The sequence below is a fragment of the Nycticebus coucang genome, chromosome 10 (genome assembly GCF_027406575.1).
Source record: "Nycticebus coucang isolate mNycCou1 chromosome 10, mNycCou1.pri, whole genome shotgun sequence".
In the NCBI taxonomy this organism is placed as follows: Eukaryota; Metazoa; Chordata; class Mammalia; order Primates; family Lorisidae; genus Nycticebus; species Nycticebus coucang.
In genome coordinates, this window is record NC_069789.1 from 115742252 (window position 1) to 115867808 (window position 125557).

Below are 125557 nucleotides of genomic sequence, written 5' to 3' on the forward strand. Positions count from 1 at the left end.
TCATCAATGGCAGGGACTTGTGTGAAGGTAAAATGATCAAGGTGTCTAAAGACTAGACTGTGTCAGAAAACTGGAGAATTGACTTGGTCCTGAGGCAAAACAGTGACAGTGCACTGTTGGCCCTTTTAGATAAAAAATAACTGCTTCTAGGGATCCTTACAAATTGGTATAGAGGGAAGGGAAAGAATGTACCAGATCTGTAGCTGACCACCAAGGGCCAGGGACTACATTAACTTGTTCTGGTAAAGGTTCCGCCTCTGGAAAAGCAACTAAAATCAGAGTCACCACCTGATTTAGTCTCTGGCCTTCTACAGTCATGCCCCAAGATCCGCATGCTTGCTGCTCAGGCCACAAAGGTGGCTGAATTAAAATGTGACAACTATCATCACTCCTGCATCTTCCCAGTGCATTTGTTGCTTGTACAGAGGGAAGCTTTTGGGGGCATTCTCTGGGTCTTTACTATCATAATAACCCTCACTCCACCAGCAGAGAGCGACACTGGGATTTTTCCAGTTGTCAAGTACACATCATACAACTAAAACGTCAGGAAATAAACTTCAGGGTTTGGGATCCACTAAACTTACAGTGAGAATGTAGTACTCAGGTCAAAACTTCACTTACCTATCACTTCACCACTGTAAGATCTCACTTCAGAAAGTCACAGTGGTATTTGGGTCCAAGCAAAATTCAAGGCCAATGTCCCTGAAGTTCCCCAGTATATTATAAATTAGCTATGTAAGTCCCATTTGAAGGAAAGCTATAAAATATAAACTTGAAGCTGTATTTTAGGGTAAATCCCCAAGAGTGTCGACCTCCTCTTCAATGAAGGGAATTTTGGTCTCTAAATCTGTTCATGTGTGGAATTTGTGTTAGAGGTTGTAATTCTCCATGCTGATGGCTCATGTCAGATTTATAACCCCGCAGACTGGCGTTTTCCTGTTGTATAGATATTTTGACAGAGATAAAACAGGGATGTCAGATAAGTCAAACAGGTCTCAGAAAACTGTGGAAAAAAGTGAAAGAAAACAAAACAAACAAACAAAAAAAACTACACAGAGCTAGCATAGAAGTAGTAACTGCGGGATACAGCCATCACTCCAGGACTGAGAATCAAGTTGTCAGAATCTTGAGAGCTGAAAACCAGAGTACAAAGAGGGGCTACCTGGATGGTGCTGGTATGACCAAAGGCAGGTGATGAAACCGGTTCTGGAAATGAAAGGCAAAAACTGAAAGTTGAAACCTGGAAGCAACTGCTGCCATCAGATGAAACTATACTCCGAAGCCTGAAGCAAATAAGAAGGAGAAAATCCCTTCATCAGCCTCCAAATTGCGAGGCCCCTTTTGGCACCCTATTTAGGCAGGGCCTAGTAGGAACCCAGCAGAGAAAACAGATCGTGGTTTGCAGAGTCTCAACCCCAGCATCACACAGCAGAGCAGAGGGCTGGAGAAGAAGCTGAAGAGACAATAGCTTCAATCTCCAGAGTTCCTATGGCTGCACAGCATTTGACATTTCCAAATACAAATTAATTTGTTAGAAAGACCCTGGATCCCTGTAGTCCCAGCTGCTCGGGAGGCTTAGGCAAGAGAATCGCTTAAGCCCAAGAGTTAGAGGTTGCTGTGAGCCGTGTGACGCCACAGCACCTACCCGAGGGCGGTACAGTGAGACTCTGTCTCTACAAAAAAAAAAAAAAAGAAAGACCCTGGATCCAAATCGCCCAAATTTCTCTTTTACCTCAGTCACTTTCTGTATGTGTGCCTTTCATAAGTCACTTATCTGTGCCTCAGTTTTCTCATCTGAAAAATGGAGACAATAGTTCCTACCTTCTGTGTTTATTGTGAAGACTCACAATATTTACTTCATGTGAAGCATTTAGCCCAAGCTGGGCATGCAGAGAGCTGTGTCAGCTATTGTTGCTGTCGCTGTTACCACTATTCTTGTTACCATGATTATTACTACTTGGGTTAGTGAGAACTAATTCAGCATCATCTGGAGGAATCTTATTGCCATACAACACTTGGCAATGTTTCAAAGCTACTCGGCACCCAAAGTGGCAGATAGTTGGATTTCCTCCAATTTGGAGAAGGGATGTTTTGGTTTTAATTTGTGGATGTGTTGGTTCTTGGTGACTATCTAGCTATTTAACTAATAATTGCTGTCAGTGCCGCCTTGTCATTACCAGTTTAGTTTGTTGTGGGTTATTTAGTTTAACTGCATGTATAATCATGCACATTTGCCTCAACTCTGTGTGTGCCTGGCCTGCAATTTTCCACTAATTAGACTTTTTAAAGACACATATGCATTTATCTGCTCAAATTTGCATTATCCATTTTCCCCGTTGCCAAAGCAGATGTACACAGCACCCACCAGCCCACCCCAACTCCAGGAAATAATCTGGGTTTTTTTATCGCTGAGTTATTTCTCCAGTAGTAAGTAGAAACTAGTGGGAGCATGCATAGGTTCTTGTCCCACCAAAGTGAAGGCCATCAAGATAGGTGTGGTGGCTCATGCCCGTAATCCTAGCACTCTGGGAGGCCAAGGTGGGTGGATTGCCTGAGCTCACCAGTTTGAGACCAGCTGGAGCAAGAGCAAGACCTCATCTCTAAAAATAGCCAGGTGGCTCAGCGCCTGTGGCTCAAGTGGCTAAGGTGCCAGCCACATACACCTGAGCTGGCGGGTTCGAATACAGCCCAGGCCTGCCAAAAAACAATGATGGTTGCAACCAAAAATTAGCCGGGTGTTGTGGCAGGCGCCTGTAACCCAGCTACTTGGGAGGCACAGGCAGGAGAATCACTTAAGCCCAGGAGTTGGAGGTTGTTGTGAGCTGTGATGCCATGGCACTCTACCCAGGGCGATAGCTTAAGGCTCAGTCTCAAAAAATAATAATAAAAATAAAATAATAAAATAAAATAAAAATAGCCGGGTGTTGTGGCAGGCACCTGTAGTCCCAGCTACTCCGGAGGCTGAGGCAAGAGAATCACTTAATCACTTGAGCCTAAGAGTTTGAGGTTGCTATGAGCTATGAAGTCATTGCACTCTACTGAGGGCAACAAAGTGACACTCTGTCTCAAAAAAAAAAAAAAGCAGATAATTGGTGCTAAGTCTGAGTCAGGCAGGAACAGCAGGCTTAAGAGAAAGGATCAGACCTAAGATTTGAAATACAGCAATAAATCCACCAAGGACTCCAAACCCACCACCCCAACTCCAGTCCCCATCCCAAAAGAATCCAGATAACAATTTCCCACAAATCAAGCATGCAGACACTATTCATTACAAATGACTTTATTTCCCCCAGTGTGGGGAAGTTGTGAATGGGATTTGTGGTCCCTGCAACCCCAAGGGCCCTCCAGACTCCTCCTGCTGTGGCAGGGCCCTCAGAGAAGCAATATCCAGGCTCCAGAACAGGACCTTCCCGGAGAGGATGTGGTTCTGGGAGGAGCTGAGCATGCTGTGGTTCATATGGATGATACCCCCAAGGTAGCCCTGATTTGGCCCAGGTGCTAATCTGTAGGTATGAGGCCCAATCCAAAGACAAGGCTGCCAGGTGCAGGGTCAAGGACCAATTGGGCCTTACTCTACTCTTACTTACAGCTTCTTTCTAGGAGAAAAAAAAAAAACCTGTAGGCTCCTTGAAGTCTACCACAGGGCTCAGTCTGCAGGAAAGAGAGAAGGGAGAGCAGGTAATTGGGGGAAACCGGGAGAAAGAAAAAACACACACACACACACAAAACGGGTGACTGGAAAAAAGAAAAAACTTGAGAAGAAAAGTATGAAAAGCCCAAAGAAGACCTAGAGAGTGACCCAGGGACAACAGAAGGGCAGCAAGAGAGAAAAACAAAAACACACGACCAGATTGGAGATACACAGGTAGACCCTACAAACCGACCTTTGGGCCCAGGCGGGGATGGGGGTGGCAGCCCACCAGGGGGAAGCAACGCAGAGCGACTCAGGGCCTCGGCCACCCAGTCCAGGACACGGCTACAGTGTCGGACCTGGGGGATGAGGGGATATCAGAGTATAAGATAGGAACCCTATTGTCCCCAGTTCTGCCACAGTACCTCAGCCAAGCCGCGAGTCCTCACCTCCCGCTCCAGCCTTTTCAGACGCTGTTCGTACTCGCGGATGTGACCCAGCTGCTTCAATGCGGTGTCCACCCTGGAAAGTAAAAGCTTAAGACACAGGGCCACCGCCCGCCCCGCCCCTCGGATGCTCCGCCCCCTCCGTACGTCCCAGGATCCCCCCTCCCCTCCCCTCCTTTCAGCGGGCACAGGACCCCGCCCCTGCCCAAGTCCCTCCCTCACTTCTGAGACGTGCGCTTCAGACGCTCGGAGTCGCTCTCACGCTTGTCCCGAGCGCGCACCAGGAGGAAATTCTCCTTCTGCACTGACTCCCACGTCAACAGCTCCCGCTCCTCTTGCTTTGAGAGGTGGACCCCTGGAAGGCGGAGTCCAGATGGAGTGAAAGGGCCCGCCCAGCCCCCCGCACGCCTCTCCCAGGCCCAGCCCTTCCACCTCAAACCCTCAGAGCTGCTCTCCCGCCCTGCCTCGGCGTCCCTATAGCGCCTTCTGCCCACACCGCCCAAGCCCCACCCATCCGTCATTTAGACTTTGGGGGCATTTCCCCTCCTTTCCTTCTGCCCCCTTTCCACGTTCATCTTTCTCTCCAAGTCCTGCCCCCTGTATTTATGCCTTTTAAACCAAGCTTTGTTCTCACGAAAATGATGCCGGGAGAATGACAAATTGGTCTGGGAGGTCCTGCTTCTCCATCTACGGAGGAGGAGTCGCACGTGGGAGATGATGATAAGGGGCGGGGCCAGTGCTGGCCTAGAGTGGAATTCCCGGATGAGGCTGTAGCGCTGAGCCTTCCAGTAGAGGTCGCTGTTGCCCTGTACTTTGCCGAACGTGTGGCTGTGGAAGCCAGAGGTGAAAGTCACCAGAAGTCACGGCCCGATCAGGAGCAGGGGATCAAGGTTAGAAGTCAGGCAATATCTGTTCGAAGTCCCAGGCAGCAGGCAGATGTCAAGATTAATAAAGTCAAGGTTATTACAGGATAAGATTATAAGTGAAGGGGGCGGCAGCTTAGTGGGTAGGGTGCCAGCCCCAAATACCAAGGGTGGTGGGTTCGAACCCGCCCCGGCCAAACTGCAACAACAACAAAAAACAAAATAGCCGGGTGTTGTGGCGGGTGCCTGTAGTCCCAGCTCCTCGGGAGGCTAAGGCAAGAGAATCGCCTAAGCCCAAGATTTGGAGGTTGCTGTGAGCTGTAACGCTACAGCAACTCTACGGAGGGTGACACGGTGAGACTTTGTCTCAAAAAAAAAAAAAAAAAAATTATAAGTCAAGTTAGAAGGTCCAAAAATCAGATGTTAGAGGTCAATTTGAGGATGGTATCATGTATTAAGGCAGATCTTGGAGTCAGAATTAAAGTTGGGCTCAAAAGTCAGCATGGACGCAAATAATTAAAATCAGAAATGAAGTTGGAGACATTACTACTTAACAGAAATAAAAAGGATTATAAAAGAATATTATCAACAGTTGTATTTCAGTTAGATAACTTAGTTGAAATGGACAAATTACTAGACACACACAAATTGCCTAAACTGACTAGAGAAGAAATAGAAAATCTCAATAGACTTATGATAAGAGTTTGAATCCTTAATAATAATAATCATTAATAATAATAACTCTGACCAGCCTGAGCTAGAGCGAGACCTCAACTATTTAGCTGAGTGTTGTAGCAGGCGCCTGTAGTCCCAGCTACTTGAGAGGCGGAGGCAAGAGAATTACTTGAGCCCAGGAGTTTAAGGTTGCTGTGGGCTATGATGTCACAGCACTCTACCAAGGGTGACAAAGTGAGACTCTGTCTCCAAAAAAAAAAAAAATTCTTCCAATAAGGAAAAGCATCAGTGTAGCCTGATGAATTCTACCAAATATTTAAGAAGAATTAACACCAATGCTTCTCAAATTCTTCCAAAAATTGAAAGGAGAGAATGCTTCCTGATTCTATGAGCCATCATTACATATCAATAGCAGATAAAGATACCATAAGAAAATTACAAACCAATATCTCTTCTGAATATACATGTAACCCCCCCAAATACTAACAAACCTAATTCCACAGCATATTAAAAAAATTATACACCACGACCAAGTAGGATTTAGTTCATATAAAAATCAATGTAATATATTACATTAGTAGAACAAACCACGGGGGAAGAAACTACATGATCATCTCAAATGACACAGAAAATCATTTCATGATTAAAATAAACAAGCAAACAAACTTGGGCCTGACATAGTGGCAAACTTTATATATATATATATATATATATATATCAAAATATTTATCTTGCCACAATAAAAAAAGTTCAGCCTGGGCTCAGGGAGAGGATCAGAGTCCAAAGTCCAGGTTTAGCCAGCATTAGATTTAAGTCAGAGTTTAGGAACTAAGACAAAATTGATTAGACTGAGTTCAAGAGTCATGATGGGGTCAAGGGTCATGATGGGTGAGTCTGGATGGGAAAACAGCAGGCCTCACCTGAACATGGCGATGAGCAAATTGACCAGCACGATGTTGGCCACAAGCAGGAAGATGACAAGGAGCAGCACCACCAGCCAGTTGGCATAAAGGGAAACACAGGAGCCTGCCTTGGGCCCTGGCGGGTGCCCCCAGAGGCCCTGCTCCGACGAGCAATTGGTATGCTCCATGAGGGCCACTGTGAAGGGAGACACGCAGAGATAGGGCAGGATTGACAGAGACCTAAGGAAGTCAGAGAAGGTGGGGTGGGCAGAGACCCTGGCGAGGGTGGGGGGCACAGAGACCCCGGGGAGGAGGGACAGAAATACAGGAGAGGAGCACAGGGTCGCACTGAGATGATGGGGGAGGCTAGGGAGTCTCTCAGAGACCCATAGAAAAAGGGAGACAGAGACTCAGAGAGAGACATTTTCCTAACGGCATACACAGACCCTGGGAGAGAGGACAGAGGCTCAGAGGGAGGGTGTCTGGCCCTGTTATCCCTCCCTACCGTCCATGTCCTCTTGAGGGATCTGCCCGAATATCTGCAGGTAAGGCCGGTAGAAGACGCGGCGCAGGATACTTGGGAGATCATGGTCCTTGGGCCTTAGGAGCCCCTCAGTGGCCACCCCATAGGCAACCAGCCACACGCCGAGGAAGAACAGGAAAAAGAACACATCCTTCATCTGTCGGAAGAAGAAGGTGTGGCGGAGTCTGTCCCCGCCCTTCCCTACCTTGGCCCCGCCCCATCTCCCAAGACCACGCCCCCAGGCCAAGCCCTTCTCCCCAGCCGTCTCCCTCCCCGCCCCCCACCTTCTCTAGCCCAGTCCAGCATGGCCCAGTCTCTCCCTAGGCCGCTCCTCTCACCATCTTGTTCACGATGACAATCTTGGGCCCCAGCTGCTTGTTGACTGTGAAGATGTGCAGCAACCGCAGCGTGAAAATCATGAAGTCAAGGCAGAGGACAGTGCGGCCCAGGTCATACAGGCCGGGAGTCAGCCTGGGGTGTGGGGAGATGTGGCAGGGGTCACACGAGGGCCACAGGGTGCCAAGGAAAACGGTAGTTTCCCCAAACCATGCTTCAGATGAAGCAGTGGCTTTCAAAGGGCAGGATCAGACCCTCTGATTCACCTAGGGTTTGCTCAGGTTTAATCAGCTGGTCCCCGCTGGGGACTGGTACCCATTAAAAAATGGATGCATACACTCTTTAAAGAATGACTGAATGAACAATTGCTTTAGCAAGAAGCAGGTCCCTGTAAGAATCAGGTTGGAAAAACTGCAGGAGTTGGACTGCTGGTCCAACCCATAAAAGTAGAAAGGTTTTTTAAATACTTTTTTTGTAAAAGTAGCCTAACAGGAAACCAGATAAACACCGTATAATCCATAGTAGTTCAAATGGACAATAAACATCAACAATTCATAAAGAAAATAAAAATTACATCCCTATTTTGCATCATCATGTACTTAAAAATTAGATGGATTAAAAACCTAGTGTAAAAGGCAAAGCATTAAAAAGCTAGGAGAAAACATAGACAAACTTCTTCATGAGCTTAGGATAGGACAGGATGTCATATAAAATTACAAGACATTCCAGCCAGAGCCAGAGCAAAATCCCATCTCTAAAAATAGCCAGGCGCTGGCTCAGTGCCTATAGCTCAAGTGGTTAAGGTGCCAGCCACATACACCAGAGCTGGTGGGTTCAAATCCAGCCCAGGTCTGCCAAACAACAATGACAACTGCAACCAAAAAATAGCCAGGCATTGTGGCGGGAGCCTGTAGTCCCAGCTACTTGGGAGGCTGAGACAAGAGAATTGCTTAAGCCCAGGAGTTGGAGGTTGCTGTGAGCTGTGACGCCACAGCACTCTACCCAGGGTGACAGCTTGAGGCTCTGTCTCAAAAAAAAAATAGCCGGGCGTTGTGGCAGGTTTCTGTAGTCCCTGCTACTTGGGAGGCTGGGGCAAGAGAATTGCTTGAGCCCAAGAGTTTGAGGTTGCTGTGAGCTGTGACACCATGGCACGAGGGTGGCAGAGTGAGACTCTGTGTCAGGGAAAAAAAAAAAGCCCAAGACATAAAACCATAATAAGGAAAGCATTGATGAATTTAACTACTTTGAAATATAAAATTTCTGTGCCTCAAAAGACAACACACAGAGGGTGCCAAAACTGTAAGGGTACTCATTTTAAGAAAGGAAAAAACTCTATTAAATAAATTGTAATACTCAATATACACCATAACAAAAGATGAATACAAGTCATGTTGAACACCTCTTGTAACTGCACAAGTCAAACGTGATTTGAAGATTACAAATTTATATGGATGGACTGAGAAAAGCAAAATATTTCTTCAATATCCCTGCCCAAAATGCATAGTCTAGATTTGATTGTGAGGGAACATCGGACAAACCCTAATACAGAGGCATTCTGCAAACTAACTGGCCTGGTCTGTTAAAACATCATAAAAACAAAGACTGAGGTCCCAGTGTAGAGGAGATCAAGAGACATGGCAACTAAAGGCAAAATGGGATCCTCAGCTGGATCCTGGACCAGAAAGGGGGCATCAGTGAGACAAGTGGTGAGATGGGAATAAGATTTCCTGGTTTTGATCATGTGAGATGTTAACATCTGTACGATCTGGGTGAAAGCTAAATTCTTTGTCCTGTTTTGCAACTTTTTTTTTTTTTTTTTAGACAGTCTCAAGCTGTTGCCATGGGCAGAGTGCCATGGTGTCATAGCTCACAGCAACCTCCAACTCTTGGGCTCAAGCGATCCTCTTTCCTCAGTTTTTCTATTTTTAGTAGAGACAAGGTCTCGCTCTTGCTCAGGCTGGTCTCAAACCCGTTAGCTCAAGCAATCCACCTGCCTCGACCTCCCAGAGTGCTGGGATTACAGGTGTGAGTCACCGTGCCCGGCCCTGCAACTTTTTTTATGAATCTCAGATTATTTCAGAAAGAAGAATTAACGTGTAAGAAAGTTTAAGATAACATACAAAGTGAAAAGACAAGCTATAAAATACAAGAAGATATTTAGAATAACAACAATGCCAAAAATTAGAATCCCAGATACAAGGAGAGGAGAGTGCCTACCTATGTGCATGTACATATGTATAAAGAGCTCGATGAACCTCAATAAAAAAACAGGGGGCAAAAATATGAAGACCATTGACAACACATAAGTGCCCATTAAACTTACAAAAAGATTCATGAAGAAGAAACTACAAATGATCCTCAAATCTATTATTTTAAAATATGTTTGGTCATTTTTATGTACCTCTGGGTTCAGGCATTATTGGGGGAGGGATGTTTCCAAAGTAATTAAAGTCACGTTGCTTTAAAAAAAAAAACTTACAAAAAGATGCCCAACCTACTTTGTAGTCATATGCATAAATTAAAACAAAGAACAAGAAGAAGTCGTGTTTACCCATCAGATGGGCAAAAAAAAATTTTTTTTTTTTTTTTTTAGAGACAGAGTCTCACTTTACCACCCTTGGTAGAGTGCTGTGGCATCACAGCTCACAGTAACCTCCAACTCCTGGGTTTAGGCGATTCTCTTGCCTTATCCTCCCTAGTAGCTGGGACCACAGGTGCCCACCACAATGCCCGACTATTTTTTGTTGCAGTTTGGCCAGGGCCAGGTTTGAACCCACCACCCTCGGTATATGGGGCCAGCGCCCTACCCACTGAGCCACAGGCACCGCCCATTTATTTTTATTTTTTTATTTTTAGAGACAGAGTCTCACTTTGTCACCCTTGGTAGAATGCTGTGGTGTCACAGCTCACAGCAACCTCCAGCTCTTGGGTTTAGGCGATTCTCTTGCCTCAGCCTCCCAAGTTCCTGGGACCACGGGCGCCCACCACAATGCCCGGCTATTTTTTTGTTGCAGTTTGGCTGGGGCTGGATTCAAACCCTCCACCCTCGGTATATGGGGCTGGTGCCCTACTCACTAAGTCACAGGCACTGCCGGAAAATGGGTGAAATTATTTATAAGGAAATCTTTGTCAAGCATATGTGTACCTTTTGACCCACAAACTTTATACTTGAGATGTAAACCTTTATTATTTGGGGATAATAACCCCCAGAAATAACCTGAACGTTCGTCTATAAGGGAATTGGCAAAGTAAATATCATTCGTCATTCAATTCTGGAGATGACTGAACATTTCTCCCTTGTCAGCTAAGATCTTTCCATTTTTCCCATGCAAAAATCCATCCTTCACCTGGAAATTACTGGGTTTGATAAAGTGTCTAAAATATTGCTGGCATTTCTAGAGCATGGCAGCATAGGTCCTTAGCCCTTTCATCTAAAAAGACACTTTAGATGTTAGCAAAGACTAATGCTTCAGTTTATCCCAATATAAGGGATAATCTGAAGCATTAGTATTTGGCAAAACTCTCTCATCTTGCTCTCTGTTTGAGTAAATTATGCATGTCTAATACTTTGTAGCATTTCTAACACAGCATAGAAGAAGCCAGCCTCTCAGTATGTCTATGAGAAAAACTTGAATGGGGACCATCAGGATCAACCATCCAGGATGTGTAAGATCCCTTGTAAAGAGTCCCTAAGTTGTGTCCACAGTGCTTTTTGTCTGTTCTCCTCAAAAGAGGGGGTGTCCTAACAGCTTGCATGTGAAAGAAGAGAGAGAAAAAGAAAGAGAAAAAAAGAAAGAAAGAAAAGGAAGGAAAGGAGAAATAAGGGAAGAAAGAAAGAAACAGAAACCTCAGCAGCTAAGGATTAAAACCAGAGAGGCAAATATATGATATAACCTCATATTTGTTATCTTGAGTTGGAAATGAAAGAGATTGTTGAGAAATTCTTAGGCTGATTTCTATCTCTGGAAGGTTTGTCTTACTGCCTTACAAAAATAGCACATTCCTTAAATTCTGGCAAGAACTCTCTTTCATCTGATCTTTACCCAACGATGGCTAAAAGCCCTTCTTTGGAACTCGAAGTGGCATTTTTAAAGAATAATGTGTATTGGGCTGGGCTCAGAGGCTCATGCCTGTAATCCCAGCACTCTGGGGAGGCCAAGGAAGGTGGACTGCCTGAGCTCACAGGTTCCAGACCAGCCAGAGCAAGAGTGAGACCTCGCCTATAAAAATAACCGGGTGTTGTGGCAGGCGCCTGTAATCCCAGCTACTCGGGAGGCTAAGGCAAGAGGATTGCTTAGGCCATTGGTTCTCAATCTTCCTAATGCCATAGTGTATTTTCCTTATTAAAAAGGGGTCACGACCCACAGGTTGAGAACCGCTGGATTACACCCAAGAGTTTGAGGTTTCTGTGAGTTGTGATGCCACTGTACTCTACTGAGGGTGACAAAGTGAGACCCTGTCTCAGAAAAGAAAACAAAAAAAAGAATAAGGTGTATTTACAAATCGTGTACTGACATAGAAACCATGTCAGGACATATTGTAGAGAAAAAGTTGCCATAAAAATGCATAAAATATCATGTTTTTGTTCTAAAAGAATTATGTGCATCTGTGTCTATAAATGAATAGAAAAAGAACAGACACGGCTGTGTCTGTAGCTCAGTGGGTAGGGCGCCAGCCACATACACCCAATGTGGCGGGTTCAAACCCAGCCCAGGTCAGCTAAAAAACAACAATAGCAACTGCAACAAAAAAATAGCTGGGGCTCAGCACCTGTGGCTCAAGCAGCTAAGGCACTAGCCACATACACCTGAGGTGGCGGGTTCGAATCCAGCCTGGGCCTGCAACCAAAAAAATAGCCAGGCATTGTAGTGGGCATCTGTGGTCCCAGCTACTTGGGAGGAAGAGGCAGGAGACTCACTTGAGCCCAGGAGTTGGAGGTTGCTGTGAGCTGTGATGCCATGGCACTCTACCCAGGGCAATAGCTTGAGGCTCTGTCTCAAAAAAAAAAAAAAATAGCCAGGAGTTGTGGTGGACACCTGTAGTCCCAGCTACTTGGGAGGCTGAAGCAAGAGAATCACTTAAGTCCAAGAGTTGGAGGTTGCTGTGAGCTGTGACAGCACAGTACTCTACCGAGGGTGACATAATGTAACTCTGTCTCAAAAAAAAAGAAAAGAAAAAGAACAGACAGGATGTGCACCAAACTACTGATGGAGGTAACCACAGAGAAAGGCAGGTCGCTTGTCATAATGGAGGAAAATCTTTGGTTCCTGTTCTACATCCCTCATTTGTTAAATTTGTTCAGTAAAACATATTTCTGCATTTCTTTGGTAATAGTTCATATATTTAAAAGATGTTTGAAATTGCTGGAAGATGAGACAGATGTGGCCTGAGGAGTTTATAATCTTGTGTGAGGTGAGAGACAGCACAAGTCATAATCAGAGCACCACTTACGGGCATTTACGGGGAATACAAAGGAGGGACCCAGAGTCTGGGAAGGATAAGAAAGCCTTCCATGGCTAGGCGCCTGTAGCTCAGTGGTTAGGGTGCTGGCTACATACACGGGGAGGGGCGGGGGTGGCGGGGAGCTGGAAGGCTCGATCCTGGCCTGGGCCTGCTAAACAACAATGACAACAATAACAAAAAAATAGCCAGGTGCTGTGGCAGGCACTGTAGTCCCAGCTACTGGGGAGGGTAAGGCAAGAGAATCCCTTAAGCCCAAGAATTTGAGGTTATATATATTCTCATATTCTACATGTGAGCTGTGATGCCACAGCACTCTACCAATGATGACATAGTGAGATTCTGTCTTTTAAAAAAAAAAAAAAGGCTTGGTGCCTGTGGCTCAAGTGGCTAAGGCACCAGCCACATACACCTGAGCTGGCGGATTCAAATCCAGCCAGTCCTGCCCGCCAAACAACAATGATGGCTGCAACCAAAAATTAGCCAGGCACTGTAGCGGGCGCCTGTGGTCCCAGCTACTTGGGAGGAAGAGGCAGGAGACTCGCTTCAGCCCAGGAGTTGGAGGTTGCTGTGAGCTGTGATGCCACAGCACTCTACCCAGCTTGAGGCTCTGTCTCAAAAAAAAAAAAAAAGGCTTCCAGAGGCAGGGATAGCAAAGCTAAAGTCTAAAGGGAGTGTCAGAGTTGACTTAGCAAGGGAGACGAGGGAAAGGTGTTTCAGAAAGGGGGAACAACACTAACCAAGACCCCAAGACAAGATGATTTGTTCCCAAGGACTTTTTTTTTGTTTTTAGTTTTGTTTTTTCTTTGCTTTTTTTTTTTTAATTAAATCATAGCTGTGTACATTAATGCAATCATGGGGTACCATGCGCTGGTTTTAAATACAATTTGAAATATTTTCATCACCCTGGTTAACATAGCCTTTCTGGCTTTTTCTTAGTTATTGTGTTAAAACATTTATAGTCTACATTTAGTAAGTTTCACATTTACCCTTGTAAGATGCACCGTAGGTGTGGTCCCTCCCAAGGACATTTTGACCTACCCTGTGCCTTCCCTTTGGGCACCACACAGTATGATCTGGAAATTATGGTGGAAATGAAGTCACTATATAGCCCACTTCTACCAACAGAAAACAGTTGAGGGAATGCTCACTATTTGGTTTTTATGAGTTAGCTATGAAATAAACAGAAGTTTTCATGGACTAAATAGTTGGCAAAACATGTGAGCCTCCTCAGTGAAATTTGAATCTATGAAAATAGATCCAGAAAAACTGGACATGCAAGAAGTAACAACCACAAAGGAAAAATCACAAACAGAGACCCTAGATCTGGGCAAATTCAAATTTCAATATGGACAAAAACATAAGTGATGAACCATACATTCATTGTAAAACTTAAACTCGAATAACAACCAAGTTGAAATCATTTCAGAAACTGAAAATGAAAAAAATTGAAATGGGCTTAACTGTCCTGCACATAAAATTGACGAGGGAATTTTAAGTAACTGGAAAATACTTCTTTGATAGGAATCTGTCAGTACTGGTAAATTCTGATTAAAATTTTATAATTACAGTATGCAGATTCCAAATATCTGGGTCCAAACGTCAAGATCAAATTGTCCTATGATGAAGGAATTTCAAGTAGCTTTTAAAGAGGGTGGAGCGCAGCTGGAGAAAAGAGAAAGAAATTGGTGGGACAGCCAGCAGAGGCAGGCCAGGCCCTGTCCAGGGGTGCTGGAAGCCATGGAAAGCAGAGAGGGACGGGCAGCTCTCAGAGGTAGAAAGACCCTTCTGGAGCCCTGGAAGGAAAAGATCAGAATCCAGGAGGCTGGGTGAGGGTCCAGCTAGGAAGGACAGGCGGCCAAGCCAGTGGCATGGAGGCACTTAGGGGACGAGGCAGAGAGAGTTGGGGGTCAGGAGGGCTGGACCTGGTACAGGGCTGTGGAGGAAGGAGGAGGAGGAGGTGAAGATGGCGCCAGGTTATGGGTGCTCTGAGAAACTTCTGGTAACCTCCAGACCTAGCAATAAATGGCAGCAGAGGCTGTGTGGCTGACTTGGGATTCTCTTTTAATCCTGTGGCCCCTAAAGCCCTACATCCTTCTGCAAACCAGTTACTTTGAGGCGAGTATCAGGTGCACACACTCGTAAGAGGGGTTTCAGTTTTTCCACAGTGAAGAAGTGGTCTTGAACTGAGGTCCTTCCACTCCCAATCAGGAAGGGGCCATGGTTCAAAGGCCCCCGGGGCACTCACCGGCAGCTTACACCAAAGAGGAAGCAGGTGAGGGCCAGCAGGTCGCACTGGTTCCAGGTGTCAGCGAGGTAGAGGCGCAGGCGGTGGTGCAGGGAGGCCTGACCTGGTCCCGGGCCCCCGCTGGCCAGGCTGCCCCAGCCGCCACCCAGGCCCTGGCGCAGCTCCTCACAGAGCAGGGTGAAGGCCCAGAAGTAGAGCAGCAGCTCAGCGGGGCCGGGCATGGGCTGGAAGTCCACGAGCAGCACGTGGGCGAAGAGCAGCAGAAACAGCAGGTAGCTGACCACGTTGCCCATGAAGGCCGTGACCGGCGCGCCCCAGAAGTGGGACCACCTGCGCAGGCACCCGCAGCCCACGCGGCTGTCCCTGCCGCTGGACTGCTGCAGGGTCCCCAGCGGCGTCTTCTCAGCAAGGTCCTCCACCACCCTACATGGAGAGGAGAGGAGGCCTCACTCTCACCCCTGAGCCCTGACCTACGGCCACCCAGACCTCTGGCCCAGCACGTCCCACTAGTCCCTGGCGTCACCTGGACCTGATGTGAAACTAAGTCTGGTTAGAGCCACCTTCTTGCCTTTTGACCCTTGTAGCTAACCTCTGACCTCTGGGATCTCCTACTATCAAGACTCTGACCTTCTACTTCTGAATTCCTCTACCCTTGGACCTCTGATCCCAGAGCTAACCTCTGACTCCCACCTGGCTTTTGATTCCAAGTCCCTCTTCTTCACATTCCAAACCTCTCTCTATGTCTGATGTGGAAACATCTATCTGACTTCTGACCCTCCAACTAGCCTCTGATCCCCATGATTCAGATCCCCAAATTTGACAATTCATGTCCCTGAATAGTAAGAACTCCCACCCACAAATTCCCATGTGAAATTATCCAGCCCAAGATGCTCAGGTAACTTATTCTTCCCCATATCCGATCATGAGCCACACACACCTCTAAATTCTAGCCCTTAGCAGTCTGCCAGAATCTCTGGCCTTTCCCACAGGCATTCTGATCCTCTGTCCCAATTTCATCCTGACTCTTAATCCTGACCCTGAATCAAAAACGCCAAAATGAATAATACTAATAAATTCAAAAAGTTAACTAGAAAAAAAAAACTGAGTGGGAGACATGGCATCTCTTTAAAAATGAAGCAGAGGATGGGCGGCACCTGTGGCTCAAAGGGGTAGGGCGCTGGTCCCATATGCCGGAGGTGGCGGGTTCAAACCCAGCCCCGGCCAAAAAAAAAAAAAATGAAGCAGAGGGCAGCGCCTGTTGCTCAAAGGAGTAGGGCGCTGGTCCCATATGCCGGAGGTGGTGGGTTCAAACCCAGCCCCGGCCAAAAAAAAAAGAAGCAGCAGCAGAAAGGTAACAGTTCCAAAGTGGAAACAACTCAAATGTCTATCAGCTGCTGAATGGATAAATAAAATTGGGCCTATCCATACAAGGGAATATTATTCAGCAATAAAAAGGAATAAAGTACTGAGACAGTACTTGAAACAGAAACTTTCAGAAACAACATCTCTGAAATCTCTGAATCTTGAGAAAATTAGTCTAAGTGAACAAAGCCATTCATAAAAGACCATAGAGCATATTATTCCACTTATGCAAAGTATGCAGAATAGACAAATCCAGAGACAGAAATTGCCTAGGGCAGAGGGAAATGAAAAGTGATGCTAATGGGTACAGAGTTTCTTGCTGAAGGGATAAAATGTTTTAAAATTAATTGCAGTAATTATTTCTCAACTCCGTGAGTATACTACAAACCACTGGATTATACACCGAATGTGGGGGAACCACATGGTATGTGGATCACATATCAAGAAAGCTGTTGTAAAGAAAATAAGCAGAGACCAGGTGTAGTAGTTCTCTCCTGTATTTCTAGTGCTCCGGGAGGCTGAGCAGGGAGAGGATCCCTTGAGCTCAGAAGTTCAAGACCAGCCTGAGCAAGAGCAAGACCCTATCTCTACTAAAAACAGAAAAATTAGCTGGGCCTGCTGGCAGGCACCTGTAGTCCCAGCTACTCAGGAGGAGGAGGCAGGAGAATCACTTGAGCCTGGGAATCTGAGGTAGCTGTGAGCTGTGATGACGCAATGGCACTCTACTCAGGGTGATAGAATGAGACTCTGCCTCAAAAAAAATAAGACCAGCTTGAGCAAGAGCAAGACCCTGTCTCTACTAAAAATAGAAAAATTAGCCAGTGTCATGGTAGCACTTGTAGTCCCAGCTACTCCAGAGGCTGAGGCAGGAGGATTGCTTGAGCCTGGGAGTTGGAGGCTGTAGTGAGCTATATTGATGCCACTGCACTCTAGCCTGGGTGACAAGAGAGAGACACTATCCCAACAAAAAAGAAAAGAAAGGAAACAGAAAGAACCACTGGGGAAAGGGGATGAGAATGAAAGAGAACAACCCCCTAGTGACAAGGGAAAACTGTCCTGGGATCTTGTATTTCATCTCTGTTCATCCTAGTAACAAGGGCATGTGATAGGTATGGAGCATTCCCCAATGGCTGCTACCTTGAATCACTCACAGCCCAGCCACACACAGACTCCTGGGCCTAACCCCAAACCTCTGAGGGAGGAGCAGGGATCTGTCCAAGCTCTCCATGGAGATGACTCTCTACCATGGCTGAGAGCACAGACTCAGGAACAAGAGGAGCTGGGTTCAAATCCCAACTCTACCATTTACCAACCATGTGATCTGAGGCAAGTGGCTTAATGTCTCAGTTATTTCATCTACAAAACGAGAGCAATAATAGGTTGTATTGTACAGGGCTAATTGAGAGAATTTAGTACAAGGGCTGCCCATCATAAATGTTCAATAACATTCGCTATTATCAACATTATCATCATCATCATCCTCTAGTACAAAAGATGGGAAATCACAAGGCAAATACGCCATTACTGATCCTGACCTCAGACACTGGGGCTTTCTAACAACCTTTTTTTTTTTTTTGAGACAGAGTCTCACTATGTCGCCCTAGTAGAGTGCCGCGGCATCACAGCTCACAGCACCCTCCAACTCTTGGGCTTCAGCAATTCTCTTGCCTCAGCCTCCCAAGTAGCTGGGACTACAGGCATCTGCCACAACGCCCAGCTGTTTTTTGGCTGCAGTTGTCATTGTTGTTTAGCAGGCCCGGGCTGGCTTCAAACCCGCCAGCCTGGTGCATGTGGCCTGCACTGTAACCACTGTTTTATGGGTGCCGAGCCTATCCAACCTTTTTCAATGGTCTAAATACTTTTCTTAGTTTTTCCCCTTCTATCTTGATAAATATTTTGTATTCTTTGTACATTATCTTAAAAAGCCCCACACACACATGTGTGTGCATATATGTACATATATATTTAAATTTGACCGTTTAATGAGCTATGCAGTGGGTTTGATAGACTTCTGGCAGACTGATCATGTTACTAACAGTTAACAGAACATGTTTTCCTCTTTTCTCTTTCCTCAGTTATGTGGCTAACATGGAGATGGAGGATGCAAAGATGGATATAAATGTGGGCCTCTTCCTCTGTTTCTCTATTACTGTGGATCCAGACTCTTATACAGACACGCACACACACACCATTATTCCACAAAATAAATAAGAATTGTAGTAACAATAACAGCAGTAATAATAATCACCATTAGTTGGCCACTTCTTATCTGCTGGACTCTAGGATATGCCTTTTCTGTCTTTTATGTACATTATTTCAATGCATCCTCCCAGCGGCCCAATCAGGCATTGAGGTAGACTGTACCCAATATTCTGGCTCTCTCTCAGTGTACCCTTCCTATGGAGAATTAACTATGAAATCTTGTTTTGGGCACTTCTTTTTTTTTTCAGCTTGCTTGTTCATCATTCTTCTTCGTTTGAAGTACTCTTTTTTGTTGTTGTTGTTGTTGTTGATTTTCTTTCTTCTTTTTTCTTTTTTTTGTAGAGACAGAGTCTCACTTTATGGCCCTCGGTAGAGTGCCGTGGCCTCACACAGCTCACAGCAACCTCCAACTCCTGGGCTTAAGCGATTCTCTTGCCTCAGCCTCCCGAGTAGCTAGGACTACAGGCGCCCGCCACAACGCCCGGCTATTTTTTGGTTGCCGTTTGGCTGGGGCCAGGTTTGAACCCACCACCCTCGGTATATGGGGCTGGCGCCCTACCAACCGAGCCACAGGCGCCACCCCTTTCTTCTTTTTTTCAATGCTTCCTCTGACGATGCTCTGTCCCGTTGCCTCCCCAGTACCTGGGATTACAGACGCCCACCACAATGTCTGGCTGTTTTGATGTTAGTAGAGACGGGGTCTTGCTGTGGTTCACTGCTGCTCATACTGTTCTCGAACCTCTAAGCTCAGGCAATCCACCCGCCTCGGCCTCCCACAGCGCTGGGACTACAGGTGTGAGCCACCACGCCCAGCCTTGGGCACGTCTTTTTTTTGAGACAGAGTCTCACCCTGTCACCCTTAGTAGAGTGTTGTGGTGTCATAGCTCACAGCAACTTCATACTCTTGGGCTCAAGCGATCCTCTTGCCTCAGCCTCCTGACTCGCTGGGACTACAGGCAGCCACCACAATATTCAGCTAGATTTTCTATTTTTAGAAGAGACGGTGTCACGTGTCACGGGTGGCGCCTGTGACTCAGCGAGTAGGGCGTGGGCCCCATATACCGAGGGTGGCGGGTTCAAACCCAGCCCCGGCCAAACTGCAACAACAACAACAACAAAAAAATAGCCAGGTGTTGTGGCGGGCACCTATAATCCCAGCTGCTCGGGAGGCTGAGGCAAGAGAATCACGTAAGCCCAAGAGCTGGAGGTTGCTGTGAGCCGTGTGACGCCACGGCACTCTATCGAGGGCAGTAAAGTGAGACTCTGCCTCTTAAAAAAAAAAAAAGAAGAGACGGTGTCTCGCTCTTGGTCAGGCTGGTCTCAAACTCTGGAGCTCAAGCTATTCACCCGCCTCAGCCTCCCGGAGTGTTGGGGTTACAGGCCTCAGCCACTGCACTGGGTGGGTTTTGCACTTTCATGTGGAGGCTTTAAGAGCACAGCCTGGTTTGCCAGGTCTCTTTTCCCTCTGCTCTGAGGCCAGCAAAGCCTGAGCTCAGGGCTGGCACTCAACCTGAAGTAAGAGTACATGGAGCAGATCCACAGCCAACCCACAAACAAACCTTTGTTGTTTTGAGTCACTGAGATTTTTTGTTTGTTTTGTTGTTGTTTTTAAAGACAAGATCTACCTTATTAGCCAGGGTACAGTGCAGTGGCATCATCATAGCTCACTACCGCCTCATACTCCTGGGCTCAAATGATCCTACTGCCTCGACTTCTTGAGTAGCTGGAACTTCAGGCACCTGCCACCATGCCTGGCTGATTTTTTTATTTTTTGTAGAGAAGGGATCTCTCAGGCTGGTCTTGAACTCTTGGCCTCAACTGATCTCCCATCTCAGCCTCCCAGAGTGCTGGATTTTAGGCATCAGCCACTGCAGCTGGCCCTGATTTTTGTTTTTGCAGCATTACCTGACCTCAGCTGACTAACAAATAGGTGTCCTATTTGCCTTCATTTTACAGAAAAGGAAACTGAGGCTCAGGGTGAAGTCACTTTGAAGGTCATGATCAGGATTGAAGCCAAGTCTGCATAACTCAGAACCAAGTTCCTCAGCACCTCTGCTATGTGGCATTATCAGAAGTTTGATAAAAATTCTATTTCAATAGCTTAAGCTTGATTTTTAAATCACCTTTCTGGGACCATAGCATAGTGATTAAGACCAAAGGCCCTGGGATCAAGCAAAATGTAGGTGAAAAATCTTAAATGAACCAAATCCACCTGATTCTACTTGCTATAGAAGGATGGGAGCATATGCAGTATGGTCTCCTTAGTGACAGAACCAAAACTTGAGCCACGCCTGAGCTTGGCATTTTTGGAAATTTCCTCACTATTGTCAATGGTTTTGAAGTCACAATCTCCTCTCTAGCTTTGAGGAGTCCCAGTTCTCACCTCTTGCTCCCAGCCCCTGATGGGATATGGAAGTGACTGGTGTCCTGAAGCTGCCCAGGGTACCCCATCTCACATAATGCTGGGGGCTTCACTTACCTGCCGGGCCCTTCCCCATTAATGTCCCTATTCACATCAGACTCTAGGTCCTTCTGCACGGACTTTTCTTCTGATTTCCTGGCATGGAGGGAAGAACAGAATGAGAAGTGGGGAGGAGAGAGAAGAGGAGTTCTCCAGAAAAACTCAAACTTCTTCACCCACAGACATGGGGTGGGTGAGAGACAGAGAGATCGCTCCCTAAAGTCATCCCAAAGGGATCTTCCCCAACAGCCATGGCCAGAAAGGCAGAGGAATTTCCCCTAGGAACACCCCAGAGAGCAGCCCCAAAAGCTCACCTCCCAGAATACTCCTTGGCAGAGGAAAAGAGCAGACCAATTAGGAAAGGTGGGCAGAAATGAGCAAGGAGGAGGAACTGAACACCCCCCATCCTTATTCTAACCCCAGGGGACTGACCTGAAGGTGATGAGGTCGGTGTAGATGAGTGGAGGACAAAAGAAGGCGAGAACTAGAGCCCAGATGGGTGTGCTGCTGTCCATCTGTCCCCACCACTTCTGTGTCAGCAGAGACTGTGAGGTATGGGGAGGTGTCAAATCACTCCACAGCTCCCTCCCTAAGATCCATATCTGTGCCCAACATGGAGGCCATATTTGTTGGGGGTGGCAGCAGTCAAAAGCAAAGACATCTTGTCCTAGGTTTTGGCTAGTAGAGTTAAACAGCCTACATTTATTGATACCATATGCCAGATACTGGGCTGAGCACTTTACATAAATTCATTTAACCCTTGCCACACCCACAAGAGGTTCGTTAGTATCTTCTTCCTGTCACATACAATGCACAGAGAAGTTAAGGAAATGGCCCAATTAGTAAGTGATAGAGCTGTAATCCGTGAGTTTAACCACTATACAAAGCAAAGGACCCTGGACCACTATTTGAAATGCCAGGCAAATCATTCCAGTAGATGAGGATGGGACATGGGACTTCCTATTGAGGGGACAGAACTTCCCATATTGAGGGTGGAACTCAATGAGCTCCTGTCAGATTTAAATTGATGATACTGAGAAAGTTTTCAAAGTGTCAGATGGTCAGGTTCAGAGAGACTGTGGGGGCAAGCAGGGCTTCCCAGGGTAGAGGATTTCCCACAGGAAGGGTGTGATTTCCTAGGCCAAAGTTTGTCTATGTCCAAAACACTAAGTAATTATCCAATGAGGTCATTCTCATTGTTAAGAACCAGAACTAAGGACCTCTTAAATAAAAGTGGGAAAGACTTTCTGTATAGGAGGCAGGACTTCCTTTGGGAGAAAATAGACTTTCCTATGGGAGTAGGAGGGACTTCCAATAGATGAGGCAGGACTTCCTTTGGAAGAAATGGGCTTTCCTATAAGAGTAGGAAGGACTTCCTATTAAGGTCAACAGGAATTCCTGTACCTGGAGGGGAACTTTTTGGGAGGATAGGCTTTACTTTGGGAAGGTTGGCTTTCTGTGGCTGGAGTGGGGCACAAGGAAAGAGCAGCCTTTTTTTTTTAGAGACAGAGTCTGAGTATGTCGCTCTCGGTAGAGTGCTGCGGTTTTACAGCTCACAGCAAACTCAAACTCTTGGGCTTAAGTGATTCCCTTGCCTCAGTCTCCCAAGCAGTGGACACTACAGGCACCTGCCACAAAGCCTGGCTATTTTTTGTTGCAGTTGTCATTGTTGTTTAGCTGGTCCGGGCCAGGTTCAAACCCGCCAGCCTCAGTGTATGCGCCTGGTGCCATAACCACTGTACTTTGGGCACAGAGCCAAGAGCAGCCTTTTTGAGAAAGGAAGGAGCAAGACTTCCTAGGGGAGGGATGGTCTCCAGGGGAGGGTCTGCTCAAGACCATGGACTATTCCCATTGACAGGGGCTCATCCTCATAGTTCCCAGAGTCCAGCTGGGGACTCTCAAATGCTTACCTGTACCCCATCCTGGGCAAAGAAGGCACGAGCGTCTGCCTGCATGGCCAGGTGGAGGCAGGTAGCATCCCCCCAGAGTGGGCAGTGACGTAAGAGTAGTTGGGTGGCCCATTCCTCATTGCTGTGATAGCACTTGCCAAAAAGGTCTGGGGCAGAGAATTTATGTGAGAAGGAAGGGAAGCAGTGGGGAGGAAATGTGAGGGGGAAAAGAAAGGAAACTTAACAAGAAGGGGCAGGAGTATTTGAGGAGTGGGGAAATACACATCCCCCCCTTATGGCAACCCTTGTCCCTGCTCCCAGGCACCGTGCGCCACACACCAACGGCCATCCCCTCAAACTTGGTCGCCAGGTCTTTCCTCCGTGCTGCCTCCTCAGCCTGAGTCTCCAGGCGTGCCAGTACTCGAAGCAGCAAACAGGCCCCAAGAGCTGAGGCCACAGCATTAGAGCCCTAGAGAGACAGAAGGGGGGGTCATCAATGGGTCAGAAGTTAAGGTGCACTTCAGAGAGGGATCAGGGAAGGGAAAGAAAGCCTGTGACCAAGGGAAGGCTCAGAATCAGAGGTCAGAAATTAACTGAGGTCATCAGAGGCCAAGAATGAAGTAATGTTTGGAGATGGATCTGAAAGAATCTGGACATCAGGCAAAGAAGTCAGATGGTTTAGAGACCAGGGATACAAGTCAGAGGCTGAGCAGGAGTGAAAAACATCAGCAGTCACAGACAAGTCAAGAAGTAGTTGGAAAGATCACTAAAAGTGGCAGAGCAGGAAATGTCAAATCTCTAGCCCTCCACAAAAACAATGAATAAGCTGGTAAAAACCGTCAGAATCAACTTTTCCAAAATTATGGAATCTAATCGAAAATTTACTAACCCCCCCCAATCCCAAAAGAACGCTTAATGAAGAAAGAAACTGCTAAATTTCAGTAAGAAAACACTGAGACTTTTTTTTTTTGAGACAGAGCCTCAAGCTGTCACCCTGGGTAGAGTGCTGTGGAATCACAGCTCACAGCAATCTCCAACTCCTGGGCTCAAGCAATTCTCCTGCCTCCACCTCCCAAGTAGCTGGGACTACAGGCACCTGCCACAGGCCTGGCTGTTTTTGTTGTTGTTGTTGTTGTTGTTTTGTTGTTGTTTAGCGGCCCAGGGCTGGATTCAAACCCGCCAGCTCTGGTGTATGTGGCTGGTGCCTTAGCTGCTTGAGCTACAGGCACTGAGTCAACATTGAGACATTTTAACCTACCTGCTTACCATCCCTGGCTCCCCAGCACAGTGATAACCTTGAAGACAATGGCCTACATTCCCAATGCAGGTTGCTAGCACCGGAGGGACCAATTCAGACCTTACTCTCAAAGAACTGTAATTGTGTGTATGGACCTATCTGGTGGCTCCCTGAAGAAACAATTTATGAGCTTGACTTTGTTTTCATCAGTCTTAGAGCTTCCCCAGAGCAGAAGTGGCTTTCCTTGGTGGTATGTGTCGAAAGCATTTAAAGGCAACTGAATTAACTTCTGCAAGGACTCACTGTGGCAGCAGGCAAGAGATACACTAAACAGTTTGGGAGGAAAAGGCTGGGGAAGGTGATACTTGGGGGCATAAGGGCTTTGAAAAGCTCCCTCCTGTATAGCAAATCCAGAAGGCTACCCACATGACCAGGACAAGATGCATGCTCAGAAAAGACCAGAGAAGACCTTAAGCTCTCAGTCTGGCTGACCTTTATTCTCTGTACAATTAAGAAGTGAAAACTAGTGCAGAATTGTAAACAGCTTACCTAAGTGTTGTTAGAGTGCTTCAACAGACAGTGACTCTGCAAACTGGGAGAGTTTTTTATTGTCTTGTTTGTGTATATCTCTAAGGATTTAGAAAAACCTCTGTCAAGTCACTGACTATGCAACTAACAAAACAGGGACTTCCATGGCCGCACATGACAAAGATCGCAGACTTTGTAAAAATAGTTTATAGAAGTCACTGCACAAACAACTATGACCTACAACAAGCAGCAAATATAAACCTTAGAGGGAAGGGGTAGGCTGATTTCCAGAATTGCCATATTATAATATTCAAAATGTTCGCTTTTCAACAACAAAAAAAATAAGGCATTTAAAGAAGGAAGAAAGTTTCCTATACATGGAAACAAGGGAAGTTAATAAAAACTGTTCATGAAGAAACTCTACATTGAAATGATTAGACAAAAACTCTAAATAAACTGTCTGAAATATTCTCCAAGTGCTAAAAGGAAATCACAGATAAAAAACTAAAGGAAGCCAGAAGAACTTATCAAGTAGAGAATATGAATAAATACATAGAAATTATAAAAAGGAGTCAAACAGAAACTCTGGAGCTAAAAAGTAGAAGTGAAATTAAAAGTTCACTAGAGGGTGTCCATGATTATATCAATGTACACAGCTATGATTTAATAAAAAAAAAAAAAGTTCACTAGAGGGGCTTAATAACAGATTCTAGCAGGCAAATAAAGAATCAGTGAACTTGGCCAGGTGTGGTAGCTCATGCCTGTAATCCTGTAATCCTAGCACTCTGGGAGGCCAAGGCAGGAGGATCCCTTGAGCTCACAAGTTTAAGACCAGCCTGATCCTGAATTCCACATCTGGGTATATACACAAGAAAATCAAAGCAGGAATTCAAACAAATGTTAGCACCCCAGTGTTCATAGCAGCATTATGTATAATAGTTAAAATGCAGAAACAACCCAGTGCCCATTGATATATCAACCTTCAAAAGGAAGGAAATTCTGAGGCCTGGCATGGTGGATCACACCTATAACCCAAGCACTTTGGGAAGCCTAGGTGGGAGGATCACTTGAGGCAAGGAGTTGAAGACCAACTTGAGCAAGATTGAGATTCCTTCCCTATAAAAATAGAAAAATTAGCCAGCTGTGGCAGTGGGTCCCGATAGTCCCAGCTACTTAGGAGGCTGAGGCAGGAGGATCGCTTGAACTCAGGAGTTCAGGATACAGTGAGCTATGATCACTGCACTCCAGCCTAGATGACAGAGCAAGACTCTGTCTCCAAATAAAATTCCAAAAGAAGGAAATTCTGACACATACTGCAACATGGATGAACCTTGTAGACACGAAAAACTGAATGTTATATAGTTCCACTTATATGAAGTACCTAGAATAGTCATACTCATAGAGATAAAAAGTAGAATGGTAATTACCAGGGCCTGAGGGAAATAGGGGTTTATTGTTTAATGAGTACAAAGTGTATTGCTTCTTGGTCTTTTGGCTAAGATCAAGTGTAATGAGTGCCAGGTTTAATTCCAGGAAGATGAAAAAGTCCTGGAGATAGATGATGGTGGTGGTTGCACAAGAAGGTGAATATACTTAACAATGCTGCAGTATACATTATTTATTTATTTATTTATACACAATGCCAGCTATCTTTATTTTATATATTTTTTTTTCCTTTGAGACAAAGCCTCAAGCTGTCGTCCTGGGTAGAGTGCCGTGGTGTCACAGCTCACAACCTCCAACTCTTGGGCTTACTCGATTCTCTTGGCTTAGCCTCCCAAGTAGCTGGGGCTACAGGCACCCACCATGCCTGGCTATTTTTTTGTTGTAGTTGTCATTGTTGTTTGGCAGACCTGGGCTGGATTTGAACCGGCTACCTCTGGTGTATGTGGCCGGCACCTTAGCTGCTTGAGCTACAGGCGCCCAGCCACGCCAGCTATTTTTAGAGATGAGGTATCACTCTGGCTCAGGCTGGTCTCGACCTTGTGAGCTCAAGCAATCCACCTGCCTCAGCCTCCCAGAGTGCTAGGATTACAGGAGTAAGCCATCACACCCGGCCTTACATTTTAAAATTGTTAAAATAGGGTTGGCGCCCATAGCACAGTGGTTACAGAGCAAGCCACATGCACCGAGGCTGGCAGGTTCATTGACCTCGGCCAGAGCCAGCTAACCAACAATGACAACTGCAACAAAAAAATAGCCCCATGTTGTAGTGGGTACCTGTAGTCCCAGCTACTAGGGAGGCTGCGGCAAGAGAATCGCCTAAGCCCAAGAGCTAGAGGTTGCTGTGAGCTGTGACGCCATGGCACTCTGCCAAGGGCAACATAGTGAGACTCTGTCTCAAAAAAAAAAAAAAGAGAGATAATTCAATAACATAAAGGCAGCATCTTGGATCCTGTTCCAATCTCTTGACTCTTTCTTTTTTTTTTTTTTCCTTTTTGACTTCTCCAACATCTCTCAAATGTGTCCCAACATCTCTAGTGCATCTGCTTTGGTCCAGGCCCTCAACAGGGCTCCTGTGAGAACCTTAGTTTTATTTTCTTAGCTGGCTCCCTTCTCTCTAGCTTTGTTCATTTCTGCATTACAGCTACAATGATATATCTAAATGGCAAGTGGACCTCTGTCTAAATGACTCCCCATCAGCCACAGGAAAATGTCTAACCTCCTTATATAGGAAACCATTTTGAAAGAATGAGATTGCTTTATATGGGAGAACATGGGGAAATGCCCAAAATATACATAAAGCAAGTTATTAAAAAATTGTATGGCTCAGTGTCTGTAGCTCAAGCAGCTAAGGTGCCAGCCACATACACTGGAGCCAGCAGGTTCGAATCCAGCTCAGGCCTGCCAAACAACAATGACAACTACAACCAAAAAATAGCCAGATGTTGTGGCAGGTGCCTGTAGTCCCAGTTTACTTGGGGGGCTGAAGTGAGAGAATCACTTGAGTCCAGGAGTTGGAGGTTGCTCTGAGCTGTGATGCCATAGCACTCTACCCAGGGCGACAGCTTGAGACTCTGTCTCAAAAAAAAAAAAAAAATTGTATGGCTGGGTGTGGTGGCTCCCGCACTCTGGGAGGCCGAGGCGGGTGGATTGCTTGAACTCAGTTTGAGACCAGCCTGAGCAACAATGAGACCCTGTCTCTAAAAATAGCCAGGTGCCATAGTGGGCACCTGTAGTCCCAGCTACTCAGGAGGCTGAAGAAAAAGAATCACTTGAGCCCAAGAGTTTGAGGTTGCTGTGAACTGTGACGCCACAGCACTTTACCAAGGGTGACAAATTGAGATTCTGTGACAAAAAATAAAATAATAATAATAATAATAAAATGATGTGGAGAAGAGAAAAGGAAGACAAAATAGTAGGGGGCATATATATTAGGGACTGAGGAATGGGGGCCTGTCAGGGTGACGTCAGAGGTCAGGAAATCTCACGTTGGGCTTTGGCTCCAGGTGGGCATAAAGGACAGGCATGCAGGAGAACAGGATGAGAGGGCCAAGCGCAGTGGCTCACGCCTGTAATCCTAGCACTCTGGGAGGCCAAGGTGGGTGGATTGCCGGATCTCACAGGTTCGAGACCAGCCTGAGCAAAGCCAGACCTCCTCTCCAAAAATACCCAGATGTTGTGGTGGGCGCCTGTAACCCCAGCTACTTTCAGAGTATGAGGCAAGATAATCGCTTGAGCCCAAGAGTTTGAGGTTGCTGTGAGCTATGACGCCATAGCATCAAGGGCAACAAAATGAGACTCTGTCTCAAAAAATAAAAATAAAGGCTCGGCGCCTGTGGCTCAAGCGGCTAAGGTGCCAGCCACATACACCTGAGCTGGTGGGTTCAAATCCAGCCCGGCCCGCCAAACAATGATGGCTGCAACCAAAACAAAAAAAAGAAATAAAGAAAGAAAGAAAATAGCTGGGCGTTGTGGCAGGCTCCTGTAGTCCCAGCTACTTGGGAGGCGGAGGCAGGAGAATCGCTTGAGCCCAGGAATTGGAGGTTGCTGTGAACTGTGATGCCATGGCACTCTACCCAGGATGACAGCTTGAGGCTCTGTCTCAATAAAACAAAATAAAATAGGGTGGTGCCTGTGGCTCAAAGGAGTAGGGCACCAGCCCCATATGCTGGAGGTGGTGGGTTCAAACCCAGCCCCAGGCCAAAAATAAAAAAATAATAATAAAATAAAAAAAAACAGAATGAGAGATTGACTCACCATCTCCCAGAAGTACATGGCCATCTGGGCTCTGTTCAACAGCAGTGCCCAAAGGAGCAGGTCATTCCAGGGGGCCTGTCCGAGGCTGGCGTCCAGCGAGAGCTCTGAGTTGGCTCTGTCCGAGAGCAGACCCACCTGCAGGTGAAAGGAGACGGCTGAGGACAGGCCCAACCACCGGGTTGGCCACGCCCCTCCACCAGAGTGGTCCCGCCCCTAGGTCCTTCCGCGCAGCCTCGTCCGGTTCTTACACTCTCCGCGATGTCCGCGCAGCCCCGACCAGGGCCGGGGTCCCGGGAGCCCCCGGATGGGTACCGCGGGGCACACGTCTTCCCCAGCAGCATCCTCAGCACCTGCCCCACGTCAGGGGGCGGGGGCCCCGCAGCCTCGCCTTTTGGGGCTGGAGATTTGGTGCTCGCGCTGTGGGACACCTGGTGCAGGAGGCTGTGGAGGAGCGAGCTGGGTGGCGCCGCGCTGTAGAGTTGGTCCAGGCGCGTAGAGGTCAAGAAGTGGCCCAGGCTGAGGCCGTGGGAGATGAGCAAGCGCACGAACTCGGTCCGGTCGTTCAGCAAGGCATCCATGAGGGAGGCCTCCAGGTGAAAGGACTAGCCAGGTGGGATGAACAGGGAAAGAGATGAGCAGTGAACAGAAAGCCAGGTTAAGGACAGGAGATGAGGGGACTTGGCTATGAGTGACAGATGGATAGATGGATGGTGGATGGGGAGAGAGGACACAAGATGGGGTTAGACCTAAAGTCAGAGATGGATGGAGGATTAAGGGAAGGCTGGACATCCAAAATGGAAGGCAGGGCCAGGTGTCCCAGAAGTCAGGTAGGACGGAGACCACATCCCCTTTCACAGGATCCCCAGACTCCTGGCCCTGACCCCTCACCCGCCATTGGATGTCCCCCCGAAAGAGTTCGCTCTGGGCAATGTCCACACGGTTCCAAGCCACAGCCAAACGCAGCTCGTCCAGGTAAGCTGAAGCCTCAGAGGTCCCACAAGCTGAGAGAGAGAGATGGTGCAAGAAGTCAAGGGGAAAGTGGGGACTTCCAATGAATGTGTTTTGCTTCTATTTGAGATGCCTGACATTTAAACTCTGTATAAAGGGGCCGGGTGCAGTGGCTCATGCCTGTAATCCTACTGCTCTGGGAGGCGGAGGCAGGTGGATCTCCTGAGCTCAGGAGTTGGAGAGCACCCTGAGCAAGAGTGAGACCCCATCTCTACTAAAAATAGAAAAACTAGAGGGGGGCGGCGCCTGTGGCTCAGTCGGTAGGGTGCCGGCCCCATATACCGAGGGTGGCGGGTTCAAACCCGGCCCCGGCCAAACTGCAACCGAGGGCCATAAAGTGAGACTCTGTCTCTACAAAAAAAAAAAAAAAAGAAAAGAAAAACTAGAGGGGCATTGTGGCAGGCACCTGTAGTCCCAGCTACTAAGGAGGCTGAGGCAAGAGGAGCTATTGGGCCCAAGAGTTTGAAGTTGCTGTGAACTATGATGACACCATGGCATTCTACCCAGGACGACAGAGTGAGATTGTCTCAAAAAGAAAAAAGAAAGGAGAACAAAAGGCCTTTAAATATTTGACCCAGCTGTTTTGTTTTTTTTTTAATTTTCATTTTGTTTTGTTTTGTTTTGTGGTAGAGTCTCATTCTGTCACCCTGGACAGAGTGCCATGGCATCCAGCTCACACCTCAAACTCTTGAGCTCAAGCAATCCTCTTGCCTCAGCCTCCCAAGCACCTGGGACTACACGTGCCCACCACAATACCTGGCTAATTTTTCTATTTTTAGTAGAGATGGGGCCTTGCTGCTCTTGCTCAGGGTGATCTTGAACTCCTGACCTCAAGTGTTCCTCCTGCCTCGGCTTATCCGAGTGCTAGGACTACAGGCGTGAGCCACTGCACACAGCCTGACCCAGGTATTTAATAGATCCAAACACGTTCAGTCAACAGGGGCATGAAACATTCTAAAGAGCACTGGTGCCATGGAGTTCGTTTCTCCTTCTGCCTCCACTTGTTTCACATCCATCTCCAAAGAAAATTAATCTCATTTTGGTTGTCCCAAAAGCTGGTATCACAAAACTAGGTAATTTAGTATAGTGGAGATGAACAGTGACCCCTGGGGTAGGCAGACCTGGGTTCCAATCCCAGGTCCACCCATATCAACTGAATGACTTCTGGCAAGTCACTGAAACTTGGAAGCCTCAGTTTCTTCATCTATAAAACAGGAACAATAATGGTACCCCTATTGTTATCAGTAATAGCACTGTAGGAAGAAGTTTCAAACTATGAGGAATCTGCAGCTTAGCCAGTATAACCTCAAAGGTTGATAACTGAGGAAATAGAGGCGCAAAGAAAGGCAGTAACTTGTCTAGTACCATACAGCTTTATATTTCTTTTTGAAATCCAGAGGTTAATTCAGAGTGGGATTCTGAGATTCTATGAATCTCCCCTACTTTCCTCACAGTTTTTTTTTCTTTCTTTTTTTTTCTTTTTTGGAACATAGTCTCAAGCTGTCACCCTGGGTAGAGTGCCATGGCGACATCATAGCTCACAGCAACCTCCAACTCTTGGGCTCAAGCAATCCTCTTGCCTTAGTTTTTATATTTTTAGTAGAGACAGGGTCTCCCTCTGGCTCAGGCTGGTCTTGAACTCATGAGCTCAAGCAATCCACCTGCCTCAGCCTCCCAGAGTGCTAGGATTACAGGCCTGAGCCACTTCACCCAGCCGTCCTCATAGTTTCAAGAGAAGGAAAGAAATTTCTAATATCTTGCTTCATTTTCTGCTTTAACCTGGCACTATTTGGCATCTGGACCCCCCACACACACATTGACCTCAGCATCTACCCCCACCAACCCATCTCAGGAATGGTCCCTCTCTCTACCCAATCAATGAGGCAGACCCCCAGGTCTGCCCTTGTGTGTCCTTCATTTTCCCTCCTGTCCTACAACCTTAAGGTCCCCAAGCCCCATATCTGGCTCCCTAAATCTCTGTGCCTAGTCCCCCCTTTGTCCCCCAGCCCCAGCTGCAGCTCAAGCTTCATCCCCTATCACCACCACCACTGCAGTTTCTTCCCTTTGCTTGTGATCTGGTTTCTCAACTCCAGTCTGCCCCTAACCACTCACAGCGAGTCTTTCTATCCACAAAACTGATCCTGGTCCTCCCTTGCCTCTTACAATGGTCTCAGCCCCTTCACCTGGCATTCCAGGTCCCAAGTGGTGTGGCCCTGCCTGGCTCACCAGCCTTGTCTCCAGCACCCCCGTCATGCCACATGCTTCATAGCAACCCCGTGAGCCACTATCCCACCCTACACATGCCCCTTGCAATGGGCCCAAGAATCATACAGACCTGAATGAAAAGCCTGGCCCCTGCTACTAGCTGGGTGACCGTGGGCAAGTCACTTTCCCCCTCCCTGAGCATCTTAGTCTCTTCATCTGTGAAGAGAAGATGTGAGCTCATCCTTGTAGGCAGGGATGGAGGATAAGGTATAAAAACCAACTGCTCTGCACAGTGCCTGGCCTCTGCTAGACTCTTACAGACCATTGGTTCCCTTTCCTCTTCCTTCTCACCGAAATACCATCCATTCAACTCTGCTTCCCCAAACCCTTCAGCCTTCTCTAATTTCCTCAGCAGAGTGCGATCACTTCCACTTCTGCAGGCAGTGAACTCATGCCAACTCCCACCCCCAAACCACAGCTCAGAAAGAGCTGCCCTGCTTTCTCCCAGGAGGCTGCTGAGTTAAATTCTGTAAAGCGAATCAGATTTTCCCACTATCATCCCATATTTAAAGATGGGCCCCCACAGGAAATAGAATCATATTAAGAAGAGTTCCTATTTATTAGGCCTTTGCTGGGGAACAGGCCCTGCTCAATCCTTGCCTTGAAAGCTCACTACACTCCTGCAAGATATTGTCTCTGTTTTTTGGAGAGAAACTGAAGCTCAGAGAGGGGAAACCTCTTTCTCAAGCACAGCAAAGAAGGAGCCCAGCTGTTATTTAATTCAATAAATTAACTGATTCCAAAGTCAAAAACTACTCTTCCTACCACCCTACAAACATGGTGGGATAACAACCTGAAAATGCTGTATGTTGCCACTTCATATGACTCTGGGGAGTGTTTTCTTTTCTTTTTTTTTTTTTTTTTGACTCTGGGGAGTTTTTAGATAAGTAGGTGTTTCCCCCAGAAAATTATATGGACAATGAAATGTTTCTCCCCACCAACATCCCCACAGAGTCCTGGGAATCTTCCTTCCTCTCTGTCTATCTCACCTTCCAGCATACTAAGACTAAAATTCTACAGATTCTTCAAGGTCCAGTTTAACTACCAATGCCTCTTTGAATGTTCTCCTCTACTGACAGGGGTTTCTTCACTGGGTTTTTGTCTTAAATGTTGCTTACAGTTGTGGACACAATAACCCTAGTAGGATCTGGGATCCTAGCAGGGAAATATCAGTAGGTCTGCTTTCTGGACCCCAGGATGGTGTTTGTTGAACGAATAAATGAGCCCCATCCCCAGTCTCTTCCTGGTGGTCACTGTACTCCCTGAAGTGGTTTTCATCATTCAGTCCTCTAAGCCACCATTTCTAGTGAAATATCAGGAAGTCCTTCCTGGGACATGATATGTTGGGTCATGTCCAACCAAAGTGCTTAACACATGTAGAAAGGGAAAAATGGGTGGGTGGATGGACAGATGGAAGAACAGTTGGAAGGATGAATGAAAAGATGAATGGATAGATGGATGAATAGATGCACAGATGAAAGACAGACGAATGGAAGAATGAGTGGTTTTGAGAATGAGTGGATGGAATTGTCAATGGATGTGTGGATGTATGGGTGAAAGATGGGTGGATACTGAAGAGAACCCTTAATCCCTCTGTTGATAAAAGAAAAAAAGAATGGGTGGATAGAAAAAATGGATGGACAGATGAAGGGATGAAAGAATGAGAGATGAATGGAAGGATGGGTAAATGAATAGATAGAAAGATCAATCTGTGCACATGGATGGCTGCCTGGATGGATGGAAAGATGAAGAAATGAATGGATGGATCCAACAGAGGGAAGCAGATATCGAACAAAATGAAAGCATTTGGGGAAACTCAAGGGAGCACCATGCAAAGCCCCAAGACACATTAAAAAGGGGAAAGACAGAGAAAGATAAAGGGGCCGTGGATTACAGTGGGTGGATGAAGTACTCAGGCCATAAAAGGCATCCAAGGTTGAGCTGAGGGAGAGAATTTGGGAGTCCAACTCTTACCCTTCACAAGGGCCCTCAAAACAATGGTCTCAAATTCCTCAGAGCCATCCTCAGATGAATAGACTGTCAGCAGCTCCCTCCGGGTCATAATCCTCTCTACCTGCAGAACACCAAATTCTCCATCGCCAGCCCAAACTCCTCCTGGGCTTGTCCAGAGGAATGCAGGAGACCATTCTCCTCCAGGATGTAGAGCCTGGGAGTCTGGACCCCCATCACTTTGTCCCTCTGACCCATTAGGCCTGGTCCCCAGTTCCTTTCCATCTCAGGATCCAGAATTGGGGAAGTGTCATACCTGGGCCTGCAGAACCTCAGGATCCCCATTGGGGAAGAAACGCCGAATCCGATCCCGGGCTTCACCTCTCCTGGCTCCCCCACTCCCTGGGGCCAAAGTGTCTTCCAGCATCTCCACCAAGCAGTCCGCGGCTCCCCCAGAGCCAGCCACCAGGAGGCAGGGGAGCTGAGCCTGGGTGGCATTCTCTATTTGCTACAAGATGAAGGGGAGAGTCAGGTCCAGGAAGGCAGGATGGTTACCCTCCCTGGAGTCCAGACCCCCAGCCCCTCCTCCACTAAGACTAAGGACCCAGCAGTACTGGCTGCCAATCCCCATCCCCACTTTGGCACAGGCATGTGGGCCCGTATACCTTCAACATCTTCTCATCACCATCAATCAGGAGGAGGAGGACAGGGATGTCAATTCCAGTCCCTAAGGAGAGAAGAAAGGGGTTTTGGTCACCATGGGAATTGGAGAGAACCACTTTTCCCAGGAGTCCTGGAGTAAACGCTGGCCTCTTCCTAGTCCTCTGTTCTGAGGCTCATGGGAATTGTCCTTTCTTTGAGCACTTTGGGAAGGGCTAGATTTTGAAGACAGTACTGCTTAACTTCCCAAGGAAGGGAGGGGCTAAGGGCCAAGACTGCTGAGTCCCAAGATGAAGCAAGTGTTTCTTTCAAGTTTTTGTTTGTTTGTTTGTTTTATTTTTTTGTTTTTTGAGGCAGAGACTCACTCTGTCATCCTGGATAGAGTACCATGGTGTCAACCTCAACCTCTACCTCTTGGGCTTAAGTGATCCTCTTGCTTCTAGCTGGGACTACCATGCCTGCCCCAACACCTGGCTAGTTTTTCTATTTTTAGTAGAGAAGAGGTCTTTTTCTTGCTCTGGCTGGTCTCGAACGCCTGAGCTCCAGGGATCCTCTCGCCTTGGCCTCCCAGAGTGCCAGGATGATAGGCGTGAGCCACCGCACCCTTTCTCGCATGAGTCAGTCCTGTAATTGATTAACCACGCAGGAGCCAGAAAGGATGAAAGTTCAAATAGAAAAGGAAGAAAATAGGAATAAAAAAGACTATCCAAACACAATATAGATATTTACCAAAGCCCAATAGCAATATCATATAAGCTGGTTTTATATTAACTCTCTTCCCATTAAAATATGAAACTAGGCTGTATTACCACTATTCACATTCTACTCGTCCTGGAGTTTTGTGCTACTGTAATAATGTAAGAAAATGAAATAATTGAAATGAAAACTGGTAGTTTTTTTGTAAAGCTAGAAGAGACAAAGATCTATTGGGAGAACAAAAATGATTTATATTCCCAGAAAATTAGAAGATGCCACCAAGAAATGAAAATTAAAAAAAAAATTAACAAGAGAATTTAGTAAGAGGATTGATACAAGAAAAATACACAGGGCTGGGTGTGGTTGCTCACACCTGTAATCCTAGCACTCTTGGAGGCCGAGGTGGGTGGACTGCCTGAGCTCTGGAGTTTGAGACCAATCTGAACAAGAGCCAGACCCCACCCCACCCCCTGCCCCGGTCTCTAAAAAATGAGCCAGGCATAGTGGCAGATGCCTCTAGTCTCAACTACTTGGGAGGCTGAGGCAAGAGGATCACTTGAGCCCAAGAGTTTGAGGTTGCTGTGAACTATGATGCCACTACACTCTACAGAGAATGACAAAGTGAGACTCTGTCTCCAAAACAAAAAAGAAAAGAAAAATACACGAATATCAAAAACTTTTCTCCAAACTAGTAATTATATGTATCTTATTCAGGTTTTGAGAAAATTATAAGATACCTGGAAATTAATTCATCCAGAAAGGTACACAGTCTTTATAAAGAAATTTACAGATCTTACATAAGGACAAAGCCTGAATAAATGGAAAAACTAATACAAATCAACTTGTCGAAAATTAACACATGGGGCAGCACCTGTGGCAAAGTGAGTAGGGCACTGGCCCCATATAATAAGGGTGGTGGGTTCGAACGCCGCTCCAGCCAAACTGCAACAAAATAAATAGCTGGGCATTGTGGCGGGCGCCTGTGGTCCCAGCTACTCGGGAGGCTGAGGCAAGAGAATCTCTTAAGCCCAAGAGTTTGAGGTTGCTGTGGGCTATGACCACAGCACTCTACCAACAGCGACATGGTAAGACTCTGTCTCAAAAAAAAAAAATGTCTTTAGCCAAGTGTGGTGGCTCACACTTGTAATCCTAACACCCTAGGAGGCTGAAGTGGAAGGATCCCTTGAGCTCAGGAGTTCAAGACCAGCCTGAAGAAGAGCAGGACCCCATCTCTACTAAATACAGAAAAACTAGCCAGCATTGTGGTGGGCAACTATAGTCCCAGCTACTAGGGAGGATGAGGCAAGAGAATCACTTGAGCCCAAGAGTTTGAGGTTCCTGTGAGCTATGATGCCACAGCATTCTAGCCTGGGGCAACAGAGTAAGACTCAGTTTCTAAAAATAAAGATAAAGGGTAGCGCCTGTAGCTCAAGCATCTAAGGTGCCAGCCACACACACCAGAGCTGTTGGGTTTGAATCTGGCCCGGGCCTGACAAACAATGACAACTACAATCAAAAAATAGCTGAAATTTATGGTGGGCACCTGTTCTCCCAGCTACTCGGAGGCTGAGGCAAGAGAATTGCTTAAACCCTGGAGTTGGAGGTTGCTGTGAGCTGTGACACCACAGCACTCTACCAAGGGCAATAGCTTGAGGGTCTGTCTCAAAAAAACAAAACAAACAAAACAAAAAGATAAAGAAAAAGAAATAAGCCAAGCACAGAAAGACAGATTTTGGGTGTTATCACTGATAATTGGGAATTAAATATTAAAAACAATTGATCTTATGGAGACAGAATAAAATGATGGTTATCAGAGGCTGGAAAGGGAGGGAGGATAAAGTGGGGATGGCTAATGGGTGCAAAAATATTGTTATATAGTTAGAATGAACAATAGTTGATAGCACAACAATGTAACTGATAAACAATAAGTTAAAGTATATTTTAAAATAACTAAAAGAATGGAATTGGAATGTTCCTAACACAAAGAAATGATAAATACCTGAGGTGATGGATACTCCAGTTACCCTGATTTTGTTAATTCACATTGTATGCCTGTGTCAAAACACCACATGTACTCCACAAAGGTACACGATTTTTATGTACCTGTAATAATTAAATGTTTTTTTAATTTTTAAAAATTACAGTTAAAAAATATACAGTTTGGCACACAAATATATAAATAGAGAGGTGGGAAAGAAAAAGAGTCCAAACAAATTTCACCATATTAATGAACTGAATACATAAGTAGGAGCCTAGGAGTTCGAGACCAGCATGGGTGACAAAGCAAGATCCTATCTCAAAAAGAAATCCTGGCTCCGCACTCATGGCACAGTGGTTAACAGCACCAGCCACATACACCAAGGGTGGCAAGTTCAAACCCGGCCCTGGCCAGCTAAACAACAATAACAACTGCAACAACAACAAAAAAAAATAGGCTCAGTGCCTGTAGCTCAAGCGGCTAAGGGGCCAGCCACATACACCAGAGCTGGCAGGTTCAAATCCAGCCCAGGCCTGCCAAACAACAATGACAACTACAACCAAAAATCAGCCAGGCATTGTAGTGGGCACCTGTAGTCCTAGCTACTTGGGAGGCTGAGGCAAGAGAATCGCTTAAGCCCAGGAGTTGGAGGTTCCTGTGAGCTATGATGCCACAGCACTCTACCCTGGGTGACAGCCTGAGGCTCTGTCTCAAAAGGAAAAAAAAATAGCCAGGCATTGTGGTGGGCACCTGTAATCCCAGCTTACTTGGGAGGCTGAGGCAAGATAATAGGGTAAGCCCAAGAGTTAGAGGTTGCTGTGAGCTGTGATGCCAGAGCACTCTACCGAGGGTGACATAGTGAGATGCTGTCTCAAAAACAAACGAACAAACAATAGATACTTAAAGTTTTACTGATGTTATAGCAGGCATTTCAATTCAGCTGGAAAGAGATGGTTTACTTATTAAATGGTCATGAAGAAAACATGGCTTCCCACTCTGAAGAAAAGAAATGTTGACTCCTGACCTCAAAATATGTAAAATTCATTTCCAGATGGACTAAAGGTTTAAATATAAAACTATGAGATATTAAAAGAAGACTTAGGAGAATATTTCTCTTGGTGTGGGATGGGCCTTTTTAAGACAGAAAACCTAAGTGCTATAAGAGACAAAAGATATATCTAACCACACAAAAATTATAGAATCTTTTTTTTTTTTTTTGAGACAGAGCCTCAAGCTTTTTGCCCTGGGTAGAGTGCCATGGCATCACAGCTTATAGCAACCTCTAACTCCTGGGCTCAAGCTATTCTCCGGCCTCCACCTCCCAAGTAGCTGGGACTACAGGTGCCCACCGCAACACCCGGCTATTTTTTGGTTGCAGCCGTCATTGTTGTTTGGTGGGCCCGAGCTGGATTCAAACCCACCAGCTCTGGTGTATGTGGGTGGCACCTTAGCTGCTTGAGCCACAGGTACCGAGCTAAATTATAGAATCTTTATAGCAATAGACTCTACATTAACAGAGATTTTTAAATTTTGTGACACATATAATGGTCAAAGGGTTACTATTGACAGAACACAAAGAATTTCTACCAAAAAATAAGAAAGAAATAACTCATTTTAAAACATACAAGACATAGTAAGACTGTCTGGAAAAAAAAAAAAAGAAAGCAGTGCCCGTAGCTCAGCGAGTAGAACACCGGCCACATACACTAAGGGTTTGAACCTGGTCCAGGCCAGCTAAACAATAACAACTGCAACAACAAAAAAATAGCCAGGCGTTGTGGTGGGCACCTGTAGTCCCAGCTACTTGGGAGGCTGAGGCAAGAGAATCACCTAAGCTCAAGAGTTGGAGGTTGCTGTGAGCTGTGATGCCATAGCACTCTACCCAGGGCGACAGCTTGAGGCTCTGTCTCAAAAAAAAAAACAAAACATGGATATGTTTTCGGGATGTGAACAGCCAATTCATAAGTGAGGAAATCTGATTGGCCAACAAATATATATCTTTTAATAGTAGTTACATAAAGTAAAAGATCAAATTAAAAGCATGATTTTCTGGGCGGCGCCTGTGGCTCAGTCGGTAAGGCGCCGGCCCCATATACCTAGGGTGGCGGGTTCAAACCCGGCCCCGGCCAAACTGCAACCAAAAAATAGCCGGGCGTTGTGGCGGGCGCCTGTAGTCCCAGCTACTTGGGAGGCTGAGGCAAGAGAATCACTTAAGCCCAGGAGTTGGAGGTTGCTGTGAGCTGTGTGATGCCATGGCACTCTACTGAGGGCCATAAAGTGAGACTCTGTCTCTACAAAAAAAAAAAAAAAGCATGATTTTCTTTCATTTTCTTACCCATCAGATTGGCAAAAATAAAAAGTAAATACAAAGGAAAGCAAGAATAGGCTTGGCGCCCGTAGCACAGTGGTTATGGCGTTGGCCACATACACCAAGGCTGACAGTTAGAATCCGGCCTGGGCCAGCTAAACAACAATGACAACTACAACAAAAAAAATAGCTAGGGGTTGTGGCAGGTGCCTGTAGTCCCAAGAGAGGGACTACAGAGAGAATCACTTAAACCCAAGAGTTTGAGGTTGCCATGAGCTGTGACGCCATAGCACTCTAGTGAGGGCAGCATAGCAAGACTCTGTCTCAAAAAACAAACAAAAAGAAAGCAAGAATAGCCAGAGTTGGTTGGGACTGGATGGAAAAGGGCACATTCCCACATTTTTTGTTATTTTCATTTTTATGGAATGTTTCATGAATTCGCATGTCATCCTAGTGAAGAGGCCACACTAATCTTCTTGTATCTTTCCAATTTTAGTACATGTGCTGCCAAAGCAAGCCCTCAACTCTCACATTCTTCATGGAAGTGAAAATTGCTACAATTTTTTAGCAAGTTACTTCATCCTATATATTAAAATATACACACAGCAATCCTATTTTGTGGAATCTATTGTATAAAACGTAAAATGCCTGTATATGGCTGGGCAAGGTGGCTCAGGCCTGTAATCCTAGCACTCTGAGAGGCCAAGGTTGGCAGATCACTTGAGCTCAGGAGTTTGAGACCACCATCGCTACTAAAAATAGAAAAACAAACAAACAAAACTAAGACTAGCCAGGCATCATGACAGGTACCTGTAGTCCCAGCCACTAGGGAGGTAGAGGCCAGAGGATCTCTTGAGCCCAAGAATTTGAGGTTGCATGAACTGTGATGATGCCACAGCACCCTACCCAGGGTGACAGAGTGAGACTCTGTCTCAAAAATTAAATAAATAAATAAATAAAACACCTGTATGTAACTTACACACAGGTGTATAAATAAATGTCCATTCAAGGTGGTGCCTGTGGCTCAGGGAGGAGGGCACCAGTCCCATATGCTGAGGGTGGCAGGTTCAAACCTGGCCCCAGTCAAAACTGCAAAAAAATAAATAAAAAAAAATTAAATAAATGTCCATTCAAAGATATTTATTCAGTATTTTTTGTTATATCAAACATCAGTAAAACTGTTAAGTATCTATCAATTGGGACTTTTTTTTTCTTTTTTTGAGACAGGATCTTGCTGTGTCACCCAGGCTGGTCTCAAACTCCTAGGCTCAAGTGATCCTCCCAGGTAGGTGGGACTACAGAAGTGCCCCACCACACCTGGAGGGAAATTGTCAAATAACAGATGGTACATCTTTACAAAGGAATATCATGTAACTATTAGAAAAAGAAACAAGATAGAGAAATTCGGAACCAAAAAGATGGCCATAGGAAAAGTATAATACATATATGCATAAAAAAGAACAAGAAAGAAACAACTTATAGTTGCAATTGCACAGTATTTTATAGCATAGAGAAAAGTAAAAAGGGTAAACTCCAAATGTGGAACACTGATTATCCCAAGGACTGGGAGGAGAAGATAATTAACTTTTATAATCAAACTTTTCTTCATATATCTTTTTATGATTCGAGTTGTTCCAATGAACACATTATTTATAAAGCCGTCATAAGCCTGGGCGTGGTTATTCACGCCTGTAATCCCAGCATTCTGGGAAGCCAAGGAGGGTGGATTGCTTGAGCTCATGAGTTTGAGACCAGCCTGAGCAAGAGTGAGACCCCCATCTCCAAAAATAGCCTGGTGTTGTTGTGGGTGCCTGTAGTACCAGCTACGAGGGAGGCTGAGGCAAGACAATTGCTTGAGCCCAGGAGTTTGAGGTTGCTCTGACCTATGACATCAAGGCACTCTACTAAGAGTAACAGAGACTCTATTTCAAAAAATAAATAGATAGGGCGGCGCCTGTGGCTCAGTGAGTAGGGCACCGGTCCCATATGCCGGAGGTGGCGGGTTCAAACCCAGCCCCGGCCAAAAACCACACACACACACACACACACACAAAAAAATAATAATAATAAATAAATAAATAGATACATAAATAAACAAACAAAAAACTGTCATAATGTCTTATGTTGAATGAAAGAAGCCAGTCTCAAAAGTTACATAATAATTGCACATGAACTCTATGGCCACCCTATACTATTCGGTTTCTAAGACATTCTGGCAAAAACAAACAAACAAACAAAAAAAAACTGTAATGATAGAAAGAGATCAGCAACTGTCAGGGGAACAAAGGGGATTCCTTTGTGGCTACAGAACTAGCATGTATCCTGGTTGCATTCACGGGTACGTGAATCTATATATATGCTAAAGTTCATAGAACTGTACACTCAAAAAAGTCCATTTCACTGTATGCTCATTTAAAAAATAAGGTTAAGGGCGGTGCCTGTGGCTCAAGGAGTAGGGCGCCGGTCCCATATGCCAGAGGTGGCGGGTTCAAACCTAGCCCTGGCCAAAATCAAAAATAAATAAATAAATAAATAAAATAAAATAAAAAATAAAAAAACTTTAAAAAAAAATAAGGTTAAATTTACCTAAAATCTAAATAAAGTTAAAGAATTAAATTAATTTTTTTTTTTTTTGTAGAGACAGAGTCTCACTTTACTGCCCTGGTAGAGTGCCGTGGCGTCACACGGCTCACAGCAACATCCAGCTCCTGGGCTTACGTGATTCTCCTGCCTCAGCCTCCCGAGCAGCTGGGACTACAGGCGCCCGCCACAACACCCGGCTATTTTTTGGTTGCAGTTTGGCCGGGGCTGGGTTTGAACCCACCACTCTCGGTATATGGGGCCGGCGCCCTACTCACTGAGCCACCCAGAATTCTGGGCGCCGCCCAGAATTAGGTTAATTTTTTAAATACAGAAATGTTTAGGGCGGCGCCTGTGGCTCAGTCGGTAAGGCGCCGGCCCCATATACCGAGGGTGGCAGGTTCAAACCCGGCCCCGGCCAAACTGCAACCAAAAAATAGCCGGGCGTTGTGGCGGGCGCCTGTAGTCCCAGCTAGTCGGGAGGCTGAGGCAAGGGAATCGCTTAAGCCCAGGAGTTGGAGGTTGCTGTGAGCTGTGTGAGGCCACAGCACTCTACCGAGGGCCATAAAGTGAGACTCTGTCTCTACAAAAAAAAAAAAAAAAAAAAATACAGAAATGTTTACAAAGAAAGCCGCTCTTGGTTTGGTTCATTTTCCCCAGCATAGCAGTGACTCTTGGATGAGGACGGGAGGGGACTTCTGGGAACTGGTACTATTTTTTCTTGATGTGGATGCTGATTGCATAAGTGGGTTTCGAGTGTGAAAAATTTATCAAGCTGTCCATCTTCTTGTATCTTTCTGCATGCATGTGAGGATGTCAAGATAAAGATTTTTTTTAACTCAGAAAATGATGGGAAAAGAAGGCTTAACCGTAGGGAACCAGACCAGACCGCAGTGATGGTGAACGCCGGGCGGTGGAGGGTCCGGGAAGCCACTCACCTCCCACGCCTGCCTTCTGCTGTGCGATGTAGGACTCAAAGCGCAGGCGGAAGCGGTTCTCACCGCCCAGGAGGCCATGCGTGCCATCATCCACCAGGAAAAAGGCCGAGTAGTTGTAGTCAAGAGGAAACTGGACCCCATCCTCAGGGTCACCACGCCACCGATAGCTCGCAGGGAATGAGCCCTGAGGACAAATGACCAGACCAGAAAGTCTTTCCATCAGAGGCAGGAGGTTCTGACGCAAGTAGCTTCTCCTCCTACTGAGGGGTCTGGCCGCCAGCCCCTCCTCCCTCAGACCTGGGGGTCCTGGACCCCAGCCCTCTCCTCCCTTAGACCCAGGAGTCCTGGCCCCCAGCCCGTTCCTTTTCCAAGACCCTAGGTCACACCTTGGGGTTGGTGAGGGTGTCTCTATTTCGGACCACACCCCAGGGGGCCACGCCCATGGCCACCACCTTGGCGCCCCCAGTGCTGGCAGTCTGGTGATCCCTCACCGCCACACCGACATGCCTGCCGATGCCCGTGTGCAGCCCCCCAGTGACAATCCAGGCTCCTACACAAAAACAGAGAGACGTGTAGAGACAGAGGGAGAAACAGAGAGACAAAGACACACACAGACTGGGGGAGGGGGAACAGCATGCAGGGAAGTGAGGGAGATGACAGTTGGGTCCAGAAGATACAACCCCACCCTCCCTCAGTCACCTGTGCTCTGGGCAGCCCGCACCAGCCCTCGTCGCAGCAGGTCCTGCAGCCAACTCTGGAGAACAGGCCCCCCTGATCCCCCCAGCACTGACACCACCAGGTTTGGAGCACGGAAGCCCCATGTACGTGTAACCAGACTATAAACTGTAGCTGGGTCTGTGCGATCAGAGAGGCGGAGAAACTGTGGACACACAGGAAAGGGGGACATGAGGAGGGGCACAGAGACCCAGAGAGACAGAGACAGAGTCTCAGAGAGAAGGGACAGATGCAGAGAAGACAGATGGGGTGGAAGGGACGGGGGAGGCAAAGATAGGGATGAGCAAATAGGGCGACAGTGTTCAGCTGGGGAGCCCCCAGCCCCTGGCCCTGGAAGCCCCTGAGGCATGCAGCCCTGCTCAATGCCCCAGCCCTGCCCAGACATGCAGGCCTCACGTTGCTGGGCTTGCGGCTGGCCCCCAGGAAGTCCACTTCCCCATAGGCATCAGTGGGCTTCTCCGTGGTGTGTGCATCGCTGTCCCACACGGTCACCACGGCTGCCCCGAATGCATCCTCCACAGCCACTGATGGGTGGGCACTCCGGGGCCGCCCACACTGGCAAAAGGTCCCTCTGGGGGTGTGAGGGTGGAATATGAACCCAGGGCTGTCCTCACCAACCCCAAGCATCCTGTAGAAGTGTCCATACTTCTGTAGAAGGGGCTGCCTACATTGACCCCTACCCCCAGAGATATAGTCAGGGTCCATGCTAACCCTGGCTCTGGCTCTGACAGCCTGAGGGAGAGACCTGTGGAGAGGACGGCAACATTCCCCCTTCTCCACCAGAGAGACGCCATGGCAGCTCACGAAAGCATGAGCAAGGAGGACCCCAGGACCCCAGGACCACCCCAGCCCCCCCCCATCATCTGCATGGCCTCAACTGGAAAAGCAAAGAGAGCCTTCAGGGGGTGCCCTCACTGTCCCCAGTCCAAACAGAGGCTGTTCACCATGAAAAGGACAGTCCAGAGAGTAATTCAGAGAGCTCATGTGCTAGAGGCTGAGGTAGCTATGTGGCTTTGGGCAAATGGCTTCACCTCTCTGAACCTAAATTTCCTCCTCAAATGAAAAGATAGTAATAGCACAGCCTCTTCCATAGAGAAGCAGAAGAACTAATGAAAGACATGGTGTTTCCTGAAACAAGGATTGTCCCAGTTCCAGAGAGCCCCCTCTGCCTGAACTTCACATAGAGCTTTAAATAACCTTGAATATCACAGTGAGAAAGTCACTCCTTTTTCAGTTCTCCCGATGACTGTCAGGGAGAGAGGCTCAGCTGGGTGCTATAATATCTAAAATGCCTAATCCTTTGCTTCACTTTTTTTTTTTTTTTTTTAGAAACAGAGTCTCACTTTGTTGCTTTCGGTAGAGTGCTGTGGCATCACAGCTCACAGCACCCTCCAGCTCTTGGGCTTAGGTGATTCTCTTGCCTCAGCCTCCTGAATAGCTGGGACTACAGGCGCCCACCACAACGCCTGGTTATTTTTTTGTTGCAGTTTGGCCAGGGCCAGGTTCAAACCCGCAACCCTCGGTATATGGGGCTGGCGCCCTATTCACTGAGCCACAGGCGCCGCCCCACTTTCTTTCTTTCTTTCTTTTTAACAGAGAAAAGCCAGCTGCAGCTCCCAAAATTGGGCTGGTGGGGACATCATCCAACTGGAAGGTAAACATTTTGTTTTCCATTGTATTCTTCTCCGTGGCTTGTTCCTTTCCTCCGTGGCAAATGAAACAGGTTTTCCTTTTATGGTGAAGACAGAGAAAATGTTTCTCCCCCTAAGTGTATAAATCTCCCTTCCTTTTATTTATTTTTTTTTTTGTAGAGACAGAGTCTCACTGTACCGCCCTCGGTAGAGTGCCGTGGCGTCACACGGCTCACAGCAACCTCTAACTTGGGCTTACGCGATTCTCTTGCCTCAGCCTCCCGAGTAGCTGGGACTACAGGCGCCCGCCACAACGCCCGGCTATTTTTTTTTTTTTTTTTTTTTTTTGGGTTGCAGTTTGGCCGGGGCTGGCTTTGAACCCGCCACCCTCGGCATATGGGGCCGGCGCCCTACTCACTGAGCCACAGGCGCCGCCCCAAATCTCCCTTCCTTTTAAATATGATTGGGACCTGAGTTTCAATGAGTGAGTAACAGGGATTTGAGGAATGAGGAACTCATTTGAAAATGTATCTAAACCTCTTTGGCCTGGCACAGTGGCTCACACGTGGAATCCCAGCACTTTAGGAAGTTGAGGCAGGAGGATCACTCCAGGCCAGGAGTTTGGGACCAGCCTTGGCAACATAGCAAAAAAACTTAGAAATTATCCAGGTATGGTGTGTGCCTGTAGTTCCGGCTACTCAAGAAGCTGAGGCAAGGGGATCACTTGCCCCCAGGAGTTGGAGGTTGCAGTGAGCTATGATGGGGCCACCACACTCAAGCCTGGGCAACAGAGCAAGAACCTATCTCTAAAATAAGTAAATAGGCCATGCTTAGTGGCTCATGCCTGTAAGCCTAACACTTTAGGAGGCCAAGACAAGTGGATTGATTGAGCTCAGGAGTTCAAGAGCACCCTGAGCAAGACCCTGTCTCTACTAAAAATAGAAAAATTAGCCGATCTTTGTGGTGGGCGTCTGTAGTCTCAGCTATTCAGGAGGCTGAGGCAAAGGTATCGCTTGAGCCCAAGAGTTTGAAGTTGTTTTGATCTATGATAACATAGCACTCTACCCAGGACAACAGAGAGAGACTCTGTCTCAAAAATAAGTAAATAAATAAAATAAACAAAATAAAATAAATAATAAATAAATCACTTTGGTCCCCAATTATAGAAAGAATTCAGAAATTGGAGGCGATCCATGTTTATGTAAATTGAGTGGATTTAAGGCCCACTTCTATGGGAATGAGCACACAGGTGGTATGTGGATTTGGCAAAAACTGTGAAGACACTAAAAGAACAGCCAACTGATCCATATACGGAGTGAGCAGAAGATGCTCGGGCCCACTCCTGGCACAGTGAGCACTGCAATGAGGGTGCATCCCCTCTTCCCTTCTGCATCTAACTCTAAGCACTGGAACACCTCAGTTTAGCCACTTTACCCTTTCCCCTATCTCAACCCCTCCTTGGGCCCACTCACTCCCCTCCAGCTACTTCCCACTCTTGTGGCTCCTTCTAGGAAAGTTTGCTCTTCCTGGCAAACCTCTTCAAAGAATGGTGCAGGGCCAGCACTGTCCAATATGGTAGCTATGTGGGGTTCTTTACATCCCTGGGCCTGTTTATATTCTAGTAAGTTAAAAAAAATTAAATCAAGTTAAAAATTCAGTTCCTCAGGCATATAGGCCACTTTTCAAGTGCCCAGAAGCTCCATATGGCCAGTGGCTGCCATATTGGATGTGGAGATAGAACATTGCCACCATGATGGAACATTCTGGTGTACAGCACAAGTAGCTAACCCTGCCGCAACCCCTTTCTTAGTGTGCCACTGAAACTGACATTGTTCTTTAGAAGATCATCAACTCCTTGCATGTCCTCAAATACAATGGCCCCTATTCAGATATCATCTGACTGTATCACAGGTGGCACTAGCCACAGCTTGAAAGGCTCAGAGTATGCCTAGTCCCTTGGCCTTCCTCCTCTCCCTGGCTGCTCTGTCCCTGCCTTGTTTGTGGCTTTCTCTTCGTCTTCCCCAAAGCAAAACCACACTGGCTTCCTTAATGTTGTTCTCAAACTTGACAGTTGCAGGGATCAGTCCAGTAACTTAATAGAAGCAGCAGGTAGAATATAAGCGGATGTGCTGGAGGCTGTGGAGATTTTTAGCCTACACATTTGTCTTAAAGTATCTGGAGACAAGTATTTTTAAATACTCTTCTATGACAAAAAAATGCCCATAGAATTGCCAGTTTGTAACCTTGGTTATTTTGGGTGTGACATCTCACCCACTTCCATAGCCAGGACTATCTACAGCTAGGACTTCTCACATCCTGGACATAATTCCAAACCATTCCTGAGTCCTCAACATGTCCTTGGGTCCCCCTACGCCTCTCATACTCACGAAGTCCCGTCCACACTCAGCAACACCACCTAAATCTGCTCACCCTCCAGGGTTCTTAACTTTTCTCTGTCCCAGACACCAGGCCACATGTCTGGGAGCTATCTGCAGCAGGGTTAGCTCCATGTTTACGTAAATAGAGTGGGTGGATTTAAGGACCACTTAAAAGGACCATGGGGGTGCTCTCTGATTCCTCACATCCACCAGTCCCCAAGTTCCACCCTCCTGCCCCCTGAATGTTTGCCCCATCCCCTCCTCTCTGTGTCCCCAAAGCTCTGGCCTGGCCGCTCCCACTTAAACCCCCCACATAGCCTCCTCCCTAGCTTTCTGAACTCCTATTCATCCTCACATAGCCCCAGAGGGTTTTTCCACATCCAACACCCATTTTTTAGTTCCCCAACACCCCAGAACAAGGTCTTAGCCACTCAGGGTGGCCTCTGAGGCCCTGTGAGGCCTGACCCTACCCTTCCCTGTAGCCTTCTCTCTCCTGACGGTGCTCCCTACATCCTGAACGTTGCTCCACTTTCAAGCAACACTCCCTTCGCACATGCTGTTCCTACTCCCAGAATCACTTTCCATGGTCCTCTCTCCAGCCCACCTTAAATGTCACACTCCCAATTTACCCTTTAAAAGTCACCGCACTGACCCTTCTCTTCCTCCAGAAACCATTAGTAACACCCTATATCAACTCAAGGTCTTAGGCTGACGCCTCCTCTCAGTTTCCATAGGACCCAGTGGTGTGTCCTGGGCAGCTGCCATTTCCTCTGCTTACTACAGTTGTCCTCTGCATGTCTTCCTCCTCTGGCTAGACCAGAGGTTCTTAAATTTTCTTGACAGCATCCACCATCATTAAAAAGTTATTGTGATTTTTTTTTTCTTTTAGAGAAGGGGTCTCACTACGTGCATTCCATGCTAGAATGCAGTGACTACTCCCAAGTAACTGGGACTACAGGTTCACACCAAAATGCCTGACAGTAACAAGTTTTTGAGCACTCACACCCAACAAATGAGTACCTGTTTCTTTATAATTTCCAGGCTGTATTGCACTAACAAATATATTCATAACAACACACACACTAAATTAGGGATGCTGAGCTTCCCACACCCCAAAGACTGTCTTGAGAACAACTAAAAAGCCTAAATCCACTTCAGACACCATCACTGGAGACCAGAGCTCCTGGAAGGCAGCAAACACCCTTGTCTAGCTCAGGCAGTGTCCCTGGCCACGAGCAAAGTGCCTACATGAGGTAATAACTGCTACCTTCCAGTGGGAATAGCAGATATTTTCCAATGCTTTCATATGCTGGGCACTGTTCCAGAAATATCACAAGCATTAACTTGTTTAATTCACACAATAATCCCAGGAGGTTGGGCCTTTTTTATGCCCAGATACAAACGTGGCCCAGAGAGGTGAAATGATTTATCCAAAGCCACTCAGCATGTGTCCCAGGTGAAATGTGAACCCTGGCAGTCATTAAATTAGGCTGAAAGGATCCCCTCCGTGGGGAGCGCTAGTGAAGGTTTCTTGCACACATGGATGAATGAATGAACGAATGAATGAATAAAACAGGCAAAAGAGAAAAAGACCGAGTGACACAAAGAGACAGAGACACACAGAAGAGACATAGGGAAGGAAAGAAACAGAACTTACCCCTGAAGCTCTTACACTGACCCTGAGTGGGAGAATGGCGAATCTGAGGTGTCTACACAGACCCAAACCTTCCCAGAGGGAGAGCGCCTACAGGGAACGCCCTTGGGAAAGGACCGCAAGGCCAGGAACGGGGAAGGGGGCGGGGATTAAGGGGGCGGGACCTGTGGTGGGCAGGGTCAGCGGGCCGGGGACGTTCCCGCAGGGTTCCCGGGCCGAACTCCTCACCCGGTATCTGTGGGGTCAACTATGAACGTCGTGCAGGTCTTCTTTTTGAAGATCTTAGGGATCCAGTTCTGGGGACAGAAACAAGTGGCGGGATGAAAGGTGGTGGATGAGGGAGACCCAGCTCAGTCACATGGAACATAGTCACCAACTCCCTACCATACTCCCGGGCACAGGAGTCCAGGACCCCAGCGTCTTCCTCCCGCAGATTCAGGAGTCTCGACCCCCAGTCCCCCGGTTTTACCTGTCCCCAGAGACCCAGAAATCCCGGCCGCCCTCTTTCGTCTGACCCAAGAATCCGGGTCTCCAGCTCCCTACTCTCTGGGGTCCCCAGGCTCCCGACGCAGTGCCGTACCTGCTCCTTCTCCGGACCAACCATGCTGCCGCAGTCGCCGCAACCTTCGGCAGCTCTCGGGCTCTGGGCGCTGCCTCCACCAACCCCCCTTGCAGACTCGCCCAGGATAAACCGGATCCTCCACTTTCCAGCCCAGCCTGGGGCGGGGCAAGGTCTGGGGGGCGGGGAGTCTGGGGTCACACGTAAGCGGGAGGCGGGGAAAAGGGCGGGACCAAGTCTGGGATAAAGTGGCAGAGGGAGACCGCGATCCTGCGCGTTGGATGGTGTGGAGGGGGAAACTCAGAGTGGGATATTCAGAGGGCCAGAGCGAAAATGGACAGACACGGGAGGAGGTGGGCAGAGACCCAAAAGTGGGATGTCAGGCACGAGGGAGGGTACACATTAACCCAAAGAGATAGGAAAACAAAGCCTTAAAGGGCACAGAGAATCAGAAGGGATGGGGGGAGCATAGGCCCAGAGAGGAGGGATCCATTAACACAGAGAAAGGAAGACTTGGTTGGGGTGCAGAGGAGGGATAGAGATCCAGAATAAAAGGGGGACAGAGACCATTGGAGTGGGACAGGGACCCAGAGAGAGGGGGGAAAGAGATCCACAGAGAGCAGGACAGAGACTCCCAGAGCGGAATGCTAGGGATGGGAGAGGAGACACAAAGGCTCCGTGTTGGGTGAGGGGCAAAGATTCAGAAAGGGGATCACCAAGATTTAAAGGGGGGGTAGAATACTGACCCACTGAGAGAGTGAGATGAAGACTCGGGTGTAAGCAGACACTCAGAGTGAGAGAGGGAAAGGGAAGCCTAAAGTGACAGACAGAATCCCATGGAGTGAGGACAGGTGACAGAAATAAAGAAGAGGACACATAAAAGAGATAGAGACCCAAAGAGTGAGGGCAACTATGACGGGTGAGGAGTGGGAGATACTAACACACAGAGACAGCCAGGGCCACATGTCTTCTGCCAGCCCTTCCTGACGCGGACAGCTGGGGCCTCCGTAACCTGACCCCCCCTTTCCACCCTGGGTGTATTTATAGCCCTGGCCTGTCCTGCCCCCAGATCTGAGGGACAGGAGGTCATGGGTATGAGTGTTGGGGGCAGGGCTCCCTTCACCCCATTCCGGGGCCTCCATGTTGGCATCCACTTTCTCACCAAAGCATCCTATTCTGCCTGGAAACTTCCCATAAGCTAACCCTCAGTCCCATCATTTCAGGATCTCTCCCCTCCAGTATGTCCCTCCTGCCCCCCGAGTTTCCCCAGGCTCTCTTAACTTGGCCACTGAAAGTCTATATAGCCTTTGTCTCTGCAGCTGCCAAACATGTTGGCAGGTCAAAGTCAAGTCCCTTGCCCCTGACTCTTGGCCAAGGAGAGACCCTTCCACCCAACGCCTCCCCGTCTAGGAGGAGGAGGAGCAGAAGGGAGGGGCAGGTGGAGACTAGCCCAGAATAACTCAGGGCTGAGAGTAAATTTAGCCATAGAGAGGGGAGGAGAAAGGCCCTATTGGCTGGGGAGTGGGGAGGGAGGGCCCCAGAGGGGGGGTCAAGAGGCCCCAGGGAGAGCACCAGAGGGGTGTCCACAGCTGGGCAGCAAGGGCGAGAGGAAGGCAGACAGACAGAGACTGAGAGAGACAAAGTGAAGGAGAGACACAGAGAGAGAGTCAGGCCCCAAAAGGGCCAAATACCCCAATATTCACCCACGTAGGCACAAAGGCAGTTGGTTGGGGTGAGCCCTGGGAGAAGCTCTGCTGCCTATCTGTCCCCATGGGCCACCGAGGGCCATGGCTGCACACTCCTCTCCTCTGGGCTGCCGTGGCCAGCCTGCTCCTCCCCCCTGCCATGACCCAGCAGCTGAGAGGGGCTGGGCTGGGCCTCAGCAACTGGAACAACAATGCAGGAGTCACTGAGCCCTCAAAGGAGGTGTCCACGGAGTTTGGCCACCACATCCACAACCATAGAGACCATCAAGATGAGAACGAGGATGTCTCCAGAGAGAATGGGCATCATTCCTGGAGCCACAGAGAGCACAGAGAGGAGAATGAGGATGTCTCCAGGGAAAATGGCCACCAATTCCAAAGCCACAGGTATGAAAGCCACGAGGCTGGAGATGAGAATGTCTCTGGTAAGGCTGTCCTGATAGAGCACAGTCAGCAGGCCCATAGGCACAGAGACCATGGGAACGAAGGCATGGAAGACTCAGAGGAGTCTGGGCACCACTTCCCCAGCCACAGGAGCCAGGGCCACCAGGACAAAGATGAGGATGAAATTGTCTCCAGTGAGCATCACCATCATATTCTCAGGCATGTACACCAAAGCCACAGAGGGGAAGAAGATGGAGGAGGAGAGGAGGAGGAGAAGGAGGATTATAGGTACCAGACCCATGGGCAGCAGGGCCACAGGAATGAAGAGGGTGAGGATGTCTCAGATGGATACCTCCACCATGTCCCCAGCCACAGGCACCAAGGTCATGAAGAAGAAAAAGATGATGATGATGATGATGTCTCTACTGAGTATGGACACCAAGCTCACAGACATCGAGGCCATTTGAAGGAAGAGAATGATGACAACTCAGATGGACACCAGCATCATGTCCCCAGCCACAGACATCGAGGTCATGAAGAAGAAGAAGGAGGAGAAGGAGAAGGGGAAGAGGAAGAGGAAGAGGAAGAGGTAGAGGAAGAAGAAGAAGAGGAGGAGGAAGAGGAAGAGGAAGAAGGAGAAGAAGAAGAAGAAGAGGAAGAGGAAGAAGTCATCTCCACTGAGTATGGACACCAGGCTCACAAGCGTCAAAGCCACTGGAAGGAAGAGGATGTGGATGTCTCAGACGAACACCAGCATCATGTCCTTGACCATGGACACCCAGGCCATGAAGAAGATAATTATGTCTCCATTGAGAATGGGCCCCAGGTCCACAGGTATCAAAGCCATGAGAAAGAAGAGGATGAGGATGTATCAGATGAACACCACCATCACGTCTCTGGTCATAAGCACCGAGGCCATGAAGAAGAAGATGATGACAATAATGATGATGATGTCTCCACTGAGTATGGACACCAGGCCCACAGGCACCAAGATCACAGAAAGGAAGAGGATGAGGATGTCTCAGATGAACAACACCATCATGTCCCTGACCACGGGCACCCAGGCCACAGAGACAAGGAAGATGAAGATGAGTATGTGTCCACTCAACTTTGGCACCAAGCTCCCAGACATGCCCACCATGGACTTGAACAGGAGAAAGAGGAGGAAGAGGAGGAGATCATTGTCCAGTTTGGCCACCATATTGTAAGTCACCCACCCCAAGGCCATGAGAGTAATGATGATGAGGACATCCCAGATAAGCATAAAACAAAAGTCCCTGGTCATCACCACCATAAAGTCCCCAGAGAGGAAAATAAAGACATCTCTGGTGAGCTTAGCCATAGGCAGAAAGGCCACAGAGATGAAGATAATGGCCCTGATCACAGAGGGTCTATCAGAGAGATTAGCCACCAGCCCCCAGAACACACAGAAGTCAAGGACAGAAGCCATTTGAAGGAAGAGGAAAAGGGGAAGGAAGATTACAGTCCCCGAGGGGAAGATGATGCAGGTTCAGAGCAAGGAAAGGAAGGTGCCTGCCATGGCTGCCGGGACCAGGAAGATGAGGAGGATGAGGAGGAAGGTCATGGCCTCAGCCTGAGCCAGGAGGAGGAAGAAGAGGAAGACAAGGAGGAGGAAGAGGAAGAAAGGAGGGAAGAGAAGCCTATAGTTGGAGCCCCACTGAGCCAAAACTACAGGGAGGAGGAAGAGGAGGAGAAGAGGCTGGAGGAAGATGAGCTCCCCTTCACCATTATCCCCAACCCACTGGCTGGAAGGGAGGTAGCTGGAGGTGCCTCCAGTGAGGAGGAGAGTGGTGAAGACACAGGTAAATGGCCTGGCTGGTTTGGGGCAGGAGGGGTGGAGTCTGCCTAGGTCACTGCTGCCTTCCTGTCCCCACAGGTTCACAAGATGCCCAGGAATATGGGAACTACCATCCAGGGTCCCTGTGTGGCTACTGCTCCTTCTGCAATGTAGGTCCCCAACACCAAGCCACCCACCAAGCTGTCCCTGGAATTTGTCTCAGGAGCCCTGTGGTGCCATGGGAGGGCTCAATGAAAGGGAGGGGCAGGATCAGTTCCAGGTGAAGAAGATAATTCTGAGGCCATGTGAGGGACAAACTGGAGGCCTTTGGAGACTGAGGAGGAGGCTGGGGCCATGGTCCAGAAAGAATAGGATGAGACTCGAGCTGCACCTGGGGATGTGGAGACAGGGGTCTGTGGCAGAGAGCGTGGGGATAGGAGGGATGGGACTGGGGAGCCTGACAGGCTGAAGGAGAATGGGGAGAGGGGATAAGAAGCACCTACAGTCCAGCCCACACTGACTGGGGGACATGGGTCACCCTGAGATAGGAAAACAGGAGCAAGAGAGGGGAGAGAAGCTGCTTTGGAGTGAAGATAACAAGCTCTCAGTATTGAAGGGTGAGGAGTTTGGGAAAATGTCTGGGGGTAGGGGTGGAAGAGTGGCAGGTGCCTCCCAAGTGGCCTTAGGGTTTCCATCTAACCAAGGTCCTCTGGTCCCTAGAGGTGCACTGAATGTGAGAGCTGTCATTGTGATGAGGAGAACATGGGGGAGCATTGCGACCAGTGCCAGGTGAGACTCCACCCCCTCCCGACTTAAGACTCCCTCCATCAGGCCTTAGGATGTCCCGGGACCGTCTAGGTACCCCCAGCCCTAAATCCTGGTCCCTAACCCCTAACCCCAACCTGACCCAACCCGAACACCTGATTCAGCCTTGACTCCACACCCAATGCTAACTGCGACCTTAATCTTATCAAGCCTCTGGCCCCTGGGCGGTTCCCGCCCCCGTCCTGACTCCGCCCCTGACCACGCCCCAAGCTCATTCTCTCTATCCCCCCCACCCCCAGCACTGTCAGTTCTGCTACCTTTGCCCGCTAGTCTGCGAAACTGTCTGCACTCCAGGTGAGCATGGGAGGGGTCCAGGGAAAATCTGAGGAAGGGGCTGGGCCTGCAAAGTGAATCCTGATGAGGTGGGAGCCAAACCTTAGGGACGGGCCCGGAAAGCTGGTGCGGAGGAGCTAGGAAGAGAGGGGTGGCCAAGGCTGTGAGTACGTGAATGGAGTCTGGATCAAAGAACTCAGGGTGGAGTTGCTGCTGCGAAGGGGCAAGAATGGGTGGAGAGTTGAGAGGCGAGCCTAGAGCTACGTGGGCGGGGCCAAACCCGGTAAGCTTCGAAGGGGCAGGGCCACTGGAAAACAGGATCCTCCAAGGAGTAAGAAAGGGGCCGGGCCCCCGAGTCCCAGTATAAGAAATTCAGTTTGAAAAGCAATTAGGAAAAAAAGGATATAGATGTCCCTAATCCTGCAATCTACAAAGAATGTCACCCTAATTTCTCTTGTACAGTACCCCTCAACCCTCTTTTCTCTCCTCTCACACAGGAAGCTACGTCGACTATTTCTCCTCGACCCTGTACCAGTAAGTATGCGAAATGAGGGATAAGTTTAAAGTCCTTTTTTTTTTTGTAGAGACAGAGTTTCACTTTATCGCCCTTGGTAGAGTGCCGTAGTGTCACACAGCTCACAGTCCAACTCCTGGGCTTAGGCGATTCTCCTGCCTCAGCCTCCCGAGTAGCTGGGACTACAGGCGCCCGCCACAACGCCCGGCTATTTTTTGGTTGCAGTTTGGCCGGGGCCGGGTTTGAACCCGCCACCCTCGGTATATGGGGCCGGCGCCCTGCTCACTGAGCTACAGGCGCCGCCCTTAAAGTCCTTATTTAGAGAAGCTCCGTCCGTTCCAGAAGGAGTTATTGGATGACCCTAGGACTCCATTTCCCTGGTCCGAGAAATGGACAGGTTGATGATCTCTAAACGTCTGGGGTGAGCTTTGGACACTTGGGTTAACTTCTGCGTCCTTCTCTCCAGAGCCCTGGCAGATATGCTGGAAACGCCGGAACCTTGACCTGGCCGCGAGGCTGCTACGCAGATGTACCTCCCCCTGCTCTCCAATCCCCTTCCACAAGCCATATTTATTTCTCTGAATAAACGTGTTCCCTGAAACCTCATTGCCAAGCGTGGGGTCTGGACTCTCAGGGTATCAGGGATGCAGGTGGGGACTAGAAACCTGGTCTCGGCCCTGAGGGATGAGGGGCCTGGACTCTTGGATTCTTGGGGTAGTTGGTTTGCATTCCTAATGTACTGACAAAAAAAAAGCAATCAACACGGGAGCTTTTTGAAACAGTTCTCTTTACCCGTGATCACTGAGTGACGCCGGGGTGGGGAGGCAGCTGAGAGTCGGGGGCGAGGACTCCCCCTTCCTGTCCCCCCACGCCACTTCGCCCAGTGGCATCGTGGAAAGAGGATTCTCCCATGCAAACCCCGGAGCCGGAGGGGAACAGGGAACGCAGTGCTGCGCCCCCTACCCCCGGGGCACAGACACGGCCACAGCACGGGGGACGGGAAGGCCCCGGGGACACGAGACACGGGGGAGGGAGAGGAGACCCTGCCCGCAGATGACCCCGGGAACCCGCGACCTGACGCAGTAGGGCGGGGCTGAGTGGCACAGGGGGCGAGGCTTGTAGCAGCGAGTCCCCCTCCCCTCCTTACGGACGAAGAAGGAAGACTTGGGCCCCGCGACTGGGCAGGAAAAAAGGGAGGGGCAGCCTCCCCCACCCCGCATGCGGCCCGAGAGGGAAGCCCCGCCCCCTCCCCTTGGGTAGAGGGCACCCGTCTCCCACCGGAAACTGATCAATAAATTACAAAGTAGAGAAAAGGAAGGCAGATGTTTGGGGCAAGATTTCCTCTCGCCCTCTTCTTTCCCTCTCTCAGTCCAGTTCATGTGGTGTGGCACTGGCCCAGGCCCAGTCCATCTGGGAAGCGGGCGCGCACACTCCCGCCTCTGTACAGATGGTCCAGTCCGTGGCACAAGCTCCCCCGCCCGCTCTCCCCGGAGAGACCAGACTCTGGGCAGGAGGGGAAGAGCCCAGCCTCTGGAAGAGTCTTCCGTCCGAGCGAGGTCACCTGCATTGACGCCGAGCAGTGAGTGTAGCAATGGAGATCTATTGCGCCGCCCAGCACCCCCAGAATTTCCCCGGACAGTCCTCACCTGGAGGCCTGCACTAGCAGGAATAGGTTCGGACCGAAACGCCATCTGCCCGGGAACTCCCAGAAGTCTGACCTGGACAGAAAGCGAGCACAGTTCAGCTTGGAGCTCCCCCCTTCCCCGGGTCCTCCCCAGACTTTCTCGGATCTCCGGCTTCAATCCCAGGAATTCTCCCTTGGCCTTCTCCTCCCTGACCACCAGGCTCCACGTCGGTTTCCCTCCCTTCCCCTCAAGTTTTATCCATTCCACATCCTAGGAGGCAGTTTGGAATATTGGAGACGTCCACTCCTAGAGAGTAGGGGAGAAAGGACAAGGCCATTTGAGAACTTGCAATATTGAATTGGTCCATTTCTCACCCTGAGGAAGGGGAAGGGATAAGGGATGTCGCTTTGGGAAGCCCTTCACCTTCCGGCTGCAGCTTGCGGAGAGGGAGCCCCGGCGAGCCCAGGGCTCCTGCTGCAGCCGAACGAAAGTTGGGGGGCAGCATCTCAGCCGAGTCGGGGGTTACGCCTCGGAGGTCTTTTTCTCGGAACATCTTCCGCCAGGATGGGGAGCGGCTGAAGGACTTGGCGCTGTCCTAGGTATAAGAGCAGGGCAACCAGTGAGGAACTTGGAACCTGTCTGACCCCGCGCTTTCCTTTGACTCCACCCCTCTCAAGGGCTCACTTCTCCCTTAACCCCGCCCCTCTACTGGTCTCGCCTCCAATCCGGACTCGCTAGCAAAGTCAGGCCCCTTTAGCTCAGACTCCAGTAGCCCCAAGCCACTCTGGAGCTGCTGAGAACAGAGATGCTACGGTGCCCACCTCGTCCAGTCGTCTGTCTGTGCCTAAGGAAATGAGGTTGCTGAATTCCTTCTCCAGGAGTTGCCGGGCCTGGAAAGGGGAGGTGAAGAGGGGTTGAAAGATGCGGTCCGCAAGGTGGGGATGCCCAACATGCTCCAGGCTGAGCGGCAGCTCACCTGTGAATTCTGTGTGGGGATCTGCAGGAGCAAGGCCAGGTCGGAGTAGTCGAAGGTCTCGTCCAAGGCGAGCAGCGCCCCGTGTACCCCGCTCTCCGTGAGGTTCGTGGCGAATTCCTTCAGGCCCAGCCCGGACACCCAACCCATGACCCGTTCATTGGACCACACCATCACGTCTAGGGACGAAAGGGACTGTCAGCCACTCCCCTGCCATGGCCAGGCAAGTCCAGTATCATAGTATCATCCAGTTTCACCTATACTTCCAGCCCCATTTCCTCTTTCCCGGCCACGCCCCCCATGCTGGCACCACCCCTGGTTTATAGTGGAACTCTTTTTCTCTGGCCTCTCCTCCATTACGCCTTCAACCCCATCCGTACCCCTACACTTAACTCCCAGAGAGCCTCTTACACTCTTCTACTTACCTCGGATCTGGGTCTGACTCTCTTCCCGCCTCCGCTCCAGGTCCTTCCGGTCATAGTTGAGCCGTTTCAGGCACATAATCCCATAATGCAGACTCACCCTGAGCAGCAGGGGAAATGGAGTCACAGATGAGCTTGCACAACCTGACTGGCTGGTGTTCCTATTGGGCCCTTCCCATTGGCTGTGGTCATCTGGGAGAGCTTGGGGATTTGATCCCCTATTGATTGTTGACCCTCCCAAAAGGTGGGGCATTTTCAGCAGGGAATTCCTACTGGCTAACCTGGAAGGGGTAGGAGTTAACTAGGCAAGCTGCCTCAGTTATAAACTTTTCCTATGGACCATCTTATTAGTAGAAGAGGTAGAGTCAGGATTTCCTGAGAACCCAGGCTAAAGGGCCAAAAATAATCTTGCAAATTTCCCATAGCCAGTCCCATTGGCCAAAGACTCCCTAAGGGTGGGCTTCCCCTTGGACTGTCCCCATTTGCCAGGCAGCCCCCACCTGTGGAAGCTGTCCACCATCTTGAGTTGGCCCCGGAGCTCCTTCTTGTTAAGGTGATCTAACATTCGAGCATCCACCAGTGACTCCATGAAGTAGCTGCGGTATTGGGGCAGCCCCAGGCTGGGCAACCAGTCGTTCCCCACCCACTCGTGGTTCATGTCACCATAAGCCAGGATCTGGGGCCATGGGCAGGTAAGGGAGGGGTCAGGCCCTCTGGCCCCTTCCCACATGTGTATGAAAGATATAGTTCACCACCCAATTCAAGTTGCTCTTTCCTCATCCCATAGCAGGACAATGACCAATCTCTGCTCAGGACAATAGACCAATCCAAAGTTGTCTCCTACCCTTTTATGAGAGAGTACAATCTTAGCTGTTCAAACTGTGGTCCTGGTACACACAGGATCACCCTGTGGATTTGCTAGAATTATAGAATCTCATATCCTACTCCAGACCCACTGACATTGGTGTCTGCATCCTCACAAGACCCTCAGGTGATCTGACCTATATACATTAATTGATTAATTTTTAGAGATGGGGTCTTAGTATGTTGCCCAGGCTGCCCTTGAACTCTTGGGCTCAAACAGTCCTCCTGCCTCACTTTCCCAGTAACTGGGACTACAGGTGTGCACCGCCATACTGTATATTGTGTTATGAGAAGCACTGGTTTAGTACTGCCTTAGCTCTGCCCAACATCAACTACTCCCCAAGTCAGGACAGTGGATCCTTTCAACTAGCTCTCCTACCAAAAAGGATAATCATTCTTATAACGAGCTGAGAATACTAGTCTAATGCTGTTATCTGGCCCAGGGAATATCTGGATCAACTCAAAGTCCTTCATTCCTTTCAGCCTCAGGAGCCAATCCATCCCTCCCCCTGGCTAGGAAAAAAGGCCGTAGTCCAACATAATTCCTCCATATCAAGTGAGCTCAAACCTCCTGCTTAAATTCTCATTCAGCCTGGCCTGCCTTACCACCTCCACAACCAGTGTTCCCCCTCTGCCCTCGTATGCTGGAACAGTCCAATGTAGGCCCTTCCCCTCAGCCAGAGGAGAAACAGGCTCCCCAGCCTTACTCCCCAACTGTAGCAATGGAACGGCCCCTAGCGCCCCCTGAAACCTCCAGAGACGCAATGGCCCGTGCACCAGGCTGACAGTAACAGTTTGGATTTCCGCATCCAACCCCCAAGACACAATGAAACAGTCCAGCCTCCTCCCCTCTACCCACGGGGATGATGGAATGTTCTGGTGAGGGTAGGTTAAGGCTTGGAGAAGGAGGGGCATCCATGCAGCGTGCACAGCCTGTTCATGCGCCCTGCCCCACACCCCCTACCTGCTCCCAGCTGATTTCCTTGGTCTCCTGACCCGTTAGTGGGAAGAGGGGAGAGAAGGGGTGGGTTAACGGGCAGATAGAGGAGGACAAAAGGGACGGATTTACAGACAGCCACAGACCCTGTCCTCCCCTCCCCCCAACCCTCAAATAGTGTTAGTGCCACCCCCAAGTCCTCCAGCAGGGGGCACTCACAGGCTTGGTCGTGGCTGTCAGGGACTCCATCTCCTCGTGTGTCATCCACACATTTCCTGTGGACTGAGGGGCAGGGGGTGTTAATGGAGGTGGGAGAGGTCGTCAGTAAGAGAGAAGGGAATAGGGTAGTGTTCTCGAAGGCCCCAGGCCACACATTTATGTACGTCCTGCTTTCTGGTTCAGGGGCAGGTAGTGACAGAGAAAATAATCCTTTTTTGAGCACCTGCCACATACCAGGCACAAGAACATGGAGTTGGGCAAATTCAGGCCCTGCTGGCATTTTGCTAAGTGGTCCCCTGGAAACAATGTCACATCTCTGACCTGATAGAGACATACAGGTTGAATACTCAAAAGGAGGTAGCAGACACAGCCAGGAAGAAGAAACAGGACATAAAGATGAGACATGAGAGAGTCCCAGGGAGACAAATAGGAGAGAAAACAAGGGTAGTGCCAGAGTGGAGGAGGAAAGAGAGGGATGGAGAGAAAGCACTGAAGAGAGACAGGACATAAATGAATTTACTGTTTAGACTTGGTCAATCCCCAAGATGTCTCATTATGTATATGCAATGGGGCAAATGTTTGTCCACATTTATTGAGCTACTGCTCCCAACAGCCCCACAGCGAGGAAGGGATACAAGGCTGTGGGACATGCCAAGGAGCACAACAGACAAAGTCCTTGTGGTCGTGGTGGGAAGACAATCAACATTTTGTAAATATTCTGGGAAGTTTGAATATACAGACTGAATCGTAGATGAAATTAACAATACTGTCAATGAGTTTAGGTGTGATAAAAAAAAGTAGTGGCCATGAATAAGAAAAAGGCCCACTGAAGCAATTTTGGGGGCTAACCTGTTGTGCTGTCCTCAAACATTCAAGTACATGTTAAGCATCCTTAACCCCAAAATCTAAAATCTGAAATACTCCAAAATTTGAAACTTTTTTTTTTTTTTTGACACAGAGTTTCACTTGTCCCCCTCGGTAGAGTGCCGTGGCTCACAGCAACTTCAAGATCTTGGGTTGAAGTGATCCTCTTGCCTCAGATTCCAGAGAGTACAGGCTAGTAGTCTGATCCCGCCACATCGCCCAGCTTGTTTTTAGAGACAGGGTCTTGCTCTTGCTCGGGCTGGTCTCTAACTCCTGAGCTCAAGCAATCCACCTGCTTCTAAAATTTGGAAGTTTTTAAACACCAACATGACACCACAAGTGGAAAATTCCACTCCTGACCTGTGATGAGTTGTAGTAAAAATGCAATCAAAACTTTTTTTCATGCACATAAAATAGTGTATAAAATTACCTTCAGGATATGTGTATAAGGCATATGTGAAACATAAATGAATTTACTGTTTAGACTCGGTCCATCCCCAAGATGTCTCATTATGTATATGCAAATATTACAAAATTTGAAAAATATTGCAATCTGAAACATTCCTGTCCCCAAGCATTTTGGATGAGATATTCAACACGTACCTCAGATATACACAAATGCAGGCGTGCATACAATCAGCAAGTATAGCAAAAGGTTAAGAATTGCTGAATTGGGCATGGGTACACAAAATTTTCTACATGTTTGAAATTTCTGTTAATAAAAAGTTGGAACAAAGGATAAAATAATTAGAAGGCAACTACAAGGTGTTGACGTGCTGGAATGATAGGGATGACAAGTTTAGCTGTTGAGTTAGGGAAGGCTTCTCAGAGGTGTTGACCTTTTAGTGAAACCCTGAAGATGAGAAAAAACCAGCCTCTGGAAAACAAGGGGCGGGATGTTCCAAGCAAGGGAAACAGGGCGGCGCCTGTGAGCAGGGCGCTGGCCCCATATACCGAGGGTGGCGGGTTCGAACCTGGCCCTGGCCAAACTGCAACAAAAAAATAGCCAGGCGTTGTGGTGGGCGCCTGTGTAGTCCCAGTTACCCAGGAGGGTGAGGCAAGAGAATCGCCTAAGCCCAAGAGCTAGAGGTTGCTGTAAGCTGTGACGCAAAGCCACCCTACCAAAGGCGACAAAGTCTGTCTCTAAAAAAGAAGAAAAAAATAAAAGCAAAAGAAACAGCAAGTGCCACACAGAGGAGTTAGACTAAGAAAGAGGTGGGAGGGTGGGGTCCTCATGAAGGATCTTGGGAAACACAGAAGAGAGGGAGCTCGAGTGACCAGGCCCAGGACTGGCGGGTCTTTAGACAGGAGGCGGGGCCTGAGGGAGAGAAGGCTGGGATTGGTCACTGAACCCTCACCGTGCGGGAGGAGGCGGGGGCCGAGGGCGAGGTGAGCGAGACCATCTCCTGGATCGCGAGGCGTAGCTTGAGCCGGTGCAACGGGTTGCTGATGCCTATCTCGCGCTGGATCTCCGTGTCTGACAAGTTGGCCATGATGGCACCACTCTTGACATTAGCACGGCAGGCGGCAACGTACCACGCAGGCATGCCTACCCACAGCTGAAGTGGAAGGGAAGGGGGAGGAAGGGACAGAACATGGGAAGAGCAAATGGGTGAGACAAGGAAGCCGAGAGATGGGGACAGGGAGGTGGGGGCCAAAGAGATGTGGGAAAGTTCGCAGGAAGAAGAAACAGGACATAAAGATGAGACGTGGGAGAGTCCCAGGGAGACAAATAGGACAGAAATGTGGGGAATGACAAAAACACAGAGGTGGAGAGTTATGCAGAAAAACAGGGACAGAATCCCACAGAGAGACATGGGGAGACACAAAGAGGCAGAGAGAAATAACAGGAGACCCGGAGCCAGGCAGGCATGGCCAGAGGAGCAGGGTGGAAGGGGAAGGAGAAAGAAGCTGCTTGGATGAACAGGAAGCCTGACCCTTCCCAGGCCCTCACATGCCCAGCCACCCGCCCATTTCTGAGCTAGGAGGAGGATACTGCTGGGTGGACTCCACCAGTTCCAATAGTGGGACTGTCAGAGGGGTTGGGGACCAACAGGACATTTCTGGGCCCCATACCTCCAGCCAGGAGACCACTGTGGGCCCGTCCCAGGCAGCAAAAGGCAGGCCCTGGCGGCAGGCCTCTTCCAGGAGTTCATGCCTGCGGGGATTAGTGGCCAGGATGTGAGCTGTCAGGGATGGAGATCACACCCCCAGTCCTTTGGATGGCCCCCTTCACCTCCCCCCACACACTCATAAAAATGCTTTTTATGAATGTAGTAAACACAGCAGAAGGTCAAAAATATATGTGAATCTCTTCACACACAGACACATCCATTAACAAAGAGAAACAATTAAAATTCTAGGCATTCCCAGGCAAGCAAGTTCAGGATCATGGACAACCCCTCCCAGCATTTTTTTTTTTTTTTTTTAAGACAGGGTCTCATTCTGTTGCCCAGGCAATCATACAATCACAGGTCACTACAGCCTTGAACTCCTGGCCTCAAGCAATCCTTCTACCTCAGCCTCCCAAAGTGGTGAGATTCCAGATGTGAGCCACTGCACCTGGCCCCCTCACAGCATTTTACTCTTTTCTGTCCACTACTACCAGCCTTATACACACACACACACACACACACACTCACTTTCTCTTGTTCCTTCGGTCCTTGTCTCCTGGGCCTGTCAGCTTGGCTAGCCCCAGAGGGTCAGTGGCCAACGTCTCATCTGAGGGTGTTCCAGCTGGAGGCAGGGAGGGGTCAAAACTTGGAAATTTTCAAGAGGGAGGCAGAATCTCTCATGCTGGGGGTAGTAAGAAAGATGCCAGGAAGGCAGAGCCCCTGAGGGAATAGTGAGTGAGGCCACAACCAAGGAGTGATAAAACCAAACAGGGATCCATGTCACCTCCCAGGCAGTGAATTGGAGACATTCCCAAAATAGGGCTAGATTTACCGGGCTGGCCTTGGTCAGGTGAAAGTGGTGTACTGGTAAATGCCTAATAACTGGCTGCCTAGGGAGGGAGAAGGACTTTCCTAATTTGTAGCATTTGCCAATTTCCATGTTGTAAATAATTCCATCATGGCCAATTTCAAGCTACCAAGCAGCTCACAAAATTCCTGAAACAGGAGTTCTCCCAGGGAAGTACAAGCAGACTTCAGTACACCAGAGGAAGGGGCCCTGCCTTTACAATGCTCCAGCCTCTTTCTCTTTCTGTGTTTAAAAAATAAATAGATGAAATAACAAATTCAGTTACCCAGTTACCCAGCTCAGGCCCCAAAGGTCCCTTTCCTTTTCTCTCCTCCTCCAGTCTACCTGTTCCCTCCATATCCTAAATGAATTACCAAATGAATGGAAACATGAATGAATGTCAAATGAATATGGAAAGAAGGGAGAAAGAGAGAGAGGGTGGAAGGAAAGATCAAAGAAGGGAAGGGCTGGAATTAAGGTACTCACCAAGAGAAGAGCTGTCCCGGCCTGGGGGTCCTATTCGTCCTTTCTCTTTCTTACCAAAGAGACGGCCTATGGATGACTTGATGCTCTTCTTCTTGGGGGCTTTGTGCAGGGAATCTGGGGTGCCCTCACTGGATAAGCAGGAGGGAATGAGGACAGAACTCTTCTAGGTTTCCCCCACTTCCTCCCAAGTCCTTATCCATTCTTTTGTCTCATCCTCCCAAGCACACCCCTCCCTGTCCCCATCCCTTGGCCCTGCTGACCTTCCCCGTGAAGGTGCCCCATCTTCCAGGGACCCTGCCTGAAGTGCCAAGGCCTGGGTCATTCTCTCAAGACGGGCAGAGCGGGGGGTGGGTGGTGGAGTATCTCCTGGGATGGCCGGACCCTCCCCTCGTGGAGCCCCAGCTTCCTCCTTAGGGACATGATTCTGAGAATAGATAGGTGTAGATGTTCAATTAAGGTGAGGGAGCCAGTTGGGGGCTCCTTATTAATTAAGATATCTACTAGGGTGTGTCTTGGATGACCCTGGCTTAGGGCACCATATTCAAAGATATCCTAGATCAAAGGCAATGATTGCAGTTCCCTGGAGTTTGACAAGCTCACATTTATAGTACCTTCACTTTTCGTGTCAGGAGTGGTGTATACTTGTCTGCAAAGAAAGCTAATGAGTTACAGGTTCTAGAAGGAGGAAAGCTGGGTTTAGGAAATAAATAGATTGTCTGGGCACTGTGGCTCACGCCTGTAATCCTAGCACTCTGGGAGGCGGAGGTGGGTGGATTGCTAAGCTCAAGAGTTCGAGACTAGCCTGAGCAAAAAGCAACACCCCCTCTCTACTAAAAATAGAAAAACTGAGGCAAGAGGATCGCTTAAGTCCGAGTTGGAGGTTGCTGTGAGTTATGACACCATGGCACTCTATCCAGGGTGACAGCTTGAGACACTGTCTCAAAAAAAGTAAAAAAGAAATAAAATAGGGCCAGTAATTCTGCCTCCTTCAAAAGTCAATTCTAGGGATCTAATTATAATACTTAAATGTATTTCTTAAAATCCTATATGTGGCCAGGCACAGTGCCTCACGCCTATAATCCTAGCACCCCGGGAGGCTAAAGCAGGTGGACTTCTTGAGCTCAAGAGTTAGAGACCAGCGTGAACACGAGCAGGACCCTGTCTCTACTAAAAACAGAAAAATTGGCCAGGCATCATGGCAGATGTAGTTTGCAGCTACTTGGGAGGCTGAGACAAGAGGATCACTTAAGCTCTAGAATTTAAGGTTGCTGTGAGCTAGGATGTTATGGCACTCTGCTGAGGTCAACAGAGTAAGTTTCTATCTCAAGAATAAAATAAAATAAAACCTATGTGTGTGTTTTTTTAATCCTATGCAGAAACTTGATGCATAAGACAAGTAAAATCAGACCTAACTAAAGTGAAAGTTAGGGTTCAGGAGCCCAGTGATTTGGCCTCCCCTTTGCCCTTTGAGTTGGAAGCTTTAGGGAAAGCTAAGGTTATTTTAGAAAACCACTGGTATGAGGGGTTGCTGTTTCTTGGGGAGCCTTGTTTCTGACTTTTCTCCACCTCCCCACCAGTCTGAGGAGACTTCAGAACACTCACAGCCTTGTCAGTGCCCTCACGGGCAGGGCTAGGGGGTGCCAGACGGGGTGTTGAGTGGCCAGAGCTGGGAGGTGAAGGGCTGGCAAGAGTAGAGGTGGTGAGGGAAGGAGGCAATGAGCAGCTGCTTCGGTAGCGGCCCAGTGAGTCAAGGCCAGAGCTGGACACCCTGTTCTCCAGCTCCTCTGCCCTCTGTTCTGTTGTCTCCTTCTCCTCTTGGATTAGCCTGAGGAGGGAAACGGTGGAGACTAGGTGAGAGGCTGCAACAGACAATGGGAGAGGGAGTCTGAGCATTAATGGGCCAAAAAGTGTTGGTGGGGTAAGGGGAATTCTAGGGAAGGTAAAATGAAGTTAGAGGGATCTGATGGATTCAGGATGGCCTCATGGGTTAAAGGGGATTCAAAGGATCATGATAGTGTCAGGGAGTTATGAAAGGATTAGGGCTGTCAAAGCAATCATGGTTTGCATTAAGGTAGCCCTGATGATAGTCAAGTGGTTCTGGAAAATCATAAAGGGATTACTATGGGCAAAAGATCAAGTTCCAAGGCAGACTGCTAGAATAAGATCATAATAAGAGCAGGGTGAGGACTCAGCACCTGTAGCTCAGCAGCTAGGGCACCAGCCACGTACACCAGAGCTGGCGGGTTCAAATCCAGCCTGGGCCTGCCAAACAATGATAACTACAATCAAAAAATAGCCAGGCATTGTGGCAGGTGCCTGGAGTCCCAGCTACTTGGGAGGCTGAGGCAAGAGAATCGCTTAAGCCCAAGAGTTTGAGGTTGCTGTGAGCTGTGACACTACGGCACTCTACCCAGGGCAACAGCTTGAGACTCTGTCTCAAAAAAAAAAAAAAAAGATCAGGGTGAGATCAGGGGCTCTGAGGTCAATCTAAGATCTGGGTAGGTCAAGGAGTCATTGAGTATGTGGGAATTGATACACAAAGTCATAGTTTGAATGGAAGGTGGTCACATTGGTATATTTGGGTGGGGGCCAGAGGGGTATGTTATTATAGGAGAATTACTGAACAGGGCAAATGCTGGTGAATTGGGGCAGATGTTACATCAGTAGGGACTTCTTAATCAATGGAGGGCTTCTGTCAGGTAGAAATTCTTGGTATATGGAATTGAAGTTCCTGATTAACATGTTAGGATGAGATTTTGGTGTTTATGGTTAGGAACCTTGTTGTGTTGTGTTGAGATTCTTGGGGTACTGGGAGACTATGGGTACTGACTAAGTGAAGTCACAAAATCCATGGCGTATTGGAAGATTCTTGATGTACTGAGTTGAGAATTTGGGTGTTCTGGAATGCAGTCTTTGGTGTGTCAGGAAACCGAGAATACTGGTTGCAGGATACATATGAATGCATGTAGCACCTGGATGACTTCTGTGTGTATCCTAGGGGATTTCTGGATGTTGAAGGGAGAGTTGGACTGGGAGAATTCCTTAAGGATGGTGGGAGAGGAGATAGGCTCAGGCCTTCAACTCAGTCTCCAGAGCCAGACGGAGCGTGGGGGCAGAGCAGGACTGGGACCAGTGCTCACTTGATCTCTTTGTTGATGGCCTCCAGCTGTTCCTGAAGCATAATGGCCAACGTCTGCACATCAGCCTGCCCACTGGGGGACAGCAGCTCAGCTCCAAACATCCCTTCTGCCTCCTCCTCATCTGACCCATCCAGCTCGCCAGGGAACGGAGGTGGTATGGAACCTGCAGGGGCCGACCGCTCCCAATCCTGCCTCTGTGTAAGAACAAGAGATGCCAGGTGGGTGGGGGGGCTAAGATTGGTGCTGAGTCCTTCCTGAGCAATTCTGACCTTTCCTGTCCTCCCTGACCCTATCTACTTGTTCTGACATCTTTCCTGGCCCAGCTCTCTCAACAGGTCCCCATTCTTGATCTCTCTCCACAGTGCTCTCCAAGCCATCACATACCCAGGACTCCACCCCTTTCCCTCCCCATTTTCTTGAGGCCTCCCACTCTCATATGCACCTGGCCCCACCAGGTGGGGGGGATTCTACATGCTTCTCCTCATCCCATTGTTACTCTCAAGTTCTCACCAAGTAGCAGGATATTTGCATGAAGAGACATCCAGGCAAGAGGGATGATGGAATTGTGGGGAAGGACAGAAGACAGGGTGAGTACAGGAGACTCTGCTTCTCAACCCAGCCTCCTCCCAGGGCCCCTTGTATTTGGCTCTATTTCCCACTTCTGCCTGCCCAAGCCCTACTCAGACTATGCCCCAGAGGTAGCTGCTGACCTTGGAGGGCTCATCCTTGACCCCTGACCAGCGGCCCCTCTTGCCTGCCCGGCTGCTGCCAGCCCCATAGGGGTCCAAGTGGGCACCAGAAGGTAACGTGGGTGCCTGAGAGTAACGAAGCTCCAGGGCACTGCCAGGGAGAGACCTGTAGGCATAGGGAAGGCAGTCAGGGACCAAAGGGTCAGGATAAAGGAAGAGAACTGAGGGGTCACAGGGATAGGCCTGGGGTCAGGGGTCATGAAGTCAGGGTCAAATACAAGAGGGATCAGTGGAAGTCACAGGAGAAAATGAATCTAAATCACAAGGGATAAGCTTGGCCAAAGGGGTTCCATGGGCAGAAGTAGGGCAGGAAAGCTACTGTCACCTGGAGTAGGAAGATGGTGGCCTCCCCCGCAGCTGGTCAATCTCCATCTGCATCCGTTCCATTTCAGCCAAGAGCTGCTCCTGGTGGGTGAGGGGGTTGGAGAAATCAGGTTAATCTTCCTAGCCCTTGAGGGATACCCACTCCCAACCTTGCTGACCCCAACCTCTGCAATCCCTGCCCCACTGTTCTCTTTCTGTCCTGCCAAGCCCCATCCATCTGGGCCCTCCTACCTTGTTAAGCAGTAGCTCATCCTGAAGCTTCTTCATGTTGGCAATCTCCTCACTCAGGGAGTTCTGTGAGGACAGGAGCAAAGTGAGGGACCCGGGGCCTGAAGCAGGCATATCCCAGGGTCTGCAAGCGGCCACTAGTGCACAGTAACACGCAGAAGGCGCTCAGGAAGAATAAAATGGGCACAAATGGTGAGGTACAGGGAAGACAGATGTGGGGCAAAATATACATCTGGGAAGAGGAATCCTGGCAGCCCTAAGATGCAACATCCTGCGTAATCTCAGGGGATTCGAGGTTTAAGGATACATAGGATTAGAGGCTTTCGGAAAAGCCAAGGACTCAGGGTATGGGTGCCCCCAGAATTCGGCTCTTAGAATGTGTAGACTGGGTGAAAAAAGTGGTCTCAGCCATAGAGCAGTGAAGCCATAGAGCAGTGAATTTAGGATGCCTAGGTTTAGGGGAGATCTCAGATAATGAATCAAGGGACAAGATCTGGGGTTCCAGGATTCCAGCAAGAGGCAATTCAGAATTCCTGGTCATCACAGTCCTGGGTTGGGGCATACCTTCTCTTCCAGTGCCCCCATGCGCTCCTTGAGGTGAAGCTGTAACCGCTCGTTGGACTCGCTTAGCAGCTTGTCCACGGTCTCAGACAGACGCTTATTATGGTCATCGTTCATCTTCTCTCGCTGCCGTGCCTGCCCAGAGGAGAGCAGGGAAAGAGCAGTCAAGCTTATCATGCCCAAAGAACAGCCAGGGCTCTAAGCCCGGCCCTGTCTCTCCCCAGCTACACGCACACCTAAGCCCCGCCCCCAGCCTCAAATCTCCACCCTCTCTGCAGTCCTCAGCCCCCTCACCCGCTGCAGCTCCTGGTTCTTCTCTTCCAACTGGGCCTCCAGCTGCCGAAGACGCTCTTCAAAATTCCCATGACGTTCCTCAGCCTGGTAGTTGGAACCCACAGCATGTGACTTTACCCAACCAGGATTCAGTCAGCTCCAAGCCCTGCCCCCAGAGCACCAGGTTCCAACCATGCACCAGTGATTCAGACTTTGTCCCTATGTCTAGTTCATTTTCTCAGGACCTGTCCCATCCCTCTCAGTTTCCAGGCCACCTGTTTCTTTAGTACAGGCCGGAGAATACCGCCCACTTCCACACCACGCAATACTCCAGGCCTTCCCCATTTCAAATCCTGTCCCTTCACCAGACCCCCTTTCACAGAAGCTGGCCTGAAGGTCTGGCTCCTACCCAATCGGGCCCACAGCCTTGCCTCTTCTAGGCCCTACACTTTCATCCCACGAACTCCAGGCCCCCACCTGAGGCCTTGCCTCACCTTGTTGAGCGCTGCCACGCGCTGGGCCAGTTGCGCCTCTATCTCCGGCAATGTCTCCGCCTTCTGTAGCGTCTGCTGCAGCTTCTGTTTGGCATCGTCCAACCACTCCGCCAGCTGACGGCTCTTCTCTTCACTCTGGAAGAGGGAGAGGAGAGGGGCTTAGTCGCTTGGGCCACAGCCTCGCCCCCAACCCCCTCCCCGGTTGCACCCCCACCTGCCGGTACAGCGACTCCTTGCTAGCCAGCTCATTCTCCAGCTTGTCGTTGGCGTCGTGCAACGACGTGGCCTCGCGCTGAGCACTTAGGTAGCGCTTCTCCAGTGTGGTGATACGCTCCTCCATATCCTCCCGCTGCGCCAGCGCCTGAAGAGGTAGCAAACGCCTGGTGGACCACAGCTCCCAGAAGCCCCTGGGGCAGCCTAGGCTTAGAACCCCAAGACGAAGCACCCCAAGATATCCTGAAAAGTGTGAAGTGTCCTGCCACCTGTGCATCAGAATAGTGGCACCACACCTGCCAAGAAATCCCAGGACTAACCCACCTTAAATCCTCTGCCACCTAAGGGTTCCAATGGAGGTGCTACACCTCCCATGAGCTTCTAGGGAAGTACTGGCTTAAATCCTTCCTGTGCAGATGATCTAGCAGGGGTCCCCAAACTTTTTTTTCTTTGCCACACATTGGAAGAATGAGTTGTTTTATGCTACACATTAAATACACAAACACTAACAAAAGATGATTAACAACAACAACAATATAAGGTCTGTGCATACTTTTCACGATATCCAACACCACAGATAAGCAAAAAATGTCCTCAGAAAATTAGCATGGGACCCACAGACTGCAGGCTGGACACCCTGAAAAGCTTATGGGAATGCCATGTGATGTGAAGTCTCCACTCTGAGCCAATCTCCTCCAAAATCCAGGTCTTATATTTCTCAGTAAATTCTAGCACAGAACAGGCTTAAAATCACAGAACAACTGTCCTAGGGTCTCATAGGAAACAAAGTTCCCATTTATCTGGAAAGCAATACCTCCCAAGAGACACCAAAGAAGCACAGTCTTAGAACTCTTAACAGAGGGGCTCCAGGGTCTCATGGGAAATGAACCCCCATCTGGTATGGACTCTGGTAGAACCACACTTCCCAATAATCCCCACAGTCACCCAGATTTAAAAGCAGAGATATGCATAAAGATCATAAAGACCCTAATGGATGATGAGAAACAAAGTGGTCACCCTTCTTGCTCATCCACTGCCTTCCAAAACCCAGCCCTCACATTTCCCAGCAGTTCCCTGGCGCATGAGGATTAAGATAAAGGGGCCTAAGCCAGGAAGAACTAAAATGCCAACAAAAGATTCAATTTAGTGGCACCACAGAATATCTCAATGATAACGTGATATCTGTAACCATTATTGACCACCTGCTATGTGTCACATGCTAACACTCTGATAAAAGTCATAAATCCCATTTTATAAGTGAGGAAACTGAAGCTCAAAGAGAAGAGGCCACACAGCTTGTAGACTGAATCTAGGTTCCACCATTCGTGAATTCTGTGATTTTGGGTAAAGTGGGAAGGAGAAATGGAGAAGAGAGACAGAGGAGTCCACCAGGGGCTCTAGCCTACCTCCTTGAGGTCCCGTTGCAGCTTGGAGTTAGCTTCCTCAGCCTTGCCCAGCTCTCGATGAGCGGTGCCCAGCTCCTCCTCCAGCTGACTCATCTGACGGCACAAAACCGCCAGGCGCTCCCGAAGCTGGCACACCTCTGCACGCTGCCGCTCCAGGGCCTCCTCCAGCTCCGCTGTGCGACGGTTTGAATCCCCACCAGGACCCAGGCCATTGGCAAGGGTCTGGAATGAGAGAGGGAAGGCCAGAACCGAGAGTGGGGAGCACAGAAACATAGAAGGAATGCAAGAAGAAAGTTGATCAGCTAGGGTGTGTATGGGGGGGGGAGGGTAGGATCCAAGACACCAAGGATCATGCAAGTCAGAATCCACAGGGGTCAGCAAGGGTCCCAGAAATTAACTAGGTTGCCTGAATCAGAGGTCAAAGGCCAGTAATGATCCTAGGGGTTCAGATGTCTTAAAGTCAGTGATCACACCAAACATTTAAAAAGACCATGAAGTTGGGGAGTTGATCAGAGGCCACAGAGAGGGGACTTCCATCTCACCTGCCCATCCCCATCCTTGCCTGGCTCTTCCAGGCCTGACCGCCGCCTAGACAGCTGCTCTCGAAGGCTCAGAGTCTGGAAGAGTGAAAGAGGGATCAAAGCAAAAGGGCTCCTCCAACCTCCAGCTTTACTTACCACTGGCTTTGGCCCTCTTGGGGATAGATGCCTCCATCTGAGATGGCTCTTGTACTGCTGGGGCCAGTCCTATCCCACCATCTACCCTTAGACTCTGTGCCCCCCATTATATCTCTTCACAGCTGCCACTGTCCAGGGAGTCTGCTCTTAACCTTTCCCTGCCAGTGGAGATTTCCTTTTTTTTTTTTTCTGAGGCAGAGTCTCACTTTGTCCCCCTCGATAGAATACAATGGCATCATAGCTCACAGCAACCTCTAATTCCTGGGCTCAAGCGATCCACTTGTCTCAGCCTCCCGAGTAGCTGGGACTACAGGTGCCCACCACAATGCTCAGCTAATTTTTAGAGATGGGGTCTCACTCTTCTTCAGGCTGGTCTGGAACTCCTGAGCTCAGGGTATCCACTGGCCTCAGCTTCCCAGAGTGCTATGATCACAGGTGTGAGGTTTCCTGGCCAGAGGTTTTCTCTCTAGTCCCAGACTGAGCCTCAGGCCCTGGTTCTCACCGTTGTCTCCACCTTAGCACCACCCATTGAGTTCCCCTTTAGAAACCCTACTGGTTTATCTCCACAGGTTCTCTACCCTACTCCTGCCCCACTAGGTCCCCTCTAGAACCCACCCAATCGGTTTTGCCCCATTGACTGCCCTTTAGTGCCTCCCGGTGGAGTCCACCTCCCCTTCTTAGCCACACCCCCACCTCCTGATTGCTCAGCTCCAGCTCCTCCTCTAGTACTGCCACTCGCTCCAGCGCCATCCGCAGCCGCTCCCGGACCTTGGATGGGGACAGGACAGGAGTCAAATGGAGACCACACCCCCCTACCCCCAATCTAGGACAGTTGACTGTGGCCCTGAGACAGCTCCAATCAGGATTTCTCTCTCCGTAATAGGTGTGCAGCCCCGACCAGCTACCCAGACAGCCCCACCCACTGGTAGCCCCCACTTTAGTTCATACCTGTTCTAAACCAGTCAGGTCCCTGTCCAGGTAGCCTGTCCCAATCAATCACAGTCAACATTCTTCCCACTCAGTACATTCCCAACCAATCACAACCAGGACATCCCCAGTCAACATGGCTTTTCCAATTCCCATACCTTCTCATCCAAGGCCTTGTGGTGCTCGAAGAGGGACTTTAGAGCCTTCAGCACCTCGACCTCGGAGGAGACCCCACCTGGGGACTGGGCCTGGCGCTTCACCACGGTCATGCGCAGTGACCTTTCATGCCTGGACACCAGGCACTCCAGGTGCTCCAGGAGGAGCTACAGGAATAGGGGAACAGGTCAAGGAAAAGAATGACAGGTGGGACGGACACATAGAAGGAGAAATGAAGCCAAGCAAAGGAGCACCAAGAAACACAGGTCAGGAAAATAGAGATAGTAGAGAAAGTGTAAGGGGTGGTACAGAATAAAGAAGAAAAAGTATGGAAATAGGAAGAGAAAACAGAAAAAGGAGTGGGACCAGAGGAGACCAGCCAGGAAATGGAAGCAGTGTCAAGCAAAAGACGAGAAGGCGAGATGCTGGGAGTGGAGGTGGGAGAACAGATGGGTTGGGCGGCAACCGGGGAGGCCTCCCCTGCCCCACTTTGGCCCTGCCCTCAACTCTCCTCACCCGCGTGTTGTTCCGCTCTGCCTTCAGCTCTGCAATCTCTTCCTCCCTCTCTAGCAGCTGCTCCCGACATAAGTTCAGCTCCTTTGTCAAAGCTGCAAACTCCTGTCCAAGCATGAGCAGGTTGAGACAATCAGATCAATCCTTCCTTCCCTTATCTCCTTCATTTCATGGGAATAGAAGTTTAAAGGCCCCGCCCTCCCTGTTAAGCCCGCCCCTTCTTGCCACTGAGGCCCCGCCCATCAACAGCAAGCCTCGCCCAGACCCCGCCCTTCCAAGCGTCAAGCCCTGCCCCTTCCGGGCCTCTCCGCGATGCCCCGCCTCCCTCAGGCCCCGCCCCATCCCCCTCCCAGACCTGGGGCAGTGCGATGCTGAGCTGACGCTGCAGTGAGTCCTTCTCGTGGCCGAGCTCGCGCAGCCGCAGCTGCGCTGTAGCCAGTCCGTCTTGAGCTTCGCGCAGAGTCTCCAGCAGGCGTTCGCGCTCCGTGAGCATCGTGACCATGAGGCGCTCCAGCTCGCCGCCCGCCTCGTCTGGGCCCAGCGCCGAGCCCCGCCGGCCATCCTCGCTGATGGTGGGCATCACCTCGCACATCATGGCGGCGGTGCCGGCCTGCAGGTGCAGGGAAGGGTCAGAGAACAGACCGGCCTGTCGAAGCACAGGCAGAGAAACTAAGGCATGGCCAATCCGATACTACATAGGGGAAGCCAAGATGAGGCAACCCAGGGACTGTCCAGAAGAAATCGAGGCCCAGCCACTCTGATCATGACACAGGGAAACTGAGGCACCACCACCCCAGCGCTCTGCCAGGGAAACGAAGGTCATGGGAAACTGAGATCTGTCCACCCTAATCATGGCACAGGATAAAATGAAACCCCCGCTTTTAGAAAAACAGCCTTGGCCACTTGGGTAAGAGAAGAACATTTGAGGAAACTGAGGTCAGACTCCATATGACACTAGCAGCAACCTAGGCTTGGCCCACTCAGGAACTGAAGCTGGGTGACCCAGGCATTGCCTGAGTGAATGTGGGACATCTCTATTCTAACTTTGCTGAGAATTTCCCTCAACCCACTGCATAGGTAGTAAAACTGAGGCCCAGACTAGAACCATGTCTTAAGAAGGTCAGAGGGCTGGGGACACAGAATTAGGTCCCTAGGACATGGTTAACTGTATAATGTCACAGGGATGGTCCTCACCCATCCAGCCCAATTTCTGCCTCCTCCAGTTTCCCAGATATCTAGACTCCCGCTCCAGAAGAATTTAAAGACCCATTCCACATGAAGAAGGAAAAGAAATAACCAGCGCAGACAGACACCCTCCCTATCCACGACCCAGGAGTCCAATAACTAGCTCCCTCCTCCCTCACATCACAGAGGAGTCTAGGCCTCCCCACCAGTCCCTTTCCTCCCCTAGACCCAGGAGCCTCCAGACTCCTCCTTCCCAATCCCAGGAAACCACACCCCCAGAAAACAAGATTCTGAGCTCTCGTCCTACTCCCTTAGACCTAGCATCCCAGCCTTTAGACCCCTTCTCCCTCAGGGCCTAGGAGTCCCGGTGCCCAACTCCTCCTCCAAGATGCAGGAGCTCTGGACTCTCCCCTCTGCACGCAGCCCCATCCCTCCTGGGGCTGTAACCAAGCGTGGTGGAGGAGGAAGGGGGCGGGGTTTCTGGGGCAGGAAGGCGGGACTTTGGTCGCTGCAGCCAGGGGCGGGGCAGAGAGGAAACGAGGCCCCTGAGCCACTCCCTCCATACACAGCAGGTCAAACGGGTCCAGCTGGCCCGGTTGAAAGCAGCGGGGACTTTCACTCTGTTCCTTCCTTTCCTTCTGCCCCTACGGGCAGCGGCATAACCAGTTCTAAGAGAAGATAATTCCCAGCCCCGCCCAATTATGTGGGCTGTGTCCAAAGCCTGGGCCAGGACCTTGGTCTTGGGGGAGGGGGGAAGGGGAACTGAGGGCCCTGGGACCTGGGAGAAGGGATAGCTGGGTGTCTGTACCCCTGGGTCTTTGAAGTGGTGCATCTGAGAATTTAGACAGGGCATTCAGCACTCAGAGTCCAGATTCAGGAAAATGTTTATAAGAGGGCAGACCAGCTTCAGGACAAAACCCAGTATGATATCTAAAACCAGCAACAACACGGGATGTTTTAGGGAGGTTGCTCTAGAGCCTTAAATTCACTAAGAAGGAAATAGAACATAATAAGGCTGGGCATAGAATCTAGAAAGCTAGTGGCATGAAGACACAGTACAGAGTGCAGAAAGGACATATGCTTCTGTATTTACAGTGTGCTTGGGGTAAGGAACTGCACCTAGGGCTAAGCAGAGGGGCATTTGCTAAAACTGAGGGCTGGAACTTACAATTTATATCCAGCCAAGAGCAACTCAATAACTTAAAGAGTGTCTGGGTCACCCAGAACGCTGAACACAGAGAGGACCATAATGATACCTAAGAGCACATCTAATACAATACATAACACACCTAGTTAGGAGATATAATCTAGAACTCAGAATCTACTAGGGGTGAAGATATAATACACAACATAGCAAGGGTCACATTCTTGGTTTTATTATGTGTCTAATGCTAGAACTCAGAAAGCAAAAGATGTGCTCTAGAATTCAGAACATGCCATGGAGGGGAAGAAAAACCTAGAAAGTACTGAGAAGTTTGCCTGAAACTTAGAAGTGTCTGGAGGAAAATGCAGAAGGATACATGTTGAGAATTGAAATTTTTCTGGAATAAAGACTGAACTGGCAAAGGAGGGGGAGTAGGTGTTCTGGAAATAAGCACATTTCTAGACTGAAGACTTCAAAAGAGGAGAGAACTTAGAACATAGTTAGAATGCCAAGTGGCAGATGGAGGAGAAAGCCCACAATCCACCAGGGGAAAAGTCGGTACTAAGGAAAAGATGGACAGAGAAGGTGGGAATAAGTGAGCCTAGAACATAGGACCCAAGGAAGGAAAATGTAATGTAGAACGCTTCAGGGGGAATCTTCTAGATTTCAGAATGTGAAAATAGATGGCACCTAAACCAGGGAAGTGCATTCTAGAATTAATAGCACAAATCGGAGAAAGACTAGAGTCCATGTTGCAACACATACATTCTTTAAGTCAGAATGCACCTAGGAAGAGAATAAAGTCTAGAACGACATAGCTAGAAGCTAGAAAACACAAATGAAAATTTTAGCAGGAAATAAGTAATAACTGGTCGCTAGAAATTTGGAACATGATTGAGGAGAGACTGAGATCAGAATTTGGCTTGAGAATATTATCTAGATATTTGAAAAGATAAATGAGAAAAGACATGCCCAGAATTTAGCATCCTCCCTAGAACTTAGACCATGCCTTGAATGAAGATGATACATAGAAGTCAAGTGGAAGTGTTCCAGAATTTAGAAGGAATCTTTAATGTGGAGGAATGCAAGGGCACATGTGCGATTAGAAATGTGGAAGACACAACGATTGTGATGAAAGTGTGTCAAACACTCTGTGAAACTAGTGTATGATGCCCCATGATCATATCAATGTATACAGCTATGATTTAATAAAAAATTAAAAAAAGAAATGTGGAAGACAGCAGGTAGGTTCTATCTAGATCACCTAATGAGCCTAGGCCACAGACCACATCTGGAGGAAGTGATGTATATTTGGCTCATGGCCCTGCGAGAGTGTTCTAGGAGAATGGGACCCATGATATGGGCCTCAGAAGACAGATGTTTCCAGAGTGCTGGAAACATCTCAAGAAGCTGCATGTTAGGGAAAAGAGTAGAGGAGAGGGCCCTTCAATTTAGCCCAGCAATTGAGATGACATGAGGATAAGGCAGAGATTTGCCAAGGCCACAGGAAGTTGACAGGGGTGGTTATGAGGCTGTGAGGGGACCTGGGTCCCAAAAAATGAGCACCAAGGAGCTAAATGTGGGGCAGGGGGAGGCATGGCTGGGGACTTGAACTCCTAGATTCTTGTAGAGGTAAAGGATGAGGAGTTAGGAGCTTAGAGTCTGAGTCCTTGTTTTGCATAGAGGCTAGGGCAAATAACCCTGGTAAAGTCTAGTGGGCAGTAGGGAAGGTAGGGCCTGAACGCCTGGATCCCCAAAGAGATGCAGGACTGGGGACAAGATATCTAGGTGTGGAGGTGGGGACAGAAGTTAAAGAATTATATTAAGAATTGCATTCCAGGTTTCTGAAAGGAAAAGAGGAATGGCGCCTGAGTCCCTAAAGGGAGCAGAAGCTGAGGTGGCAGCAAGCTTAGTATATTTGTCTGAGGGGCACAAGGGCTGTTAAACTGGGTTCTGAAGGGGACAAAGACTGGGAAACTGGATTCCTGGGAAGCAAGAGTTATCAGCTGCGTCCCGCAGAGGGAGTGAGAACTAATAAGCTTCCAGAACAGGGTGGGAGTTGGATGCCTGGGTGCCAAGGTCCCTAAGGTGGACATGGAAGGAAAATTCAGAATTCTCAGGGAGCAGCTGAGTCCCAGAAACCTGGGGTGCCGAGAACCGGGCCAAGAGTCTGGCTGGCGGAACCATAAGGCAGACTGGGGCGCCCGGGTATCCCCGGGTCAAAGGCGCTGCGGGAGGGATCCCTGTGCCGCCTGCGCCCCCTCCCTGGCGGTGGCAGCATGAGATGGGGGGAGGCGAAGCTGCCTAGTGCGCTGACCATGGACAGCTCCAGAGCGGGCCTGTGTCCAGGCGGCCGCCGAGCCGGCCTAGACCGAGAGACGCGACCGGCTGTTCAAACAGGAGCTGGCCACCGGTAGACAGGGTGCGCGAATGGGGGACGATGCGGACGCGACAGGGGGCGGCCGGCAGTGGCTGGGGGAGTCTGACAGAGCCGCGCGGTATCTGGTGCTTCCAGGACTGGGCCGAGAAGGGGGATCTAGGTTCAGAGAGGGTCCAGGGGCTGAACTGGGAAATCCAGGCTCCTGGGCCCTGGGAGGACGCGCAAGGCGGAGGTACGCCTAGGATTCTAGGGTTCGGTTGGGGACTCTGGGTGCTGGGAGGGGCACGCCTGAGTCTTTGGGGTTGGGCTGTGATATCTGGCTCTGAGGTCCCCAGGGATAAGGAAGAAAATCTAGGATTTCAGAGAAGCGGGGGAGGCTCCCCAAAGGGTCCCCGGGGTGGGCGCTGCCTGGCGGGCCGGGCCGGGCTCTCACCTACCTGGTCCGCGGCGGCTGCGGGAGGAGCTGGGTTGCAGGAGGGACGTGGGGTGGGGTGGGGGGACCGGGCGGGGCCCCTGGCGACGGCCGGGGCCCGGATCTGTAGCACCAGAGCCCTGTCTCCACAGCTCGCGCGGGCTCCGCGTCTCTTGCTCCGGCTTGGGCGCTGGGGACCCCCCCCCCCTCACGGTCTCACAGCCCCTCTACCCCTTAAAATAGTCCCCTACCCCTGTCACTGTTCGGCATCCCCCCGCGAGGCCGCAGCCGCCAGATCCAGGGGTGCCCACCAGCGCCCCCAAATCACACCTTCCCCCAAAAAAATTCCTCCTCCCTCCCCCCTCCCCCCCACAGGACCCGGGCGGTCGTGGCCCCTTTAACAGGAGACTGACAGACGGTGCCGAGTGGCCAATGGGAGGCAGTGTTGGCGCCGGCCGGCGACTAGACCCCGCCTCGGCACGGGCCGGGAGGGGTCGCGCGGGCGGCGAGCGGGAGGCGGGGCATAAGGCCCATCGGCCTATAGGCGCGCGGCGTGCGGCCGCTGGGGAGGGAGGTGGAGCTCGGCAGGGGGATGATGTCACCTGGAGCGAGTAGCGCGCGGCGTGGAACGCGAGTCGCGACCCCGGATTCCGACAGCTGTGGGCGTCGAGCCTCGCGCTGCACAGGACACGAGAGCTGGGCGGGCAGCGGGATGGTGATAAAGGTTGGATTTTAAGGCGGGGGCAGCTACCGGAAAGACGTGCTCTAGTTGGAAGGTGGAGTGCCCGCCCGTAGGCGAGTGCACCTTATTCTGCACCCCTGCGCCTGCCTCGGGAACTGCACGCGGCACCCCCACCCGCGACTCCCACGCAGACGGTAGTGAGGCCTGCTGAGTTCTGCGGGCGGACGGCGCTAATGGTTTGTTCCGCCCTGCCCACACACAGGCAACCCCCTGGTTCCTGCGACATTTCAGGAACCCTCTGCAGGAAGGGGCTTGCTTGGCCTTTGCCCTCAGACTTAAGGGTCGATGTCGTTGTCTTTAATCTGTCCCGCACTCAGCCTCAGACTGGGTTCCAGCCTCTGCCCTCGGACTTGTCCCTCCTAAGCCAGTACACCTCTGCCTTCAGACCTGGGAAGAGGTCTGTACCTCTGCTCTCAGACTGAAAAGGGGCTTCTTCAGGCTGCTCTTAATCTGACCTCAACTCCTCTCTCCCCATCAAGACACTCATAAGCCCAGCATGGAGGACATACACATACACACAGACACTCAGTGAGGGTCAAAGATCTTTAAATAAGGAGCCATTGACAATAAATACTGTACAAGGGTGAAGGTGAGGGTCCAGATCTGTGGTTTCAGCCTCGAGACTCCAAGGACCTGCAAGGGCAATGAAAGGAGAGAAGCCATGCTCAGAGGAGGGAGCTAGAGAGCATGAGAAAGACAGGACTGGCATTCCAGAGGCAAGGGCCCAGGGAAATGGAGTGAGGGATTCCAGCCAGAGTAGGTTCCAGATCTTGGGATGGGAGGGAGCTAGGGGTATTTGGTAAGAATGTCCTTGGCTGGAAACCTGGGTCAAGGTTCAGTATCCCAGAGAAGAGAGGCCAGGGCTGGGGATGCAATCCTAAGAATCACTGGGCTGAACTGGGAGTCTGAGATTAAAGGGAGGGGGGTGGAGTCCCTAGTACAGTGGTGACCAAGGGGCTCACGAGTAGCTCTGGTGCTGCTGGCGCCTGCGGGCAGAGCGCATCTTCTCAAATCGGGCCTCCATCTCCTCCAGCACTCGAGGTGTGTAACGCACCACCAGTTTCACTGAGCCCTGGGCTGCCTTCAGCAGCTCCACCGCCTTCTCATGCTGCTCACCCTCAACGCTCTGTGGGGCCCAACACAGACAGCTGGGCCTGGAGCCTGCTGCTCTTACCCAAGCCCCTCCAGGAAATGGAACCAACTACTGGTGAGCTTGGTGCCATCCCTGAGATGCCAAGGCCTTGTGTCCTCCTCATGGGAGAGTCATTAACTCTTCCCTCAGTGCCCTCCAAAACCTTCTGGTTTCCCCCAGTCTCTAGCCAGATGTCCAAGCCCATCTTTGTTGCCCCTTTCCTACAGCCCACTGATAACCTCCTTCTCTGACCCCCTCTTTTTTGTCACCATAGCCCTGGTCCCAACTCAGGCCTTGTCCTCTCGCCTCTGGACTCTAACCCCAGCCAACTCCCTGGCCTCTGGCCTCCTATCTCTCCCTTCAGACCATCTCCCATAGAATCCCAGATGGGCCTTTCTATACCTGCAAGCTGAGCTTATTCCTCACTTACATCCTCCCCTGGCTCCTCAGCACCCATAGAACAAAGTCCCAGTTCTCAGATTGGCACTTAGGCCATGCATGGCTGACCCCAAACTTTTATCAGTTATGTTTCCATCTACTTGAACCACAGTGATTTTAATTGCCTGCATGCCATAAGCCTCCATTAGAACTGAGTCATAGTCCTTACCTACAATACCCCCAGCCTTGTTTGCTTGGAGAACTCCTACTCATCCTTCAACACCCAACCCAAATGTTATTTACTCTGCAAAAACTTCTTAAATCTACATGCTCTGGTGCCACATCTGCACTCTCACAAAGCTTTGTGTTTCCTCATTATTATGTCTCTAAATTAGGACTGTTTCAGTCAGGGTCAACCTCACTTAACCAGAGAGGAAGAGTCTAAAGTATAGGAGCTGATGCCAACTTTTCTCAGGGTCCCCAGCATTGTTCAACACAGCGCTGGCCATAAAGACAGTGCTCAGTGTATGTTGAATGAATGTAAACTGGAGGACTATGATATCTTGGACAACTGTGCCCCCAATACTGTCTCAACACCCCACTTACTACACCATTCACCGACAGCAGTTGGTCCCCACGCTTGAGGCCTCCATGGCGGTCAGCCACACCTCCTGGGATGACTCGGGATATATAGATGGGTGAGTTCTGCTCCTTGCCACCCATGATGTTGAAGCCTAGGCCCTCATCTGTCTTGGGCAGCTCCACTACCCTGGGATGTGCATGGCCTTCACTGGCTGTGAAGGCAGCCACTGTGGCCTAGAAGAGAGAAAGTGTCAGGAGGTGAGAGGGTCCCTTCATGGTGGGATAGGGATCTAGGCCAGGGACAATGACTTAAGCCAGATCGCTACCCCCAAGCACAAGACACCTGCCATGATTCAAAATGAGAATAATGACTGTATGTCCTTTTGGTTCCCTTTGCATGATTCTGACATGCCAAAGAGAAAGCCACTATTTGATGTGAGTATGTCATAAATACCCTACACTTGACAATCTTGCTTTTTGACAGAGGAAAACAAGGACTGGAGGGAGCTAAGAGCATGAGGCAGCAACAAGAAGTAGCATCTAAGGCTGGGTGCAGTGGCTCATGCCTGTAATCTCAGCATTGTGGGCAGCCGAGGTGAGTGGATAGCTTGAACTCATGAGTTTGAGACCAGCCTGAGCAAGAGTGTGACCCTGTCTCTAAAAAATAGCTGGGTGTTGTGGCAGGCACTTGTAGTCCCAGCTATTAAGAGGCTAAGGCAAGAGGATCTTTTGAGCCCAAGAATTTGAGGTTGCTGTGAGCTATGATGTCACAGAACTCTACCGGGGACAAGAAAGTGAGACTCTGTATTAAAAAAAAAAAAAAAGTAGCATCTAACTATGGCTCAGTAAGATCTCAGTATTCTATTGAAGGTTATCTTCTAGCCCGGCGTGCCATACTGGTTTCCATTTGTATTACAGTTGCTGAAGATGCCTTTATATGACATTGAAGTTAAAAAAATGTACGATTATTTAATAACAGTTAAGGGCGGCACATAGGTTTGGCAAAAACCATGAAGGAGGAAACAGGAAGGACTGGCATTAAGAAGATACTGAGCTAGCAGTTCAGTGGACACAAGCGCAATGGGATTGGGGAGCCTACCTTGGCTGTGGCATGGGCCCGGATCTCAGCGCTGCCAGTGATGTCCAGCGTGTCATACAGCTGCTCATACACCTGGGTGAGCACTCAGCAGCATTAGGGACCAGCCAGCTCCCTCCTGCCTTAGACACAGGAGTCCAGGCCCATAGCCCCTCTCTCCGCCCTGCCCCCGAAACCCGAGCTGGAGGAAACTACAACTCCCAAAGAACCTGAAGCGTAGCACCCTGAGGCGGGCCGCCACGGAAGCTGCCGGGAGGCATAGTCCCTGGGCTCGCTCGGATCGACCAGAAGGAAGACCGCGACCGCCAGCTCCTGCCGCGGCACCGCGCGACTCTCACCTCTCGGATGGCGGAGCAAAAGCGGCTCTGCAGTACTCGCTGGAGAGCCTGCAGCTTTTGCGGGGGCAGCTCCCCGCTGCGCTGGAGCCGCTCGAGGAGCTCCACGGCCCGGGACACGTCTGTGGGGCGGGGGCAGGAACGCGGGCACAGAGACACACAGTGTCAGAGACACCAAAACGCATAGCACCACCGAAAGGTGCGGCGGGAGATGGACTAAGGGTGAGGGCAGACAGACCCCGGAAAGGACTGCCGAAGCACAGTCGGACATCCCGAAGAGTCAAAGGTGGCAAGGGAGAAACTGCGACCAGCTGAGCGCCCTACGTCCCCAGGATCGCACCTACGCACACATACATAAGTAGGCGTGTGCGGCGGCCGCAGCCACCCCAGTCGGCTAGCCCACGGACCCTCCCACACCCTCGGCGCTCCTGGCACCAGGCGCCCCGCCCCGCCCACCCCCGCCGGGTCCTCCCGCCCACCCGCGCCCGCCTGGTCTGGGGCGGGGTGGGAGCTGGGATTCCCGGACGCAGGCCGCGGCCTGGTGGGCAGGGTCCCCTACCGCGCGCTTACCCCGCTCCAACCCCAGAGGTTCCACAAGCGCAGCCATGTCTGTGCCACCGCCACCAGCTGCCCGCCCGCCCTGTCCCCAGCGAGAAGGGAGGGGCTACGTGAGGCCACGCCCCAGGCGACTGGCGCCCCCTACGGAGGCGCCGCCTAGCAGGCGCTGCACTCCTGAGTGTCGGGATTGTCCAGCCAGCTGCGGGACCCGGCCGGTCTGTCCTGTTTACAACCCCTCCTGTGGCTGACTCTGTCTGTTCCTTTCAGAATCCTTGTCTTCATCTGTTTCTGTCGTGCCCGCCACACCTCTCTATCTCCTTTTGATCCTTTCTCCACATTCACTGAGTAAATGGTTGTAAAACATCTTCTGAGGCCAAGGCCATGGACTTGATGGTAAACTGAGAAGACAAGCGCACTGCTTCATTGGAGCTTCCAGTCTATGCGGTAGACAATCAACTTCCGAGATAAGAGCTGAGGGTGGGGAGGTGATGGCCTAGATGGAGAAAATCCTTGAGGAGGGACATTGTGGAGTCCTGGAAGGTAAGATCAAAAGGTGGGTATGGGTCACCCCACCAGGGAGAAGGAGCCCATGTGGCTGGAGAACAGCTAAGGACTGATTTTTTATGAAGGTGAAAGGCTAACATGATACAGCTTATGCCTGGCCTTGTGTGTTAGCAAATGCATGTTGAGGATTATTTTTGTTGGGGGGTAGGGGGGACAGAGTCTCACTCTATCACCCTGGGTAGAGTGCCATAGTGTCATAGATCACAGCAGCCTGAAACTCTTGGGCTCAAGCCATCCTCTTGCTTCAGCCTCCTAATTAGCTGGGACTACAGGCGCTTACCACAACACTTGGCTAATTTTTCTATTTTCAGTAGAGACAGGGTCTCACTCTTGCTCAGGTTGGTCTCTAACTCCTGAACTCAGACGATCCACCCACCTTGGCCTCCCAAAATGCTGGGATTACAGTTGTGAGCCACCACACCTGGCCTCCATGTTGAGGATTTTGTACTCCATGCCAGCTCCTCAGAGTAAAATGTGATATTCTAATTTGTTTTTTGTTTGTGTGTTTTGGAGATAGTCTCACTTTCTCGCCCTCAGTAGAGTGCTCTGGCGTCATAACTCACAGCAAGCTGAAACTCTTGGGTTGTAGTGATTCTCTTACCACAGCCTCCCAAGTAGCTGGGACTACAGGCGCCTGCCACAACACCCAGCTATTTTTAGAGACGAGGTCTCGATCTGCCTCAGGCTGGTCTTGAACCTGTGAGCTCAAGTGATCCACAAGCCTCAGCCTCCCGTAGTGCTGCAATTATAGGCATGAACCACCACGCTCAGCCCACGAGTTTGTATTTTAAGATGACTTTGGCCACTGTGGACTACACTGGATGGGAGCAAGAGGAGAAGCAGTAGGCCCAGTTTTCGCAGCAATCCTCACGGTGGCTCACTCCAGAGCCCCGGCCTGGTGAATAGGTGGACCGATGTGGAAAGTGTTCAGACAGGTCTTGGTGCTTAGCTGCATGTGGGGTTGGGAGGTGCAGGGGAAGGGAGTATTATGGTGCTCTGGTGCCATTTCCTAAGCTGGACTATGCTGGAGGAGGGATATTGGATATTTTGAATTTGAGGAACCTGTGCAGCATCCCAGGGGAGAAAAGATCTAAGTCTAGGGCTCCAAAGACCCACCTGGCCTGCGGGCAGTTTTGAAACTTGGACATGGGTGGTAGATAAAACCACAGGAATGGACGAGAATGCCAGAGGCAAAAGAATACTCAATAAAGAGGTCTTAGACCAGCACTCTGGGAGGCAAAGGTGGATGGATGGCTTGAGCTCACTAGTTCAAGACCAGCCTGCTGAGCAAGAGTGAGACCCTCCATCTTTAAAAATAGCTGAACACGGGGCAGGTGCCGGTAGTCCCAGCTACTCACTTGGGAGGCTGAGGCAAGAGGAGCCCAGGAGTTGGAGGTTGCTGTGAGCTGACACCATGGCATTCTACTGAGGGTGAGAGTGAAGCTCTGTCTCAAAAAAAGAAAGAAAAGGGTGATGCCTGTGGCTCAGTGAGTAGGGCGCCAGCCTCATATACCAAAGATGGCGGGTTCAAACCCAGCCCCGGCTAAACTGCATCAAAAAAATAGCTGGACATTGTGGCAGGCGCCTGTAGTCGCAGCTATTTGGGAGGCTGAGGCAAGAGAATCGCCGAAGCCCTAGAGCTGGAGGTTGCTGTGTTGTTGTCACCCTCTACCAAGGGTGACAAAATGAGACTGTTTCTAAAAAAAAAAAAAAAGAGAGGACCTAGGACTGGTCCCCAAAACACTTAAAAGTCAAGAAGGCAGAAAAGAATGGCCAGAAATGCCTGGCACGGTGGCCATGCCTGTAATCTTAGGACTTTGGGAGGCCAAGGTAGGTGGATTGCTTGAGCTCATGAGTTTGAGAACAGCCTGAGCAAAAGTGAGACCCCATCTCTACTAAAAATAGAAAAACTGAGGCAAGAGGATGGCTTCAGCCTGAGTTGGAGGTTGCTGTGAGCTATGATGCTATGGCACTCTACCCAGAGCGATAGCTTGAGACTCTGCCTCAGAAAAAAAAAAAAAAAAGAAAAAAAAAGGTCAGAAAGATAGGACAAAACCCAGGCAGAATGAACCAAGAGAATAGAATGTTTTCATTTTTTTTTTTTTTTTTACCAGGCAAACCCGAGTGAAGGAGAATTTTTTTTTTTTTTTGGAGACAGAGTCTCACTATGTTACTCCTGGTAGAGTGCTGTAGCATCACAGCTCAAAGCAACCTCACACTCTTGGGCTTAAGCCAGTGGTTCTCAACCTTCCTAATGTCACAGGCCTTTAATACAGCTCCTGTGGGTTGCAACCTGCAGGTTGAGAACCACTGGCTTACGCGATTCTCTTGCCTCAGCCTCCCAAGTAGCTGCAACTACAGGTGCCCACCACAACGCCCACATGGTGCCAGCCACATGCACCTATTTTTTTGTTGTAGTTGTTATTGTTGTTTGGCAGGCCCAGGCTGAGTCCAAACCCCCCAGCTTCAGTGTATGTGGCTGGTACCCTAGCCGCTGAGCTACAGGTGCCGAGCCAGGAGAATTTTTTTTTTTTTTTTGAGACAGAACCTCAAGCTGTCAACCTGGTAGAGTGCCGTGGCATAACTGCTCACTCACAGCAACCTCCAACTCCTGGGCTCAAGCAATTCTCCTGCCTCTGCCTCCCAAGTAGTTGGGATTACAGGCACCTGCCACAATGCCCAGCAATTTTTTTGGTTGCAGCTGTCATTGTTGTTTGGTGGGCCCAGGCTAGATTCGAACCCACCAATTCAGGAGTATGTGGCTGGAGCCTTACCTGTTTGAGCCACAGGCACCAAGCCAGGAGAATTTTTTTTTTTTTTGTAGAGACAGAGTTTCACTTTATGGCCCTTGGTAGAGTGCCATGGCATCATACAGCTCACAGCAACCTTCAACTCCTAGGCCCAAGCGATTCTCCTGCCTCAGCCCCCCGAGTAGCTGGGACTACAGGCACCTGCCACAACGCCCGGCTATTTTTTGGTTGCAGTTCAGCCGGGGCTGGGTTTGAACCCGCCACCCTCGGTATATGGGGCCAGCACCTTACCGACTGAGCCACAGGTGCCGCCCCAGGTGAATGTTTTTCAAAAGAGGAAGTGAAGGCGGTACCAGTAACTCAGTGGGTAGGGCACCAGCCACATACACCAAGGCTGGTGGGTTTAAACCCCAGGCCAGCTTAAAAAAAAAAAATCAACCACAACGACAACTGCAACAACAACAACAAAAATACATATGGCTTGGTGCCCATAGCACAGTGGTTATGGTGCCAGCCACATGCACCAAGGCTGGCAGGTTCCAGCCCAGCCTGGGCCAGCAACTACAACAAGAAAATAGCCGGGCAATTGTGGCAGGCACCTGTAGTCCCAGCTACTTGGGTGTCTGTAATAAGAGAATCACTTAAGCAGAGTTTGAGGTTGCTGTGAGCTATGACATGACAGCACTCTACTGAGGGTGACATAGTGAGACTCATGTCAAAAAAAAAAAAAAAGAGAGGAAGTGGTCAGTGGTATAAAATGCTCTTTTTAAAGAGGCCAAGGAAATGAGGGAAGTGTAAATGAGGCTTTTGAGAAGTCTAGCTGATGCCCCACCACTGTCTCCTTTAGCTGTGTTGGGATCTGGGATCTGGAAAGAGCTTATTCCAAGTGGGAGGACTAAAGCAGCTTTGTCTAGCCCTCTCCTTCAACAAAAAGTAAGTTGGCCAGGCGAAGTGGCTTATACCTGTAATCCTAACACTCTGGGAGGCCAGGGCCAGTGGATTGCCTGAATTCAAGAGTTTGGGACTAGCCTGAGCAAGTTCGAGAGCCTGTCTCTACTAAGAATAGAAAAATTAGCTGGGAATTGTGGCAGGTTCCTGTAGTCCCAGCTACTTGGGAAGCTGAGGCAAGAGTATCTCTTGAACCCAGGAGTTTGAGGCTGCTGTGAGCTATGATGCCATAGCACTCTACCCAGGGCGACAGAGTGAGATTTTGTCCCACTACCCCCCCCAAAAAGTAATGTCTTCACAAGGTTAAGAACAAAATCAAATAATGGAGAAGGGCTAAACAATGAAATCCACCAACGCTCTATTAGTTAGGAGAACTCTACCCACTTCAAGAGGCAACACCTTATAGATGTTTAGTCTGAGAGTTTCTTCTGTATCTAAAGAACATGCTAATTAATGATTTGTCAATTTATTTATTTTTACTTTTTTCTTTACCTCCAGTATCTTCTGCCAGATTGTGGGTCTTGATTTGTCAATTTTGATGTAATAGATTACACACTGATTTTCTGCTTTTCTCACCTTTTCCCTGTTCCCATGATAACATTTTTTTTTTTTTTGTAGAGACAGTCTCACTTTACTGCCCTTGGTAGAGTGCGGTGGCGTCACATGGCTCACAACAACCTCCAACTCTTGGGTTACATGATTCTCTTGCCTCAGCCTCCCGAGTAGCTGGGACTACAGGCACCCGCCACAACGCCTGGCTATTTTTTTGTTGCAGTTTGGCCGGGGCTGGGCTTGAACCCGCCATCCTCAGCATATGGGGCCAGCGCCCTACTCACTGAGCTACAGGCGCCGCCCAACATTTTTTTTTTGAGAACCTACCACCTCTGGCATATGGGGCCGGCGCCCTACTCCAATGAGCCACAGGCACCACCCAATTTTTTTTTTTTTTTGAGACAGAGTCTCAGTATGTCACCCTCGGTAGAGTGCCACGGTGTCACAGCTCACAGCCACCTCAAACTTTTGGGCTTAAGCAATTCTTTTGCCTTAGCCACCCAAGTAGCTAGGACTACAAGTGCCCGCCACAATGCCCAGCAATCATAATAGCAATTTTTAGTTCAATCAATAAAAGTGCTTACATTGTGTCTACCTATTGTTTATTACAGATCCCAAATACTATTTTGTGATTACATTTCCTTTCTTTTCTTTTTTTTTTTTTTTTATGGAGACAGAGTTTTACTTTCTCACCCTCGGTAGTGCCATGGCATCACAGTTCATAGCAACCTCCAGCTCTCGGGTTCAAGCGCCCACCACAACGCCCGGCTATTTTTGTTGTTGTTGTTGTCATTATTGTTTTAGCTGGCCTGGACTGGGTTCAAACTGCCAGCCTTGGTGTATGTGGCCAATGCCCTACCCACTGAGTTACGGGCACCACCACAATTATTAAATTTTTTTTTTTTTTACTTTAAAAATGTCTTTATTTTTTGTGCAACTAATGGGCAAGTGTTCTACCCATAAATTCTACTTTCCAATAACAATTAGGAACTTTTATAAAGAAAATCATAGAACAAACTTTAAAAGGCAATGGATTCCTCTCCTTCTAGATCACCGCTGGACTAGAAAAATAAAGCTTATTCTGCCAGGAATCACAAGTTGGAACTAAGTATTCCCTAAGTGGAAATTATACAGTGCCGTTTCGAAGATTATTCAGCCTTCATCCCCAACATCCATAACTAGCTTTTTAGAACAGTTAAACCCAGCCAAAATAGTTCAGTCTAGGCTTTATGATATAAGGCTATTATGGTCTTGAAAAATGCTAAAAACAGGAAAGACTGATCAAAATAAAAGATATTATTAGGGGCGGTGCCTGTGGCTCAGTCGGTAAGGCGCCGGCCCCATATACCAAGGGTGACGGGTTCAAACCCGGCCCCGGCTGAACTGCAACCAAAAAAAAAAAAAAATAGCCGGGCGTTGTGGCGGGCGCCTGTCGTCCCAGCTACTCGGGAGGCTGAGGCAAGAGAATCGCTTAAGCCCAGGAGTTGGAGCTTGCTGTGAGCTGTGTGAGGCCACGGCACTCTACCGAGCGCCATAAAGTGAGACTCTGTCTCTTAAAAAAAAAAAAAAAAAGATATTATTAGAAATTAATAATCACGAATTGTTAGTTCCTTGCTGTATCTCCCATCAATGAAAGATTAATAAAGGGATTATTTTACTGTAAAGGAAGTTTTAGTTTCACATATCACTAGCCAGAACTTTTGTCCTTAGTTATTACATAATAGGATCTGTACAGGGCCGTTATCCAAATGGCATGACCATTGTATGCACACAATTCACTTCTGTCTTTACAAACAGAACTTTCATAATTTACATAAGCACATCTGTAGTGAAGGTTTAACACTGAGATGCAATCAAACATCCATACTATGTGATTTTTTTTTTTTTTTTTTTGTAGAGACAGAGTCTCACTTTATGGCCCTCGGTAGAGTGCCGTGGCCTCACACAGCTCACAGCAACCTCCAACTCCTGGGCTTAAGCGATTCTCTTGCCTCAGCCTCCCGAGTAGCTGGGACTACAGGCGCCCACCACAACGCCCGGCTATTTTTTGGTTGCAGTTCAGCCGGGGCCGGGTTTGAACCTGCCACCCTCGGTATATGGGGCCGGCGCCTTACTGACTGAGCCACAGGCACCGCCCATGTGATTTTTTTTTTTTTTTTTTTTTGCAGACTGCAATGTAGGGGATATATATATATATATATTTTTTTTTTTTGTAGAGACAGAGTCTCACTATATGGCCCTCGGTAAAGTGCCGTGGCCTCACGCAGCTCATAGCAACCTTCAACTCCTGGGCTTAAGCGATTCTCTTGCCTCAGCCTCCCAAGTAGCTGGGACTACAGGTGCCCGCCACAACACCCGGCTATTTTTTGGTTGCAGTTCAGCCTGGCCGGGTTTGAACCCGCCACCCTCGGTATATGGGCCCGGCGCCTTACCGACTGAGCCACAGGCACCGCCCCAAGGGGATATATATATATATATATATATATATATATTTATTATTTTTTTTTTTTTTTGTAGAGACAGAGTTTCACTTTATTGCCCTCGGTAGAGTGCCGTGGCATCACACAGCTCACAGCAACCTCCAACTCCTGGGCTTAGGCGATTCTCTTGCCTCAGCCTCCTGAGTAGCTGGGACTACAGGCGCCCGCCACAACGCCCGGCTATTTCTTTTGTTGTTGCAGTTTTGGCCGGGGCTGGGTTTGAACCCGCCACCCTCAGCATATGGGGCCGGTGCCCTGCTCACTGAGCCACAGGTGCCGCCCATCAAGGGGATATATTTTTAATCTGCTTTCATTTGAGTGACCTTATATAAAAAATAAAATCAATAACTTATAAGCTCTAGTCTCCAAAAAACATTTTCAAATGTACACATAGAAATGGTCACAAACAGTAAGATTTTTAGGCAACATCTTCCATGTCCACATCCTGTTGTAATTGCTGTACCATTTTCTCTTCCAGTTTCTTTCCTTTGCCTGCAAGAGGGGCTCGGATAAGATGGATGTTTTGCTTGACTTCCTTGATGTCCTGGACTTTCTGTAGCTCTTTATTTTTCTTCAGTCTGTTCATTATAAATTTAGCTTGGCGTTTCTGTTTGATCTCTTCAACTCTCTTCATTGCATCAATAGTTTTATTCCATAGCTCTCTCTGGTATTTGACAGGTTCGTTTCTACGTTTCTCAAATTCAAATGAATTATCCACTGTAAGCTCTTTACCAGCTGCTTTCCGGAATGCTTTAATCCACCTGACCTTGCGAGGATTGCACTTCTTTTTAAAGTTTTTATGACATTTGGATTTACAAAATCTGAACACCTTGCAATCATTGCGGACGAACGTCATGCCGTGACCAGGGTAGATTGGCCCCGAACAGAAATAACACTTCTCCATACGCATATTGAACTCGCATGGGTCCCCGCAGACCCAAAGCTAAAAACTCCACAATTATTAAATTCTTAATTTCAGATATTATTTCCCAATTATAGAATTGCCATCTAAGGGGCGGCACCTGTGGCTCAAAGGAGTAGAGCGCCGGCCCCATATACTGGAGGTGGCAGGTTCACATCTGGCTCCAGCCAAAAACTTCAAAAAAAAAAAGAATTTCCATCTAAGACCCAGATCTGCTAAATTCTGCTAAAATTCTCCATCTTTTCCTTATTTTGTGAACATGTCCTAGTTATTTCAGCCTGATAATTACATCCAAATCACCTCTGGGTCTGTATTTTTTTTTTCATCTTGGTTTTCAGCACTTTTAAGTCCTTTCTAGCATGCATGGTAATTTTTTGAGTGGATGCTGAGTATTGTGTGCTAAAGATATTATGCGTAGGGGTGGCGCCTGTGGCTCAGCAGGCACCAGCCCAATATACCAAGGGTGGCGGGTACAAACCCAGCCCCGGCCAAACTGCAACAACAACAAAAAAAAAATAGGCAGGCGTTGTGGCAGGCGCCTATAGTTCCAGCTACTCAGGAGGCTGAGGCAAGAGAATCGCCTAAGCCTAGGAGTTGGAGGTTGCTGTGAGCTGTGATGTCATGGGGATTCTACCGACAGTAATAAAGTGAGACTTTGTCTCTATTAAAAAATAGATATATACTATGCATAGGAGGCTCACCAAATAGGGTTTTCTTTTGGCTGGCAGATTGCCTGAATCCTGATGAGATCTCATTTTAAGTTTGCTTAAGCAGGGCCATTCCACCTTGAACTGGAGACAGGCCTTAAACATGTCTCTCCCAGAATAGTATAGCTGTTGAAATCTCCTCAGCTGGTTAGCCTCCACGTTATTGCATTCTGAGGTGTTTCTTGAGGGTCTTGCAATGACAGTGAGCAGTTTGGGAGTTGGCAAATGCCTCAAGAAAAGGTTGTGTATAGATTTGGGAGCTCAGGCTCAGCACCTGTAGCTCAAGCAGCTAAGGCGCCAGCCACATACACCCGAGCTGGCAGGTTCAAATCCAGCCTGGGCCTGCCAAACAACAATAACTACAACCAAAAAATAGCTGGGCATTGTGGCAGGCACCTGTAGTCCCAGCTACTTGGGAGGCCAAGGCAAGAGAATCGCTTAAGCCCCGGAGTTGGAGGTTGCTGTGAGCTGTAACACCACAGCACCCTACCCAGGGCAACAGCTTGAGGCCCTGTCTCCATAAAAAAAAGAGATTTGGGAGCTCAATGCCCTTCTATCTGGGGATTTTGCCCACAGGTTGAACCTGTGTGAACTCTGCCTAGTGAAGACTGCCCTTTCAGATAATCTGTTCCCCCAGGCTAAATTGCTAAGTGTCCTCAGGAAAAAGGGTAAATAGGAAGTGCACCCGTATGCTTTCATTCTTCTAGGGATCATACTCCTCTCTCAAGTCTGGTCTACTCTGATCGCTCTCAAACAGCTTTCATAAGTTTTGTTTTTATGTATTTTCTCTGACCTTTTATAAGTGGTATATGGTATATTAGTCCAAAATGGGCTCTTCTTAGCCAATGCCAGAAGTCTAGTTACACCATCTGAGATTATCTATGAGAATATACATATTAGAGATATTAAGCTTATTCCTAAATCTTTCCTACCAGGATCACTTTTTCTATTTATCTTTTAGTCTCTTACTGTTTCAAATACCTGGTTATTTCTGATTGAAGCCATCAAAAAACAGATCTCCGCTCGGCGCCTGTGGCTCAAGTGGCTAAGGTGCCAGCCACATACACCTGAGCTGGCTGGTTCAAATCCAGCCCAGGCCTTCCTAGCAACGATGACTGCAACCAAAAAATAGCCAGGCGTTTTAGTGGGTGCCTGTAGTCCCAACTACTTGGGAGATGGAGGTAGGACAATCGCTTGAGCCCAGGAGTTGGTTGCTGTGAGCTGTGATGCCACAGCACTCTACCCAGAGTGACAGTTTGAGGTTCTGTCTCAAAAAAAAAGCAGATCTCAAGAGTCTGGGGTCATTACAGATTGCCTCTGGGTTATCGAGCCCTCAAGCTGAGAAATTTCTAAAAGACAAACATACCTCTATTTGCCAGCTCCTAGGCATCCTGAGTGCTGAAAAGGAGGCTGTTTATATACAAGCTCCATCTCTACCCTGTCTTCCTAGACTTGTAGCCTTGAGCCTTCAGTGGTTCTGCAGAGCCAACTGGTTTCCTACTCATTGCTCACCAGACTGAAGTATTCTCACCACCTCCTTTGATCTTTCATCCAGAAACTTACTGAAATTTCAATTGCTGGTGAATGTTCTCATTTCTGCTTATTCCACTATCACTAGTATTAAGTGAAAGTTATCTACCACAAACCAATAGGAGCCTCCCTCTTCACACCTTAGCCTTCCCACTCAGCCATTCCTCCCAGCAAGCTGTATTGTCCACTTCCTGTGTTCTTCTCTTCCAGACAATATTGCTTCCCTTGCAGTTTCACAACTCCTCCGGTTCTCACCTACAATCCATTCCTCCAACCAAGATAGGGCTATGAATAGCTCAAGACATGTGTGGGAGATGAAAAAAATAGTAAGGATGAAAGCACAAGATGAAAGACCCCATCTTAAACAGCTCTGGTATACTAGGCCTAAGCCTTAAGTTCTAAAGCTCAAGTTCTAGGTAGGCCCTGGAAAACAAACCAAAACAGCCCATCAGGCCAGGTTATGTGGGGTGGTTCATTAAATCCAGCACTTTAGGAAAGCAAGGAAGGATTTCTTGAGGCCAGGAGTTTGAGATGAGACTGAATTAACACAATTAAAACCAGTCTCTACAAAAATTAAAAAATTAGCTGGGTGCAGTTGTTGGCCCCTATAGTCTACCTGGAAGGCTGATGGAGGCTTACTTTTTTGTGTGTTTTTTTTTTGGCCGGGGTTGGGTTTGAACCCACCACCTCCAGCATATGGGACTGTTGCCCTACTCCTTGAGCCACAGGCGCCGCCCAATGGATTACTTTAACCCAGGAGTCTGAGGCTACATGTGAGCTGTGATGGTGCCATTGCACTCCAGTCTGGGTGAGAGTAAACCCATCTCACACAAATACAAAAAGGTAATCTTCTGGGGAAATAAAGCCATAGAGAAATCAAGGCACCCAATCAACAGGAAATTAATTTTATTTTTAAATCCAAGGGGCCAGAACAAATAATGAAAACTCCCACCCTCAGAGGGCAAATTAGGTGGCCAAGGTTGGGGAAGAGCATGACAGAAAAGGTTGGTCAGAACACGTCCAACAGAGCAAAGAGAGGATCTTCACTCTGGAGCAGCTTCCATCAAATACCCATTCTCTGGAGCAAGATACCCGTCGCCTCCCTCAGACTCCATATACATGTCTCGGCCATCATTCCCCAGACCCTCCAGCCCATTGTCCTGGCCACCGCCACCCCCACCTCGGGCCTCATCCCTGCCCCGTTCACTACCCCGCTCCCCCCGCTTGTGCTCGCGATCCCGGTCTCGGTCACGGTCCCGGCGCCGCTCTCGTTCACTCCGGTGGCTCCGCCGTCGTTCACGATCACGATCGCGGCCCTTCTCTTCAGGCCCATCAGGGCCGTCAGGACCGAGCTCCCCAGGAGGCCCGTCATCAGGGGGCGCATCACCAGCCTCAGAGGGCTCCGCCATGTCGCCACCACCGCCACCACCCCCACGCAGCTCCTCTTTGCGCTCCCGCTCCCGCCGGGCCCGCTCTCGACTCCGGCTGCTTCGCCGCTTCCGTTCCCGGTCCTTGTCCTTGCTCCGCTCTCTGGAGCGCCTACGCTCCTCCTTGTCGCGACTCCGTGAGCGCCTTCGCCGGTCCCGAGAGCGGGAGCGACGCCGTTCGCGCTCCTTGTCCCGCTCCCGACTCCGCTCTCTTCGCTCCCGCTCACGGTCCCGGTCCCGGTCCCTGTGGGGAAGCGGGGAGGGGCCCGGCCTGGATGAGGTGGGCAGAAATGTGTGGCAGGGGCCCCCACGTGACCACCCCATCCCAGGAAACTGATTGCCCAATCTCACCTCTCGTCATAGCGGGACGTGTCATCGCGGCCTGAATGCCGGATGTTCACGTCAGCTCCACCTCTTCTGGTACCACCGAGGCCACCTCCTAGGGCAGGGCAGGTGAAGAGTCAGTCTGTGTAGGGGCAACACTAATGGCATGGAATGCAGAGTCTCCAAAAACAAAGGGCAGGAAAGCAAGCCCCCACCACTGGTGTCCACAAGGGCCAGGTCCTTGTACAGATCATCTCCTGTGTGCTCTCATCACAGGACAACTGTGATTTACAGGTGCCTATGTGACCCCCCTACCCTCAGAGTACTAGTTAGGAAACCAGAACTGGAACCCACATGTGATCCCAAAGCCAAAGCTCATAATCTTAACCACTGCTTATTACACAGCCTCCTCAACGCCCCCCCACCCCCCGCCTTGAGTCACCCATTCACTCATACAGACCCAAGGCCAGTGATCTGCTTACAAGTCTCTGGTGGTTCCCCCTGCCTTAAGTGCAAACTCTCGTCAACTGTTAGAGCCATCAAGAGCAGGCCCTGCCCAGCTTCCAAACCACAGACAAGGCCTCTCTGCATCTTAATCCTCTTCAGTCCCCTCACGCTTACCTGCTTCCTGCCACATGACTCGTGCATTGTTCTCCCTCCCTGGAATGACTTCGCCTTCATGCTAGCCCAAACATCACTTCCTCAGGAAGCCTTCTCTGACCTGCCAACCTAAACCATCCTCCACTGCACGCTCAGTTTCAGAAATGCTTTCTTCACCTCAAGTTTGAAGTATGCCATTTGTTGTGTTTTTTTTGAGACACAGCCTCCAGATGTAGCTCTGCGTAGAGTGCTTTGGCACCACAGCTCACAACAACCTCCAACTCCTGGGCTTAAGCAATTCTCTTGCCTCAGCCTCCCAAGCAGCTGGGACTACAGGCGCCCGCCACAACGCCCAGCTATTTTTTGGTTGTAGTTGTCATTGTTGTTTGGCAGGCCCGGGCTGGATTCGAACCCGCCAGTTCTGGTGTATGTGGCTGGCGCCTTAGCCGCTTGAGCTATAGGCGCAGTGCCGAGGTATGCTATTTGTGTGAACAGACTGCACCTGCCTCTCCCACCACGGTTTTTGTTATGTTTTGTGTGTAGTTCTTTTTTTTGTAGAGACAGAGTCTCACTTTATGGCCCTCGGTAGAGTGCCATGGCATCACACAGCTCACAGCAACCTCCAACTCCTGGGCTTAAGCGATTCTCTTGCCTCAGCCTCCCGAGTAGCTGGGACTACAGGCACCCGCCACGACGCCCAGCTATTTTTTGGTTGCAGTTCAGCCAGGGCCGGGTTTGAACCCGCCACCCTCGGTATATGGGGTCGGCGCCTTACCAACTGAGCCACAGGCGCCGCCCCTTGTTTTGTGTTTTGAGAGTCTCACTATGTCGCCCTTGTTGGAGTGCAGTGGTGTCACGGCTCACAGCAACCTCTGACTCTTGGGCTTAAGCGATTCTCTTGCCCCAGCCTCCCAAGTAGCTGGGACTATAGGTGCCCACTACAATTTTTTGTTGCAGTTGTCATTTAGCAGGCCTGGGCAGGCTCGAATCCACCAGCCTTGGTGTATGTGGCTGGCACCACCCTCCCACCAAGTTTTAATGCATCATGAAACTAGGGGCCACATCTGCTCCTGGTAAGCAACACAAGACACTCCAGCTGACATGTAAGGTGGATGTGTATTCGTCAAGTGAATAAATGATCAGCCCTGAGAAACATGACAACATCACTGTTGAATAAGGGAACAGTCACTTGCCCATGGTGACTCAGCAAGGTCATCACTCCTCTCTGACAGCAGGTTGAACTGCCTTCTCAAGTGCCCCTTTATACCACACTGCCTGGAAGAAAGCTTCAGTGAGCCAGGGCTGAATTCCATTTAAGATAGGACTTCTGGCCAGGTGCGATGGCTCATGCCTATAATCCTAGCACTTTATGAGGCTGAAGGATCTCTTCAGGCCAGGAATTCTAGACCAGACTGGACAATAGCAAGACCCTGTCTCTACAAAAAATAAAACAGTTCAGCTGGGCATGGTGGTATACACTTGTAGTCTCAGTTACCTGGAGGCCAAGACAGGAGGATAATTTGAGCCCAGGAGTTTGAGGCTCATATGACTGTGCCACTGTACTCCAGTTTGGATGACAGAGCAAGACCCCATCTCATTAAAAAAAAAAAAAAAAGAAAGAAAAAGAAAAGAAAAGGAAAGATAGAAAGAAAAGACAATGTCTAACCATGAGAATAAAAAGGAAAACAAAGAGGGTGCTTAAATACCAAGGAGACACTAAAATAGAGAACAGGTAGTGCCTGGAGTGTTACAGGCACAGGACAGCTAGATTAATGTTTTCAATTTTCTTTTCTTTTTTTTTTTTGGTAGAGACAGAGTCTTACTTTACTGCCCTCAGTAGAGTGCCATGATGTCACGGGACTCACAGCAACCTCCAGCTCTTGGGCTTTCGCGATTCTCCTGCCTCAGCCTCCCAAACAGCTGGGACTACAGGCGCCCGGCTATTTTTTGGTTCCAGTTCAGCCATGGCTGGGTTTGAACCCGCCACCCTCGATATATGGGCCCGGCGCCCTACTCACTGAGCCACAGGCGCCACCCAATGTTTTCAATTTTCAGGTCATGACCCAGCAATGGAGTTGGCTACAACTGCAACAAACATCTTAAAAAATAAAAATAAAACAGAGTATAAATACAACTATGGAGCTAGACATAATGGTTTGAGCCTGTAGTCCCAGCTACTCAGGAGGCTGAGGAAAGAGAATCACCTAAGCCCAAGAGGTAGAGGTTGCTGTGAGCTGTGATACCACTGCACCTACTGAGGGCAACAAAGTGACTCTGTCTCTAAAAAAAAAAAAAAACCATGCTGCACGTCATTACAACTGTTTTACAACTAGGTTACATGTATTTCTGCATGTGTTAAGATGGGTTAACACCAACAAAACTTGAATATCAATCAAACTAGAAGTTTCTAGAAAGATTTTGATACTGTAGGATTCTCTTACCACAAGGAAAATAGCAGAATTTCAAAATCCCACTCCACCCCAGAGTAACCAGGAAGGTAGGAACATGCCAGTCAACTGTAAAACACTCAGTAGGTGAGTATGTGATCTACTTAGCACAAGTGGGCCCAGAGCAAGAAGGGAAGCAGGAAGGAACTAAGGGTGGTTAACACCGTATCTTTTCTAAAAACTCTCTCTCAGCCTCACAGGATTCAGTCTTCAAGAAGTGTGCCTAGATAAAAGGACCTCAGGCCCAGGTTCAGACCCAACACTGAGTCAGTTACATGGGTCCTCCCAAAATCATAAAGGCTCATCAAGGACAAGGTGTGCAGCAGGGACAGGGGCCAGTGCGAGGAAACACAAAAGGGACCCATCTGCACAGAGAGCAACCAAGGAAGAAATGAGGTGCAGGGACCTCAAACATGGTCTGCCAGGTGTGTGCTGCCCAGTCTTGACAATTTTAGCTACTAAGGCCCTTAGGGTCCAGTGGCATCACATGCTCCTGGATTCCAAGGCATTCTTCTGAACTGACAGGTCCTTTTATTTTACTTAATTTTTTTTTGAGACAGAGCCTTAAGCTGTCGCCCTGGGTAGAGTGCTGTAGCATCACAGCTCACAGCAACCTCAAACTCCTGGGCTTAAGCGATTCTCTTGCCCCAGCCTCCCAAGTAGCTGGGACTATAGGCACCCACTACAATAGCCCAGCTATTTTTTGGTTGTAGTTGTCATTGTTGTTTGGCAGGCCCGGGCTGGATTCAAAACTCCCAGCTCTGGTGTATGTGGCTGGCGCCTTAGCCACTTGAGCTATAGGCACGGAGCCAGGTCCCTTTATTTTAGAATGCTCAAATGTTATTTCTGATATCTGCAGCCAAACTGACCCTGACTAAGACAGTAAATGGCTGACAGTGAGGGAAATTAAATTAGGAGTGAGAGGCTAAGGCCAGACGATGTCCTTGTCTTATTCTCAACTAGAAGCCTTATACACAGCTAGTGATCAAATAGTTAACTTGCTCAACTGATGAATAAACAAACAAGAGGAAGAGCAAAATATAAGCAGATAAATGAAATGACATTTACAAGCCCCACTGTGTTATTTGCCAAACTGGGTATCTCATATGCTGAGCTCAGCGAACTCTAATGTTATTCCCACTGTCCAAGATGAGGAAAATGAAGCAGCAAGAGGGGAAATCCACCAGCTCTAAGTATGCAAGCCAGCATCTGGGGCCTGGCTACTCTTAATCAGTAACCCAGAATGAGAAGATGGGAAGGCACCAGAAATATGATAGCAATGAAAGAGGTGGGCTGAAAAGAGAGGGAGGATGTGGACGGCACAGTAGGGGAACCAGCAAGAGGCAGAGAAGACCAGAAAGCAGCAGAGGGTGGGGAGACAAAGGGAAGAACAAGGCCATTAGGCTCAGGGCCTCTAAGCACTGAGCATGGGTAGAATGTGCTCACCTAGCCGCCGGGGCCTCCAGCCCTTCACAGTTCGGCCCCTCTCCACATCCACAAGGACCCTCCTGCCATCAATCTTCTTGCCATCTGCGTGCTTGTAAGCGGCTGTAACAGATGGGGGAGGAGGGGAGAGGAGTCCCCAGGGGGTCCTCTAGTCAGGACAGGCCCACCTCTCCAGCATCCCCACCCGCACATATCCGTTATCGCACGCACACGAGCGCACACACACGCACACCAGCCAGGCAACTGACAGACCAACCCTCTACCACACCGGTGAGGGGCCTGCTCCATCTCAGTGGCTATCTCCTCCTTCCTAGCAACCCCCCCAACCACCACTGGGTGGGGTGGGGGGGGCAAGATATCCATCCCTAACCACACTTCCCTGGGCTCAGGCCCTTCTTACTCCCATATGATGGAGCAGCCCCCTCCCACAAGGGTGGCCGAAGTCGCTGCAAAGAAACTGGAGGTTAACTCAATGCTGGACTGCTGTGGGGGAGGGGGCTCCTCCACAACCCCAAACATGCACCCTGTAACATCATGCTGGGGCAGGAGGCCTGCTGGGCCACTCCGTACCCCAGTCCACACCGTTTTTTTCTGTTTTTTTTTTTTTTTTTTTTTTTTTTGGGGGGGGGAGGGTGAGTGTGGAGGGAACAGACATCAGAACAGAAAATGAACCAGAAGGGGGTGGGAGAAATCTTCAGGAAATGGCAGGGAGCAGAGAGGCGGGTTATATGCTCCCCCAGGGCCTGGAGGGGAGAGGTAAAGTGGAGGGAGGCATGGGAAGACGTGCGGTGCTACTGAAAATCCCTGCCTTACCTGAGAGGACTGACCCTGCCACCAACCCACCCAGCCTTCTCCCATCTCACCCTCCACACCCCTGGCTCAACATGCACTGGGAATTATGCCCCAGCCGGAGCCCACCAGAGAAGGGTGAGGAGAGGAGATGAAGGGAAAGGCTCCTGCTTGCTCTTGGGCAGGACATAGCAAAGGGCAGGCCTCACGCCCAGGCCTATCATCCTATGGGACTGTTGGGAAAGCCAAGAAGTCCTTGTCCCCACCCCCAGCCCTGGCCTAGGGGGCTATCCTCAACCAACCACAATACCCTGCCCCGCCCCAGCCCGTCCCCCCCAAATAACAACCAGAGGAAGAGAAAAAGGTGCCATTTACCATGCCGGCCTTGCGGGTGTCCAAACCGAGCGGGATGGGGGGGGCTCGGCAACTCCTGGGGGCCTGGCGAGGAGGCGGGCTTCCCGGGGGGGGGACACGGGACCGCTTACCTGGAGCCCCCAAGCTTACCTGAGCACGCGCACAGACCCCACCCCCACCACCATGGGGTCAGCTAAAGCTACAGGGAGGAGAGGTAGGGGGTACTAGGAAGCCATGAAGGGGAGGAGCCACATCTCCTGTACCACCTGGAGACAGGTAGAGGAAGTGGTGGACCCCAAATCAGCCTCATGGAGGCCTTAAAGAGTGGGAGACAAAGATTAACACCAAATCTGGGAGCTGGAGAGCCTCAGGACTACCTTTTTTGAATTTAGAAAGAAGGCTGGGGAGGCCTTAGAAAACCTTTCTACTCTTCCCAATAGTCACACTAAGCTAGGCACATGGGCCACCCCTAAGGACCTGGAATGACATTTCCACCTGCAACTCCACACTCCCTCCCACCAGCTGCTTCAGCCCAGGGGCTGGCACACAGGGGTCCAGGAGATGAATGCTGCTGTGCTCTGAGCAGGAGGGGCCACTTGGCCCCTGAACCCAGAGGAAGGGAGTGAGGGAAGGAATTTAAGGACTGGGATCAGAGTCAAGCAAAGGAGTACTGCTTGGGTTCAGTATCCCAAACCCCAAAGAGTCCCAACCCAGGAGGAACAGCAAAGAAAACATGTGATTGTGTATGTCTAGGCTTCTCTCTCTCTTTCCCTCTCTTAAGTCTCTAGACAGTGAAAGGTTCTTAAGTAAAAACCTACTACACCTTCAGCTATTTGCAGCCTACCCCTTGATCTCTCCCGCCCCCCAGCCCCAATCCCATGCACTCTGGGGAGCTCCTGACCACCTCTGGAGAGCAGCTGGGCACTACAGCCAGCCCCCTCAGGAGGCCTCAACCATGGTTAGCAAGAAAGAAGGGGGCAGAGCACCCTGCAACTAGTAGCCAAGAAAGAATCTCCAGTAAGATTCAGTGACAGCCCCACAAGGGATGGGTGGTAGGGAGGGAAGGGCCAAAGGGCTCCACATGGAGCCCCGGCCCTAGTGCATTCCATCTTCTGTGTTCCCACCACCTTGCCACTGATGTCATGAAGCCAGGTAGGCAGGGTTGTTGGGTGGAGCCCAAGTGGAGAAGCTGGTTGTCTTTCCCACAGAGGTTCATCCTTCCCCTCCTGGGACCAGCAAGATTCTCAGACAGCATATGGATGGGAACAAAGGGGCAAAGGGCACCCCAACAAGGAAAGGGCTGTGGGTGCAGGGAGGCTGAGGGGGCCACTAGGGTGGGGGGAGGGATGCCTTGCTGTTCCTGAGCTGCCTGGCTAAGCTGGGCTGGTGTGCGGTGCTGAGTGATCTTACCCATGATACAAACCCTTATACCAACCATACACTGAGGTGTTGTAAGGGGAGCGTAAGCATCAGCTGCAAGCCAGCTGCGTGGTGGCTGCAGTGACAATAAGAACAGTCAATTAATACGGCGGCCCCTGGACACGCCGCAGCCCTGCCCGCCCCCTCCCATCCATCCCTACCCATGTGGACGCCGCGGCAGCCTCAAAGGGGGCTCTGGAGCTGTGGGGGCAGGCGCTGAACACACCTACCACCCCACTGCCCACTGAGAACAGGGTGGGAGGCCAAAGGTGGGGAGGTGGAGGGTCGGGTGGCCCAGCCCCAGTTCTACTGGGGGGGAGAGGTAGGTATAAAGGCCAGTCCTCATTCCAACCTGGCTGCCCCCAGCTCCAGTGGGGGAAATAATGGGGAAAGGTTCCCCCAAAATCCGACCCCTCCCCCCACCTCCAGTTGGCCCCAGCCCCCACCCAGTTCCCTCCTTGTCCCTGAGGTTCAACGTGTGACACTTACCTCCCCAGGTTCACACACACACACACGTTGTGGGGGATTTGGTTTTTGTTTTTTAAAAAACACGTATATAAAAAAAAAAAAGATATATCAGAAACAGAGGGAGGAGGAGAAGAGACATTGCTAATGTCAGGTGTGGCAGGGTAGGGAGGGGACAGACAACTGGGAAGGGCCTGGGGCAGCAGAGAAGTGAGAGCGGGTCAGAGGGAAGGGCTGAGGTGGGAGGTACTCACAGTGCATGTCTCGCTCGTGCTCATACTCGATGAAGGCATAGCCCCGGGGCTTTCCCGACCGCTTACTGTAGACCATGTGTATCTGCCAGGTGGCCAGGGGCAGGTTAGTTCTGCCGCAGGGACACACCACCCATCAATCACATAGCCTGCATGCTAGGACCTGTGCTGTGTGATGCCTCAGACCTCTGTCCTCTAAGATCTCTGAGTGACTTATGCTCTTAACGGTAGAAGCAAAGGTCACAGTAGAAACCAGAGAGACATAGAGGTGGCTTCCTGGAAGTCACATTTAAGCTAAGACCTGAACAATGAACAGTGATGAACAAGGGTACGAAGGGGTGTCAGCCTGCCAAGTGGAACAGCAGTTAACTCCAATGGTCTGAGGGTTTGGGAGAAGTATGGGGCAAGAGGCTGGGTGTCTAGTATATATTTTGATGACAGGATCCTCAGATGAGGCCACAAAGGTAAACAGATCCCATCATCACCAAACACCCCTAATAAAAGGCCAAAGAGCATGGTCTGTAAAGAGCTGAAAAGGGTAAATGCCCATGCAGCCAGTTTAAAACACAAGGAGGTGGGGAAACAAGAGGGAGTTCTGAATGCCAACAGGGCAGGGAATTCTAGGGTAAAGCAACAGAAGGGCACATGCAGAAACAAACCTAGCATGTACAAAGCTAGGAAGGAAAGACTATAGAGAGTGTGATGGGTGCAACCATGTGGATGGGATGAGATGGGAAGGAGTGGAGTACACAAAGCCACACAGAAGGGGAATGGCCCTGATGGCAGACTATAGTAACTAGACCTCTGTCCTGATACACGAGAACCATGGGAGATGTGAGCAGGGATGGGGTCAGCTCCAGGTGTCAGAAAGACCCTCTGGGATCATGTGGGACTTGGACTATGAACAACAGTCTAGACAGGACTGTTGGGACAGAAGTCAGGATGAACCAGGAATCGCTTATGAAAGGTGACAGCATTTGAGCTGGTCCTCAAAGGATGGTTAGTTCTGCATTCATACCACTACCACTCAGTGACCAGCTCATGTCAAACATAGATGGTTGTGACCCTGTGTTCACCTGACCATAGGACTTGAACCCTGGGACCCTACAGCCCCCAAAACCCAAATGAGAATTCCAAACTGACCCAAAGTGGATTGAGAAAAACAAGGTCAGGGTAAGGACTCTATCAGAGTACTTCAATACCACAGGACCACTTCCCATGAGAGACTTGAGTTAGGGAGAGGCCAGCACGAACACATTTAGACTTAGCAGTCTGCATGCAGGATGCCCAGTGAAGGCATATGTCTACCCATTTTAGCACTTGGGGAAGTAAGACACAGAGTACTTAAAGGACTTTTTTTTTTTTTTTTTTTGAGACAGAGCCTCAAGCTATGGCACCGGGTGGAGTGCCGTGACATCACAGCACATAGCAACCTCCAACTCCTAGGCTCAAGTGATTCTCCTGCCTCCGCCTCCCAAGTAGCTGGGACTACAGGCACCCACCACAACGCCCGGCTATTTTTTGGTTGCAATTGTCATTGTTGTTTGGCGGGCCCAGGCTGGATTCAAACCTACCAGCTCAGGTGTATGTAGCTGGCCCCTTAGCCGCTTGAGCCACGGGTGCCGAGCCTTAAAGGGCTTTTTAAATGAAATATCAGTAAGTTATAAAGCCTTGCTCTGAAGTAGCACACATTTTCTGTAAAGAACCACACTCCGCCCCAATTACCCAATCTACCTTATAGCATCAGCAGCCACTAACAATGTGTGAATAAATAAGTCTACCTGGCTTTGTGTCAGGAAGACTTTGTTTACAAATTTGCCAACCCACACCCACACCTCTCAGTGGCGCCTGTGGCTCAAAGTAGTAGGGCGCCAGCTCCATATGCCGGAGGTGACGGGTTCAAACCCAGCCCCAGCCAAAAACGGAAAAAAAATTTTTTTTTGCTAATAACCCTGTTCTAAGCCAAAAACCTGCAGTCGTGACATCTAATTTTACTTCTGACCCAAGGTCTGCTGCTTGGAAGTGCAATCGAGATGTAAACCAGAGCACGAAATAACGTGAGGGGTCTTCAGGACTGAGATTCTCTGCATTACCCCAGGCCACAGCCCCCTCCTCCATTCACTCCCAATTCAAATATCCCTGATTAAAACCACTTACTCTTTTGATGGGTCCATACACCTCAAACTCTCTCCGGAGCTTGGATTCTGTTGTATCATAGTTCTACAAGACAGATACGAAGTTAAATGGGAGAAGGCAGCTATCCCAAACCTCTAGGAACATTCCCCAGGACCAAGCCTACTGTCCTCTATCTCAGCAGCCTGGGGTTCCAGGAAGGAAGCTAGAGACTCACCACTCTAGCCACGAAGAGAGTCTTGAAGGCATCACCCTGAGCATTGGGATCATTGTGAGGGTCCCCTGTGCAGGAAGAAGAGAATGTATAAGTAGAAGGCATTGTGTCTATGGTAACATGACAAAGAGATAGGCAGAGGCCAAGAGGAGGCATGCCCCTCTCTGAATCATGGTTTTCTGAAGCACAGTAACCTTTATCAGAGTGGCTCGTAAATGATGATTCAGGCTGATGTAGGAGAGGGGTAAGGCTGACTTCAAGCTGATAGGATGTGGTAGGTCCAACTGCCATTTCAGACCTACATGCCCTAAGGGCCCCATCCCTCCCGGGTGCAAAGTTATCCAAGCAACTGGGCCTCTCAGGAGACAGCCTGATCCCTCAGATGCTAAAGCTCCCTCCCTCAGGTGGGGCTGCACTGCCATCCACTGGATACAGACTGCAAGTACAGCCACAGGAAAACTTGAGACTAAGCAACCCTAAGGCTTGGAATGAAAGCCAAAATCCTGCCTTCTATATGCTGTGGCCTCAGGGAGGAAATCAGGGCTGCTGCTAGAGCAAATTAAGAGTGAAGAACACAGACCAGTCTCTTACTACAGCCTTGCAAGGCAAATAAATGTCCTGTCTGGCCAGTGAAGAAAAACAATCTCCAAAGAGAGGATCCAGGAATGTATTAAGAAATCAATCTCGGGTGGCACCTGTGGCTCAGTCAGTAAGGCGCCGGCCCCATATACCGAGGGTGGCGGGTTCAAACCCGGCCCCGGCTGAACTGCAACAAAAAATAGCTGGGTGTTGTGGCGGGCGCCTGTAGTCCCAGCTACTTGGGAGGCTGAGGCAAGAGAATCGCTTAAGCCCAGGAGTTGGAGGTTTCTGTGAGCTGTGTGATGCCAAGGCACTCTACCGAGGGTGATAAAGTGAGACTCTGTCTCTACAAAAAAAAAAAAAAAAAAAAAAAAAAAAGAAAGAAATCAATCTCGGGTAGCATCCGTGGCTCAGTTGAGTAGCGCCATATACTGAAGGTGGAAGGTTCGAACCCAGCCCTGGCCAAACTGAAACAAAAAACCAGCCAGGCATTGTAGCAGATGCCTGTAGTCCCAGCTACTCAGGAGACTGAGGCATGAGAATCACTTAAGCCCGAGAGCTGGAGGTTAAGCTGAAGTCGCTGCAAGCTATGACACCACAGCACTCTACTGAGGGCAACAGAATGATACTATCTCTTAAAAAAAAAAAAAAAACAGAAAGAAACCAATCTCATACGTGATTCTGCTGGGAATAAGCCCTTTTCACCAAACAATATGTGACCCTAGCACATATAATGCCCCTGACTCCTGCTGTGGCCCTAAAGGCACTCTGCCCAATGCACAATGGAAACACTTCTACAGTATAGCATTACCCTGAGAAGGCCCTGTCACATTCTGAGAGAATACGAGGAAAGGAATAAAATTAATAATTTATTAAGCAAATATCATGGCCCAGACATAGCACTGTACGCTGAAATTCACCTATCATTATTTTGCAAATGCTAGCAGACAAAACCCCAGACACAGGACAGGGGTCGTACCATTTTGTGTTAAAGATCTTAGACCAGCTTCACCTCTAAGCCCAGGCATTCAAAGTACCAAGCTCTCATTCTAAATCCCTGGGGGTGTTACTTTCTCAGGAAAACACTGTGGGTGTTGCAAGAAGCCAGAGAAAGTGTCTCAGATCTGTTTCTTGGGGGCGTTTGGCTACAAGCATAAACTAAGGTCAAGATGACCTTAAGGATTTTTTTTTTTTTTTGTAGAGTCTCATGACTTCACACGGCTCACAGCAACCTCTAACTCTTGGACTTAAGCGATTCTCTTGCCTCAGCCTCCCAAGCAGCTGGAACTATAGGCGCCCGCCACAACGCCCGGCTATTTTTTTGTTGCAGCTTGGCCGGGGCTGGGTTTGAACCCACCACCCTCGGCATATGGGGCCGGCGCCCTACTCACTGAGCCACAGGCACCACCCCAGGATTTTTTTTTAAAAAGCAGAAGCCTGAGACACAAACTTAAGGGATAACTTTCTAGAAATAACTATTAAGACAACTCCACCTCTCTGCTGTCCACACCCCAGTTCCTTGCTGTACTTCATCCTTCTGTGATATAATTCTGTGCCCCAGTCTTACCGTGCACTGCCTCACTCCCATTCATTCAACAGGTAATTACTAAGCACCTCCTACCTGCCCAGAACTGTTGCAAGTGTTGGGCATTTGGCAGTAAACAAGACAAGAAAAAGGTCCCTACCCTCCTGGAGCTCATGAGCCAATGATGGGTTAAATATGAAAACCATGTTTCATCCTATCAGGTGATGACTGAGGGATGGGGGAGAAGAGGCAATTTTAAAAGGGAAGGTTAGGAAAGGCCTCAGTAAGATGGTGACATTTAACTGAAGGCCTAAAAGTGTCACACCAGCAATATGAAACACCAGGCAGTTGGGTCAGTAACAGTTACTGTGGGACTACTACAGTGGGACCAATGAATGCTGCCTAGGGGAGTGGACAAAGGCCAAACAAAAGAGCTGAGCTTGCTGAAAGGTGGCTGAGAGGTGCCAGCAGACAAAAGGGAAGCAACCTCAGGCCCACAACGTAAGTCCCCTATAGTTCTCAATAATCCAAGTGGCCCGTAAGTGTGACTAAAGGTAAAAGCAAGTGAAGCCCAAATCAGTAGTATTCAAGTAGAACACATTTACTGAAAAAGGGTGCCATAGAACTAACACTGGCCAGTGGTTCACCAGTGTACATGTGCACTCCGCTGGCAACTCCATCCTTAGGAAATACTTATTTAAAATTTAAAGGACTTGGCATCCGTGCTCAGGGGTTAGGGTTACCGGCCACATACACCAGGGCTGGTGGGTTTAAACCCAGCCCAGGCCTATTAAACAACAATGACAACTACAACAAAAAAACAGCCAGGCATTGTGGAGGGTACCCACAATCCCTGCTATTTGGGAGGCTGAGGCAAAACAATCGCTTAAACCCAAGAGTTTGAGGTTGCTGTGAGCTGTAACACCACAGCACTCTACCAAGGGTGACATAGTGAGACTCTGTCTCAAAAAAATAAATAAATAAAATAAAATAAAGGGCTTGTCTAGGTACCACTCCAGAGCAGAATTTCACAGGAACTGGACTGTGGAGCTGAGAAACCTCATTAGACATTAGATGGCTACAATAACATCTTTCTCTTGTAGGAATACTCAACCCAACAAACCTCCACTTTCTTCATCTTAAAAATGCACCACTGGGCAGTGCCTGTGGCTCACTGAGTAGGGCACCGGGCCCATATACCGAAGATGGTGGGTTCAAACCCTGTCCCAGCCAAACTGTAACTACAAAAAAAATAGCCAGGCATTGTAGTAGGAGCCTGTAGTCCCAGCTACTCGGAAGGCTAAGGCAAGAGAAGGCCTAAGCCTATTAGCTAGAGGTTGCTATGAGCTATGATGCTACAGCACTCTACCCAGGGTGACAGCTTGAGACTATCACCACAACATCATTATAACAACTTAAAAAGTTAACATTAGGGGCAGCGCCTGTGGCTCGGTGAGCAGGGCCCCGGCCCCATATACCGAGGGTGGTGGGTTCAAACCCAGCCCCAGCCAAACTGCAACAAAAAAAAATAGCCGGGTGTGGGCGGCGCCTGTGGCTCAGTCCATAAGGCGCCGGCCCCATATACCGAAGGTGGCGGGTTCAAACCCGGCCCAGCTGAACTGCAACCAAAAAATAGCTCGGCACTGTGGCAGGCGCCTGTAGTCCCAGCTACTCGGGAGGCTGAGGCAAGAGAATCGCTTAAGCCCAGGAGTTGGAGGTTGCTGTGAGCTGTGTGATGCCATGGCACTCTACCGAGGGCCATAAAGTGAGACTCTGTCTCTACAAAAAAAAAAAAAACATTGTAAAAATAGCTGGGCATTGTGGCGGGCGCTTGTAGTCCCAGCTACTCGGGAGACTGAGGCAGGAGAATCGCCTAAGCCCAGGAGTTGGAGGTTGCTGTGAGCTGTGATGCTACGGCACTCTACCGAGGGCAATAAAGTGAAACTCTGTCTCTACAAAAAAAAAAAAGTTAACATTATTGGGCAGCGTCTGTGGATCAGTGGGTAGGGCGCCGGCCCCATATGCCGAGGGTGGCGGGTTCAAACCCAGCCTCAGCCAAACTGCAACAAAAAAATACCTGGGAGTTGTGGCTGGCGCCTGTAGTCCCAGCTACTTGGGAGGCTAAGGCAAGAGAATCATCTAAGCCTGAGAGCTGGAGGTTGCTGTGAGCTGTGATGCCACAGCACTCTACTGAGAGTGATAAAGTGAGACTCCAAATTTCCTTATCTGGAACTAATTTGAAGGAACAATTTTATAATTAGCATATTTAAGATCCACACACGTTCCATACATATCACCTGGTTGATTTTATTTATTTATTTTTTTTTTGTAGAGACAGAGTCTCACTGTACCACCCTCGGGTAGAGTGCCCTGGCGTCACACGGCTCACAGCAACCTCTAACTCTTGGGCTTACGCGATTCTCTTGCCTCAGCCTCCAGAGCAGCTGGGACTACAGGCACCCGCCACAACACCCGGCTATTTTTTTGTTGCAGTTTGGCCGGGGCTGGGTTTGAACCCGCCACCCTCGGCATATGGGGCCGGCGCCCTACTCACTGAGCCACAGGCGCCGCCTGATTTTATTTTTTAATATTGAAACAGGGTCTCTGTCAGTTAGCCTGGAGAGTAGTGGTATGATCACAATTCTCTCCAATTGCTAGGCTCAAAAATGATCCTCCCACCTGGGACTCTAAAAAGTGCTGGATTATAGGGATGAGCCACCATGCCCAGCTATGTCTTGACTTTTTAATCCATATGGTCCTCTTCCTGCTCTCCTTATTTTCTCATTTATTTGTTTAAAAAGCTAAATCACAGGTCAGGCATGGTAATTCATGCCTGTAATCCTAGCACTCTGGGAGGCCAAGGCGGGTGGACTACTTGAGCTCCTGAGTCCAAGGCCAGCCTTAGCAAGAATGAGACCCCATCTCTACTAAAAACAGAAAAAACTACCCAGGCATGTTGTGGACACCTGTAGTCCCAGCTACTTGGGAGGCTAAAGCAAGGGGATCACTTGAGCCCAAGAGTTTGAGGTTGCTGTGAACTATGATCCATGGCACTCTACTCAGAGCAACAGACTTGAGACTCTGCCCCCCACCACCAATAAGAAAAAAACTGGGGCGGCGCCTGTGGCTCAGTGAGTAGGGCGCCAGCCCCATATGCCGAGGGTGGCGGGTTCAAACCCAGCCCCGGCCAAACTGCAACCAAAAAATAGCCGGGCGTTGTGGCGGGCGCCTGTAGTCCCAGCTACTCCGGAGGCTGAGGCAAGAGAATCGCTTCAGCCCAGGAGTTGGAGGTTGCTGTGAGCCGTGTGACGCCACAGCACTCTACCCGAGGGCGGTACAGTGAGACTCTGTCTCTACAAAAAAAAAAAAAAAAAAAGAAAAAAACTGGGGTGGCGCCTGTGGCTCAAAGGGATAGGGCGCCAGCCCCATATGCCAGAGGTGGCGGGTTCAAACCCAGCCCCAGCCCCGGCCAAAAAAAAAAAAAAGAAAAAAGAAAAAAACTGAATCACAAGTTTATCCTTTACAATTTCACACATTCTGAATCTGGTGCAAACTGAGTCTGGAATGGTGGACAGGCACTCTGGTCATGGTAGAGAGCAAAAGGAAACTGTAATCAGATGTACAATTAGAACTGTACGTAAGAAAGACCCTCAGTGGACTTTGGCTGGGGAAGGTGGAGACAAACTAGTGAATGATATGTGACCATATTGCCCAGACAAGGAGTGATCAGGGTGGTGTTGGTGAACATAGGCAGAAGGGTCAGATTTGTGACACTTTAAGAGTAACAAGGGGGGCGGTGCCTGTGGTCCAGTGGGTAGGGCACCAGCCCCATATACCAAGGGTGGTGGGTTCAAACCTAGCCCCAGCCAAACTGCAACAAAAAAATAGCCGGGCATTGTGGCGGGCCCCTGTAGTCCCAGCTACTCCGGAGGCTGAGGCAAGAGAATCGCCTAAGCCCAGGAGTTGGAGGTTGCTGTGAGTTGTGTGACGCCACAGCACTCTACAGAGGGCAATAAAGTGAGAGACTCTGTCTCTACAGAAGAAAAAAAAAAAAAAAAAAGAATAACAAGGGGCTCAGCGCCTATAGCTCAGCAGCTAGGGTGCCAGTCACATACACTGTAGCTGGTAGGTTCAAACCCAGCCCGGGCCTGCCAAACAAAAATGACAACTACAACGAAAAAATAGCCAGGCATTGTGGCAGGTACCTGTAGTCCCAGCTACTTGGGAGGCTGAGGCAAGAGAAATTGCTTAAGCTCAAGAGTTTGAAGTTGCTGTGAGCTGTGACACCATAGCACTCTACAAGGGCAACATAGCAAGACTATCTCAAAAAAAAACAAATAAATAAATGAAAAATAATAGGGACAGGTCTTCATGACAGGCTGAGCAAAGGGCAAAAAAAGGGTCATGATGGGCTGGGCACAGTGGCTCTCACACATAATCCTAGCACTCTGGGAGGCTGAGGCAGGTGGATCGTCTGACCTCAACAGTTTGAGACCAACCCAAGCCAGAGCAAGACTCTGTCTCTAAAAATAGCCAGGCGTTTTGGCAGACACCTATAGTCCTAGCTACCTACTCCAGAGGCTGAAGCAAGAGAGTCGCTTGAACCCAGGAGTTTGAGATTGCTGTGAGCTATGACGCCATGCTCATCCACTCTACCCAGGGCAACAAAGTGAGACTCTGTCTCAAAATGAAAAGGTTGTGACTTGCACAGCAGGATGGCCATGTCCCAAAGAAAACAGGCAGAGAAGATCAGGTTGGTGGGGAGGGAAAATCCCTATCGTGGTTTGGACACCAAGTCTGAGATACCTCTAAGGTATCTAAGAAAGGACACCAAGGCAGCTGCTCTACTGATCAGAGAACTCTCAGCTAGATGCCTGTCAGGTATTAAGCACCGTAAGTAAATGTGCCAATCCGAGGTTTAGAGAAGCGATTCACTAAAACCTCACAGATGTAGAAGGAAAACAAAAGTCATCTGACTACATTCATGCCTCCCTTAATATTGGGGCTATATTCTGAAAAATGTGTCGTTCAGCAATTTCCTTTTTTTTTGAGACAGAGCCTCAAGTTATCGCCTTGGGTAGAGTGCCATGACGTCACAGCTCACAGCAACCTCCAACTCCTGAGCTTAAGCAATTCTCTTGCCTCAGCCTCCCAAGTAGCTGGGACTACAGGTGTCCGCCCCAACAGCCAGCTATGTTTTGGTTGTAGTTGTCATTGTTTGGCAGGCCTGGGCCAGATTCAAACCCGCCAGCTCAGGTGTATGTGGCTGGTGCCTTAGCCGCTTGAGCTACAGGCACTGAGCCAGCAATTTCATCTTTGTGGAAAATCAGAGTGGACTTACACAAACCTAGATGGTAAAGCCTGCTACATACTTGGCTATATGGCATAGCATACTACAGCCTACAAAGCTGTACAGGTGGCTACTGTACTGGATGCTATAGACAGTTCTATTATAATGTTAAGTATTTGTGGGTCTAAACACAGAAAACGTAACAGTAAAAATAGTATTATAATCTTACAAGATCTCTACCATATCTGTGGCTCCTGGCTCACCGCTGACTGAAACACTGTTATGCCTGCACAGTTATGAAGTTTTCATTGTAACAATAAAGGGCCATTGGAGATTAACATTAACCCTCTTGTACGTTTGGCTAATGGCTACCATGCACCTGTCTCATGTTCCAATTCTTCCTATATCTGGAAGGGATGGAACATCCCCAGGCTAAGTGTAGAACAAGGACTGACTCATTAGCCTATACCTTATTGCTAGAGCATGTGAGAACCAACCTGGCTATAGTAGCCCCTCAAGTATGCTCCCCTCTGGGAGGAACCCAAGGTACCAGGGGTCTCCCTTCCTGCCAACCTCTCCCATGCTCTTTTTGGTTTGTTTTTTAAGACAGAGTCTCACTATGTCACCCTCGGTAGAGGTGCTACAACAACCTCAAACTCTTGGGTTTAAGCGATTCTCTTGCCTCAGCTTCCCAAGTAGCTGGGACTACAGGCACCAGCCACAACGCCCAACTATTTTTTGGTTGTAGTTGTCATTGTTGTTTGGCAGCCCTGGGCTGGATTCAAACCCGCCAGCTCCAGTGTATGTGGCTGGCACCTTAGCCACTGAGCTACAGGCGCCAAGCCTACCCCATGCTCTCTTGCTTGAAAGACTACACTGAACCGTATTTGGGAAGTGGTAGGGGCTAAATAAGTGAATAAACTACCTCACTCCCACCCAAAACAGGCCTTTGGGAGAGCAGGGTACTGGGTGTGACCTGGGAAGAACACAGAGGGTTGGGTGGGGGGTGGGAGGGAGAAAGGAGGAGGAATTAGAGACTTACACATTTTTAGCTCTGTCTCCACTTCCTGCTGTCGCCGCTCAATCTTTTCCCGTCTCTGTTGGGAGAAAGGGGAGGCGGAGAAGTGAATACAGAAGTACTCTAATATCAGGGACCACTCAGAAAAAGGGGAAAAATACACAAGGGGTTAGGAGGGAACAATGACATACCTTCCTCTCCATGCGTTCCTCCCGGGTTTCTGCACGAGTTGGAGGAGGGGCATCTCGAGGGTCCTAGGAACAAGAAGAGGAAAGACAGGGTAAAAAGGACTGGGGAGAATGGCAAGCGACACCCACCACAGAAATTAAGCACTTCAGCCCCCGCCACCTACACAAATAAGCAAACAAACATACAGCTCCCTGGCCACAGTGGAGGCAGAGGACTGGCATAAATCCAAGTATTGTCCAAGGACCAACACCATCTATAAACTATTTCTGGTCTCTGATAAGCTACATACAGAAACTAGGGAGTGAGTATTCTGAACGCACACCAATTCACAACTTAATTTTATTTCCACTGACCCTAATAACAGATCAGAAACATTTGCTCTTTATCATAGTTTGAAAAGCACCAGCGTGGGTGACATTTTACTTAAGAACACAGCAACAGGGCGGCGCCTGTGGCTCAGTGAGTAGGGCGCCGGCCCCATATACCGAGGGTGGTGGATTCAAACCCAGTCCCGGCCAAACCGCAACAAAAAAAATAGCCGGGCGTTGTGGCGGGTGCCTGTAGTCCCAGCTGCTCAGGAAGCTGAGGCAAGAGAATCACACAAGCCCAAGAGCTATAAGTTGCTGTGAGCCGTGTGACGCCACGGCACTCTACCAAGGGCAGTAAAATGAGACTCCGTCTCTACCAAAAAAAAAAAAAAAAAAAAGAACACAGCAACAAAGGTCCTGTCTGCAATACTTAGGAAACACAAATGCATCTTATAGCTCCAAGTATCATTTAAACTGAACCAAGTATCAGACCACGTGATAGGAGCCTTTCCTTAAGTGGGAGGGCTGGGAGGGCCTTTCCTTATGTGCATCAATGAATGGGGACCATGCCCAAAGCAACACAGTATAGGGCTCTGAAGCAGACAATTAAGAGACTGTCTGAGGGCAATTCGTGAAGATCTCACCAACCACTCATTAAATAGCAACCCACACATAACTGATATCAAAGGCATCACAGGCCTGTACTCACATTAATTTAATTGGCTAATACACTTCCTAAGTGCTGGTTCATCAAGGGAGGCAAATTCCACTAAAGATCCATCTATCCTGTTATCTACTAACTTCTGCTTTGCAATCTCTCCATCTCCAGCTGTCTTTCCCCACCCAATGCCACGATATTCCCCTTATGACTTCTAACTGTGTGCCAGCATTTCTCAGGTGCACTGGGATGCACCTTAAGAAGTAGATACTGTTATCCTATTTTTACAAATAGAAAAACTAAGGTCCAGGAACCTAAGCCATTTACTCAAGTTTACACGAGGCACAGAGCTAAGATCCCCAAGTTTTAAGCACTCTAGTACATAGGGCTAACCCTTTATTAAACCCATCCTATTAACAATAACACAGTAAATGTATTAACAAATGCTGACATTCACTGAGTGCTAGATATCAAGCCCTTTGATATACTTTGCCATTTAATTCTCCTTCAATATTATGAAGATGTTATCATTACCCTCTTGCTAAAAAAAAAAAAAATGCTTTAAGAGGATACAATACTTGCCCAAAGTCACCCAGCTGATAAACAGTGTGGAACAATGACCAGCTGACTCAGGAAACTGAATTCTTAACCACTACTCACTTGATTTTCACAAAAACCCTACAGAGATGCACTATCAACCCAGTTAAGACAAAGAAACTGAAGATCAGAAAGACTATAGAATCTGCCTAAATCACACAGCTAGAATGTTGGCAGAGGTTGGATTTCCAAATCCGGCTCCCTGCCCGCCCGCCCCCCAACCCCTCCTAGTCTGCTCAAAGAACTCACCTCAAACTCTCGGATGTATGGCGCAATGCCACAGTAAGGTTGATTGTGGTGTTTTTCATGTGGCAGTTTCTCCAGAGGTGGCAGGTATGGGATGGGGTCCCGGGGGGCAAAGAGGGCCAGAAGATTGGGCGGCAGGAACTGGGTCATCTTGCCAAGTCTGAGAGCAGAAGCAGGTCAGCTTTATGTTAGAGCAGGTCAGGAGACATGAATCCCCTATTACCATTCGCTCTCAAAAAAAAAAAAAAAAAAGGAAAACAGGAGAGAAGTTTCTTTATTAAAACAGGCTCTGTAAAGACAAAGAATGATTCTCCGTCACACAACAAAAGGTAAATCCGATTAAGAAAGTAAGACCTAGTAGGGTGGGAGTGCGCTAGGGCTGGTAGGGGAAACAAAGGCCACTAAGGGAAACAAAGACTGCAAGAGTTTCTGAGGTAATCAAGTCTCAATCCTGACAGAATCAGGAGCTGTGGGGCCGAGCGGTGTTCCCTGGGAGTTGCTGGGAATGGAAGATCTTGAGAAGAGCGCCTCAGAGCACTTGTGGCTGGTGGTCCTGTACCTAGCAGAACAGACGAGATGGAGGGCGCAAGGAGTCGGGGGTGGGAAATCTTCGAGCAAAGGAAGAACGTCTTAAGGAGCAAATCCCTCAGGCCAGGGGGCTGGTGGGTAATAGATCTGGGCCCCAAGAGCGAAAAGAATTATGGGTAAGGGTCCAGGACGACACAGACAAGAAAAAAAGGCAACGCAAGGGCCTGTGGGTAGATGACTGCGGGGGGGTGGGGATTGAAAGGTGGCTATTGAAAGCGGGCTTGAGTGCCCAGAGGCTTCTGGGTAAAGGGTGCAGAAAGGAGCTGTGGAAAGGACGCGGGAAAGGAACCCAAACGCGGGCGAGAGGACTAGGGCTCACCGCAGGGCCTTGTGGGTAGCGGCCCCGCACCCCTAGTCCACTCAGTTATACTTACCCGCCGCGCGGCGCCCTCTTCGGCCTGGCGTCGGTCTAGAGGCTCGCGGCGGCTGCGGCGGCCCCTCACTATAAAGACTCCTCCTCCGGCTTCGACTCTGGCGGTGTCCGTACCTGTCTACCTCCGACGCCCTCCCAGCGCGCGCACCAGGCCGCAGCTCAGGAACCCGCGCGGCCTCGGCTCGCGACGGGAGCGGGGGATTGGGGGGTGGATCTCGACCTCAAATCCCTCCGCCGTCCGCACTGCGCATGCGCCGCTGGAGTAGCTTTCCAACCCACACACTAGGATTCAGTGCTGCCGCGGGCACCGCACACGTGTGAGGTCACTAGCCTGACTTCAGTATCCTTAAACTCCTTTGCCGCGGCGGGCAGGCGTCGCACTGCGCACGCGCGACAGCGCCAAGCCGTCCCTTCAACTTACGCTCGGGGCTCCAACCGCCTCTATCCGCCGAGACTCTTACTGATGCTCCTCCCCTTTCCCTAACTCACTTCCCGGATCTTTCGCGCGTGCGTGTTATGTAGTGCTGTGCTCTGATCCTCCTCCGCCTGACAAAGAGTCCCTAAGTGAATAATATAATTACGTTCAAATGTAATCTATTTAACTAATAACAGTATATCATGTTTTCATTTTCCTTGGCAGTTGAAAACCACAACAACGAGAAAGTGCATCTTGTGTACGCTAACCGCCGTTTGGGCTCTGGGGCTGCAGCACGTGATTAAAATGTTTTACTTATTGAAGATTACATTGTACTGAGGGAAACAAGGGCGTTTAAATGAATAAATATAATTTCAGGTAGTGGCGAGCACAAAGAAAAAAATGGAGCTGAATAAGGGGATAGGAAGTGAAAGCAAGGCTATTTTAGAAAGGGTGATAATGGAAGGCTATGAAGAACTAACATTTGAACAGTCCTCCCAGATGAAAGGGAAACCTCGGCTCAGCATGGTGGCTCATGCCTGTAATCCTAGAACTCTGGGGGGCGAGAGGCCTGAGCTCACAGGTTCGAGACCAGCCTGAGCAAGAGCGAGACTTCATCTCTAAAAATAACCGGGCGTTGTGGCAGGCGCCTGCAGTCCCAGCTACTTGGGAGGCTGAGGCTAGAGAATAGCTTGAGACCAAGAGTTTGAGGTTGGGTGGCGCCTGTGGCTCAGTGGGTAGGGCACAGGTCCCACATACCAAGAGTGGTTGGTTCAAGCCCAGCCCCAGCCAAACTGCAACAAAAAATAGCTGGGCGTTGTGGCAGGCACCTATGGAGAATCGCCTAAGCCCAGGAGTTGGAGGTTGCTGTGAGCTGTGTGACGCCACAGCACTCTATGGAGGGCGATAAAGTGAGACTGTCTCTACAAAAAAAGTTTCAGGTTGCTGTGAGTTATGACGTAACAGCACTCTACAGAGGACGACAAAGTGAGACTCTGTCTCAAAAAAAAAGGGAGAAGAAAGGGAAACCTAGGTGGGGGATGACAGCAAGTGCAAAGTCCCTGGGCCGGAACCTGGTGGCAGGACTCCCAGGTTGTTGGCCCTGAGATGCAAGAGCTGGCAGCCATGTTATTTAGGGCCCATTAAACCTGCATGTTAAAATACTGTTTGTTGTTGTTGTTTTGAGACAGAGTCTCACTATGTCGCCCATGGTAGAATGCTCTGGCATCACAGATCACAGCAACCTCAGACTCTTTGGCTTACCGATTCTGTGGCCTCAGCCTCCCAAGTAGCTGGGACTACAGGCCACAACGCCCAGCTATTTTTTGGTTGTAGTTGTCATTGTTTGGCAGATCCGACTGGATTGGAACCCGCCAGCTCCTGTGTATGTGGCTGGCGCCCTAGCCGCTTGAGCCACAGGCGCCAAGCCTAAACTCTGTATTTTAAGTTTCCTGGATGGAATGAATTGCCTATTGATTGATAATTACAGAAATTATTGCAAAATTCAAACTACTACTAGGGCAGCTCCTGTGGCTCAGTGAGTAGGGGTCTGGGCCCACATACCGAGGGTGGCCCCCACCAAACTGCAACAAAAAAAACAGCTGGGGGGTTGTGGCAGGCACCTGTAGTCCCAGCTACTCTGGAGGCTGAAGCAAAAGAATCACCTAAGCCTGAGTTGGAGATTGCTGTGACCTGTGACACCATGGCACTCTACCTAGGATGACAAAGTGAGACTCTAACTGAAAAAAAAAAAAATTCAAACTACTAATTTCATATTGCAACAAACCTACAATATAAAAGCACATTTTTACATTTTTTGGTAGAGACAGAGTTTCACTTTATGGCCCTGGGTAGAGTGCTGTGGTGTCACACAACTCACAGCAACCTCCAACTTCTGGGCTTAAGAGATTCTCTTGCCTCAGCCTCCCAAGAAGCTGGGACTACCGGCACCCGCCACAACGCCCGGCTGTTTTTTTGTTGCAGTTCAGCTGGGGCCGGTTTTAACCCGCAACCCTCAGTATATGGCGCCAGCGCCTTACTGACTGAGCCACAGGCACTGCCCCACATTTTGACATCTTTCCTTTATCTAATTGAGTGTGTATATGACAACTCTATATACTATTTTTGCAACTTCACTGTAAGTCTAAAAATTGGGTTCGTTTGTTTTTTTTTTGAGACAGTGTCTCAAGCTATGGCCCTGGGTAAAGCCCTGTGGTGTCACAGCTCACAGCAACCTCTAACTCTTGAGCTCAAGCAATCCTCATGCCTCAGTTTTTCTATTTTAGTGGAGATGGGGGTCTTGCTTTTGCTCAGGCTGGTCTCTAACTGGTGAGGTCAAACTATCCACCTGCTTGGCCTCTCAGAGTGCTGGGATTACAGGCGTGAACCACCTTGCCAGCCTAGTTTAAAAGTATTTCAAAATAAAAAGTTTAAATGAAACTAATCCTGCCCAAAGCTGCACACGGTGGTGCACACCTGAAATCCCAGGTCCTAACTATTGGGGAGACAGAGGCAGGAGAATCATCTGAACCCAGGAGTTCAAATCCAGCCTAGTAAATATAGCAAGACTTCCTCTAGAAAACAAACAATCCTGCCTAAATAATGTATTTTTTTCTGTACCATTTGAAAGTAAATTGCAGTACATTTCACTTCTAAATACTTCAGCATGTATCTCCTAAGAATAAGGACATTCTTCTACATAACCAAAAAATTATTTTCACCTCTAAGAAAGTTTATCCAAGGGTGGCTCAAAGGAGTAGGGCACTGGCCCCATATGCCGGAGGTGGCGGGTTCAAGCCCAGTCCTGGCCAAAAACTGCAAAAAAAAAAAAAAAGAGAGAGATAAAAGAAAGTTTATCCAGACTCGGTGCCTGTGGCTCAAGCGGCTAAGGCGCCAGCCACATACACCTAAGCGGCAGGTTCAAATCCAGCCCGAGCCCACCAAACAATGACAGCTGCAACCAAAAAATAGCCGGGCGTTGTGGCAGGCGCCTGTAGTCCCAGCCACTTGGGAGGCGAAGGCAGGAGAATCACTTGAGCCCAGGAGTTGGAGGTTGCTGTGAGCTGTAATGCCATGTAATGCCTGTACCCAGGGCCACAGCTTGAGGCTCTGTCTTAAAAAAAAAAAAAAAGAAAAGAAAGCTTATCCGGTCCTTATTTAAATTTCCCCAAGAGACCCAAGAATATCTTTGGTTTTTTTTTTTTTTTATTTTAGAGACAGAATCTCACTCTGTCACCCCCGGTAGAGTGCTATAGCATCGCAGCTCACAGCAACCTCCAGCTCTTGGGTTTAGGTAATTCTCCTGCTTCAGCCTCCTGAGTAGCTGGGACTACAGGCGCCCGCCACAACACCCAGCTATTTTTTGCTGCAGTTTGGCCAGGACTGGGTTTGAACTCGCCACCCTCAGTATATGGGGCTGGCACCCTACTCACTGAGACACAGGCGCCACCTTATTTTTATTTTTATTTATTTATTTATTTTTTTGTAGAGACAGAGTCTCACTTTATGGCCCTCGGTAGAGTGCCGTGGCCTGGCACGGCTCACAGCAACCTTCAACTCCTGGGCTTAAGGTGATTCTCTTGCCTCAGCCTCCCGAGTAGCTGGGACTACAGCCGCCCGCCACAACGCCCGGCTTTTTTTTTTGGTTGCAGTTTGGCCAGGGCTGGGTTTGAATCCACCACCCTCAGTATATGGGGCCGCCCTTATTTTTATTTTTTAAAGAGACAGAGTTTCACTTTGTCACCCTCGGTAGAGTGCTGTAATGTCACAGCTCACAGCAACCTCCAGCTCTTGGGTTTAGGTGATTCTCTTGCCTCAGCCTCCCTTGTTGCTGGAACTATAGGCACCCGCCACAACGCCCAGCTACATTTTGTTGCAGTTTGGCTGGGGCCGGGTTTGAACCCACAACCCTCAGTATATGGGGCAGAACCTACCCACTGAGCCACAGGTGCTGCCCCGCTTATTTGAGGATTTTTTTTTTTGCAGTTTTTGGCCGGGGCTGGGTTTGAACCCACCACCTCCGGCATATGGGGCCAGCGCCCTACTCCTTTGAGCCACAGGCGCCGCCTTAATTTGGGATTTTTTTTTTGGAAACAGAGCATCACTACGTCACCCTTGGTAGAGTGCTGTTGCGTCACAGCTCACAGCAACTTCAAACTCTTGGGCTTAAGTGATTCTCTTGCCTCAGCCTCCCAAGTAGCTGGGACTATAGGCACCAGCCACAACACTCAGCTATTTTTTGTTGCAGTTGTCATTGTTATTTAGCTGGCATGATAACCACTGTGTATGGCACCAAGGCAGTATCTTTGTTTTTAATCTGAACCAGGATTTAATCAAGGTTCACACTGGACTGGGCAAGGTGGCTCATGCCTATAATTCTAGCACTCAAGAAGGCCAAGGCAAGTGGCTCACCTGAGCACAGGAATTCAAGACCGGTCTGAGCAAGAGCCAGACCCTGTCTCTATTAATAAAAATAGAATAAAACTAGCCAGGCATTATGGCACCTGTAGTCCTACCTACTTGGGAGGCTGAGGCAATAGGATCACTTGACCCCAAGAATTAGAGGTTGTTGTGAGATACAATGTCACAGCACTCTACCCAGGGTGACAGAGTGAGACTGTCTGAAAAAAAAAAAAGAATAAATAAATAAAACAAAAGGTTCACAATTTTCATTTGATTGTCACATCTCTTTATTTGAATATGGAGTAGATACCAGCCTGAGCCATACAGTGAGACCCCATCTCTCAAAAAAATAAGAAAAATTAGTCAGGTGATGAGATGGGATGATTGCTTGAGCCCAGGAATTTGAGGTTGCAGTGAGCTATGATGACACCATTGTATTGTAGCCAGGCAACACAGCAAGACCCTGTTCTAAAATAAAAACAAAACAAAAGGGCAGTGCCTGTGGCTCAAGCAGTAGGGCGCCAGCCCCGTATACCGGAGGTGGTGGGTTCAAACCCAGCCCCGGCCAAAACTGGGAAAAAAACAAAAACAAAAAACTCTGGCTTGGCGCCATGGCTCAAGCGGCTAAGGTGCCAGCTACATACACCTGAGCTGCCGGGTTCGAATCCAGCCCGGACCCACTAAACAACAATGACAGCTGCAATCAAAAAATAGCCAAGCATTGTGGCGGACACCTGTAGTCCCATCTGCTTGGGAGGCATGGGCAGGAGAATTCCTTGAGCCCAGGAGTTGGAGGTTGCTGTGAGCTGTGATGCCACAGCACTCTACCCAGGGCAACAGCTTGAGGCTGTCTCAAAAAAAAAAAAAAAGAATAAATACATACATACACACACTCCACTTTTTTTGTGATTTCCCCCTCCCAACCCCAAGTTCAGATGAGTTTCCTGTAGAATGTATCACATTCTGGATTTGTCTGATTTTTTACTCATGGTGTTTAGCTTATTCCACTATCCTGTTTTGCCTGCAAATTGGAAATTGAGTCTAAAGGGTCGAAGTTAATCATTTTTGGCAAGAATACTTTCATAGTGATACTTCAGACTTCATGTTAAATCACATATGCAGGTACATCAGATAGTCCCACTGTTATGGTGTTGCCTTTGGTCACCTGATCAAGCAGCAAACTGCCAGATCTCTCTTTATGAAAGTACATTTTCCCCCTGATAAACTCACTCAGTGAGACTCTAACATTGTGCAAATATTCTGGTATCCAACAATCTCTCACCAAATGATTCTAACAGCCACTTCTGAGCTCTACATGAATAAAGTATGAATTGGGGGGGGGGGCAGTAAAATAAGAAGTAACTGGCTCAGTGCCCATAGCTCAGTGAGCAGAGCACTGGCCATATACACTGAGGCTGGCGGGTTCAAACCTGGCCCGGACCTGCTGAATGACAATGACAACTGAAACCAAAAATAGACAGGCATTGTGGTAGGCGCCTGTAGTCCAGCTACTTGGGAGGCTGAGGCAAAAAACCCCTTAAACCCAAGAGTTTGAGGTTGCTGTGAGCTGTGACACCAGGGCACTCTATCGAGGACATAGTGACACTCTGTCTCCAAAAAAAAAAAAAAAAAAAAGAAAGAAACAAGTGGGGCGGTGCCTGTAGCTCAGTGGGTAGGGCGCTGGCCCCATATACTGAGGGTGGCGGGTTCAAACCCGGCCCTAGCCAAACTGCAACAAAAAAATAGCCAGGCGTAGTGGCAGGCGCCTGTAGTCCCAGGTACTCGGGAGGCTGAGGCAAGAGAATCGCTTAAGCCCAAGAGTTGGAGGTTGCTGTAAGCAGTGTGACCCCCACGGCAGTGAGACTCTGTCTCTACAAAAAAAAAAAAAAAAGAAGAAGAAGAAAGAAAGAAAGAAGTAACTAATGGATTTTGATCAGAGAAAGGATATAACTTAGTTTACATTTTTTGTTTGTTTGTTTAGCAGGCCCAGGCCAGGTTGGAACCCACCAGCCCTGGAGCATGTGGCTGGCACCCTAACTACTGAGGTAAGGAAGCCCAGTCAATACTGGCATTATTGAGGAGTTCTAGGGGCCAGCGCCTGTGACTCAGTGAGTAGGGTACCAGCCCCATATACCAAGAGTGGGGGTTTTGAACCCGGCCCTGGCCAAACTGCAACAACAAAAAAAAGGCAGCGGCAACTATGGCTCAAAGGAATAGGGCACTGACCCCATATGCCGGAGGTGGTAGGTTCAAGCCCAGCCCCAGCCAATAACTGCAAAAAAAAAAAAAGAG

At 49.2% G+C, this 125557-nt stretch overlaps 7 protein-coding genes, 1 long non-coding RNA gene and 1 other non-coding gene across 20 annotated transcripts; 3 read left to right on the forward strand and 6 right to left on the reverse strand.

The window, feature by feature from the left end:
- Positions 1-3264: 3264 nt before the first annotated feature.
- On the reverse strand, positions 3265-50472 carry TRPM4 (transient receptor potential cation channel subfamily M member 4). Of its 3 annotated transcripts, XM_053606937.1 has the most exons (25): positions 50325-50471; positions 49973-50040; positions 44478-44652; positions 44046-44226; positions 43733-43896; positions 43347-43530; positions 34852-34913; positions 34503-34694; positions 34211-34310; positions 29852-29964; positions 29212-29565; positions 28964-29098; positions 23338-23467; positions 23020-23165; positions 21542-21654; positions 21128-21205; positions 15085-15507; positions 7379-7511; positions 7023-7197; positions 6536-6713; positions 4712-4905; positions 4300-4432; positions 4081-4153; positions 3885-3990; positions 3265-3651 (listed from the first exon to the last, which is right to left on the reverse strand). In XM_053606937.1, the coding sequence occupies exons 1-25, from the start codon at positions 50346-50348 to the stop codon at positions 3647-3649; spliced, it is 3639 nt and encodes a 1212-aa protein (XP_053462912.1). In that variant the 5' UTR covers positions 50349-50471; the 3' UTR covers positions 3265-3646. The 3 variants fall into 3 exon arrangements, with proteins under 3 accessions (XP_053462912.1, XP_053462914.1, XP_053462913.1); XM_053606939.1 differs by lacking the exons at positions 43733-43896; positions 44046-44226; positions 44478-44652 and having other exon boundaries at positions 50325-50346; XM_053606938.1 differs by lacking the exons at positions 3265-3651; positions 3885-3990; positions 4081-4153; positions 4300-4432 and having other exon boundaries at positions 4849-4986; positions 50325-50472.
- Positions 40243-40344, reverse strand: LOC128597915 (U6 spliceosomal RNA). The gene has a single exon (XR_008383463.1). It is a non-coding gene; the product is annotated as a U6 spliceosomal RNA (small nuclear RNA).
- Positions 50473-51879: 1407 nt separating the features above from the next.
- Positions 51880-56406, forward strand: HRC (histidine rich calcium binding protein). Its single transcript, XM_053606940.1, has 6 exons — positions 51880-54213; positions 54288-54358; positions 54909-54977; positions 55253-55307; positions 55784-55820; positions 56267-56406. The coding sequence occupies exons 1-6, from the start codon at positions 52074-52076 to the stop codon at positions 56301-56303; spliced, it is 2409 nt and encodes an 802-aa protein (XP_053462915.1). The 5' UTR covers positions 51880-52073; the 3' UTR covers positions 56304-56406.
- Positions 56407-56570: 164 nt separating this feature from the next.
- On the reverse strand, positions 56571-79478 carry PPFIA3 (PTPRF interacting protein alpha 3). 7 transcript variants are annotated; one of them, XM_053606936.1, is made up of 30 exons: positions 79459-79478; positions 75168-75422; positions 74816-74917; positions 74302-74466; positions 73910-73984; positions 73082-73156; positions 72540-72761; positions 71135-71281; positions 70921-71055; positions 70448-70531; positions 70157-70288; positions 69596-69658; positions 69366-69445; positions 69002-69146; positions 68292-68485; positions 66754-66976; positions 65412-65575; positions 65152-65279; positions 64347-64440; positions 63781-63862; positions 63063-63263; positions 60841-60903; positions 60649-60675; positions 59321-59496; positions 58824-58921; positions 58402-58577; positions 58247-58315; positions 57800-58020; positions 57447-57518; positions 56571-57361 (listed from the first exon to the last, which is right to left on the reverse strand). In XM_053606936.1, the coding sequence occupies exons 1-30, from the start codon at positions 79459-79461 to the stop codon at positions 57358-57360; spliced, it is 3675 nt and encodes a 1224-aa protein (XP_053462911.1). In that variant the 5' UTR covers positions 79462-79478; the 3' UTR covers positions 56571-57357. The 7 variants fall into 7 exon arrangements, with proteins under 7 accessions (XP_053462911.1, XP_053462908.1, XP_053462906.1 ...); XM_053606933.1 differs by lacking the exon at positions 79459-79478 and having other exon boundaries at positions 57849-58020; positions 68292-68479; XM_053606931.1 differs by lacking the exon at positions 79459-79478 and having other exon boundaries at positions 57849-58020.
- LOC128597007 (uncharacterized) lies at positions 58041-68942 on the forward strand. The gene is made up of 3 exons (XR_008383183.1): positions 58041-58328; positions 68318-68489; positions 68654-68942. It is a non-coding gene; the product is annotated as an uncharacterized LOC128597007 (long non-coding RNA).
- Positions 79479-80546: 1068 nt separating the features above from the next.
- On the reverse strand, positions 80547-84864 carry LIN7B (lin-7 homolog B, crumbs cell polarity complex component). Of its 3 annotated transcripts, none has more exons than XM_053606942.1 (7): positions 84769-84864; positions 84202-84320; positions 83867-83938; positions 82792-83001; positions 81638-81801; positions 81255-81308; positions 80547-80680 (listed from the first exon to the last, which is right to left on the reverse strand). In XM_053606942.1, the coding sequence occupies exons 1-6, from the start codon at positions 84803-84805 to the stop codon at positions 81287-81289; spliced, it is 624 nt and encodes a 207-aa protein (XP_053462917.1). In that variant the 5' UTR covers positions 84806-84864; the 3' UTR covers positions 80547-80680; positions 81255-81286. The 3 variants fall into 3 exon arrangements, with proteins under 3 accessions (XP_053462917.1, XP_053462918.1, XP_053462916.1); XM_053606943.1 differs by having other exon boundaries at positions 80549-80629; XM_053606941.1 differs by lacking the exon at positions 80547-80680 and having other exon boundaries at positions 81205-81308.
- Positions 80646-81226, forward strand: C10H19orf73 (chromosome 10 C19orf73 homolog). Its single transcript, XM_053606944.1, is given in 2 exon segments — positions 80646-80724; positions 80727-81226. Coding segments are annotated over 2 exon segments (450 nt in total). The 3' UTR covers positions 81098-81226.
- Positions 84865-92334: 7470 nt separating the features above from the next.
- LOC128597008 (probable ribosome biogenesis protein RLP24) lies at positions 92335-93010 on the reverse strand. Its single transcript, XM_053606946.1, has one exon. The coding sequence runs from the start codon at positions 92958-92960 to the stop codon at positions 92469-92471; it is 492 nt and encodes a 163-aa protein (XP_053462921.1). The 5' UTR covers positions 92961-93010; the 3' UTR covers positions 92335-92468.
- A 3088-nt stretch (positions 93011-96098) lies between these two features.
- SNRNP70 (small nuclear ribonucleoprotein U1 subunit 70) lies at positions 96099-118902 on the reverse strand. 2 transcript variants are annotated; one of them, XM_053606948.1, is made up of 10 exons: positions 118451-118902; positions 117492-117648; positions 115682-115744; positions 115515-115569; positions 107082-107146; positions 106889-106951; positions 104735-104816; positions 101454-101555; positions 96988-97075; positions 96099-96880 (listed from the first exon to the last, which is right to left on the reverse strand). In XM_053606948.1, the coding sequence occupies exons 2-10, from the start codon at positions 117636-117638 to the stop codon at positions 96253-96255; spliced, it is 1293 nt and encodes a 430-aa protein (XP_053462923.1). In that variant the 5' UTR covers positions 117639-117648; positions 118451-118902; the 3' UTR covers positions 96099-96252. The 2 variants fall into 2 exon arrangements, with proteins under 2 accessions (XP_053462923.1, XP_053462922.1); XM_053606947.1 differs by having other exon boundaries at positions 96099-96907; positions 118451-118900.
- Positions 118903-125557: the final 6655 nt, after the last annotated feature.

Bases quoted from the DNA above. Each gene is read 5' to 3' on its own strand.
- PPFIA3 (XM_053606936.1), bottom strand. The intron at 59,497-60,648 runs GTAGGGGGTGTG...CCATGGCCCCAG, and splicing joins AGGAAATCAGCTGGGAGCAG to ATCCTGGCTTATGGTGACAT. The intron at 58,316-58,401 runs GTGAGCTGCCGC...TCCCCTTTCCAG, and splicing joins TCCCCACACAGAATTCACAG to GCCCGGCAACTCCTGGAGAA.
- LOC128597008 (XM_053606946.1), bottom strand. From the start codon at position 92,960: ATGCGTATGGAGAAGTGTTATTTCTGTTCGGGGCCAATCTACCCTGGT.
- LIN7B (XM_053606942.1), bottom strand. From the start codon at position 84,805: ATGGCTGCGCTTGTGGAACCTCTGGGGTTGGAGCGGG. The intron at 83,002-83,866 runs GTAGGCTCCCCA...TCTCTCTTCTAG, and splicing joins GGGCCCATGCCACAGCCAAG to GCCACAGTGGCTGCCTTCAC. The intron at 81,802-82,791 runs GTAAGTGGGGTG...TGGGCCCCACAG, and splicing joins TGCTGTCGGTGAATGGTGTA to AGCGTTGAGGGTGAGCAGCA.
- TRPM4 (XM_053606937.1), bottom strand. From the start codon at position 50,348: ATGGTTGGTCCGGAGAAGGAGCAG. The intron at 43,897-44,045 runs GTGACTGAGGGA...GTTTTTGTGTAG, and splicing joins GCGGGCTGCCCAGAGCACAG to GAGCCTGGATTGTCACTGGG. The intron at 23,166-23,337 runs GTGTGTGGCGCA...TCTCTGCCCCAG, and splicing joins GTTTGAGGGGATGGCCGTTG to ACCTTTTTGGCAAGTGCTAT.
- HRC (XM_053606940.1), top strand. From the start codon at position 52,074: ATGGGCCACCGAGGGCCATGGCTGCACACTCCTCTCCTCTGGGCTGCC. The intron at 54,978-55,252 runs GTGAGACTCCAC...CCCCACCCCCAG, and splicing joins AGCATTGCGACCAGTGCCAG to CACTGTCAGTTCTGCTACCT. The intron at 55,821-56,266 runs GTAAGTATGCGA...CCTTCTCTCCAG, and splicing joins TTCTCCTCGACCCTGTACCA to AGCCCTGGCAGATATGCTGG.
- SNRNP70 (XM_053606947.1), bottom strand. From the start codon at position 117,638: ATGACCCAGTTCCTGCCGCCCAATCTTCTGGCCCTCTTTGCCCCCCGG. The intron at 115,570-115,681 runs GTATGTCATTGT...TTCTCCCAACAG, and splicing joins AGGAACGCATGGAGAGGAAG to AGACGGGAAAAGATTGAGCG. The intron at 106,952-107,081 runs GTGAGTCTCTAG...TCTGTCTTGTAG, and splicing joins CTCTCTTCGTGGCTAGAGTG to AACTATGATACAACAGAATC.